The 144,179-nt window shown below is 38.0% G+C and overlaps 1 protein-coding gene across 1 annotated transcript; it reads right to left on the bottom strand.

Moving 5' to 3' along the window:
• Window positions 1-22,823: 22,823 nt before the first annotated feature.
• On the bottom strand, window positions 22,824-103,369 carry LOC149229450 (cystathionine gamma-synthase 1, chloroplastic-like). The gene is made up of 11 exons (XM_089378653.1): window positions 102,764-103,369; window positions 57,849-57,952; window positions 57,483-57,556; window positions 57,169-57,337; window positions 56,303-56,362; window positions 55,974-56,177; window positions 55,783-55,869; window positions 55,362-55,469; window positions 23,756-23,851; window positions 23,541-23,659; window positions 22,824-23,242 (listed from the first exon to the last, which is right to left on the bottom strand). The coding sequence occupies exons 1-11, from the start codon at window positions 103,185-103,187 to the stop codon at window positions 23,119-23,121; spliced, it is 1,569 nt and encodes a 522-aa protein (XP_089234779.1). The 5' UTR covers window positions 103,188-103,369; the 3' UTR covers window positions 22,824-23,118.
• Window positions 103,370-144,179: the final 40,810 nt, after the last annotated feature.

Raw genomic sequence — 144,179 nt, forward strand, 5'->3', positions numbered from 1 at the left:
GAAAGATGAGTGATGCAAATGTTTGTGTTTGAAAAGGAAAGTTATAGGATGGTGTTTTTGAGAGACTTCAAATTGGAACCTTATACTAGCTATTGGGAATCATCGCCACAGATGGGTGTAATTGTTATACTATTCATGAAGGTGGAATAAAGAAGATCAAAATCCTATTGTCTCTAGACAAAATATTATGATGTGGCATCAAAGACTAGGGCATAATGGAGAGAAGGGCCTTTAAAAACTACATTGTAAATGTATAGTTGAAGGTATGCTTGATTAGATCTTGATTTTTGTGAACATTGCATTTATAGTAAATAGAATTGGGTAAGAACCTCAGCAAGTGCTACAAGAGCTTAGGGAATTTTAGAGTTAGTATAAGTAGCATGTTTGGACCTGTGCATATTCCATCACTAAGTAAATATGTATACAATATCTCATTCATAGATGATTTTTCGAGGAATACATAGACTTATATCCTCTAGAGGAAATATAATGTCTTTGTAAATTTAGGGAGTTCAAGGATCTTGTGGAGAAACAGATAGACAAGAAAATTAAGTTGTTGAAGACAAACAATGGTGGAGAATTATACGAGAATGAATGTGAGAATTTCAATCAGAATATTGGTATAGCAAGGTAGAACGCTACTCCTTACGCACCTCAAAAGAATGGGGTTTCCGAAAGGATGAACATGAAATTGATGGAAAAAACGAGGAGTATGCTCAGTGTTATATATTTAGAGAAGAGGTATTGGATATTGCATGTTAGTTGTAAAATAAATCACACTCATTAGCATTGGTTGAAAAGGCTTTGCACGAGGCATGGATTGTTAAGAAATCCTCACATAGATATCGAGTTTTTTATTGTGATACTTATGTACATGTTCTAAAGGAAAATAGGTGTAAATTGGGAAATAAAGCTAAAAAGTGTATATTTATTGGTTACAAAGATGGTCTAGAAAGTTATAAGATTTAGAACCTATAAACTAAGAAGGTTGTTTACAATCAAGGTGTTGTATTTAAAGAGGTCAAAGATATTGCGAAATAGGAAGTCCTACCAAGGGAAGAAAACTAAAGGTAGTAAAGTTCAAGTTGTAGGATGAAGAATCTGACTTGATAAAGGAACATGATTTAGAAGAAGAACAACCTCCTACCTTTGAATTGAGGGGATTAGTTGGAAAAGAAGGAAACCATAAAGTTACAGTCCACCTAATTTTCATTCTAGTTTAATTTTGTCTATTATTTATGATCCCAAAATCATTAGAAAGACAATTGATTAAGCGAATGGAAAACATTGGAAGAAGACCATGGTTGAAGAAAGTGTGCCCCTGGATAAAAATGAGTCTTGGGATCTATTTGAATTACTAGCTGGAAGAAATCCCATTGGTAGAAAATGGGTGTTTAAGAAAAAGTTGAATGCAAAAGATTAAGTGAAGAAGTACAAGGTTTGGTTAGTAGTAAAATGTTATTCTTGGGTAGAGGGAATTGACTTTGGCAAAAAATTTCTCTTGTTTCTAAGTTAACGTCTATTAGATTTATTTTGTTTGTTTCTACTATTTTTTCTCTTGAAGTATAGCAGATGGATGTAAAGACAACATTTCTACATTGGGATCTAGAAGAAGAAATCTACATGAAACAACCATAAGGTTTTGTAGTGAAAGGAAAGAAAGAGCTAATTTGCAAGCTAAAAAGGTCCCTATATGGGTTAAAGTAATCTCTAAGGATGTGGAGTCAAAATTTTGATACGTATATATATAGACTTGGTATCACAAGAAGTAAAGTTGACCATTGTGTGTTTAAAATTACGTGGTGATCATTTTATTTGTGGTATTGTATGAATGATGATATGTGATTAGTTAGAAACAATAATGAAATCATCAAGGATGTGAAAACTAAGTTGTCCTCTAAATTTGGCATGAAATATATTGGTGTTGCAAATTTTATTTTGGGCATGGAAATTAAAAGAAATTGGACAAATAGAAAAATTTAGGAAAATCAGAGAAAACACATTGAGACAATATTGTGAAGGTTTAATATGTAGGAATGTAAACCAATTAAGGTCCCTATTCCGATACATATAAAGTTATTTATAGATCAGTGTCCAAAAACACAAGAAGAGGAAGAGAACGTGTCCCATATTCCCTATGCTATTGATGTTGGAAGTGATGCATGAAATGGCGTGTACTAGACACATGCAATGGGAGTTTTGAGTAGGTATATGTCAAATTAGGGAAGGAGAATTGAACAACTATAATCAAGTTTTTTAGGTATTTGCACTCAACACAGCTATCCCACTATTTTATCTCGAACAACTTGAAGCTAGACCTTCCTTCTTTTCACACTACTACGAAAAAAAAAGGAGAAAAAAATTGGAGCCGATTCTGAGTGAATCCTGTTGAAAGTAGTATTTGCTATTGATTCAAATCATAACATATGGTCCCGTAAAATCAGTAATATTTTACTTATCTTGATCAAGCAAATTTTACATGAACATGAATCAGCATGTTTATGTCGTTACATATTATGGAATTTGCTTAAAAGGAAGACATGGAGAAGGAAGAGTGTTGGACATATGTAGCTTTCTTGACACAAACTGGGTCTGAGATTTGGATAAAAAAATACCTACAAGTGGTTATGTGTTTAACCTATTTGGAGGAGAAATTAGTTGGATTAGAAAATGTGATAGTGAGAGTGCAATATTTTTAGCGAAGAATTCAAATTATCATTCTAAGACAAAGCATATTGATGTTCAATAGCACTATGTGAGATGGCGTGGTTTAAGATTGGAAGGTGTTGCTAGTGATAAACACTTTGAAGAATGTTGCAGATTCATTAATGAAACTTGTGAGCACTAAGAAGTTTTCTTGGTGTAGAGAAACAATGGGCAATGTTGCCTTGGATTATTGATCATGTAAGCTTGTGGCCCCTTATTTGTAATATTGAATGTTGAGTCTGTGTTATATCCTATGCACAAATAGATCCATACATTATTCATATATTGGGAATATTAGGGGGTCATAGAGGGGTGGAGCCCCTAAGAAAGGGCAACTTTGTATGTTTTTGGTGATTTTCAACACGTGGCTTTTACTTTTAGCAATTTTGTGGTGCATGTTTTCCATCCCATGGTTTTCAAGTTTGGTTAAGGAATTAGGTTGTAATCTAATCCAAGTCAATTGATTAGGGGTTTTGGATCTTATGTATAGGCATATGTGCTTTTCTTATGGGATCCTATGTATAGACTTACATGACCTTGTTATTTTTGTTTTTCTTAATGGTTAGCTTCAAACATTTGGTTGGGTTAGCAATGTGCTCTAATAAAGAGATTGCTTGGAGAAAAAATTATTTGATGTACATGAGGCGTCTCCTCTTGTATGGTACATTTTCAAGTTGACTTACACTCCAAGTGTCCTTCAAGTTAACTTTGCTTGCACTCCAAGTAAGTTTTTTAAGCTATTATTGATGAGGGCACTTTCATCAATAAATTACTATTGGATTTTAATTTTAGCTTCACTCGACCAAGTAAGCTATTATTGATGAGGAGGGAACTTTCATCAGTCAATTTCCACTGCATTTTAATTTTAGCTTCAATTGACCTCTATTCAATGCATTGAGAAGTGTGCCCTGCTAAGGAGTTTAGTCCAGTTTAATTAACATTTAGTTTAGTTTAGTTGAATTTAATGAATTTTAGTTTAATTCACTTCAATTTAATTTAGTTGAGTTCAATTTAGTTCATTCTAGTTCATGCACATTGATAGTGCGTGCCTCTTTACTCCTCTCTACTTCTCTATCTTCTCCTTTCCTAGCGCCAAATTTCCCTTGTACTTCACTGTCCAAGCAGAGACTGAACTGGAAACCACTAGGGATTTTCTTCCATTTGATGGGTCCATTTAGTGATGGGACTTCCAACCGCCCATCGGCAATATCAGAGTGTTGTGTTTTTGCAGTCGGCGATGGCAACAAAAAGGGAATATTAGTCGATAGGCAAATTTCCATTTGTCAGGGTTGTTAGCCGACGGGACTGCCCTCATTATCGAGCAGCTTCCCTTCTACAGTATGATTGCGGATGTGGTGAATCAACATACTAGGTTTATCTCAAGGCCTCCCTAGTTTTATTATGGATTAACATGGGGGGTTTGGTCAAGGTTTGGTAAAAATACAGTCATGGGTCCCTCATTAATGGATCGGCCTTGGGATGGTGTGATCCAAAATGATCTAGGGGGTCAAAATTTGCTCAAAAGTCAAAGTGCTCAGAATTGCTTGGAACTGGTGCCAATCATAGATCTCGTAGTTTTGATTCCAACAACTCTTGAATCACCTCAATCTGATGTCGTATGAGAAATTTATGATGTTCTAAAGTTTTTGCCCAGTAGTTAAAAAGTCAACTTGCAAGGTTGACTAGGTTGTTCACTGGGCAGGTCGTACAATTGATGTCAGTAGCTAACAAGGAAGGCATAGGGGTAGTACATACCAATCCAAGAATGACATGTGGCAGGGTCATACAATTGGGTTGGTAGTTTGTGATTGGTTGTTAACTGATTAGTTGGCCCAATCGGGGGTGCCACATGGCCCAATGAGAAGGCGCCACGTGGCCCTCTATAATTGGCAGAAAAAATTGAAATAGGGCCAAAGGGCCTCAACAAGGTTCGACCCCTTGACTTCGTCACAACAATACAGATGCACTACCACTATGCCACCACATTTTGTTTGTTATATCTATGACGACGTTTCTATTTGAATTGACACAGTCAGCGAGTTGGGCGAAGGGATTGGGTCGGCAGGCCCGCCCGACCTGCCCTGGCCCCGGTCAAATTACATGGCATACGACCCACGACAAACGTCGGAGGAGCTATAACGGTGGGGGCAAGGAATAGGCCTCGACCCTCGGTCACATTCGGTACCATATGACCATAGCGCAGGGTATGGCGAAGGGGGCGGGCGGATTGGCCCCACCGGCGAGAGCAAAGACGACGGGGGCAGGTCGTTAAGCCCTAGCCCCGATCCTGTTAACACCATGAGACCCATGCTCGAAGCGGAGGGAGGTAAGGCCAGAGGGGCGAGCGTGTGGCCCAACCCCTGGCCACATAGCACCGCAGGACCGAGAGTGTGGGCTGGAAATTCGGCACTAAGGGTTATTGGCACATTTAAGTAGGCAAAAAATTGTACCATTTGCGGCGGAATCAGCGTCAGTCCCAGGCGAAATTTTCGCTCGACAGTTAGCAAAAAGGTGGATTTCGTTGCTAGGTTAGTCAATTTTGACATTTTGTAGTACAATTAGCAAAGAAAACTTCCAGGAGGCATAACTTGAATGGTTTTCAATGTTTTTGAGCCCAAAAAGAACCTAAACAAGGGTTTTGGGTGTTCTGAACTCAATGGAAGTATCATATTTCTAATTTGAGCACTGCATGTTGGACTTTTGCAGATCCAAGTCCTTTAGTGTTGTAGACAAAGATTGTTTTGAGTCCATATAGAGACCTTGATGAGCATAGAAATAGCCTATCCAAGGGTTTTGAATCTTTCCAGATGTATTTACAACGACTATTACTTTATTAGAACACTCATTTTCAGTGCTTTTCTCAGTTTGCTTATGGGAAATGACCTTTTCAACGGTTCATTATGAAGTAGTTGTTTTTATGCTTTTTTATCTCAGCTTGAGTACGAGGACCTATTATGAGAGAGTCATTTTCTTTGACACCATCATGACTTGTTGTATGGAGTCATCTTTTTGAGTGAGAGTTCTTTGTAGGATAAATAGTGCCACTCTAGAGTCAAATATGTGTATTGTATTCTTTTGCTATTGCGATCAATAAAGCGACCTAACATTAGAGCAGGGCCCGGAAACGTACCAGGCGTGAACTTCGTTATCACTTGCTTGTTTCTTCTCTGCATGTTTATCATATTGAATTGCATATGAATTTGTTTCACATTTAAGTTCATGTGAAAACTTAACCACTCATCTTTGAAAAAGTTGCAAACTAATTTTACATTTGAAGCGTAAGAGGAGGATCAGAGTTTCGTTTACAAATCATGGTGCAACTGTGTGTGGGTCTTGTACGGGCCCGATCTATGGACCTCATTCACATCATCACCCCCCAGTGTTTCTTAGATTAACAAGGCGGCAGGGGGCGGAGGATTCGGCATCAAAATTCCCATCGCGAGGCCCTCGTTAATGGGTGTGGTGTTGGGATGGTGCGATTGTGGCATGTATCTTGTGCGAACACAATCTATGGACTCATTCACTTTGGGCCACCCACAGCCTGTTGTGGATTAACAGGGGTCCGAAATCAAAAAACCCTCATGGAAAAACCAATCTGATTTTACCTCTACTCCAAATTGGTTGGATGCTTGCAAGTGAATCCAAAATTTATGTAGCCCTTAGCTCCAGGGATTAACTCTAACGTCAAGCACAAAGATGTGGGCTTAGCCAAATGGAACGAAGGCCTATACGCTCTGTCTGTTGGAAAATTCACTTTATGCTCACAGCCCAAACTCTATGAGCTAGGCACTTTCCCTGTGTGTGAAACCATCGTTGGTGATTTAAGGCATCTAGATATCGAATCTCAGGGATTTTTTTGAATTACAAATCAACCGATTCTCGTTCAGGTCCGATAGACGTCAACTCGATGTGACCTTCCATGACACAACGTATTCTTTCCCCCTTTTCCCGTTATTGTCACAGGAAGTCGATAGATCCCGGGACAGGATCTCGGATCTCAGACCTCTGCAACTACAAGTCTTCCTACATTCCCAATACCGAGACATCAATTGACAAGGATATTCCTTTTTCTCAGAGTCGTTAATAGACGGGTCGCCTGTACAACCCTCGGAACAAAGCCTACACTACATCGTCGATAGCAAAGATAATTTTTTGAACCTCGATCATTGATTGGTTTGTCATGGTAGGCCCTCCATCAAGTTGATTTCTCGGGTCTGGTTCGCTACGCTAACTGTGTGTGCATCCCTTTGTTCACTTATGAGGGTTAGATTATCCTTGCATGTAGTCCTTTACCGCAACCTCACGAAATTAACAGTCGCAAAACATTAATCATATCACTTGGAACATAGAGATCAGACACCAAAGTTTGAGGACAATCACATAATTTCTATTAGTAACAAATTGCACATTACTCTAGCCTGATTTACATTACTGATTGGCCCTTCCTTTATTCCTCTCAGACTTTTCCTAGTCCTCTTTACCTTGCTTGGCTATCTCATATCCTCTCTTCCTATTCTCCCTTTACTGAATTTAACTTATCCTACATATATTTTAAATAATAAAAAATATCCATATTACATCATGGAGATTGTAACTAACAGCCCTCTTGTAAATCTACATCTATCCCTTTTTAAAAAGTTAGTTCCACTTCACATAATAGATTTCCTACATTTGACCTCCTCTCTAGGGATTACAGAATATATCATCTTAATTACTTGTCTCTTTTACAATGTGCCACATGGCCAAGAATACTAACAACCTAGAGTCTCTTCCAAAATTTAAAACACCAAATGTGCCACATGGCTCGATTCCAAACCAATGTGAACAAGTTGAGCTAAGAGGACAATGAACTTCCATGAAAACCTACCTTATAGTATAGCGGAAGAACCCCAAAATTCTAACATGTTGGATATATGGTAGCTCCAACACCACCTTCCTAATATATTAAACTTGGATTTGCAATCTTAAATCAAGATGGATTAAAGCACCATCATACCAACTAAAATGAATGAATAATAAAAAAAATAAATGAAATTGTTTCTCTTTTTCTACATCCAAAATAAAAACTCTATTCTAACAAGTTGCCATCCTACATGAAATCTTATGTCCCATGGCAGCTTTTTATGAAGGATACCAACTCACTAGGAAGGAGCATTTGGGGTTAAAAGGTACCCTAATATTCCAAACACTGGCTAAGAAGAAGGAAACCTATAATGAACAACTAAGCAAAACCAATCTTGCTCGGATCAATGCGATATTCCCATAATAAATAAATCATTATCATCTACTCGTAGGAATTACAGCGAAGTCTCCAAAGCTTATCTAGCTTGATCTCAAGCACTAAGCCACTTGCATCCATTTGTTAGTTTATATTTCTTAAAATTCATAGAAACATTCCACTTCTAATCCATCCACCATGACAAAAGGGCAATAATAATGTAGTTACCTACTTGAATAGAACCATTCAAAGTTCTCTTTTTTTAAAGGTCGCATTTAATTGTTATTTTACTCCATTTTGAAAAGTAGTAATACTAGCAATGCCCATTCCATTTTTTGCGTAAAAATTACCATCTTTTTCAAGTGTGGCCTTAACAACCTTCTAATGTTGTCAGCCAAAACCTTAAAATCAACTCTTGTATGAAAAGGCAGTGTCAACAATAATACATCTTCTTTATTTTGGGGTCAAAATTACAACTTCTTTGAAACCATGGCCTCAACAACTCATATCATTACAACCAAAACCTTAAAATTGCCTTAGAATTGAAAAGTGGTTTTACTCACCTTCTTTTCAACATCAAATTGAAACTTCTTTGAAACCCCTGGCCTCAACAACTAGTGCCCTACCCTTACAATAATATCTTAAAGCAACCCCAAAGTTAAAAAGATGTGCTACTACTATGAACCTCCTTTTGTCTTCAAGCTCAAAATTACAACATTTTCTAAAGCATTGCCAAAACTTTGAGTGGTTTTACTAGAAAAATCATAAAAATAAAAAATAAAAACTCAAAAAATGTGAAAAGTAAAAATACTACTACTATGAACCTCCTTTTGTCTTCAAGCTCAACATTAGAACATTTTTTTTTAAATCATCCCCAAAAATTTGAGTGCTTTTGTTAACAAAATCATAAAAATAGAAAATAAAAACTCAAAAAATGTGAAATGTAAAAATAGAGAGAAAATTTTAAAAATGAGAGAAAAAATATCAAAATAAAGGGAAAACATTTTTTAAAAATTAAATAATTTATTTTCTTAATTAAAAATACATTTCAAAATATTAAAAAGGCAAAAAGGTCCCTTCCCTCCTAACTTAAAATAATAATTGAATTGAACTAATTTAAAATTGCTACGCCCCATGATAATTCTAAAAACACCTTTAAATGCAAAATGCATCCCAATGCATTCTTCATGGGGAGTCATTCATTGTGATAATATAATGGACATGTCTTGAACATATGTTATTGTTGTCATTTATAATAATCCATCACATATTTGGCAAACGAACATTCTTCACATGCCCACAAGCACTCTTAGAGGACTCCCATACTCGTTATCTCTACAACACCATTATTTTGCAAGGTGTAGGGCATGATATGTTCATCCTAGAACACTTTAAAGACATATTCACCACCGATGCCATGACTTGACCTATTCAGTGGATTACACATGTATTTTTTAACAAAGCCTTAAAAAAACTTAATAAGCTTTATTTCCTCTTATTTTTATTTAGAAACAAACAAAACACTTTCTTGAAAAAAGTGTCAATAAATTTTAGAAAATACTTACATTTGTGTGATAGGATTTGTTGTTGATCCTCAGTTATAATTGTTAACAAGCTCCAATCATTCTCAAGCTCTATAAACACCTCCCCCTGTGAAATGAAACCAATATGGGTTCCCATAAATGCATCCTTTTGCAAATTCGAATTGGCACAAATACTTGCATGTTCAAATCTCCAACCAACATCCCCCTCATAAACGTTTCTAATATCCATGTACCATAGGTCCACCATGCCAAGTCAATGATACAAAATCATTGTGTCATCAAATTTTACATCGTTATCCATGGCCACTTTCCACATAATTGTACATAGGCTTATACAAGTTACCACCCTTACCACTCTTGAAATATTCTCATACAATTTCCAATTTTACAACCTTGTGCATCAAATTTCACAACCGAAATTCTAAATCAACATTTGTAATTCAACTCAATGAACACATTCTTAATCATTTGAGGAGCATCCATGAATTGTAAATCACTCTGCAAACACCACCCAGCACCATCATTGACGCAATTCCCTTTGCCTCCAACTTCATGCTCTTCTCCACCTCCAAAAATCACCATTCTCCTTACGTTAACTAGCTCGTATTGCACAAAATAAGTCCAACTAAAACTCATATGTTGAGTGATACCAGAGTCTATATACCAACATCTAAAATAAATTATTTTTATCAATGGCATTTCCAAACATAACCTCATGAGAGAATAGACAAATCACGCGTTGCCTTATCATTTGAAAACAAAAAATCACACAATTCTATTTAATGTATCATTCTTCATGACATTGAAAATAGTTTACGTTCTATCCTTTTGCATCTTCATTTGAGTACTGTACATTTTGTTACTACACTATCGATACTCTTTCCTTTATGCTCTCCACTAATTGAGAACAATGTTAGGAAATAATTAACGTTTCAACCCATCTCAACATCCTTCTTCCTTGATTCTCCCTTATTGTGGAATTTGCTTCCTTGAAGATCCTCAAAGGTCAATTTATCCCTTGCAATTAAAACCAACCTTCATAAGAAGAAAGCATACTTTCATGGCTAATTATGACATCTTTTCATAGACTAGTGCACCATACTCAAAGAAATCATGCATGAAAGCCCTAATTTTAGACAATAAATATCATAAGGTTTAATATTCTTGCATCTTCGACCTAAGGAATTTTTTCCTTGATTGAATTCATGTTCACATCTTTGGTCTCATGCACCTTATTCAATTATTCCCATGTTGAGTTCACTATGTACACCATTTTTACAATGGAAACAATATTGTCAAGGGTGGATAATGCATTTTCAAACCCTATATCCTTAATCTACCCCTTCCTAATTTCATGTGCACTCTACATGGTTTGGTGCCTTTCACATTACTAACATATACCGTTCTTTATCCAATAATAGCATTTACATCCTCATTTTCAAGATATTAAACTTATGGACATCAAATTGTTTAGAATGGCTCAAATATTCTACAATAATGTTAATGCCAAATGCTATTTTTATTTTGTTTGTCACCAAAATTTGTTAAATTCATTGATAAAAAAACATTATTCAACCAAAAAATTAATTCAAAAGATGAAAAAGACCTAAACTACATATTCATGCCTTGATACCATTTCTTTGGAAACATAAAATCAAAGGAAAAGCATGGGATAACTAAAACATATTAATAAACACAACATAACTCAAAAAAGAAGAGTAGCAAATGAAAACATGAAAACATGCAATGTTCATTGAACACACAAACTTAATAGCAAATTAGAAAATATCCTTTTAGAGGAACCTCCCATAACATTATTTCACATGAAGCAATGTTACACATATTTTTACATAAAAAATCAATCAACATGCAAGTGGCCCAAAAAGATTGACATTCCATTGAATATGGTTGGCCACTTTATTTTCTCATTACTTTGATTGATTATTATGTTTTTGCCAAAAATCTAAGGAAGGAATTGTATTCTCTTTAGTTTTCAAGAAAAAAAGGAATATGCACAATTAAATCCATCAATAAGATTGACTCTACTCCCCGTCATTTTGATAAGGGATAACCTTAGTGAATTTCTTAATTGTCCTTTGTGTTTTTTAACTTCAAACAACTAGGGTACTTACTTGTTTTCATGGACATTGATGGCAAATTTATTGATCATGCATAGTCCCTTTATTGAAACCCCCTAGGATTTGGACATGTCATTTACTTCATTTATACTTTTCAATGTTTTCACATTTCCTAAGGCAATCTCATAAATCTTGAGGTAATTCATCTATATCAAGGCACTAATTACATCTTCCAATTCACGGTTGGGTTATTTATGCATGCACGAGCATCCTCTTCACATGCTACATTAAGGATCCTAGAGCGCTCTCATGTTGTCATCTTTTGAGATATTTTACACCTAATTTGAGGGCCAACCCAACCATTTGGACATCATACTAATTGTCAAGGATTTTATGACCTTTTTTTACTTAAGGATCACTTTCATGCTTCATGGAGGTGTCTCAACTTGTGATATGGACATGGTCATGCCTTGGAGACATATTTTGAATGTTCATGAGAACTATTTGAGTAGCCACCACATTGAAGGTTTTATTCCATATTTTAAGAACATTCTTGCCTTGGAGGTACAAGGGTCTTTAGAGGTTAATGTTGCACCTTAGAGGAAACTTAAGGATTTGACTTTGGGAGCCTTTGAAGTAGTAACTAATAGTCCTCTTGTAAATCTACATCTATCCCTTTTTTAAAAGCTAGTTCCACTTTACCTAAAAGATTTCCTACATTTGACCTCCTCTCTAGGGATTACAAAATATATCATCTTAATTACTTGTCTCTTTTACAAAGTGCCACATGGCCAAGAATACTAACAACCTAGAGTCTCTTCCAAAATTCAAACACCAAATGTGCCACATGGCTCGATTCCAAACCAATGTGAACAAGCTGAGCTAAGAGGACAATGAACTTCCATGGAAACCTACCTTATAGTATAGGGGGGAAAACCCCAAAATTCTAACATGTTGGAGATATGGTAGCTCCAACCCCACCTTCCTAATATATTAAACCTAGATTTGCAATCTTAAATCAAGATGGATTAAAGCACCATCATAACAACTAAAATGAATGAATAATAAATAAATAAAAATGAAATTGTTTCTCTTTTTCTACATCCAAAATAAAAACTCTATTCTAACAAGTTGCCATCCTACATGAAATCTTATGTCCCATGGCAACTTTTTATGAAGGATACCAACACACTAGGAAGGAGCATTTGGGGCTAAAAAGTACCCTAATATTCCAAACACTAGCTAAGAAGAAGGAAACCTAGAATGAACAACTAAGCAAAACCAATCTTGCTTGGATCAATGCAATATTTCCATAATACATAAATCATTATCATCTACTCATAGGAATTAGAGCAAAGTCTCCAAAGCTTATCTAGTTTGGTGTCAAGCACTAAGCCACTTGCATCCATTTGTTAGTTTATATTTCTTAGAATTCATAGAAACATTCCACTTCTAATCCATCCAACATGACAAAAGGGCAATAATATTGTAGTTACCTACTTGAATAGAACCATTCAAAGTTCTCTTTTTTTAAAGGTCGCATTTAATTGTTATTTTACTCCATTTTGAAAAGTAGTAATACTAGCAATGCCCCTTCTATTTTTTTGCATAAAATTACCATCTTTTTCAAGTGTGGCCTTAACAACCTTCTAATGTTGTCAGCCAAAACCTTAAAATCAACTCTTGTATGAAAAGGCAGTGTCAGCAATAATACCCCTTCTTTATTTTGGGGTCAAAATTACAACTTTTTTGAAACCATGGCCTTAACAACTCATATCATTACAACCAAAACCTTAAAATCACCTTAGAATTGAAAAGTGGTTTTACTCACCTTCTTTTTAGTGTCAAATTGAAACTTCTTTGAAACCCTTGGCTTCAACAACTAGTGCCCTACCCTTACAATAATATCTTAAAGCAACCCCAAAGTTAAAAATATGTGCTACTACTATGAACCTCCTTTTGTCTTCAAGCTCAAAATTACAAAATTTTCTAAAGCATCACCAAAAATTTGAGTGGTTTTGTTAACAAAATCATAAAAGTAAAAAATAAAAACACAAAAAATGTGAAAATTAAAAATACTACTACTATGAACCTCCTTTTGTCTTCAAGCTCAAAATTACAACATTTTTTTTTAAGCATAACCAAAAATTTGAGTGCTTTTGCTAACAAAATCATAAAAATAGAAAATAAAAACTCAAAAAATGTGAAATGTAAAAATAGAGAGAAAATTTTAAAAATGAGAGAAAAAATATCAAAATAAAGGGAAAACATTTTTTTAAAAATTAAATAATTTAATTTCTTAATTAAAAATACATTTCAAAATATTAAAAAGGCAAAAAGGTCCCTTCCCTCCTAACTTAAAATAATAACTCAATTGAACTAATTTAAAATTGTTACGCCCCATGATAATTCTAAAACACCTTTAAATCCAAAATGCATCCCAATGCATTCTTCATGGGGAGTCATTCATTGTGATAATATAATGGACATGTCTTGAACATATGTTATTGTTGTCATTTATAATAATCCATCACATATTTGGCAAACGAACATTCTTCACATGCCCACAAGCACTCTCAAATGACTCCCATACTCGTTATCTCTACAAGATCATTATTTTGCAAGGTGTAGGGCATGATATGTTCATCCTAGAACACTTTAAAGACATATTCACCACCAATGCCATGACTTGACCTATTCAATGGATTACACGTGTATTTTTTAGCAGAACCTTAAAAAAAACTTAATCAGCTTTATTTCCTCTTATTTTTATTTAGACACAAACAAAACACTTTCTTGAAAAAAATGTCAATAAATTTTAGAAAATACTTACATTTGTGTGATAGGATTTGTTGTTGATCCTCAATTATCATTGTTAACAAGCTCCAATCATTCTCAAGCTCTATAAACACCTCCCCCTGTGAAATGAAACCAATATGGCTTCCTATAAATGCATCCTTTTGCAAATTCGAATTGGCACAAGTACTTGCATGTTCAAATCTCCAACCAACATTGCCCTCATAAACGTTTCTAATATCCATGTACCATAGGTCCACCATGCCAAGTCAATGATACAAAATCATTGTGTCATCAAATTTTACATTGTTATCCATGGCCACTTTCCACATAATTGTACATAGGCTTATACAAGTTACCTCCCTTACCACTCTTGAAATATTCTCATACAATTTCCAATTTTGCAACCTTGTGCATCAAATTTCACAACTGAAGTTCTAAACCAACATTTGTAATTCAACTCAATGAACACATTCTTAATCATTCGAGGAGCATCCATGAATTGTAAATCACTCTGCAAACACCACCCAGCACCATCATTGGCGCAATTCCCTTTGCCTCCAACTTCATGCTCTTCTCCACCTCCAAAAATCATCATTCTCCTTACGTTAACTAGCTCGTATTGCACAAAATAAGTCCCACTAAAACTCATATGTTGAGTGATACCAGAGTCTATACACCAACATCTAAAATAAATTATTTTTATCAATGGCATTTCCAAACATAACCTCATGAGAGAATAGACAAATCACGCGTTGCCTTATCATTTGAAAACAAAAAATCACACAATTCTATTTAATGTGTCATTCTTCATGACATTGAAAATAGTTTACCTTCTATCCTTTTGCATCTTCATTTGAGTATTGTACATTTTGTTACTACACTATCATTACTCTTTCCTTTATTCTCTCCACTCATTGAGAACAATGCTAGGGAAGAATTAATGTTTCAAACCATCTCAACATCCTTCTTCCTTGATTCTCCCTTATTATGGAATCTGCTTCCTTGAAGATCCTCAAAGGTCAATTTATCCCTTGCAATTAAAACCAAACCTTCATAAGAAGAAAGCATACTTTCATGGCTAATTATGACATCTTTTCATAGACTAGTGCACCATACTCAAAGAAATCATGCATGAAAGCCCTAATTTTAGACAATAAATATCATAAGATTTAATATTCTTGCATCTTTGACCTAAGGAATTTTTTCCTCGATTGAATTCATGTTCACATCTTTGGTCTCATGCACCTTGTTCAATTATTCCCATGTTGAGTTCACTATGTACACCATTTTTACAATGGAAACAATATTGTCAAGGGTGGATAATGCATTTTCAAACCCTATATCCTTAATCTACCCCTTCCTAATTTCATGTGCACTCTACGTGATTTGGTGCCTTTCACATTACTAATATACACCGTTCTTTCTCCAATAATAGCATTTACATCCTCATTTTCAAGATATTAAACTTATGGACATCAAATTGTTTAGAATGGCTCAAATATTCTACAATAATGTTAATGCCAAATGCTATTTTTATTTTGTTTGTCACCAACATTTGTTAAATTCATGATAAAAAAACATTATTCAACCAAAAAATTAATTCAAAAGATGAAAAAGACATAAACTACATAGTCATGCCTTGATACCATTTCTATGGAAACATAAAATCAAAGGAAAAGCATGGGATAACTAAAACATATTAATAAACACAACATAACTCAAAAAAGAAGAGTAGCAAATGAAAACATGAAAACATGCAAAGTTCATTGAACACACAAAGTTAATAGCAAATTAGAAAATATCCTTTTAGAGGAACCTCTCATAACATTATTCACATGAAGCAATGTTACACATATTTTTACATAAAAAAATCAATCAACATGCAAGTGGCCCAAAAAGATTGACATTCCATTGAATGTGGTTGGCCACTTTATTTTCTCATTACTTTGATTGATTATTATGTTTTTGCCAAAAATCTAAGGAAGGAATTGTATTCTCTTTAGTTTTCAAGAAAAAAAGGAATATGCACGATTAAATCCATCAATAAGATCGACTCTACTCCCCGTCATTTTGATAAGGGATAACCTTAGTGAATTTCTTAATTGGCCTTTGTGTTTTTTAACTTCAAACAACTAGGGTGCTTACTTGTTTTCATGGACATTGATGGCAAATTTATTGATCATGCATAGTCCCTTTATTGAAACCCCCTAGGATTTGGACATGTCATTTACTTCATTTATACTTTTCAATGTTTTCACATTTCCTAAGGCAATCTCATAAATCTTGAGGTAATTCATCTATATCAAGGCACTAATTACATCCTCCAATTCATGGTTGGGTTATTTATGCATGCACGAGCATCCTCTTCACATGCTACATTAAGGATCCTAGAGCGCTCTCATGTTGTCATCTTTTGAGATATTTTACACCTAATTTGAGGGCCAACCCAACCATTTGGACGCCATACTAATTGTCAAGGATTTTGACATTTTTTTTATACTTAAGGATCACTTTCATGCTTCATGGAATTGTCTCAACTTTTGATATGGACATGGTCATGCCTTGGAGACATATTTTGAAGGTTCATGGGAACTATTTAAGTAGCCACCACATTGAAGGTTTTATTTCATATTTTAATAACATCCTTGCCTTGGAGGTACAAGGGCCTTTAGAGGTTAATGTTGCACCTTAGAGGAAACTTAAGGATTTGACTTTGGGAGCCTTTGAAGGCTAATGTTGCACCATGAACACTCTTTCTTTTCTATCTTATGGAGACAGATCCTGGGGTTTCTTTACATTGATTATTGTGCATGTGGCTTTACTCCATGCTTAATCCATTATAGGATAATTAATAGTAGAAGAATTATATTTTACTATTTTAAGGCCTAGATCTAAGGAATCACATAAGATAATACTGGTTTGTATTAAAGAAAGGTGATCATCACTCTATATAAAGAGATGCACTTTCTCATTACCACACATGGTTGGAATTTTGGAGCTCTAACTCCTTGGAACCTAGTTAACATATCTTTCTTGGAGCATATTGTTGTGTAAAGGGTTCTTTCTTGGTGGATGATTGTTGTCAATTGTTGAAGTTTCTCTATCTTGGTCTTTTATTTGGCGTATAAGAATTAAAAATGAAATGCTCAAGTCTAATAAAAGCCTTTAAGATCGACTCACGTGAGGGGTAGGTTTGCCACATGGAAGGAAGATGTTCTAGAGTTTCTCTTTCCTTGTTGATTTGTTGATTTGGTGATTATTTGATGCCTTGCTTTGCTTTTCATCTTGGTTCAACAAAGACGAGTAATAAGTAAACTCATCCAAGTCATAGTTGATCTTGTTGGTGAAAGTTTTTCCATTAAAGTTCCCCTCTTGTAGACCTTCATATTTGTTGTTGATCTTGATTAGTTGAGGGATTACTCTTCCTCTTGGTTCTAATCTCAAAATCTTGATCCTTAAGGAAATAAACAAATTCAAATTCTTTCAAGGGTTTCTTCTTGATATCACATACCATTTGATTCACCTTGACTCTTATTCTAGTTGCATTTGGCACCAATATCTACTTCCCTCCATTGTCTTTTTAGAACTCCAAAACTTTGTTTTACAAAGGCTACTCTCAACTTCACCTTGCACTTCATCACTTGGTCTTAGCAATTCTACTATGGATACCCTCCTTGAACCAAAGGAGCACTGACCTAAAGTGGAGGATAGATTGTTGAGGTGATAGTGGTGACCATCACAGTTGCCCTTCAATTCTACCTTGTGGATTAGGGTTTTTCTCATTACGTATAATTGGAGTGGTAACAAACCCACATCTCACACTGGTGAAAATTAGGGTTTGTTGGTATCTTACCAACACCATACAATAATCCATCTAAAAGCCACATCAACAATATTTAATATAATCAATAACCAAATCCAACAACCCCATACAAAGGATAAGCATACCCACCAAGAATTGAACCTAGACTATTGTCACATCAACCACTTATGTCATCATTAGCCTGCTTCTTCATGAACACTATCGGCTTTATATCATAACAACTCAATGTGTTATGTTTAATAGAATTCAAACATGTTCCATAATGAATTCTAAAATACTTCCACAAAGAAGAATGACTAGATATTGTGCACTTGCATAAAGATAATACAAAGGTTTCCATGATGAGTTTGGTCAGTAATATGAAATGAATATAAACTTGCATTCCAATGGAGAAGCAACATTCATTTATTGTCATTTTAAAGAAAAATAGAGCATTGAACCAAAGACTAACCATAGGTAAATTAATAGGTTTGCATATTTTTTCAAAATAGTCATGGGAAAGCTAATCTATATAAAGAAATTGTTGACATGTGGACATGCACTAAGAGGGTGATGAAATTATTCTTTCTTTTAAGTTAGCACAACAAAGTAAATATTCACAATGCTTCTTTCAAAGTTGAACATATTGTCCAATAATATATATATATATATAAATAATCCATTTTAGACAGTGAACAATAGTTACAAAATAAATATGGCAATTTAGATGTCATTACTTTATGAATATTGATATATGTTGGAAGTTTAAAACAATGGCGAGATTCAATATTTTTGGTAATAAGACAAAAGTCCACCTTGATCCACTCTTTCTTTTTATCTTTAAAATAAACCAATGCCCCTGAAAACAAAGTTTCAATGTCAAAGCTCTCATTATTAAAGTAGACCTATTATTTCAAACAAAACTCCTATTAAATTTGAAAAATTTAATTCATAAATATATGATTTAATTTTACTAATTTTTAACTACTTTATTTTACTCTATTGATATATAAACTCAAGGTCACGGTCTAATAGAAAGTCTACCTGAAAATTGTATTTCACCATGTATAATGTTTATTTGATTTTATTTATTTGATTTCATTTGTTAATAAATCTATGTTTAATACTTGTTATGCTTATTTAAAATGGTATCTTTGTCTGTTAAATATAATATATACTAACACAATTATTTATAATTTTATTTAAATTATTATATTATTAAAAAAATATAACATATACCAACACAATTATATACATTAAATTTCTAGTAAAATGAGATAGATATCAAAATAACTCACCCCACCTCATAGTATATCTAATTTATTTAGACAAACAAAACCACCACCCCAAAAATTAACTAAATTATAGTTTTATTTTAAATTATTATATTATTAAAAAATTTAATATATCATTTATAAACATATACATTTAAACATTTAACAAAATTCTTGGCCATGGATATTCCCTGCGACTTTAGCATAGAGATTTTTAACCTATAAATAAGTTTTGTAACCGTATCATGTGCCAATACTACGAATTACTAAGACACAAAAAATTAACCTGTAAATAGTTTTTCTTACAATACCATGGCCATTCATGTGCCAATACTACGAATTACTAAGACACAAAAAATTAACCTGTAAATAGTTTTTCTTACAATACCATGGCCATGGATATTCCCTGCGACTTTAGCATAGAGATTTTTAACCTATAAATAAGTTTTGTAATCGTATCATGTGCCAATACTACGAATTACTAAGACACAAAAAATTAACTTGTAAATAGTTTTTCTTACAATACCATGGATTACTAATACCACATGCCTAAAAAACCATAACTCATGTCGATATGACATTTTTTAATTAATCAATGTAATTAAAAAATTAGCAAAGACAACTACTTTTGAAATAAATCTCAACCTTTGATTTGTGACTATTACATAAATGTAAATAGCACCTAATAATTATCGAGAATTAAATTAAAATTCTGAAAATCTATTCCAAAATAAAAACATCTATAAACATATTTAAAATTTAAAATTCTCGAAAAGCCTTATACACTTTAAAAAAAATTCTCGAAAAGCCTTGTACACTTTAAAATTTAAAATGCTAGAAACCTTATCCACGTGGACATAATTAAAATTCTCAAAACCCTATTTCAAAATTGGCACCGGTATCAACTTAATAATCAACTTATAACCCCCGATCCCACCGTTCAATTCCATGACCCCAACATCCTCAACAAGAGGATTAATAGGCCACAATGACTTGTTTTATTAAATAATAACCATGTTTCTCTATATTCAATCATACGATATATGAATATACGATGTACTTTGTTTTATTATATTTGCTTTATTAAATATTAACCATGTTTCTATATATTCAATCATAAGATATACTTTGATGATTGATTGAGATTGTTGTTGCTTCGCTAGCTAGGCCCTCTGCAACCTTTATTTTATGTTTTTTCAGAGGACATAAATTCAAAAGCTATCCAAACCCAGCCAAGCAAGTTCTAGCAAAAATGACAACTTAATTTGATGATTGGACTCTGGTTTAAGGGTAGGCTAGTAGGAATTTACAACTAACCCAGTTTTGATTCTCATTTTATTACTATCTTGGGTCAAACTCCAAAGGCACATGTCGCGGGAGTTTCAGAGTTGCAGTCCTGCCCGAGCCGAAAATTGGACTTTAAATGTAAATAAAAAAGAATGACCAATCATTGCAATAAAATAACAAAACCCGAAGTCACCCGTCTTCAGGTCAAAAATTGGTGGTCTATGTAAATAAAAACACTGACAACATATTAATTGGGTGGGTTTAGGTCAGGTGGCTAGGAGAAATGTTGTCTTACACCCAAATTCAATTCCTGCATTTGACATGTAGAACTCTTAAATGAGCCTTACAATCCTTCGAGTACCAATAAATATATATATATATATATATATCATTGAAATATAAAGATTACTCGTAAATTAAAACAAAAAACAAAAGACTAACAACATAATCATCACCAAAACGAAAACAAGAAAACATTCATTATGCCCTTTTTCCTGGACTTCTGAACAAGCCCAACTACTTTACACGTTGAACAGACAATTGTAAGTGTCGAAAAAACACTCTGCCAGGGTGTAGTCGGCATCATACCAGCTGAAGGAACCCCAAAAGATTGTTTTACATTAGCTTAATTCTCCCGCTGCCACTTATTTAAAATTTAGACATATAAACCTATTTTAGACTACCACCTTTTTAGTAGCTCAGGACCTCCAAAAATTCAAAGCATTTTCGCCAACACCCAGCCAGCAAATTCAAGATGACATTAAATAGGTTAAAGTAATTAGCAACACCTAATTTCCTTGGATATTGGAACCAAATAAGAGGATATTCGAACAATTGGCTACAGTATTTCTCATAATATGCTAATTGCAGCAACTGCTTCAATCTCTGACAAATCTCTACAATTAAATTTTGAGATTAAAATTTGTAGAATTTCCTTGAAACTTCTGCACTGCTGTAGTGAACAATTCTGAAACTAAATTGTAACACCAAGACAGAATATCTCTACTCTTTTGCAGCGGAATAGAACAAAATTAAAAACACATTCATACAATACAATAACACAGAATTTTATAGGGAACCCAACTGGGAAAACCCTCTGTTTGTTTGAGAATTTTATTGATAGAAATTTGAGCAATAAATCTTTTACAATACAACTGTTTCAATCAAAAAACAATCTAAAATAATCTTGTTCTCCCTCTGCTTGTCCTAAGCTTGAAACACTTTGCAAGAACCCTGATCTGCTTCCTAAATCCTTGTGCATAGGGAGCTCCTATTATTTAGGAATTAAATCCTAAATCCTAGTGCAAATCCCAGGGAAGTATCTTCTATCAATCTGCGCACAAGTTTCTCCTTAGTACGCCCTTCCCACACACAAGCTCCTGCACAAAATCGTGCTCTCTATTGTCTTGTCTCACCAACTCGTGCTTACAAAATAATGAATCATGTATGTGCCTTCGTCCTCCTTATAAGCTTTTCACTCATGCTAAATCTGGCAATTGTATTTTTGGAACTTGGTCTTGTGATTGACTAGTTCACTGAGTCTAACTGAGTGTAACTCATCATAGCCACAAATAACCATTGAGACTTCTAACTCGTGCTAGGAGACAAACAACTGAGCCTCCAACTAACCGCATGAGTTAAACTTCTTCATGCACTCATTCTAATTTTTAAGAACTTGTCCTAACTTTTGGGAACTTGTGCATGCTGAGGACAGGACTGCTTGTGATCTCTTTGACTAAGGTACAAGTCAAAGAAGACCTTCACTCGCTACTTTTCAACAAAATTTGTGAATGGAAATTACTGAATCCCTACAATGCCAATAAGATCATTGGCTCTTTCTCAAGTGATTTCAATCCTAACAATGTAGACCAAAATAATAATCCGCTAAAACTTTGTGGCCGTCACAAAAAAAGCCCAAAATTATTTTAAAAAACCAGCCAAAATGGATCGTCAGCCAAAACTAATGCTGTACGGGGGAGAATGTGGGTGTAACATAAATGGTAGCCCCCTCGAAATCTTTTATGCTTGATTTTCGGAGCAGCTAAAATATGTACTCTATGCTAATCCATTTTTAAAGAATCTCTAATAAGCCTAAATAATCTCTGAGCTGTAGAGTAAAATAGAACAATTAAATCTCCCCCACTAAAAAAACCAAAAAAAGAGAGACAGTACATCACGATTTTTCCATGATAGATTTGTTTGTCATATTTATAAACTACAAATAATCTAATACAATCAAAAAATTAACACCCCCTGCGAGACAACCTGTCATGCTGAACAAAGCTCAACAAAGTTTGGCATGTGCTTTAATGAAGAATGTTTTCAAGCAATGATATCTCTCTATGCAACAGCAAAAAGTTTGATATGACTAGAAAGCACACCAAAACAGTTCAGCTTAGTTGCTAATACATTAGACAGCTTCCAAAGCCTGTAAGACATCACTTTCTATGTCGTCGAAGGCTTCAACTCCACAGCTAAATCGAACTAAATTGTCCTTGATACCAAGACGAGCTCTCTCTTCAGAGCTCTGATCCCTGTTCAATAAATTTACCAAAATTAGCAATCTAAAGAAAACAACCCATTATAAGGTGACAACCTTTAAACGTGACTGGTTAGGAAGCTTATTTTCGAGAAGACTTGGAAATGTGTGTCAGCCATAACAGAGAATTACACTTTTTCAAGCCAATCAGATAAATAATCCACCATGAGTGAAAAACAGAACAAAGCAGAATAAATATCATAAAGAACAAATGATAATCCATGTCGCATTATGGTTGTGCAAACAATCTCAAACAGAACAATTGTGTTCACTGTTAAGGCAAACAAACATACCAGTAGGAAATAATGGTAGGCTGCTCAACAAGGCTTTCACAACCTCCAAGAGAGGGGGCAATGTAAGGAATTTTTAATGAATCAATAAAACGGGACGTAGCCTGCAAGTCTCCAGCGATCTGTCAGACAATAATCAACAATAATCAGTGAAAGTCCTCCAAAAGAGCAAGCATTTACATCGTATATCCAAACATGACAGAAAAAAAGTATTTTACCTCAAAACTGACCACACCACCATATCCCCTCATTTGTCGCTGGGCAATGTGATGCTCTGGATGACTTTCAAGGCCAGGATAATGGACACGAGAAACCTAGCAACACAGAAAGCAAATTGTAGTAAACTACATTTTCTGCAAGTGCTGATTTGTTTGTCAGAATCCTGAGATTACTAAGCAATCCTGCTGAAAATCAAAATTGTATATTGCAACACAGAAAGCAAATTGCAGGTAACTACATTTTCTGCAAGTGCTAATTTGTTTGTCAGAATCCTGAGATTGCTAAGCAATCATGCTGAAAATCAAAATTGTATATTGCAAAACAGAAAGCAAATTGCAGTAAACTACATTTTCTGCAAGTGCTAATTTGTTTGTCAAAATCCTGAGATTACTAAGCAATCATGGTGAAAATCAATATTGTATATTGTATATTGCATGTTAGGATACAAAATAAACTTGAAAGTGCATCCTTAAGTACTATTGGCCTTGTTAGAGGGAAAACCACTAGTTCATGAGACAATGGGAAAGAATATCAGAAGAAGTTTGTGGTAAAGTGTGCCTGGAACACTCCCTGATTCAGAAAACCTGGTCAGAGGTAACCTTTACAGAAAATATAAGTCTTCAACATACCTAAAGAGGCACCTCAGTAGTCATTTACCACTTCGTCCTTTACCAAGTAGATAAGATAAGATTTTTTTATTAATGTCCAATGAATAACCACAAAAGTAAGTCAATGGGACTAAAGGATACATCTAGTATGAATACAATGTGGGAGTGCAAATGCAACTCCTAGAAAATGCCAAAGGGAAATCTAGGATAAAATGAAGTAAAGAAGGATACAACAATAAGACAGCCTCATAAACATGTATATAACTGGATCAAAGGCCCTAGTGATGTAGAAGACTAAGTGAATAAGTCCAGTGTTGGAGCTCAATGATGTCAAGAATGTCGAGTCTGATAGCCGACAACAAGGGGGACAACAGTGGCGCTGCCTCGCTATCAGAGTCCTCTAAATCCAACATGGTGTCTGCTGCATGATCCTGGGGGGTGTAGGAGTGAGTCTATGTTGTAGGAAATGTAGGGCAAGGGGGCGTTTCCATACGGAAACGAGTACGAAACGCTGAAACACGTGTGGTACGGCCCTGAAACGGGTTTCAGGCCGTACTGCCACGTTTCACGAAACTGAAACGTGGCCAGTACAGCCTGGCCTGAAACGCGTTTCAGGGCTGTACGACTCACGTTTCAGCTTTTTACTTGTGGAAACTGAAACGTGGCAGTACGGCCTGAAACGCGTTTCAGGGCCGTACGACTCACGTTTCAGTTTTTTACTTGTGTTTTTTTTAATTTGTTTTCTAATTTATTTTTAGGTTATCCTAGTGACTTCTAGTTGCTTCCAGATGCCTATCTAAAGTTATAAAAGTGAACTTTTGCCCTAGTGTTGATATGCAATTCATCAAGAAGGTTGAGGCATATGCAGTTCATGGTAATGTTAAATTCTTAAAATAAAAGTGATATTCTATATCACTTTTACTTAAATTTTTAACATTACCATGAAATTACTCAGGATGTTTGAGAGTGGTTTCGCACTCATTGGATTTCATATGGAGAAAGTAGAATTTTAAATCTCACTCAAAATCCATCAGACTTATATTTTTCAGGATTTCAGGATTGGGGGGATTGCAATGTTTCCATTGGATTTTATCATGTACTAGGGTATGGAACTTCTATTTAATCAAGAGAACCAAGCCCCCTATGCAGGGGAGACTCCCAATAATCAAGAGCATGTAGGGTACTAGGGTATTTAACTTGTATTTAATCAAGAGCACTAAGGTCGTTCGACTATGTAGAAGGAGACTCCCAATCAAGCACGAGACAAGAAATTAGAAATTTCTCGTCGCTGATTTTGGATATTTCTATTTTCATTATGTGATCATTCATGAGTAAATGTGATGTAAATTTAGAGACTTAATAGTTTATGCATTGACAATTGACAATTTTATCATAATGTAATAAATTAGAATGTACCATATATGCTTTATGATTGCATATATTTCTTAAATGTCCTAATATTACTATATATATATATATATATATATTCGTGTTTCCCCGTTTCCAAAATTTGGGGAGGTCGCGTTTCGTATCGGTTCTCATTTCGGAAACTCGTACCCGTTTTCCCATTTCGTGCAACCTAGGAATGAGGGATACTGCTAGCATCAAAGGCCGAAGGAAAGTATCTCTGGATAAGTCTTTGCCTACTCTGTCGGGGTTGGGGAGGAGTCCATCAAGGGTTGGTGCGGACGGGCACCGTGCTCGATAATCGTCTGGAACTAATCCCTCTGATGCTTTGGGTGTGAGTGAACTGATGTGAAGTTCGGCACCTCCGCAATGGTCTCGAGGATACTAGTTGGCCTCTAAAAGTGATAATGCCCTTAAGATCTCAAACATTGTTCTCATCCCCTGGTGGCCTGGGTGCAGGCGATATGGACAAACGGCCAAAACCTGATATAATTTCTTCTAACACAGAGTGGATTTCTCCTTCTTTTGTTAAGTGATCTATTGCTAGACTGACTATTATAACAATTCCCTTTTCTCCTTCATATAACCATTCTTCCCTTTTAAATCACCCCAACCTTTGTTATTGGCGCAATTTTATTACACAGAATCCCTTCTCCTCTATCGGGACTATAATTCCCTAGGAATTATAGTAATACCACTGTTTTAAAATTCAGTCGAATCGAATCCGAAACGGCCAAGTTGATCCGAGTCATTGAGGAATTTTATGACCCGGCAAAAAAACCAGTTCGGAGTCATGACTCGGCCGAGTTATTGCATGCCTCGACCAAGTCAGTCATGACTCGGTCAACCCGGCCGTTTCTGCATCTACTCGGCCAAGTCATTAAATCCAGCCAGTCACCCAAAAAAAACAACGATTTTTCTAATTTTTTTTTAACTTTTTAACATTTAGTTGATTGTTGGGGACTCCAAGGTGTTTTCTAAATTGGTTAAGTGCTATTTGGGGTCCATTCCCCTCTCCTAGTATTGATATGCTATTCAAATTTCATGTTAAAGTTAAATTCTTAAAGTAAAAGTGACATTCTCCTTAATCTTCATTTTCATCATTTTACTTAAATTTTTAACATTACCATGAAATGACTCAGGATGTTTGAGAGTGGTTCCGGCCTCATTGGATTTCATATGGAGAAAGTAGGAATTTTAGATTTCATTCAAAATCCAGCAGACTTATTAGTTTTTCAGGATTTCAGGATTGGAGGATTGCAATGTTTCCATTAAATTTTTTCATGTATTAGGGTATGGAACTCGTATTTAATCAAGAGCACCAATCCCTCTATGTACCTTGATGTTAGTGACATTGGTTGTCGAAGTCCTCCGGGGTTCGCTCCCAAACCAGGAGCTTCTGAAAATGTCACTCCCGCTCCCGTTTTCGCTCTCGCTCCCACTTTTGCTCCCGCTCCCGCTCCCAAGTAACACTGAGCCAGATGATGTTGGCAACTCTAGCAGTAGCCAGTAGTACTGGTCACAGACTTTTGTTGTAGAGGCCATTTATAGCCTCTTTGGTTATGTGTTTTTGTTTTGATCTATATATCATCATCGTGTATGTAATGGAAAGTGCACTGGGTGCCATTTTGATATAATGGATATATTCCTGAGCCTACTTTGATCATATGTTGTCTTCTATCTATATTCTAATGCTGTGTGTTTGTAAACATGAATGAAAATCTTTAAAATTATGTGTTTTTATAAAAAAACAAATATTTAATGTATTTTTTACAACAAACGAGTCATTGAAATCAAGCCAGCGGAGTCGATACCGAGTCAGAGTCGGAGTCGGAGTCGGAGTCGGAGTTGGAGTCGGAGTTTTAAAACATTGAGTAATACACTATCGTTGCTTTTAAAACAAGGAAAATGCGTTTAAAATGCAATATATACATAGCATAGTTTTAAAACTCCGACTCCGACTCGGCCGAGGATCGACTCCGACACGGTAATGACTCGGCCGGCTCGATTTCAATGACTCGGTCGTTGTAAAAAATACATTAAATATTTATTTTTTTCATTAAAAAAACATAATTTTAAAGATTTTAAACATAATTTTAAAGATTTTCGTTCATGTTTCCAAATACACAGCATTATAATATAGATGGAAGACAACATATGATCAAAGTAGGCTCATGAACCAATCCATTATATCAAAATGGTACCCAATGGCAATACATAGTCAACTGTCATACATGATCAAAGACTCAAAACAAAAAACACATAACCAAGGAGGCTAGAAATGGCCTCTACAACAAAAGTAAACTATGACGGTGACCAGACTCCAGTACTAGTAATACTTAGTACTGGCTAGTAGCTACTGCCAGAGGAGCCAAGATCATGTCGATCAATCCCTGAATCATCATCATCAGAGTCAGACAGGGGGCCCCATGGCTCCTCCTCATCATCATCATCTCCAACTGCAACTGTAGAAGTGGTACCACTAGCAAGCTATGCAACTGCAGCAGATGCAAGCTGAGATAGAGTAGATATGCGGCTGCGCTTCTGTCGTGGCTGAGCAGAGGAAGCACCTACAACTGGAGTCCTTGCTGGCTGTGAGACTGAGGCTGGTGCATTGGGATCTACATCCAACTGAACAGGCTGAAGTTGAACAGCATGTTCAAGTTCAACTGATGTCTCGAAATCTAAATCTAAATCAAGATCCTCATCAGGATCAAACTCTACTGGACGACTCTCCACTACCCAACCTGATGTTGGATCAATGTCTTCCAACACAATGGGATCTAAATCAGGTCTTTTGTTCAGCAAATGGTTTCGTCTGAGCCGAAGGTTGTATTGAACATAAACTAGATCATTTAACCGTTTTTTATCCAAACGGTTTCTCTTCTTTGTGTGAATCCTCTCAAAGACGGACCAATTGCGCTCACACCCAGATGCACTGCAAGTTTGACTCAAAATACGAATTGCAAACCTTTGCAATTTAAGACAATGGCCACCAAAGGCCTCCCACCATTGTGCTGCAAAAAACATAGGAGTGTAATGACTTTAACTCAACAAAATTACAAATTATATCTAACTTTCAAATTATAAACAATTTAACAAACTTTAAAAAAAAAGGTAAAACTATTAAGAATTTGAAAATTGAAATTTTTGTTTACCTGGCTCATCTGCTTCTCTTGCAATCTTTGCTAGGTTCTTCCCAAAGGTACCTGATGCATTGCTGAAGATATTGGCCTGTCGGTGTATCTCCAGCTGATCAGACTCCAATGGGATCATGCGATCAATGCAATCAATCAGTCCATCTCTGACCTCCCCCCTCAAAGCTCCTGACTCCTTAGCTTTATAATGATATCGTGGGTTCAAAAAATACCCAGCTGCATGTATAGGGCGATGGAGTTGATTGTTCCATCTCTCATCAATGATTGCCCAAATGGGCCCATACTTTGCCACTCTATCCTTGTATACTGTCTTTATTTGCTCGTTTGCTTGATCCATAGCCTCATAAATGAAGCCCATAGCCAACCTTTCCCTATCCACCAACCGCAACACCTTAACTAGTGGCTCAGCAAGCTTCACAATCTCTGCTGCCTTTCTCCAAAAAGTTTCTTCATGGACTTTCCTTTTCAATTCTTTGCCTTCCGGTTTGTTAGACCAATTGCTTTGATTCCATTCATCACTGGAAAACATCTTTTGCAAGTTTCTATGTTGGGAAAGCATAGATTGCAATGTTAAAAAATGTGTAGCAAATCTAGTGATGGCAGGCCTAATAATATCCTTGCCCCCGGTGTGTTTCCTCATGAGGCTCAAAACCAATGTATGATTGTAGATAAATTTTGTTATGCTTTTGGCATGATCTATAGTGTTTTTGACCCAATCTAATTTTCCAATATCCTCAAGCATGAGGTCTATGCAATGTGCAGCGCATGGGGTCCAAAAGATGGTCTTGTGTTTTTCCTCTAACAGTTTACCAGCAAGAACATAGTTAGAGGCATTATCTATGATGATTTGAACAACATTAGCCACCCCCACCTCCTCAACAACCTAATCCAATAGCTGAAACAACAAGTGGCCATCTTTTACTTTATCAGATGCATCAACTGATTTTAAAAACATGGTTCCCTGTGGGCAGAAGACAAGATAGTTTATGATGGTACGGTTTCTTTGATCAGTCCATCCATCTGACATGATGGTACACCCTGTTCTTGCCCATGAGTCCTTGAACTCTTGCAAATACTCATTAATGGATTGAATTTCTTTCTGCAAACGAAACCCCCTTAGCTCATGCATAGTAGGGCCTTTGAAGCCTTTTCCAGCAGCATGTATGGCATCAAACATAGGCTCATAATATGGTGAACGAGCAGCATTAAAGGGGATATCAGCATCATACCACCATCTATCTATGTACTCACAAGCAGTCTCCCTCAATTCTTTCTTCCAATGGTCATCTAAAGTGGGCTGCATTTGAGTTTTACTAACTTCAGGACCATGTGCATCTGATGGAGAGGAGGGAGTGAAATAACTTTTGATAGTCACATCACCCTTTTTCATTCTACCCTTTCCCTTATCTTGAACAGAACCAAAAGAGGGAGGAACATATCGGAAAGGGTTGGATGTATCAGTTTGAGGGATAGACGAAGAACCCTCAAAATCATAATGGGGGTTGGCAGCCATCATTTTTTGTATCTCCCTCTTCCTCCCAATTTCAGCCTGTATGTCTCTTTGCCTAGCGTTATCTTCTTTAAATTTCTCAAAGCTGACCAACAAATTCTTCCTAATCTCCCCAATTTCTGGTGAGGTACATGGGGTAATTTGGCCTCTAATCCCTGCCAAGCGTTGTTTCAGCCTATTAATGCCCCCATGACCTTCCTTAATTTTCCTATGGCAAAATTTGCATTGCATTTGACTATCAACCATTTCAACATATGCCCAAGCATGATCTCTTGCTCTAGGTGCCATTTTTTTACTAGGAAATGAAAGCAAACAATCTGAAAATGAAATAAACAAAAAAAAAAAAAAAAAAAACTTGATTCAATGTTCATTTATTTGACAAAAAACACTCTCTAAGCTTTCTAGATATGCACCTAAAATTTACTAAGCAAAAACAGATTTATAGAGGTGAAAAAAATACCTCCAGGCACAAACTACCTCCTCAAGCTTGCTCCAAGAATCAGCTCCTCAATGCTGCTCCAAATGGCTGCCCAAGAAGCTCCTCACTCCAGCTACAATGCTCCTCCAAGACTCCTCACTGCTGCTCCAAAACAAGCTCAAGAACTGCTCACTAACTCTCAAAGAAGACTCTCACTCAAATGCATAAGATTGCTGTGAGAGAATGAGAGCACTTGGGTGTGTTAAATAGGGTTTGGGAGGGGGAAATGGACCCCAAAAGTCATTTAGCAAATTCATATAACTGCTTGGAGTCCAAACCAACCAAAAAACACTTTTAAAATCCATTAAAATTTATTAAATCGCAGTTTGATGTGTGCCTGGGCGTTTTTTTGACTCGGCCAAGTCATAACAGAAACGGCCGAGTTGGTCAAGTCATGGCTGACTCGGCCAGTCGAACCGTTCCAAGGGCCGGGTCACAGCAGAGGGTAATGGCTCGGATTAACCCGGCCATTTCGGTATCGAAACGGCCGTTTCTTAAAACAATGATACATAGGCGGAGGGCTTTCGTTCCAAAGAAACAGAAATACACTATCGACACTTTAATACCGCTATAGTGTTAATTCTAAAGAATTACCCTATCGGCGCTTTAATTTCAAGAAGTGTGTTTAGCGCAATTAACACTATCGGCGGTAACCATTGGCCCTTCCCATGTTCCTTTCCCCGACGCGATAACACGTAGTATTATCGGATATCGCAATCGGCGACTCCAATGCTAGGCTCCTCCCGCTCCGATCTGGCGATGCGATAACAATCGCAGACCCAACAACCTTTCCACTCTTCCTTATAGTGTTTCGGGTCCAGACTATCGGAGTTCCGGACTTCGGTAGTTTTAGTTCTATCCCGCTCCCACTCAACGATGCAATAAAGGTTTGACCTGACGAGGGTATAGTCCAGAGATGATAATATTTCAGGTCCGGAACTCTGCTCCGACTAAGTAATTTCACGATTTCTCTGTGTAAAATAGAGTTTTGCCCGCAAAACTCCGTAAAGCAAATAAAGAAGCCAAACTCACCAATATGAGGGAAACACAGGTTAAAGGTTTCAACCGCCGCGTTAATTGGAAACTTTAGACCAAATCACTGATATAAAACTCAGAAGAAAAGAACCCAACGGATACACACATACAATTACCAGTTTAACAGAGAACCATCAATTCAGATGCACAGAGAGATTTTGAAGATCACAATGTCTCCGAGATCGACTTACACAGAAAAGTCCCATTATTTCCTTTCATAAATAATAGATAAAGCCCTCTCGGTCCTTATCCCATACAAAAGCATGCCAATTACATAGAGCGATTTAAAGCAATTATCCATAAAACTTACTATAGCTTATCCAAAAAGTGATTATTACAACATGATTTTATTCTTAATTCTATCCTTATCTTAAACTAGAAAAGCATGGAAATTGATGGCTAAAGGACCCCATTCCTTTCCCTGTAGATTTTTTTTTTTTTAATTTTTGGAATAAGTTTGAAGATTTTTCCCTCCAAGTCACATGCTCCTGCATCAGACTCCTGATGACAAAATTCTTCATGGGCTCCTGTCCATGAGCTCATCTACAGAACTACCCAATTTCTGCAACATGTTTTGTGTAACCCAAGTAGCTTCAGCGGTTGCCTGATCCTTCCATTTTACCAAATACTGGAAGTACTCTTGTCCCCTTGTTTTCTTGAACACCTTGTCCAGAATTCTTTCTGGCTGCAATTCCTTTAATGTGGGTAACTGTTTTACCCAGTCAATCTCTTGTGTCTATTGATCTTGTGTTGTATCATCTGCAATTTCACCTTCATACTTGTACAGGTCTGCAACATTAGAATTAGTGATATTCCAACATCAGGAGATAATTCAATCTCATATGCATTTGCAGAAAACTTTCTTAATACTCTGCATGGTCCAATTTTCTTGAACTTCAATTTGTTATACTCCCTCTTTGGAAATCTTTCTTTTCTGAGGTGTGCTAATACCAAATCTCCAACTTCAAAGTTCATCTCTCTTCTTCTCATGTCTACTCTGGTCTTGTATTTGATGTTGCTATCCTGCGGTTGTTGTTTCACTTGTTCATGTATTTCTTGCATTTATGAAGCAAAATCTTCACCCTTTGCATTTCTCATCTCTTCTTTTCCCAAGTTTCTCAACTCAGATACTCCTCTTGGATTATTCCATAAACAATATGGAATGGACTCTATCCTGTACCCCTGTTATGTGAGTCATTATATGCATATTCAGCTTGTGCCAACACTTTATCCCATTGCTTTGGATGTTTTGCAGTAAGACTCCTTAAAAGATTGCCCAAACTCCTGTTCACAACTTCAGTCTGTCCATCAGTTTGTGGATGATAGGCAGAGTTGAAACTTAGTTTAGTTCCCAGCTTCTTCCATAATGTCCTCCAGAAATGTCCAACAAATTTGGAATCCTTGTCTGAGACAATACTTTTAGGCAACCCATGCAATCTTACAACCTCCTTAAAAAACAAATTAGCAATGTGAGAAGCATCACTAGTTTTATAACATGGAATAAAGTGTGCCATTTTTGAAAATATGTCCACTACAACAAAAATTGAATCATTACCTCTTTGAGTCTTTGGTAAGCCCAAAACAAAATCCATACTTACCATATCCCAAGGCCTATCTGGAATTGGTAATGGAACATACAAACTTGTGTTTTGGCTTCTTCCCTTTGCATATTGACAGATTTTACAAGTTCTCACATACTTTTCCACATCAGATCTCATTTTTGGCCAGAAATAAAATCTGTTCAACTGTTCAAAAGTCTTCTCTATGCCAAAATGTCCTGCAAGTCCTCCACTATGTTTTTCTTTGATTAAATTCTCCCTCATTGAACAGTTTGGTATGCACAGCTGATTTCTCTTAAACAACAGTCCATCTTGTAAGAAATAATCCAACCATTTACTCCTATCCATCAAAACAGGATTCTTACAAGTTTCAAATGCCTCTTTAAAATCTGAATCTGTCTCATACAATTCTTTAAGAAAATCAAAACCCAACACTTGGATTCGACTCTCTTGCAGTAATATATTTCTCCTATTTAAGGCATCTGCAACTTTATTTGATTGACCATTTATATGTTTCAAAACAAAATGGAAACCTTGAAGATACTCTACCCATTTAGCATGTTTCTAGCTAAGTTTTGGCTGCTGCATAATATACTGTAGTGCATGGTTATCTGAGTAAAGGATGAATTCCTTTGACATTAGATAATGCCTCCATTTCTTCAATGACTGTACAACTGCGTAGAACTCCTTATCATAAGAAGAATACTTCTTCTTTGAATCATTTAGCTTTTCACTAAAATAAGCTATAGGTTTGTCTTCCTGACTTAATACACCTCCAATTGCTTCTCCGCTGGCATCACACTTCACTTGGAAAGGTTTACTAAAATCAGGTAGAACCAAAATAGGCTTTTCAGTGATTTTCTTCTTTAACAGCTGAAAATTATTTTCTACTTCAGCAGTCCATCTAAATGGTTGTTTATCTTTCTTTATGGTCTCAATAATAAGAGCATTGATCTTACTAAAATTCTTGATGAATTTTCTATAAAAGCTAGCAAGACCATGAAAACTTCTTACCTCAAAAACACTTTTAGGTGAAGGCCACTCCATGATTGCCTTGATCTTCTCTGGATCCATCTTCAGCCCTTCAGCAGAAATAACAAAACCCAAGTACACTAGCTCCTCTTTCATGAATGAACACTTCTTCAAATTCAGCAATAATTTCTCTTGTGTAGCCTTTGTAAGACATAATTCAGATGTCTCATGTGCTCCTCCTTAGACCTGTTGTAAACTAATATATCGTCCAGATATACTATTACAAATTTACCAATAAACTCTTTAAGAACTTCATTCATGAGTCTCATAAACGTACTTGGTGCATTTGACAACCCAAAAGGCATTACTCTCCACTCATACAATCCCTCATTTGTCTTAAAGGCAGTTTTCCACTCATCTCCTTCTCTTATCCTTATCTGATGATACCCACTTTTAAGATCTAGTTTTGAAAAATACTTTGCTCCACTCAAGCAATCCATTAAATCTTCAATTCTAGGTAAAGGAAATCTGTACCTGATTGTGATTTTATTGATGGCTCTTGAATCTATACACATTCTCCAGCCTCCATCTTTCTTTGGACTCAACACTGTTGGTACTGCACAAGGACTCAAGCTTTCTCTGATCAGCCCTTTGTCAAGCAATTCTTGCACCTGCTTCCTAACCTCTTCATTTTCTGTAGGAGTCATTCTGTAAGCTACTTTGTTAGGTAGACTTGCTCCAGGAATCAAATCTATATGATGGCTAATTCTTCTAATGGGTGGTAACTCATTAGGTAAATCATCAACAATAATATCACAATAGTTCTCCAACATTTCTTGAATTTCAATGGGTAAATCAGAAACTGTAGTAAAAGTCATTATTACCTTGGGCTTGTAAATTACAGCAAAATTTACCTCATTCTTTCCAATCTGCTTCAAGTATTTCTTTCCTCCTAGTAACAGAGTTTTTGGATCAGTCTTCTTTCCTGATGCATCTTCTTCTTGCAGAGGCAGCAACGTATGATTGACACCATCCTTTCTAAACTTGTAGGTGTTTCTTTTTCCATCATGCATAGCTCCTCTGTCATATTGCCAAGGTCTTCCAAGCAATATGTGACACACATCCAATGGCATCACATCACATACAATTTTATCCTTATACTTGCCCAACTGAAACTCCACTTCACATTGTTCATTCACTAATAGTTGATGTCCCTTTTGTAACCATGACACCTTGTAAGGTGTTGGATGTTTCATAGTCTTCAGCGTCAATTTCTCCACCACTTCTGTGGAGACCAAATTATCGGTGCTGCCACTATCAACGATCATCTGACAGCATTTCCCTTGAACCTTACACACTGTCTTAAATAAAGTCTTTCTTTGTGATGGTTCAAGAACTTGAGCAAGACTTTATTAACTACCAAAGATTCTCCTCTAGTATATTTTCTTCTTCTGCCACTACTGTTGTTGGTACTTCTCCCTCAACTGGAGCAACAATTGCATTCCTCTGGCTTGTTCCTGCATTCTCTAGGCACTCAAAAGCTCTGTGTCCCAGCTTGTTACATCTGTAACATCTTATTTCTCTTTCTCTTCCTCTTCCTCTGCCTCCACTTCCTCTAAAAAACTCCATCTGCCTCTTGCATCACCTCCTGTGGGTGCATGCTGGGTTGAGTTGCTGCTAGCTCCATCTTTAGGTGTTGTAGATCTTCCTCTACCACCTTGACTTCCCCTTCCTCAAAAAGTACCTCTCCCTCTGGCAGACTGCTTCCTCACGAGTTTTTCTTCAGCTTTCAGTGCCACCTGATAAGCTTCTTCTACTGTTTTAGGAGACAATATACTTATCTCATCTTGAGTGTCCATCCTAAGACCATTCACATATCTAGCCACCTTCTCATCCATATCCTGGGTTTCTCCAGCTCTTATGCTTACCTTATAAAATTCATCTGTGTATTCTTTCACTGTCATAGATCTCTGTCTAAGATTTTACATCTGTCTGAACAAGGTTCGCTGATAATTACTTGGTAAAAACCTACCTCTTAGCTTTGCTACCATCCTACTCCAATTCTTGATAGGTTGCTTGCCAAGTCTCTTTCTTTCTGCCTGCACACCATCTCACCAAAGCGCCGCATGGCCTTTTAACTTGGTGACAGCAAACTTTACTTTCTTCTCATCTTTTGTTTCTTCATAGTCAAAGAATTTCTCTATGCCATTAATCCAGTCTATTAATTCTTCTAGATTTAGTCCTCTTTCATATATTGAAACCTCGGTCTTTGGCCTCACTGTGGATCTCAACACTGACTAGAAGAATCTCATCTTAGGAGTAACTGCTACAGCTTCCTCCTCTGCAGCGTCAACCTCAGGCTCACTAACATCTCCATCATCTATATTTCTTCTTCTTGTTACTGCATCCAATCTAGCTTACATCTGTTGCACAGCATCCATTACTTCAGCGTTTGCAATAGGTCGTCCTCGTCCTCTTCCAACTCTGAAAGCCATATTAACTTTCCTTCTCCTGCTTCTGAGATTCAATTCAGTGTCCACTGGTTGCTCTGATACCACTAATGATCGCTTGGGTGCAAGCGATATGGACAAGCGACCGAAACCTGATATAATTTCTTCTAACACGGAGTGGATTTCTCCTTCTTCTTCTGTTGGGATATCAGTCATCTATTGCTAGATTGACTGTTATAACACTGATTGTTATAACAATTCCCTTTTCTCCTTCATATAACCATTCTTCCCTTTTAAATCACCCCAACCTTTGTTATCGATGCAATTTTATTACACAGAGTCCCTTCTCCTCTATCGGGACTATAATTCCCTAGGAATTATAGTAATACACTATCGTTGCTTTTAAAACAAGGAAAATGCGTTTAAAACGCAATATATACACAAGCGGAGGGCTTTCGTTCCAAAGGAACGAAAATACACTATCAGCGCTTTAATACCACTATAGTGTTAATTCTAAAAAATTACACTATCGGCGCTTTAATTTCAAGAAGTGTGTTTAGCGCAATTAACACTATTGGCGGTAACCATTGGCCCTTCCCATGTTCCTTTCCCCGACTCGATAAACACGTAGTGTTATCGGAGATCGCAATCGACGCCTCCAATGCTCCCAATGCTAGGCTCCTCCCGCTTCGATCTGGCGATGTGATAACAATCGCAGACGCAACAACCTTTCAACTCTTCCCTATAGTGTTCGGGTCCGGACTGTCGGAGTTTCTGACTTCGGTAGTTTTAGTTCTATCCCACTCCCACTCAGCGATGCGATAAAGGTCTCGGACCCGACGAGGGTATAGTCCAGTTCCCCGACTCGATAACACGTAGTGTTATCGGAGATCGCAATCGACGCCTCCAATGCTCCCAATGCTAGGCTCCTCCCGCTTCGATCTGGCGATGCGATAACAATCGCAGACGCGACAACCTTTCAACTCTTCCCTATAGTGTTCGGGTCCGGACTGTCGGAGTTTCTGACTTCAGTAGTTTTAGTTCTATCCCACTCCCACTCAGCGATGCGATAAAGGTCTCGGACCCGACGAGGGTATAGTCCAGAGATGATAATATTTCAGGTCTGGAACTCTGCTCCGGCTAAGTAATTTCACAATTTCTCTGTGTAAAATAGAGTTTTGCCCGCGGAACTCTGTAAAGCAAATAAAGAAGCCAAACTCGCCAATATGAGGGAAACACAGGTTAAAGGTTTCAACCGCCACGTTAATTGAAAACTTTAGACCAAATCATTGATATAAAACTCAGAAGAAAAGAACCCAACGGATACACGCATACAATTACCAGTTTAACAGAGAACCATCAATTCAGATGCACAGAGAGAGATTTTGAAGATGACAATGTCTCCGGGATCGACTTACACAGAGAAGTCCCATTATTTCCCTTTATAAATAATAGATAAAGCCCTCTTGGTCCTTATCCCAAACAAAAGCATGCCAATTACATAAAGCGATTTAAAGAAATTATCCATAAAGCTTACTATAGCCTATACAAAAAGCGATTATTACAACATGATTTTATTCTTAATTCTATCATTATCTTAAACAAGAAAAGCATGGAAATTGATGGCTAAAGGACCCCACTCCTTTGCCTGTAGATTTTTTTTTTGGAATAAGTTTGAAGATTTTCCCCTCCAAGTCACATGCTCTGCATCATCCCCGCCAAAGAATGCCCTTGCAATCATCAACATTCCATTCATCCCCACCAAACAGATAAATATTTAAAAGCAAATACTCCCAAGGACGCTAAGGACACCTTGACCAATCTGTGAGGAGGGTCCACTGTACACGAATCATCCAGTTGAGCTCTCAGTTAGGGTGACTAAAGTCTCAAAGATATGCCTAGGTGATCTAGATGTTGAGCATCTCCAAAGATTGATTGACTTCTGATATCAACTGGAAGGAGATGGTGAGATTGTCGAGGGCAAGGAGACTGTAATGGTAACCATCATCTGCTTGCCACAAGAAGGACCTTCCAACTTTGGTCCATTCATTACCAGTTTGTGCACACAATGACATTTGTGGACCATCTTCAATGACTTCAAAGGGTTGCTTCTACAGAAAAAAGGATTAAGGAACTCATGAACCAACAGAGGAGATTTTTTGGAGCATATGCAATAAAACATGAGAGCAAGGCACCCATGCAAACAAAGTCGAAAGCACAGGAGCCAGCAGTAGAATGGACAGTAGAAAAAGAATGTCAAATGCTACAAATATCAGAAGAATATGGCAAGGAGCAATCCAGTGATACTGCCGAAAACATTGAGGAGCATGTGTATGTTGCTGCCCTACTTGCCTCTAATGATGAAGATTCTTCATGTATAAACAGTGCAACTACTAGGCACATGACTGTATGCAAGAAGCCATTTTCATACTTAAAGAATCAAGTGGCAACCCAGTGATCTTGGCTAACAAAAATGTGTTGCCCATGTTTAGAAATGGTCACATCCCTATTATTTTTCATGATGGTAAGAGAAGATTGACCGGTCCAGTTCTTTCTGTACCAACAATGGGTAAGAATTTGCTTTCTATGGATCAAATTTCATTTGTAAATGTAATGTCCCCGACCACTTAGGCAGCATATGACAAACTCTGCAAGCCTAACATGGTTCCCATAGGTTAAGGCAGGTAAAATTTAATAAGGGGGAAAGTGAAAAGTCACTTTAATTTTATGAAGTGAAAATATTATGAAGTGACTTTATAAAAAAATTAAAAGGGTAAAAATGGCGGCAAAAGCTACTAGGCACATGACTATATGCAAGAAGCCATTTTCATACTTAAAGAATCAAGTGGCAATCCAGTGATCTTGGCTAACAAAAATGTGTTGCCCATGTTTAGAAACGGTCACATCCCTCTTATTTTTCATGATGGTAAGAGAAGAATGACCAATCCAGTTCTTTCTGTACCAACAATGGGTAATAATTTGCTTTCTATGGATCAAATTTCATTTGTAAATGTAATGTCCCTGACCACTTAGCTAGCATATGACAAAGTCCGCTAGCCTAACATGGTTCCCATAGGTTAAGGCAGGTAAAATTTAATAAGGGGTCAAGTGAGAAGTCACTTTCATTTTATTTAGTGAAAATATTATAAAGTGACTTTATAAAAAAATTAAAAGGGTAAAAATGGCAGCAAAAGTGGCAACAAGTTTAAAAAGATAAAAGTGAGGAGTCTCTCCTCATTTTTTCACTTGCATTTTGAGGAAAAGAGCTCTTGGAGAGATTTGGAGAAGATGCTTAGGATTTGGGAAACCCTAGCCGCCATAGCTAACTTCGGTGTTGAAACTAGACACCCTAGTTGGTTCAAGAAAGTGAGATCACTCAGATTTCACCATTGTGCTTCAATTGAGTAAAGGATTTGCAGAAGTTACTGAGGTAAAGAGGTCTTATCAGTGGATTTTATCTATACTGATAATGTGTTTTCTATATATTTTTTCTCACAAGTGACAACCGTAGCCAAATTTTGAGATTCATAATGTTGGAAGCTAAGTCACATGACACGAAGACGTGAGACACGGAGGACACATAAATAGGAGTATTCGACACGAGACATAGCAACCCCGGAAACAAGACACGAGGGACACGTTTTATATATATATATATATATAAAATACTAAAATATAGTTCCTAATCCATATGAAGTCACTGATCCATATTAAGTCACTGAAATATAGAATTAGTTTATTAATTTACTACATCAATGATGTTCATTGCTCACAGTGCAATGTTCATTCTTTAATCCTCATGTTATTAACTTATTAAATAGATTGAGAACCAAATCGAGGATCTCAACAGGGGCATTCTGCATATTGCACATATGACATCAGACACAGATATTTTCTTTCTCGACAGTTCTAGCTCTCTTGTTGACTAGTATATGAATCTGACTTACTCAAGTTGCACATCTTGAAAAATGTGGGCAATTGCAAGACAAACTCAACTAGGTAGAGCCCTATATATTTAAGTCAACTCTTTGTAGCCATTGAAATTTGCAATTAAAACAATAAATGGCTATATATGCATGCTTTCTTCATTTGGTCAAACTTGGAGATATGCAAGGAGTCGAAAAATGTTTTGAAGAGTGGGAATTCGATGGCCTAAGTTATGATATCATAGTGCCCAGTGTACTAATTGATGCCTATATCACAAAAGGAATGATTGAAAAGGCAAGCCACAAAGTCTTTCTTGAACATGATTTAGAAAAATGAGGAAAACCAAATTTCAAAACATCGGAAATCTTTGTGGATGGATATTTAGAGAACAAGCAAATGAATCGAGCTATAGAGACAATGAAGAAAGCTATTTAAACAATTAAAAATCGTGAATGGCAGTTGACACATGAAAAGGCTCTTGAATACATTGATACAAATTATAAAATGCTAACCTGGCCCCCACACACTCAAAAACAAGAAATTTAAGCCCCAAAGCACGAGCTCCATAACAATGAACGCTATTATCTACAACCCAAGTCGATGTAAAGTTGACATTTGGGAATCGCTACAGGAACTTCCAACATAACACAACGACTCTAGTGAGCTTTGACAACAAAAAATGATCAAAAAACCAAAAAAATGAACCATGCACGGGCTTTATGAGTGGATTTTTGTGGGACACATGTCCTAAGGGGCAAAAACGTGAGGGCACGTTTTTGCCACATCGAAAACTCGTGTCACGATTGGAGCACACAATAAAAAACATTTTGGACACGTTTTAGGTCATATTTCGTGTCCGACACGTGAAATACGGGACACGTGACCCTGAGGGACGTGTCCTATGACTTAGGTTGGAAGAGTTCCCATCAACAAGGACGAGTTTCCACATCTATTTTCCGGTGGGTTCATGTAGCAAATGGGTCCAGCACACTCTTCTTGAAGTTGGTCGAGTTCCCTATTCATTTGAGACAAGTTTTCTCTTACCAGAAGTTATTCTTATTGCTGGTCGTGGGTCATCTATTCAACTGGACGTATTCTGTGCACAAAGACAGCGTCTTTCCTTGCTGAAGTTGAGTTCCTGAGATACATGCAGAGGTGACAGTATTTCTCAGATTGAAGGCAGTGTTTTAGAGAGTCACTCCAGACTTGAGGAGGGCCGAGTTTACAGTTCTTTGGTTGGCCAAGTATCATCCTTCCCCTCAGGCTGAGTTATCTTCATTCTATTGAATGAGATTGCGATGGGTGGAGGTCGAGATCCCTTGGTAGCTAAGCAAATCGAAAGTTGAGATAATGGTCTATAAAGGTTGTGTGTATAAGCTTGCAGTGTTAGTTTTTGTAGCATCAGATGTGTTGATGGAAAAGCTAGAATCCATAAATCATTTCTAGAAATTCCACCTAGAAATGACTTAATTAGATTATTAACCTATTTTTTTATGTTTCCTAAAGTCTAAACTGAAGAAAACAGGTTGATCAATCAGAATTAATTAAGTCAAGGTGAGAATAGTCTAGAAACTCACACAGATTGACTTCAAGATGATTCTAGCCCTTGATTAAGTTTTAATCTTGGTTGTTGGTTCTCCAATAAAGGATTATAAGAAAAAGTCGATGGACACTTGAAAAATACGCCAGAGACTCTTGGAGAATTAGATTTCCAGAGTAGCAGCAGTCAGTTGTCGGAGAGTGTGTATATGCTTGCAATGTTAGATTTTGTAGCATCAGATGTGTTGGTGGAGAAGCTAGAATGCATGAGATCTCCAAAACCCATAAATCGTTTCTAGAAATTCCACCTAGAGATGACTTAATTAGATTGTTAACCCTTTTTTTTAATGTTTCCTAAGTCTAAACTTAGGAAAACAGGTTAATTAATCAAAATTAATTAATTCAAGATGAGAATAGTCTAGAAACTCACACGGATCGACTTCAAGATGATTCTAGCCCTTGATTAAGTTTTAATCTTGGTCGTTGGTGCTCCAACATAGGATTATAAGAAGAAGTCGATGGGCACTTGGAGAATACACCAGAGACTCTTGGAGAATTAGATTTTCCAGAGTAGCAGCAGTCAGTTGCCGGAGAGTTCGAGCATCAGTGAGGAAGCAGAGTCAGTGAGGGGCAGAGACAGTGATATGGAGGAAGTTTTCCAAATCCGAAGAGGCAACAGCAAGAGGCCAAGTTATTCCCAGTGAGGCAGCACAGAGGACTACGCAGTTGCTTCAGAAGAGCAATTCGATTTGGTTGGAGGAAAATTCGATTCAGCATCCAGAGGCCATGAAAGTCTTCTAGGCGGTCGGAGAATCAGTTTTTTCAGTAGAAACAGGCAGAACGACTTCATCAGAGGCAATCTTGTGCTAGACGTCCATGAGTTTGTGCAAGCATTGGGCAAAAATTGACGCAGAGGGTCCAAGAGGATGAGTTTTCCGAGGTAGAGTTGTGTCGGGATTGCTTGTGGAGGAAGGGAAACTCTTAAGATAATTTTGGCCAAATTTTCCTGTTGTTTGGATTGCCAATTGGGCATCCACAAAAATTGACGCAGAGGGTCCAAGAAGATGAGTTTTCCGAGGTAGAGTTGTGTCGGGATTGCTTGTGGAGGAAGGGAAACTCTTAAGATAATTTTGGCCAAATTTTCCTGTTGTTTGGATTGCCAATTGGGCATCCATAGATTGTACTCGGATTTCACTATTGCATAATAATAAAACCCTCAACTGTTGCACCGGTTTTCCCAAGTTGGGTTTTTCCGACATTTGTCCAAAAATAACAGTGTCATATTTTTCTGTGTCCTAGATTTTCTCAGTTTCTAGCGCTATTTTCCATAGTAGACAACAAATAAATTGTTAAATAAATTAACAATTAGAAAATTAATTTTCAGTTGTTGTGATAGAATAAAATTTTCACATGGTATCAAAGAGTAAGTGATCAGTCAAGAAGCTCAAAAGTAGAGAAGGGAATTTCATTGTTCAGTGGGAACAACAGGCCGAAATTCCTAGAGTCTGCGCAGTTCATTGACAGGCACGGGAATTGTTGGGGCAGAAATTTGATTTTCAGTTGCAGGTTGGCAAAAAAGTCAAGTTGCCCGAGAGAGTGATTCCAACAATCAAAAGTAGCAGCAACAGCTCAATTTTTCGCTACGCAGATTCCTTAGTTGGACACAACGGGTTTTGCAGCAACAGAATCAACATCGTGTGGAAGAAAAATTCCACACACAGAGGAAGATTTCTCTCAAAGGGTTTCCAGCCAAGAAAACTGATTTTCCGAGTTGCAGGTGGCAATAGTAGCTAGCAGATCCTACGCATCCCAGGAGGGAGTCTGAGTAGCAGAGCAGTAGTCGGGCAAAGGAAGAGGGAGTTTACAGATCAGATTCAGATATGGCCACAACAAGGCTTAAAGATCAAGATAGGTTGGATGGAGCTTCCAACTACGTCATCTAGAAGGATAGGATGTTCTTCCTTCTAGATGAATATGAACTGAAAGCCTACATAGATAATGTGGTAGCAGTTCCCTAGGATCTGAATCAACTCAAAGAATACAGGAAGATGGCGAGGGCAAAGCAATTGATCTTGGATGGAGTCTGAGATCATATAGTCTCACATGTGGCCAATAAAGCTATAGCCAAAAAGGTTTGGGAAGCTCTCTCCATGCTATATCAGAGTACTTCTAAGCAGCGGAAGGTGTTCCTAGAAGAAAATCTCAAATGCATCAAGATGCAGAAGGGAGAAGACATAGATACGTTCCTCACCAGGATTCAGTAGGTCCGAGATCAACTTGCAGTTGTTGGGGCAGCACCTCAACCATCATAGCTAGTACGGTTGGCACTAAACACTGTTTCAAAGGATTGGCAAGCCTTCGTCCAAATTATATTGGGCAGAGACAAGCTACCTAGATGGGACAGGATGTGGACCAATTTGTAGCAAGAGGAAATGGGGCAAGCTTTGCTTAAGAGCTCCATCAGTGGCAACAGCGGATTGAAACGTGTTAAGAAGGAGAATGTGGTCATAGCATCAAAGGGTCCCAGTCAGGGGTAGGGGGAGCAGAAGAAGAAGAAGAAGAAGAAAGACTTGTCAAAGGTCAAGTGCTTCAAGTGTGGCAAGTTTGGCCACTACAGTACCCAGTGTCCTCTCAGAAAGAAGGACAAGTAGGAGAAGTAGGACCAACAGGCAGCATCTGCGAAAATAGACAATTTTCCTCTAGGCTAAACGAAGAGTTTGTTATGTTCGCAGATATACCTCCAGGAGTGAGGTGGGGTGATTTGTTGTTGTAGCCCCAAAGAGCTACAGAGAGTGGGCAGGGTCCTTGAGGAGTCCACCTCATGGATCATTACCTGGCTACGAGGGCCCACATTATTCAGTAGCGGGATGGATAAGTGGTAGTTGATGCAGTCAGTACGAGAGTGACAGTTGCAAACTAGTAGCAATGAGAGGATGAGGAGCGCAGAGTAGTGTTGACATCAGAGCAGGTGGCTCAGTGCAGAGTTGGCAGCAACGCAAATTCTTCAATGATAGTGCAGATGCTAGTAGCAGTTAGGACTCGAGAGACAGATGCATCACACTAAACACAGTTGATTTAGTATTTTGGATGCTTCTCAGTTGCAGTAGTTGCATTTGCAGCAGTAATAGATGAAAGAGAGTTGTAGTGCAGATGTGCAGAGTTGGCAGCAATACAATAGTGTCAGCAGCAGCACAAATGCAGCATCAAAGTTGCGCAGTGGTTGGTGAGCAACAGTGGTCAGACATCAACAACGTGACAGAAGATGATACAGAGACAAAGTGTTGTAGCAAGGTGTGCAGCACTAGAACACAATCCTTGATAAGAGGGAGTGTTAGTTTTTGTAGCATTGGATGTGTTCTAGCCACGAAATTTGGTGGAGAGACTAGAATGCATGAGATCTCCAAAACCCAGAAATCGTTTCTAGAAATTCCACCTAGAGCTAGCCCTTGATTAAGTTTTAATCTTGATTGTTGGTGCTCCAACAAAGAATTATAAGAAGTTGATGGGCACTTGGAAAATACACCAGTGACACTTGGAGAATTCGATTTTCCAAAGTAGAAACAGTGAATTGCCGGTGAGTTCGAGCTTCAGTGAGAAAGCAAAGTCAGTGAGCGGCAGAGGCAGTGATCTGGAGGAAGTTCTTAGTTTTCCATATCCGAAGAGGCAGCAGCAAGAGGCCGAGTAGTTCCCAGTGAGGCACCGCAGAGGACTACGCAGTTGGTTCAGAAGAGCAATTTGATTCGGCTAGAGGAAAATTCAATTCAACTTCCAGAGGCCAGGAAAGGCTTCGAGCGGACCAGAGAATCAGTTTCCTCTGTAGAGACAAGCAAAACGACTTCATCAGAGGCAATTTCGAGCTAGACGTCCAAGGTTTTGTGCAAGCACTGCACAGAAACTGACACAGAGGGTCCAGGAGGACAAGTTTTCTGAGGTAGAGTTGTGTTGGGATTGCTTGTGGAGGAAGGGCAATTCCCTTAGATATTTTTGGTCATATGTTTTTGTTGTTTGGATTGCCAGCTGGGCATCCATAGATTGTACTCAGATTTCAAGATGTCATATTTTTATGTGCGCTAGATTTTTCTCAGTTTCCAGCGCTACTTTCTTCTACAGTTTATTTGTAAAAATCAGTGTGAATTATTTGATATTTTTCATAGCAGACAACGGATAAATTGTTAAATAAATTAACAATTAGAAAAATAATTTCCAGTTGTTGTGATAGAATGAAATTTTCACAGGCAGAGGCCAATTTATGAGAGCTGGAGCACACTTAATGCATGCCCACTATACTTGCTGGGTGTAGATGGGGACGAATTTATACATGTTGCTGAGCCAAATCCTGGAGTCTACACTGCTGGAAGTGACTGATAAAGACTGATATATATAGCTGTGTTCTCTTGGAAGAAAACTGATACTCAGAGAGTTGTTTTGCATGAGAAAACATACCAGGTTCCCTTGTTCTTATTACTCACTGTGTGTATTCCCGTTAAGTGATTTATAAAACTTCCTATGCTTAGATTTATTCTCCCTAATATTTATATCAGCACTGTATATTTTCTTGAGTTCATTGTATATCAGTCTAGAGTGTTTTTGAAACTTTCTTATGGCTTGCAATAGTCACTGTCTATGCATTTGAATTAAACTATAAAAATTTACGCCTACAGTAGCACTTCTTCAAACTATTTAACAAAAAGACTCCACTGGAAATTTGTACACATTCTGAAAAATACAGTCGTCATTTTGGGAGAATTTCTAAGTGAGAATTTTACATTAAACCACCATATTGTACAATTCAAAGATGGAAAAATGTCTCATGAAAAATAAGAATGATGATGTCATTTCAATAGGCAACAGGGATAATGGGCTATACAAACTTTCCCTGATCTCATTCTGCAAATGTATCTGAGATAATTCATAGGTTAAAGATATTGCTTAAATGAATGGGGCATTTGGGTTATGAGTCATGACTGTCTCGAGATGTTGCATAGGTTAGTTGTTAGGCTACCTTATTTTACATCTGATAACTTCACTTGTAAAACATGTTTCTATAGTAAACAACATAAACAGAAATTTGATAAAATCCCAGCACAGGGAGCACAAGGACTTCCAGACATTGTACATTCAGATATACGTAACCCAATGATGGTACAGTGGCTTGGGGCAGCTCAGTACTTTATCACATTCACTAATCATTATACAAGGAAGGTTTGGCTGCACTTCCTAAAATGAGAATGTCAGGCCTTGGAGACTTTCAAAACATTCAACATTGGAATAGAGATAATGTGGTAGGCAGAGAAAAGCATCAAGGACAGACACTGAAGGATACAGTTGCAATGAGTTTACAGAATTCTGCAAGCAGAATGGATTTTGGAGAGATATTGTACCTTATACTCCAGAAAAGAATTCTGTTGCAGCTCGGAAAAACAGAACATGACTGAAAAGGCTAAGCAAAGGGTGTACACAAACGACTTCCTTGACTTTTTATGCATTGAAGGAGTTCCCACAGTTGATTTTCTTATCAACAGAAGTCACAGTGTGGCAGTAGCAGGAAAGACACCAAAGAATGTTTGAACAGGGAAGAAGCCCAGCATAGCACAAACCAAAGTGTTTGGTTTGACTTGCTATACCTTAATCCCTAAATGGAGACAAAATTTTGATGATAAAAGTGCAAGGACAACCTTTCCTAGTTATTTCCTCGAAAGCACTGCTTACAGAATCTATCATCCAGCCACCAAGAAAGTTGAGGTTACCCAGAATGTAATCTTAAACGAAGGTAGGACAATCTCAACTTGGGTAAGATATTGGAGGATGTTGAGCTTTGACTTGAATGCAGATATGGGGACTTCTCAATCCTCTTCCCCACCTTCCCACTCAGATGTGTTATTAAGCCTGTATATACTGACTGATGAATCATGATGCTAATCATGTGGTGGAAAGGAATCATACTTAGGAACTGGTGTACTTAACTAAGGATAAGTTAGCCATTTGGTGCAGATGGGCCTTCAGGATTGATTTTTGACCTGATAGTATAATGGACAGATACAAGGCCAGGCTTGTAGCCAAAGGCTATGCGCAAAAGTATGGGATAGATATTAGACTATGAGGAGACCTTTTCACCTGTGGCAAACATGAATTCTATCTGGGTGGTGTTTGCATTGGCTATTCAACATAGTTGGGACATTAATCAATTGGATGTCAAATCAGCATTCCTCAACAGTACATTAGCCAAGGAAGTTCATGTGGAGCAGCCCTCTGATTTTGCTGAGACTAAGGAGGACTTGGTATGTAGGCTAAGGAAGGCCCTGTGCAATTTGCAGCATGGCTTGTGAGATCTACTTCAGAGAGGAACCTTTATGTAAAGGCCCATGATTCCCAATATGCTATTGTTGTTTTGTATTTCGATGGTATAAATGTTACTGGGAGCCATCTACAAAATGTCGACAACTTGAAGGCATACATAAAGAAGACATTCAAGATAACTGGTATGGGTTTTTATTATTTTCTTGGTGTTGAGGTCAAACAGAAACAAGCCAGTGTACTTCCCAAAGTAAGCATGCTGGAGAAATTCTACCGTGCTTTCAAATGCAGGATTGCAAACCATACCCAATCCTATGGATACAGGGGTTAGATTATCATCCTATAATAACCTCCCACCCACTCGAGGGGTTTTGAACCAGGTCTCCATATTAATACAAGCCCCACTCATGTGCTAGTCCTGGGTGATTTTGACAGCATAGATACACCCCTCATAGTGCAATGGCTTGGTCAAAGGGACAGTTGTAAGTTTCGATTAGCAGTATTTCCCAAAAAAGAATATCAGCCTATAGTGATGAGGATCCCATTAATCCTAATTTATACAGGTAGCTGATAAGTAGTCTCACTTATGCAAGGACTACTCCCAGACATTTCCTTTACCATTGGGTTATGTTACAGATTCATCCCTTACCCACGACAGTCACACTAGAAGAGTGCCAAGGGATTGTGAGGTACCTAAAGGAGACCATCTACATGCTATCCTAAGATGACCTTAACCGCTGTCTATTAGCAGCTCATAGAAACCTCGTTGCAATATCCTTAATTGTTGTCATGATGCCACATTGCTGTAGATGACAGCGTGGCCTAATTAAGGACAGTTTGTGCATATTTGAGTGGGCTGAAGATGACTGTCATCTTGCCCTAACCAGACCTTAAATTGCAGTGCTAGGTGGAAGGTTGAAAGAAGTTTATGCAGCCTGTGGGAGCAAGTGAAGACAAGCTACAGTCTTGGGTATAGGATCTAGGTGACTAATGCAGTCATGGATGGAGCAGAGATTCTACAAGTTACAGCTAGCTGCTTTGCTAGGCTGCAAGCCATAGCAAGCAGCTAAGGCTGTTCCATGACAGTGATGATAGTTGCAGCATATTAGATGCAGTATATTGGGTGCAGCATAATATAAAGAAGTGCAGCACAGTGACAGTGGTGCAGCATAATGATGTGATAGGTGACACGCTGCAGCATGATGGGGGCAGCATGATGGGGGCAGCATGGTGCAGTATGGTGCCGCATATAAAGAAGTGCAGCACAATGGATGCAGCATGATGCAGCACAGTAATAATGGCACAGCATGGTGCAGCACAGTGATGATGGGCATGGATGTATAGCAGCAGCATGATGATGATGTATTGCAGTGCAATGATGAGGTGCAACTTAGTGATGGGAGCAGCATAGTGATGAGAGCAGCTCAGTGATTGAGTGCAGCACAGTGATGGGTGCAGCATGGTGATGGAGTCACCTTGTAGGATCAGTTGAAGCAGTATGTCTTCACTGGAGTTCAGATCAGCTGCCTCATGTGTTATCTTCATAGAGAAGATCTCTGCTCTTATTTTGATAAGTCAAAATGTTGACTTCTGATGTATATGTACTATCTCTCTCTCTGCTGAACTATTGAAGAACATAAGAAGAATTGATCAAGGGTTTCCCCACATTGGGGTTTGTCCCTGGCTGGCGCCACATCTTGTGTCCTCTTGTCTTGGCTTGTTTTCTGCGATTTATGTTTATGTTCTATCTGCATTTTACTATCATGCTAAATGTGATTGCTAATCTGGAATTGATATTGAGCTAATATGGAAAATTGAAGTAAATTTGCTCTCAGCATAGAACATACCTAAAATTAACAGACATGCTATGCTTTTTCTATCTTATGTTAGTGCTTAGAGGGTGATATTAATAACAAAGATCCCTATATAGATCCAGACGTAGTGACAAAGATACCTCTGGATATTAATGCTTAGAGGGTGATATTAATGACAAAGATCCTGATTTTCCAACAAGACTAAAAAATTAAACATTTCTCGTGGTGGCAAGAGGCCCAAGCATTAGCAATAGATAATAGATTTACTTGTCTTTTCTAGTTTCTAATAGTTTTTACTAACTATTGATTCTTTCATATTTATTATGATATTTTTTTAAACAATATATGACAATTTAAGTTTGAAGTTTGAAGTTGGCAATTATAACTCATTAGTAATGAATTATGAATATGATGTTTCATGAAAGTTGAAAGTTGTTTCCTTTCATTTCATTTTATAACATTTCATTTCATGTTAGATATTATTTGTTGTAATGGTTACACTTACCTTACAAGTATAGCTTGAGTGATCAATGATGATAAATGTTATATATTGAATTTTGAAAGCTTGAAACTTTAAAATTGATGCATCATAAGACTCAATATGTTGTATGTTACTATGTTACTAACTTGTTGACGTGGTTGATGTAGATTATAACTTCTAGATGATTGTTGTTATATGGTTCAATCTACGTTTTTTATATCTAATTCATCATTCTAAATGTTTTTGTTGACATATATGCATCAAAATATAAAATATATATCTATATATATATATATATATATATATATATATAAACGCTCCAGGATTCGCTCCCAAACCGGGAGCTTCTGAAAATGTCGCTCCCACTCAATGCCTTAAAAACCAGAACCAGTGACCGGACCGGTCCACCTAATGAACCGGGTTTCGAACCGGAACCAATCGAACCGAGACTGGTCAAGTCTAAACGAACCGGTTTAAAAAAATACATTAAATAATTAATTTGTAATGAAAAAACACTATTTTTAAAATTTAAAACCATGATTCCAAGCCAATAGAAACAAAATATGCAAAGGTTTGCTCATCTATATACCATGTAAAGGTGAATATATCAAAATGGCATCGAGTGCAATACATATCTGCAACAAAATACTTGATCAATGAGACTCTAAATGGCCTCCAAAGTCCGCAAACAATGCACTAAGCTATGGGGTCACTGAACTACTACAAGTCTACATATCAGTGATCAACAACATGATCACTCCTCATCATGATCAAACTCATCACCACTACTAGACAAGAGATCATCAACATGAGCTACATAAAGAATATGCCTTTGAGTTTGAGGACTCCTAAAACTCCTCTACAACTTTAACAGTAGTAGCAAAAATAGATATCAAAACTACAAATCACTAATCAACATGGTCACTCATGAAACTCATCATTGATTCAATGCTACTAGAAATACATAAACATCATCAACAAGAGATACATGAACATCATCTAGCTCAAAGTCTTCGGACTTGGATTGCTCAACCTTATAACATGATAGAAATTGAAAAGGTTTAACATTCCTAACCAATGATTTTGGTTTGAGTGAAGGGTTCATCTCCTCAACCTTATAATGTGGTAGAAAAAGATTAGCATGCCTAACCAGTTGTTTTCCCTTGGGTGCAAGGTGCATTCTTGTTAAGGCCATGGTAGAGGAGTTCAACAATCAGTACCACCAATATCAACAAAGTTCAACAATCAATGCCACCACAATCAAGGTTCTTAAAGGGCTTCATGCTCTTGATCAAATGCCAATCTCATACCCTCACGCATGATAGAATCAAATGGAAACATTGCAAACCCCCAAACCATGAAATCCTGAAAACCATTAAGTCTGCTGAATTTTGAGTGAAATCTAAAATTCTAGTTTCTCCCTATTAAATCCAATGAGGTCGAAACCACTCTCAAACATCCCAAGTCATTTCATGGTAATGTTAAAAATTTAAGTAAAAGGATGAAAATGAAAATTAAAGGAAATGTCACTTTTACTTTAAGAATTTAGGGTAGGCATGTTTTTCTTGGAGGGACTATTTTTGGAGGAAAACGACCCCAAACTTCCCTCAAAACGGCTTCAAAACTCACAAAAATGCATTTTGTGGGGGTTATAGTTGCCCTGGCAATAAACCGGTCGGTTTAGGACAAAACTAGCCGGTTTGACCACAAGCCCGCTGGTTCCACCCTAAACCGGCTGGTTAGGACCGGTTAGGGCAAAAAAAAGGCGAAATGAGGAGGTAAAACGGGTTTTTAAGCTGGTTTGACCCGCTAGGCTTGCTAACCGGCCAGTTTGACCAGTTACCAGTTCAGACCAGCCGGTTTTTAAACACTGCTCCCGCTCCCATTTTCGCTCCTGCTCCCAAGTAACCTTGGACTAGACAACGACAAGGGTGAAAATGTGCCTTTGTGGGATTAGAAACTTTGGCAAAGGCCTGAGGGTATAAGACGTCCACTCTTTAACAACTAACCCAGACCCCATTGGCAATAAATTTTATTATATTCTGTGGTGTATAGTATTGTGATATATTTATTTAGTGTTATGCTATATAAAATATACATTATGTTATTGAATATATTATAAAATATTGATTTTTATTTTTTAAGGGTAAAAACCCAAATTTGAGGGTAAAACTCATGGCCCTGTTGATTTTGTAGCTTTGGAAGGTCTTCTACTTAGGCTTATGTCTAGCATGCAGGAGAGAAGTCCTCTTTAGGTGGGTTGTTTGAGAAGTCCTCTTTAGGTGGTTGTTTGAGAGGAGAAATTAATATGATCTCCTACCTAATTTTTAACTTGGGAAAAAATACATTAATTAATAATTTAATTAATGTTGACTTTGGGCTAATGTTTAACTAAGAATAATTAATTAATTAAGTGACTTAGATCTAATCTACACCATTGATCAAAACAAGCTAAAAAATTATCCTAACCCTCAATCACTTTGGAGATCTGGGATTTGGCCCATGGAGAAATTACAAAGAGAGCCTATGCGGGTGGATGAAAACACATTATATTGCTATTGTTGAGAGAGTGATTGTTCAAGGAGTGACAGACGCCACGACTAAACAGAAGGGAAAAGGATTGCAGCAAGGGAATTTCAGGACCAAATTTTAGGGAGACCGAGTCTAGGAGAGAGGCTACATCACTGAAGAGGAGGACTGATTTCTGGAGGGAGACTGAAATATCCAAGGGCCGATTTTGGTCTAGTGCACTTGGGCTGTATGAAGGGAGAAAGAGGGGGCCAAGTTAACTAGCAGATAAGGCTGATTTTCCAGGGCCTAAATCTTCAAGAGGGCTGAGTTCCAGAAGGGCCAAATTCCTTGAGTTCAATTTTCCCGGAGGGGCTGATTTCCAGGTTCCAGCAGTTGTATTTTTTCTTTGTAGTTTCTGTGGGTCTAGGCCCTAATTTCCCTGAGTATTTGTTTTGGGAAAAATTTCTGCTGTAGTGTGATTGATTTTTCTAGTTTATTTCTGCTGCAACCTTAATTTCTGAAAGTTAAAATACTAGTGATTTTATTTTCAGCAGTTTTTAGATTTTATTTAGTAAATAATTTCTGGGTATAAAATATTTGTTGAGATGTAAATAAATCAAATCTGGTATTAGAGATTTAACAGGCCCCCTCCCCAACACTCATGAAGTATAAATAGCATTGTACTTTTATCTATGATTGTGTTAAAAGAAAAGATGAAGCCATCAAAATAAATTGAAATGGAAATGCAAATGCATTGCCTGCATGCTCTGAAATTCTGCATATGCAATCAGAAATAGGCCTTTATCCAAAGGAAATAAATTATGAAAACGACAATACTGGTGAAATTTTAATACAATGCACCAAAAAATAGTACAGTTCCAAAAGAACCAGTTAGCAACAATGAATGATAATAAGCAAAATCTCTGGCAACTGGTTTCATCTATAGAGCATCTGCTGCTTTCAAAAATTTTAAAAGTAATGATTGCCCAATAAAATCTTAGCGACTAACCATCTAAACAAGAATTCATTAAATGTGAACCATGTCACTTTCCTGCATAAAGAAGATTCAAGTTGAACAGATCTCAACGCTTGCAACAAACAGATTTTCTAATATCCACCGCTTTATGTTTTTCTTCTTTCATTAGATTATTACATATCCTCCCATATAATCCAGTAATAATGGATATATCAAGAAGATGATATACTCCAAAGAATAAAAATGCCAATCTCATTGGAAAGACAAGCAAGTAATTAAAGCTATGTTGCACGAAACTTCTAGGAGCCTGACGTTTCGGGCCGTACCCGTACCTGAAACTCCGAAACTTGGTCAAAACTAGACCATCATGTAATCATCTGTGAGAGATAATATAGACTTGTTTTTCCTTCTAAATTGTCATCTATGGGTGGGTCGTATTCCCTTTTTCTTGCAAAGATAATGTGTTATTCACTTATTTATTTATATATATTTTTATATATACATATATGGCGTCTCAGCTGACGTTTCCATTTTTGGGAGGTGACGTTTCTAAATGTACCCGTTTCAGAAACTCCTAAACGTTTTGGCATTTCATGCAACTTAGAATTAAAATAAAACATGTCAGGCTGGCCCTACATTAAAGTTTAAACAACCGCTGAAACCAACACTAGTTTGTTGTGAAACTCTGTCCATGCAAGCCAAAATAATATTAATGTGAACATACTCATACATTGAGCTTCATTGAGCTTTTATGAGAAGGAGAGGGATGGAAAGAAGGTAAAGGTGAACAAACACACTGAATCCGGCCTTATTAATACTAAGTTATGCATCTTTAGGAACTGCCATCCTTACATTCACCAGTGAAAGTTTCAAGGATTACTCGTACCTTTGGATGTGCCTCTAAAGTGTGGGCAATCCTTAAAGCTGTTGAATTTTGTTGCTGTACACGAAGGTGCAGGGTCTTTATGCCACGAAGAATCAAGTACGCTGCATTCTGCTTAAATTTTCAGATTAGCTAACCAAAAGTAGCATGAAAATTTTCCACTTCAAGTAAAACATCTATCCAATTTGATTGTTTCAGAAGAAAGACAGATAACTCTATCCCTAGATTCACTGAACAATGAATCAAAACATGATGTCATTATAGATACTTCCTACTTAATTAACTTGAATTTTTATGTGTCTAACTATTGCTTGCTTTTTGCATTGATTTCTTTAACATCACTTTGTCAATATTCTTCAATATGGGAAAAGAACAACCTATGTTTTTTTATTTTTACTGTCATAGTGAGGATTCGATAACTTACTGGACTTAATACACCTCCCAAGACATTGTGCAAAGCACGTACTGTGCCAATAACCTTGTTTGAACCACTCAAACTGCCTGCAAGAACCTGCAACAAAACTGAGGATCAGAGACTTGGAAAGAGGCATTCCATAAAAATAAAAATAAAATGAACATGATAGCTCTAGATCATAACAAACCTCAAAAACTTACATCATTATGACCTGCAATATATTTAGTTACTGAATGCAATACAATGTCTGCGCCGAGTGCTAACGCTTTCTGGTTAACAGGCGTTGCAAAAGTACAATCTATACAAACCAATACACCCTTTTTATGACAAATCTTGGAGACCAGCTCAATATCAATACATCGAAGATAAGGGTTTGTGGGAGACTCAGAGAAGAACAGAGAAACCTGCAGGGTAAAACTGGCAGTTAGCTGAAAATGTGAATGGCCTAGATGAAGATAATGGAAAACAAAAAAGCAACAACATTTCTGCATGTGAAGAATGAAATATTTGGACAACCTTAAGAACCTACATTGTTTTGCTCCAAAGCCATTTCAAGAGAATCTATGTCAGCAGGGTCAATTACTGTGGCCTGCATTTCAAAACAGAAAGGAATGTAACTTGTACAAAACCTAAACCTGCTGAGAGGGCAAAATGATGTAAATGCATAACAAAAATGTAAGCCAGCAAAGAGCTGTAAGATAATAATGTTAGGAATACATATGCTCAGATACATCTGAGCTAATGCTAAAACCTATGCAGTTCATGGATGGCTAATATATGTGGGTCCACGGAAACTTTATTTTTTGGTTATGATCTGTGTTACCAGATCCACCCCCAGTGTGTAGGATCTGTGAATCAGATCCAGATCAGTGAGGATCTGCCCAGGTTCTGTCGTAGAGATGGGCCCACTAGAGAAAGAAATGAATCCCACGGATAATGAAATGGATTATGAAACTTTGAAATAGATACTGAAACTTTCAGTGCTTTTTGATTCAAGAATAACCTGTTTTCATTAGATATATACATTCATGCACGTAAGTTCTAATTAACCCCCTTTCCAGTGTTTTACTGGTCGTCTAATAAACTAAAGTTAATATTATGTATTGAACAAACCACATTGATAATCATACACCATGCTCTGACTTGGAATTTAAATATTGCCAGCAACGACCATGTCTGATATACTTACCACACTTTCCAGTGATTGTACCAAAAGAAATACATCTCTAACAGCACTTGAATGTTCAAGCAATATATACATGAATAAGGAACCAATAAACATGGGAATAGTAAACAATAAAGGGGGAAATGATTTAAGAAATGTGAAATGACAACTTGACTTGTTAATTTCAAACAGATTTGTAGCAACGTGAGAAAGAAAAAGCATTCACATACTGTGATTCCCATTTTTGGCAGTACTGTTTGGATGAACTGCCTGGTTCGCCGATAGCAATCAGTGGTAGTAATTATGTGCCCCCCTGCCGGAACCAATGCCAGCATCATGGTTGTGGTAGCACACATACCTGAGGCCAGTAATAAGGTTGTCTCAGCCCGTTCAAGAGCACTGTACCAAAGCAAATATTAGCTAGTTAATTTTAAAAAGCTGTATTGTACATATTTTATATGACCATTTAATGAATCTGTTAACACATTAATCAGTTACGTAAATACAACTTTCAAACAAATATATCAAATAAGAAGTAACCTGCCTGATTTTTTCCTCGGCAACCTGTGTGGTAGGGTTGCCATAGCGTCCATATTCATAACTTGTATATCTTCCCTCCTAATGATATGCAACAATAGAGAAAATATAAGTGAAATGAGTCAAACGTGATCTTCTGATCCCATAAGCTGTAAAGATGATATTATTCATATCAGGGGTGCAAATACAAAAATTAGCCTTTGCAGGAAAATACAAGGATGGAAGCACATGAGATGAGCTATAGTAAACATACAACAGGCAGGACACTGATTGTTAACCACTGTCATTAAATACCTTGGAAGGGATAGAAAATAAGTGACAGATGATTGAAACAGCGTACACCAGAAAAGAAAGCAATATATGAAGGAAATACCTGGAATGCAATTAATTCGGCAGTATTTTTGAAAGTGTAGGTAGATGTCTGAACAATTGGAGTAGCAATTGCATCGGTGACTATAACACGTCCTGTCTTTTCACCTTCATAATCATAAAAAGAATTGTCAGAACAACATTAATAGTTCAAACCAATATTCTCCTTTGCACAAGAAAGCCAACCAGTATCACACACTGTCACTTACTGTTCGTAAGCATCTCATCAACCAACTTTTTTTTCAAACACAGTTCCTCTTATCACAATTGAAGCTGATGTGCCCCTGTGGGGGATCCATTAGCACACTTAAATTCAGTCACTATTTGGCTAAGCAACCACGAGTTGGGGAAATGTATTTCGACAAAATGAACCAAGACTTGCACTTGCGCCCACCCATTGTTGTGTGTACTAGCACGCGTCTAGAAGCACTAGCATGACACTGGCAGCAAATGAACCCTGGTGGGGAATATGTTAGGTACCCACTTTCACCAACCATGCAAGACACACTTGACCCATCAACCAACTTTAAAGACCACTCTGCATTTATTTTGTGGTATTAATGCATTGTCATGTAGAGTAATTAGATATTTCTTTGATATCGTCTTTGGGAATATTTAAACCCATAAAAATCAAAATTCCAACCGGTCATTTCCATGCATTGATTAAAACAAATTACAACACATAATTCTATCCAGGAAGAGGAACGGACTTAAGAAATTACAACTAATTGTTCAAATTTGTAACTAGTGTCACTCTTCATAACTGTATTTTGGATTATAACACTATTGTAATTGTCAAAAGAAAAAGAAAGTTATTTTTATATAAAAGAGGAAATTATTTATTTGAAGCATGGGTTTCATGCCCATGGTCTTTGGTCCTAGGTCCAACACCCATTGAGTGCTCTAGGGGATTTATCTTGAGTCAAAGTCAAAATCATGATGTAAAAGACCCATTGGGCACCTGTAACAAGAAAGAAGAAAATTATTTCATGTCTAAAAAGTCTCTAAAGAGTCCCCAAGACTAGTTTGGCTAGTCCCTTCAGGTCAGCCTAGAAGAGGCCTTTCCAGCATTCGAGAAGCATATATAAAGGAGTCTTCGGCTACCTCTTGTGATACACACACTTGACATGACTTATCGATGGCTAAAATGAAGAGCGAGGGTCCTATTGCACTCAAATTGTCAAATTGTCAAAGTTCCAAGGAAGCGGAAGTACCAACTTTTTCAACAAGGATCGGATCACATATTAGCAATCCATGTGTCATGGTCATGACTCATCCCATTCTGCAAGTTATATATTGTAAATGATCTTAGTAAACCTTGAGTCTATGTAACAACCTAGGTAAACCTATAATTTGATGATTAATTCCATCCTATGAGGTTTTTTAACCGCACAGATTACCTGTGTTTTTCGACACGGCTAATCAGAAGAGTTTTAACTTTTTTTCCTCCAGCTTAAACACCCAAAGCTAAGGTGAAATTTATTGTCGAATTGTTAGGTGAGTCCCCATGTTTTAGTTGAGTCTGATGTAAAAGTAGTTTGGGAATAATTTAAGTTAATTGGCTAAATTATTTTTATTACAAATCACTTGGTTTACTAGATCATATTGTGTCGCAAATGGGTTGTGCCTTGAGGGTCTAAGACGAATGTGTATTCCCTCTATCAGTCTTATAATATGTATTAGAGGGTTGGAAAAATAATTAATCCCCTCATGTGTAAATTAATTAATTTTTTTGACGAAATAAAATTAGATTCTAAGCCATAAAATTAATTAATTAATTAAAGTCAAGTTAAATTGTCTTAGGAAAATAAGTTCTCCAAATGGAAAAATTCGTGGGTCTTGAAAAAATCAATTTTTAAAGATCCTCCACCAAGGGAATATTGTCTTTTTCAAGAAAATTTGGACCCTTGGACCTTGGTGGTTAATTCAAAGTCAAATTTTTTCACGAAGTTAGCTCTAAATAATTAATTTTGAGCTACTTAAAATGGACTTAAATGATAAATTCGAAATTCTTCAAAAATAAAAAATCAAGGGCCAAGATTAAAAGATCTTGAAGTATTTATCAACAGCCAAGATTATTTTGACAAGGATCAAAGAAACTAGCCGTTATTTTTCCATTTGAAGAATTTATCTATAAATTAGAGAGTCATTTGAGTCTCTAATCATCTTGATCTCTAGCTAGAATTGTTGCTGAAGCATTTTGTAAACTATTGTCCCGTTGGGAACTATTTTTTCTACTATAATAAAAAACTTTGGGGTGCAACTCGAGGTGTTCTTGTCGCTGATTTGTGGTATGTATTGACTACAGGCTTCCTATGTGGTGTTTTATATTGTTATTTTGAAATAATACATAGTGTGTGCAGATATTAAATCCTTGGTCTCCATGTTCACAGACTGTGGGCAAGGGTTACTTTGTTTGGATCTCTAGTTTTTATATGGTGGATTGAATCTTCGCTTGGGCTATAGTGAGCATTAATTTTTCTGAAGCGTTTTAGCCATTCTTTCAAGGAAAAAATATCATAAAAATTATTTTCTCAAAATCCATTTGAAAACCCATGTATATTTTGTAAATAAATTTGTATATTTAGTTTTATTTTTGTATATATTGAGGTTTGGGTGTTTCTATTTTCATTTTTGCATGTTAGATCGAGAAACCAAGTGGGAGAAGAGCTAGATCTAGGCCCTTGAGGGTAAGATCTAGTCTCTTGGAAATTTTTACATGTTTCCCACGGAAAAAATCAAAGGAACTGAAGCCTAAATTTTTTTGAGCAAGGGTTTCAACCTTTTCGAAACTTCTAGGCCCAGACTTGCCTTGCCCTAGGCCTTCGTGCCCTCTTTTTCCCAAATGCAAGCCTCATTAGGCATAGTGTTGACCCTTTAAAGCCATATTCTTCAGCTTTGTGCCCCAATCTATCATCCTAGCCCATTTTCCTCCGTTAGCCCTGTTCTCCAATTTTTTGCCTCTTTTGCCCCAAAATTGACCCGAAATGCTAAGTTGAAGTTTTAAAGCTAAATTGTTGAAGTTTACACTTGTATATCTTAATACGTATCTTGTTTAAGATTGTATCACAACATTGTTAAGTACTCTTGCCCTAAGAAAAAATCTCAATAAGTACTTAAATAACTAAAGCAATCTTAACTCAAGATAATCTCACCCGTAACCTATTGCATAAGCATATTAGATTCAGATTGCATTAATAATTTACCTCCTAGCATAAGCTAGGCTAATAGAGACATAGGACAACCCTTATCTAGCTTGAGGGGCCTCAGCAACTCTTCGGTGGTTAACATGGTGACATTGCTTAAATTTAGATTGCAATAATAATTTACCTCCTAACATAAGCTAGGTTGATAGAGACATAGGACAACCCTTATCTAGCTTGAGGGGCCTCGACAACTTTTCCATGGTTAACACGGTGGCCTTGCAGTCGTCAAAGCCACAGTCTCTACAGCGCCAGAGGCATCAGGTGATAGGGACCTAACAAAAGGTATCATTAATCAGGCCCTAGTTTGTTTACTGTTAGCCTCCTTCCCACAACCTACCTTGGAGCCCAACTTCAAAATAGTTAGGGGAAGGTTATACTTAAACTACGCGTCTAACTAAAATTTACCAAGATCGCTGCATCTCTCATAGGTTCTAGGATTTGCATATCATATAATTCAGTCAACCATTCAAGCAACAGGTGTCCATCCAGTCATTTGGTTCCAATTTATAAGAAGCAAGAATTTGTGACTCCATTAAGGTACTAGTCTCATTATAGAAAATCTAATCTAATATAATCACTAATCTTTCTTAATTTCAACCAAGTGGCTAGGCCACTCATTCGTGTCTCCCAACTTGTTTTCCTTCATCTCATTCCATAGGGACTACCCCCCATAGCCTGTTGTTGGGAGACAACTAGAATAGAGTGGGCGAGGATCAAAGAGACAACCCCTGTCTTCAGCGTTGTCGAGGTGCCTGTACAATCTGGGCAACAACAGGTCCTAGAAAAGGACATGAAGGCAACTAAGAAGGAAGGAAGTTGGACTTTCTGTTTTCCTGGAATTTCTCCTTGAAGAATCCATCTCAAGCAAATTTTATGTGGCATCTAGGGTTTCTACAAGTCCAAGAAAATGCGGGAGTTTATTGCAGACATTATTTGAAGGGCAAATCTTTTTGTCATTGGCTGACCTGGTTTTGGAGAGTTTGTTTTTGGGTCTTAGGTCTTGGAAGTCTCCTTTGAAGAAAGATTCTATAAGAAGAAGTTCTCTATGTTTTCCCCTCTATTGGTTTTACCTTGGCTTGGAGCCTATCTCTAGTGTTCTCTTTATTGATTTTGTGATCTTCTTGTTTGGCATTTGTCTTGACGATGAAAAGAACACAATAATAATTATAAAGAAGTAATGTAATATCACAAGAACTTGTCAAAGAATAGAGAAATCATTTGAAATAAACCATAACTAAAGTTGCCCTAGATTTCTCAACATGGTACTAGAGCTTGGTTTATTGGCATGAGGGCAGCTAGAAGATCAAGCAAGTGATACAAGGCTTCAAGACATTGAGAAGAAGTCAAATCTCTAGGACTGAGCTCCTAGAAGGAAGAAAAAGACAATTCTGGGCATATTTGTAAGCCCTTATCGCAGTGACTAAGGTTGTGATCCTGTGCATGAAGAGCAAAGATTTTTGGAGAGCATTAAAGCTCTATTCACAAGGATCGAGAGGCTAGATCAATAGCCTATAGAAGGTCGAGCATCCTGAAGAAGAAAGTGTAGTTTTGGGCATAATCTATAAGGTCTGAAATCACTATTAAAGGGGTTCGAACTCTCTGTGCCACCTCAGAGATCTTAAGACTCAATATCATGTGCAGTTTTGTGGATGACCAAATTTATCTCAAAACATCTTGTGAAGCCTTGATAGCCAGAGAAAGGATAGCTTGTTGATAAACCAATTCAAAGTGTGTTTGATGCATTGTAGGCCTAATAGGTAGGCCTATCCTAAAGCTACAAGGAGGAGTCGAGACTCCCTCAAAGTTCTGAGCATAAGTGTGTTTGGAAGGCTTGAATTGAAGCCTCTATCATCTACAAAAGGAGCCGAAAACCTGTACATAGAAAAGGACCCAAGGCCAAATCTACAAGATTGGTCTATCACCTATATACAGTCACCATATTTGGAGTAAATTCGGAGTCTTGTATCTATCCTATACAGTGGTATAGAAGCCGAGACATCTGAGGCAAATGTTGGCAATCCTGTAACACATATATACATATATATTGAAAGCTTGAACAGTCACATTTAGAATCCGATTTTGAAGCCTCCTCAATGTTTGACAGTCAAGTTAGAATCCGATTTTGAAGCCTCCTCAATGTTTGACAGTCAAGGAATTTTTTTGAAGAAGCCCTAACTAGAGGGTCATTACAAGTTCTCATAATGGCATATGAAGTTTATCTCTCTTGGCAAATAGACATCATTGGAAAGGCAGTTAATTATCTAGAAAAGCTATAGGTATTCTATAGTTAAATAGGGTTTGGGAGGGGGAAATGGACCCCAAATAACATTTAGCTATTTCATAAAACACCTTGAAGTCCAAACCAATCAGCAAACCCCTTAAAATTTCATTAAAATAATGTTAAATCGCTGTTTTAGTGGGTTACGGGCCACTGTTTGTGACTCGGCCGAGTCAGTACAAGAAACGGCCGAGTTGGCCGAGTCAAACTGAGCCGTTTTTTGTACCGAGTCACTCCGAAGGGCAATGGAACAAACCAACTCGGCCGTTTCCGTTTCGAAACGGCCGTTTTTTAAAACTACGATTCTTATACAAGGAGATCCTCTTGATAAGATCCTCTTGAGTAAAGTCCCTATATCAAGGAGAAAGCATTGTCACAGCTCCCAGTGATCATGAAGAATTAAGTTATGTGGTCCTTGTCTTCAAGGTACATATAATTGTTTTTATGAATAAATGAATACAGACTTTAGGTTTCTGATACATGTTTTAACTTTTTATGGACCTCGAATTGTTGAAAGATTTTTGAATTATAAACTCTAAATGATACTTAGAAATCCTAATTGGTGATTGAAAACCCTAGATCTAATATTTTTAGATTTGGATATGAAAAACCCTAGGTTACAATCATACTCTTGTACTTGTGTATTTTTTGTAGTACTTATCAAACAAATGTTGCAGTTACATATAGAAAAGTTGACCTTATAAAGGGGTTCCTCAAGAAGAAGCCTTCGTCTTCTCACAAAAGGGAACAGATTCAAAGGGAGTTCTTCATTTGTAAACCCTACAAGGTTTGTTGCAAGAACAACTCAAGGTATGCGTAAAGACTTATAGTAGGTCTTCAGAAGAAGGTTCGATCATTTTATCTTTAGTATTCTACATTACTAACTCTCTCATATCTAGGATTTGCTACAGAATCATTAAGATCTTAATGAATATAGAATCCATTTTCAAGCATAGGATCTTAATGAATATAGAATCCCTTTCCAAGAATAGGATTTTAATGAACATAGAATCCTTTTGAGATTATCCCTTGTGAAATAAGAAATGGTAGAGTTGCAGGACCACAAAGAAACCCAAGGGGACCCAAACAAGACCTATGGTTTCAGGTGAATCTTCAAACAAAGAGCCTAGGTCAAGCAAGGGGGGAGAAGGGATCAGTAATAGATGAACTCCCTTTGAGTTTTCAAGCATAGGATCTTAATGAACATAGAATCCCTTTCAGACTATCCCTTTGAGTTGAAGCATGATTATTTTTGGATGCTAGAGGCCATGTTGAGCTCACTTGTTGATGTATTTTCAGTTTAGAGATGGATTTCACTCGGTGGTATTTTGGTTATGTGCGCCCTTGCATGCTATATAAATGAGGAGTTTTACTTATTTGTGTATAAATGGTTTGGATTCATATGGATGCACATGAATATATATGTTTTTCTTTAAAATTTGAATATTTTGTGTTTTTTGTTGACCGGGCTTTTGGTTCCAATCCGGTTCTGACCGATTCCCGATCCCAGGGGCCTAGCGGTTCGATGACTAGTCAAGTTCTGATAACATTGTTACTTATAGGTCAGCTCATTATGAACCTCGACTACCCACAAAGTGGGTTGGCACATGGCCAAAAGTGAAAATTAGGTAAAATATCTCAATACCCCTCAAGCTAAATAAGAGGCCACATAGACAATGTTACAGCCATAAATTATCATAAAAGATCATTGTATCATTCCACCATAATGTTTGTTGAGGTCATCAAAGGCCATACGACTCATGAATAAAGCCTTATGATTAATAAGGTAATTGATTGTGCTAAAAAGAGTCTTCAATGGTGCACACTCATCTTTGCTGACCAAAGGAGGGTTGCGCAAAATAAAGGCTTGTCATGAGGGTAACTCTAACAACAAAGAAGGTTGAGCAAAAAATTCAATGACATCGGTAACAGTGGCAATGACCCACTTGGGAAAAGATGGCAACAATGAAGTAGGAACACCATTATCATCATCATCACCATAAATATAAGAAAATGGAGGGCCTCTACCCATGCAAGCATTTATAAGGAGTCATACCAAAGACAACATCACCAAGTGTACAGTTGATGATAAATGTTGTACAAATAACCACTTCACCCTAGAAAGAAAGTTTCAATTTCTAAGTGAAGCATATAATAGGACATCTAGATGACAACACTATTCTTACACTCATCCACACCAGTTTATTGATTATAAGAAGTAATCTACTACCAAAAGATGCCAAGAGAGCAAAGAAACCCACAGAAGGCATTGTCAATGTATTATCCTCCTATATCAAATCAAACACTTGATCTTCTTATTACGTTAAGCTTCAACAAGGTTTTTGAACTTCCAAATTTGGCAAACACGTCATTCTTGGATCTAATGGTGTAGACCCATAAAAACAGAGAAAATTCATCAATCAAGGTGAGGAAGTTTGGCCCACCAAGAGAAGAAGTTTCCATGTGGCCACAGATATCATTGTGTATTAACTCAAGCGGTTTAGAAGCCCATATTGAATCATCCTTTGAAAAGGACTCTTAGTGATGCTTACCAACACACATCCCTCACAAACACCACTAGGAAGGTTGATTTTGTGGAAATGCTTTGGTGAGGTGAAGACAACTCATGTACCCCAAGGATACATGGTTGGGGTGAAGACATGCCATAACCAACTTACATCATTTGTATTAGCCACCATTGAAATGAACTTAATTGAAGTTAGAGGCATATAAGACACATCCTCGACTTGTATATACCTTCAATTTCATCATAGTATTGAAAGGCTGCAACTATGAAGTTGTTATTGATGTCTTTAACAACCCACATATTTGGCTACAAATCCACCTTTTTATTGGTGTAAGTAATACAACAAACACAGAAAATATTGGGTCCCAATATAGGAACATGGAGAACATCTTCGTAGTAAGCATTATCAACTTGAATAGTAATGCAACCAAAGACTAGAAGAGTGGAGTTGTCACTAATAATTACTGTTACCACTCAAACTAGCAAGGGTCCTGGAAGGGGATCCTATAGAGCAACTACTAGGTCGAGGGCAACAATGGAGCAATAGCCCACTATCACCTCAATTAAGGCTCCATGCTCTTTACAGACTTTCACTGATGGGAGGAGTTCTAGTATGAGAGGAATCATAAGGACGGATGAACTAATGATAAGATATAGAGTGATTCTTAAGGCCTATTCACAAGAGAGGCTCAGTTATATAGCTTGCTTAAGAAGCAAGGTGATGGGCTCTCCAAAAAGGGCCAAGGGGATACTTGAGCCTAGGTTTCGGGAATATGCCTTAACAAGGGGCTTCCTAGACATAACGATCCTTATAGAGGAATGGATTCTATGTAATCTTCGTGGAATTTGAGTTATGAAGTTGCGGGACTACAAAGAACCCAAGTGGACCCAAACTAGGTCAAGGGTGTGGAGTTGACCAATAATGGAGGGGCTTGACCTAGTTAGGGAGGAGAATAAGATCAAAGGACTAATTTTCTTTTGAAATCCAAATGCAATGATCCTAATGAGGACACTAACCCAAAGTGACCTAGGGAGGAGAACAGTCCCTGAGCTAGGGCTTGCAATATCTTGGGATCCCACCGTCGGATTGACCTCAAATTTGGAGGGCTCCTTGAGAAGACCCCAACGCAGTTGTGGACCAATTTTCAAGGGTTTTGGATGGCTATAAAATATTTCGCTTGATGCCCTAGGTGACCCTCTAGGGCTAGGCCTAGATTTGGAAAAGTGAAGAAAAAAGAGGGAAATTTGACCACCAAAGGGATACAAGGATCAGTTCCTTATTGCTTGGGCTTAATGACGTCAAGATACACAGATTGAGGATTTTCGTAAGTTGAGCCCTAATTAACCTATGCTAGCCTATTCAAGGGCAGCAACTAGGTAATTAGAGATTTACACTTCAAAATTGCCAAAGAGATAAAGTTTTGAGGCTTAAAACCTATTAGGTGCCTCTAGGAACATTCACCCACTCTCTTCAAGTACAACGCATGCATTAAATCACTTATTCAAGGTTCCCAAAAGAATTTTGCATTTACTTTAACCCATACAAGAATAATGATAACCATAACATGCAGTAAACCAGTAAAATAACAAGAATAGCATCAAAATTTGACTTACGTGAGAGTATATCCATTCATCAACTTTGCATTAGAAAGAAGCTCCAAAGACAATAGCGAAAATCCAAACATCATAGTGCATCAAGAATACTCCAAAAAGTTTACCCAACAAAAAGTGTGAAAATCTCTCAAGAGATACTAATCCAATCCAAGTGATGATGAGAGAAATGAATCATCCTCTCATCTATTTATACAATCCAATAGGGGATTCGAATAGCCTAATTTGTCTGTCTTAACCGCAAATAATAAAATAATGCTCAATAATGACAAGACTGGGTGACAAGCCCACCAAGATAGCTCAATAATACACAATAAGGCCTCTCAAGAGGGAAAAGTAATGAACAAGATGAGTCATTGGGCCATTGAGAAGGCCTAATGAAGTCCAAAGTGTGCCATGGTGAGAGAATGGACTCCAAACATAATGGACAAGGGGTTGGCCCCTTGTTTTTCCAAGCAATTGTGGTTCTCCTGAGTGGGTATTGGGCCATTGAGAAGGCCTAATGAAGTCCAAAGTGTGCCATGGTGAGAGAACGGACTCCAAACATAATGGACAAGGGGTTGGCCCCTTGTTTTTCCAAGCAATTGTGGTTCTCCTGAGTGGGTGTGGGGGCACGATGACATCCTCATGGGCCTCCAAGTGGATCGAAAATGCCTGTAAACCATCTGTAAATGCTAGGATGAGACACATAAGCCTTCCTATGTCTCCTGTAGTGAGACACATCCTCATTTGGACCCTGGAACCTTTGCCAAGTGTGTGGTGCAAGTGTGGAGTCGACTAGGTATGGGGATCTAGGTGCATCATCCTCATCCAAAAAGTGGAACACCAGCAATCTCTAAAGGGCACTAGGGATCCATGAAGTGCTCTATGCTATGGTGGAGGCACGTGGCTCTCAACGCTCACCCTACAAGTTCCAATGTGGCCCTCTAGAGGGCTAGAACCCCGCATAGGGAGACCAAACCCCCAAATGGACACTCCCCTGCAATCCTGCATAAGATCCAATGCGTCCCCTTGCCCTCCAATACAACAAATCATCAGAATAATTAAGCAAAAGAGTTTACAAATCATGGATCCAAGTGGGCACTTCATGGTGGCATGCCCTTCCATAGTGGGCTTTGGCATGTACAAGTGTCTCCAAGCTTAATAAGAGGGTTAACCAAGGACCCTATTAGGTGGTTTCAGCCTTCAAAGGGGGTAACATGTCCATGGTAGTCCATCAAATGGTTGTGGCATGTGATATAATGATGAGATGGAGTGGGGATCAAAGGAAAAACTCCAAGCCACATGTTAGGGTACAAGGGTAGCTAAAATAAGGTAAGCCCACACTTGGGTATATGAGTGTAGGAGGGAGAAATCATGGTACATAAGTTACCCCGACCTTTGTTTTTCCACCCTTCTTCATATGTCTTTTGCCTTTTATTGATTTTTCTTCATAACTGCTCGGGGCTCCAGGGAATGAGAGCATGATGTGTGGTATATAACAGTAGGTACCCCCTTTTAAGGTGGGGCATATCATTGCCCACCAAGGGTTGGGATAATCATGGATTCCTTAATATGGAGGGGGCTCATTTGGGGCCCATAGGAACCAAGGTGATGGCCATAAATAACGGGAAGAGCTTATGTTTGGCTTTTGCCCACGTGCTAAATTTTTATGTCCTGACTGTCTTTTCATTTTATGGTACATTTCTTGTTGTGAGTGGCCAAATTATGCTTTTTCTTTTCTTTTTAGCTGCATCAACCTATGGGGCATCGTTCCAGGCCCGGCCCAAAGTATGGACAAGGGGAGGGGGAGGCTAACAATTTGTGGACCCAGTGAACACATGTGGACCCCGATGGGAAATATGATGAATGGGGTTGTAATGAGCAGAAGGGATTGATGTATATGGTGCCGAGAAGTGGACTACGCAACCAAAATCAGGATTTCCCATGTAGTGTCAGCCCTAAAGCTAATAGCCAATAAAGGAGATACCACAAGACTAGCATACAAGGCTAATCATCAAATCGGGCAGAGGAGACAAGAGTACAAACCTAGGACACACTTTCTGTCGAATCCCCCTACCAATCCATGCCCAAAAGTGCCCATGAAATGTAAACAAAAATACTCAATTACACCAATGAAAAGACATACATTTGGGGTCAAGAAGCCCACCTTCAAACATACGACCATAACAAATGATTAAGGCACCACATGGCTGGCTCAGGTAGCGGAGATAATGGCACGTCAAGCTATTTGGTGGCTGTAAGGCGCTGCCAGCTGAGGACCATATAGGAGAAAATTTTATCCTATGATGCCACCCACGAATGGTGGGTAATAATTACATCCTCATGTTTATGCTAATCATTGTAATTGGAAAGACGTCAAAGCCTCTCATCATATCTCTAGTAGCCCATAATCTGCAATCCATTCTTGAATGGAGGTGCACAACCATAGAGTAGTGTGCATAGCTAAGTGCGCAAAGTCTACGAGCACACCAACCTTATTTTCAAAGAGACCATCAATTTCATTTGTTTGTTGAGCAATATCTTCAATCTTTTGAAGTTGAAGGCGACAACTTTTGAACAAATGACTATCATGGCAATATGAACATATCGGCCCCTTCTTTTTGGAAAATATGAAAGTGTCCCCTGGAGACTTGTGCATACATGAGGAGGGAGTAGCCTTAGTGTGGGCATGCTCCTACTGAGATAGTTCACTCAAGTTTCTCAAGGTGACTTGATGATGGATAAGATTACAATGTACATCATCCAAAGTAAAAAAAGGGCACATGTAGTTGCATGTGTTAATTTTAGTATATTTAGCACTTTTCTAATTGTAGCTTAAATCTAAGTTCAATTATGCACATGCATGCAAATAAGGGCCCAAATCCCTACAATGATGCATGCTCGCATGCCTCTAATCATCTCTAGTTGAGGCACTAGCATGCATGTTCCAAATTCAATATACCTACTATTCTTCCTACTCTATAGAGAAGGAATTAGGGATATATGATTAATTATTTAGTTCAACATCAAGCAATGAATTAGCGTGTTGTATTTTTCCTCCATTCAAAATTGACGAGAATGCAGTAGCAGGTGTTGGAAATCCATCTACTAAGTTATTGTTTTGCTTTTAACAGTTACTTAGCTAGTACCCACAAATAGGGTGAATAAGGAAGCAAACCCCTATCCACCTCTTTACAACAATCACCAACTAGATTTAACATGTGGGAGCTCAAACACCTAAAGCGCATGCACGATATGGCGAAGGAGATGGTTAATGATGAAAGGTGGCTAGTACATAAGCCATTTATGGAAACAGTTGTGCATTATATCCACCATTAGGCCACTCTAATGTATGAAACCTTCACGACAGCTCCAGCCTTCCTTCAGCCATGTGGAATGGACAAGGGTTTGACTGTTGATGCACCTAGGTTCCTCAACTCAATGTGGCAGGCGCATGATGTTATGACTTATGGGTATACTATGAATCTTTCTTGTCTTTGCTTTTGTAGTTAGGGGAGTCGCTTGCTCTTTCCCTGTAATCCTCTTTTTTCACTTTGGGTTGCCTACTTTATGCGGTCTAAGCTTTGTAAAGGTACTTTTATCATGCCACACTATGGCACTTCTATCTCTAGTTACCAAGGCAGAGGTGGATCCTCTAGTTCCTATGATGAGAATGCAGGCCCCTACATCCGTGAAGGGCGCTCTAGTGTTAATTTAGGTATGTTCTATGCTGAGAGTAATTTATTTCAATTTTCATAGTTAGCTCAATATCTTTTCCAGATTAGCAATCACATTAGCATTAAAGTAAATTGCCGATAGAACATGAACATAGATCGCAGAAGACAAGCCAAGACAAGAGGACACAAGATGTGGCGCTAGCCAGGGACAAACCCCAATGCGGGGAAACCGTCGATCAATTCTTCTTATATGTTCTTCAATAGTTCAACAGAGAGAGAGAGAGAGAGAGAGAGAGAGAGAGAGAGAGAGAGATCATATACAACAGAAGTCAACATTTTGACTTATCTAAATAAGAGCATAGATCATCTCTAAGTAGATGATACATGAGGTAGCTGAACTCAGTTGAAGACAAGTTGCTTCAACTGATTCTCCCAGGTGACTCCATCACCATGCTGCACCTATCATTGTGTTGCTCCTCATCATCATGTTGCACCTCACCATGCTGCACCATGTTGCACCTATCATTATGTTGCTCCTCATCATCATGTTGCACCTCACCATGCTGCACTCATCATCACTATGTTGGACCTCATAACCATGTTGCACACATCATATTGTTGTACCTTATGTCGGCACTGCTGTCCCATGTGTCATTGTTGCACCATGTTGCCACAGCTGTCCCATGTGCCATAGTTGCACCATGCTAGCCACTGTTGTCCCATGTGGCATACTGTTGTCCCACTGTTAGTGATATTGCCATTCCATGTTTGGCATATTGTTGTCCCATTTGCTATGCTCCAACAAGCACCATTGCCTAGTTATCCCATTTGGCATGTTGTACATTGTTGTTGTCCAAATGAGTTCGCAGCACTATGTTATTATTGTTGTCCCATTGTAGCCTTGTTGCACCATGTCATTGATTGTTGTCCTATTGCTTTCTCCACCAAGTGACCTTGTTGTCCCATGTATCTAGCTGCCAACACACCATACAAATGTTGCTCCAAATATGTTTGTATATTGTTGTTCGTGGTTGTTCTGGTTAGGGCACTAGGGCAGCCCTAAACTCCTCACACAGTCCTTGAACAACCCTCAAGAAAACTGCAGCACACCCTCATGAGACACCTCCCCTAGCACGTTGTTGTTTTGGGCATGTTTGAGCCCTCAACCTCTCCACGTTGTCCCTGTTTTGAGGTGGTTAGGACTGTGGCCTACCACAGTCCCACGCTGTCACCTACAGCCCACTCAAAATAGGCTTCCCTTACCTTTTCACTGCCCCAAACAAACCTGTGATCACCCTTCTTCAACTCAGCCTCCAAGCTCAGCTCCTCGGCCCTCTAACAGCAGCTCGGTTAGCCTTGAACCAGACCTTAACTCCCTCGCTGCCTTGGCCTCTTCTTGTAGCATCATACGCTGCCCTTTCTTGCACCCAAGACACCTCAATAGACCTGCGTCTAGGGCTTGAACAAACCTATGGTTAGGGCTGGGCAGACCTGCGGTTAGGGCAAATTTAGGACAGCGTTAGGGCTGCTTTAGGACTGCGGCTAGGGCTTGTTAAGGCCTCCTCCATAGTTGCGTTAAACTTCTTCCATGAGCTCCTTTAGGTCAACGTAGATCCCTTCCATAGCTTCGCTGGCCTGTCTTCTTTGTTGTGGCTAGGGCAGCCTCCTTTCCTCCAACGTCTAGGGCTTCCACTCCTTGATCTCTCTTCCACTAAAACCCAAAACAAGTGGAGAGAAATCAAGAGTGAAGTGTGTGTGAAATGACTCTCAAGTCATCTCCTTTTATACTAAAACATTGAGCACATGTGGGTGTTATTTAGTTGTTGGCCGACCTTGACGAATTGTCTTATAACACAAATAAATTCATAACTCCATGAATACTTATCGGAATCAGATGATCTTTAGATCAATTGGATCCAAGAAAAATATCAGCAGCCATAAATAAGATGACCCACATGGAGTTTGGCCCTAGTTGCCAATTTTAACATCTAGCAACTCCACTACTCGTGTGCATGCGTAGGCCAGAGATTCTACCACTATTTTTTGGAGCAAGTCCCCCCTCACATTCAAGAAGACACTGGGATGGTGGAGAATGAAATTTGCAAGGAGTGTGGGGATATCTTTAATTGGGATATAAGTGTTCAATTGAAACAACAGGGCGCAAGAAACCAAATATTGGAAGAATGTGGACTTGTGTTAGCACATGAAAATGCTTGTGAGGATGCTACTGATGCAAAAAAGTTGAAGCTAAGGAATAATTTGGCTGCAATTCGATGAAATTCAACTTCAAATGAAAGACGTGATGAAATTCAACTTCAACTGAAAGACGTCAATGCCAAACTACTAGCCTCAACACAGTCATCATGCTACTCAGTGTTGTTATTCTTGCAACCGACAGCTCAAACCCTACCCCAAGTACTACCTATCACATAATTAATTAGTTTTATTATCTTTACTATATTTTTAGTTTTTGCAATTGCGACAATTAGGGCCTATGACTTGTCGAGGACAATTCCTAGTATTTTTTAGCATTCAGACTTCTGCATCCTTTTGCTTTTAAGATTGAATTTATCTTGGATAATTTGGCTAAAAACTCTATTCCAATGCTACTAGTCTGGATTCCCTAGGCATGCCAGCAGCATTGGTCATTATATACAGTTTAACTATTTAGAAATCAATGACAAGTTAGGTTACCCAAAAAAAAAGTTACTTAGCAAGTATGTTGTAATTATGTTTTCCTGCTTAATAATAGTGATGTGAATTAGGACGAACTTGTGAGTTTTAATTCTATATTTTCTACAATATTAGCAAATTCTAGCATTCCTAGAACAATATTTTTGAGTAGCTTTAAACGTTCATCTATCTAGTAGGTTATGGATTCTTTGAGTGCAAAGCCCCTTTAACATGGTTTAAGAAAAATCAATGTGGCATCACAACAAAGTTGTTAAAATCTTCCAGATTCCATGCATTTTTGGGGCGGAGAGTTGTTAGTGGGTTTTGTTGAAAAGTGTAACTAGGTTCGGTCTTCATAATGACGTGTAATTGTGATTTTATGTAATTGATGAAAAGAAGAAAAATAAAATTATTATTGTAATGTTTGTCTCATGGGTTTCATGAGCAAGGAATTTTATTTAAGTGATGGCTCCCATTAAGAGCCTTTGGGATTTGTCATCAAAGTCAATTTGAGTCTATGTCATTTATGAAGGACCCTTCTTGGGCATACTACATTTTATGTGAGTCATTAGATAAGTATAAATAGCCCTCCAAGACCAAGCAAAGTATCCTCCTAATGTCGGCTTCAAAAAGAATAATGTAAATTCCTCAAAGGACATGTCGGCACACATACGCTCATGTTGGCTCATATACAGAGGCAAACAACTATTTATAGGCAGCTTGGCTTCATTTCAGAAGGTAGACTTCCATGAAGTTTTTTGTGATGGTCTGCGGTGGACAGAAGTGCGAGAAAGGAAGATAGAAGCCTCTCATAACTAGCGAAGTAAAGGACAGGAAGAGCGAGGTTCTTATGGTACTCTATGGGACTATTTTAAGGGCAGAAAAATACCTATACGTGTTAGAAGTCTGTTACAACAATAGGGGATGAAAATAAATCTATTGTAGCAGTGAAGTCCAAGGAGAGAAGAATTTTGTTGCAACAGTGGTGCAGTCCTCCTAGGGATGTCTATGTGGAAGAAGGTCAAAGGTCCAAAGTAGAAGAAAGCCAAGGTTGAAGAAGAAGTCAAGGAGGAGGAAGGAGCAGAAAGTTGACTATCATTGACTAAGATCTTGTGTCTTGGTCTTGGAGTGGCAAATAGGTTAAGGGTCTTGGTCTTGGTATTCGTCAATTGGAATCTCTATAAAAAGAATTTGTTCGGGTTTTCCTCTCAAAGAGTGAGAGGTTTTGGCCCTAGCTGATAGCCTATATTTTGTGTCTCTTGTCCCTTTATAGTTTATGCATTGGTTGGTGTTTGATGAAGAAGAACACTGAGAACCCAAGTAAAAGAAGATCCTAATCTAAAGAAGTAAAAAATACTCACAAGCAGTTACTAATAGAAGCGAAATCACATAATTACTACGCCCTAAATTTCTCAACAAGTTTCAGTGGGTAGCATGTCCAAGATTCAATGATTGACGTAGAATTGTGCCAGTGATCAATACATGGACCTGCAAAGGGTTGTGGGGTGAGAAGAAGATCTAGTGATCGCAGATTGTAGCTTGTTTAAAGGAGTTGCAAGAATGACAATTCCCAATATACAAGAGGGTCACTTGTTCAAGGGAGCCTCCAATTTTGTTCCATGGAAGTTGAGATTGCAAAACCTCCTAGAAATGGCAAACTTGCAACACTTTAGAAGAAGGTGGTTGCACTGCCTACAAATCTCACAGAACATGACAAGAAGGCAATGGCAACAAAGTGAATCCAATTTGATGAAGTGAGGAATCAACTAATCCCTAATATCCTTGAGAAAAAGACTACCAAATAGATGTGTGATACCTTGGAAACCTTGTACCAAAGTGTGAATGCATCCAAGAAGATGCTCTTAAAGAACAAGCTTAATACTACCTACATGAGCAAGACAAACACAATAAAAAGCTATCTCGTGAAAATGGCAAAGCTGAGAGATCAAATTGTAGTAATTGGGGACATAGTTGAGGATAATGAGTTTCATTTCTTTGAATTACTTTAATCCATCACGGCACAACTTGGTCCAAAGCATTTATGGATGAGAGAAATTACCTAGCTCCAAACAGGTGTGGGGCGTGTTCATTGGAGAGGAGATGAGACTACAACATGTCTCAACAAGTTATGAAAATATCCAAACCTATCCCTCATCAAGAAGGTGAGGAAGCGAGGCAAGAAAGGATCTGGTAAGGGTCACAAAAAAAAAAGACTTGAGATCTTCTAACCAACAGAAGAAGGATTAAGGTCATGTCAAATGCTTCAATTGCAGCAAGCATGAACATTATGCTTCTCAATGTCTTCAAAACAAGAAGGGGAATGTAAGAAGCAACAAAATCAGTTTGCAAGAAGCATTGAAGCTTCAAGAGTGGATCAGCTCATAGTCTCAAGTGTTGAGTGGTATGTTGACAGTAAAGCCTCAAGACACATAACTCTGAACAGATCAACCTTTAAGTTGGAGTTATAGCATATTGACATGCAAGTGGAGATTGTTGATAACGGCAAGTACACAATGGTTGGGTTGAGGTCTATTTCATTCCACATGTCAACCAAACATTTTTGGATCTATATGAGTCGTTGTCTGTTCCTAGTACAACTAAAAATATCCTTTCAAATTTGTCTAAAAGATTGAAGTCTAGGGCTAAGTTTGATGATCAAGAAGTGATCATTAGAAGTCAAAACCCTCATCCTAGTCACGTGTTGGCCACGGGAGTCAAAAAGGGTAGCCTTCATAAACTACTAGCATATCTAATGAAGCAGATAATTTTGTTAACTAACCATGGCAATCTATGAAAGCTTTGGCACAAAAAGACTTGATCAATGGACCTATGGTTCCTCAACTTTTGTAAAGTACACGGTGGTTGGATTCCCAAACTTCAAGGTGAAGAAAAAAGAAGTGTGTAAGAAATGAGCACTCAATAAGCATGCAACGGCTGCTTTCCCAAGTAACAAGTACAGATCAAGACGAATTCTCAATCTGATTCATTAAGATATGTAAGGATCCATGTCATTAACTTCATTAACAAGTAATCTTTATTATGTTGCTTTCATTGACAATTATTCCAAAAAGACTTCAATATATTTTATGAAGACCAAGGGTAAGGTTTTTCATAGGTTTCAAGAGTTCAGAGCTCTTTTAAGTTGCACGAAAAGGGGAAACGGGTACGAGTTTCCGAAACGGGCACGAGTACGAAACGTGACCCCCCCAAATTTTGGAAACGGGGAAACGCAATATATATATATATATATATATATATATATATTAGGATATTTGAGAAATATGTGCAATCATAAAGCATATATGATACATTCTAATTTATTACATTATGATTAAATTGTCAATGCATAAACTATAAGTTTCTAAATTTACATCATATTTACTCATGAATGATCACATAATGAAAATAGCAATATCTAGCCCACGGGGCTTTGGATTGATGGTGAATAGGTGCACTGTTAAGGCACTCCTTGTGATAGGTCACTGGTTCAAATCCCTTGTGGGTGCTTACCTACCAAAAAAAAGAAATAGCAATATCCAAAATCAGCCACGAGAAATTTCTAATTTCTTGTCTCGTGCTTGATTGGGAGTCTCCTCCTACACAGTCGAACGACTTTAGTGCTCTTGATTAAATACAAGTTCCATACCCTAGTACCCTACGTGCTCTTAATTATTGGGAGTATCCCCTACATAGAGGGGTTGGTTCTCTTGATTAAATACAAGTTCCATACCCTAGTACATGACAAAATCCAATGGAAACATTGCAATCCCCCCAATCCTGAAATCCTGAAAAACAGATAAGTCTGTTGGATTTTGAGTGAGATCTAAAATTCTACTTTCTCCATATGAAATCCAATGAGGGCGAAACCACTCTCAAACATCCTGAGTCATTTCATGGTAATGTTAAAAATTTAAGTAAAAGGATGAAGAATGTCACTTTTACTTTAAGAATTTAACATTACCATGAACTGCATATCAACACTAGGGCCATAGGCTTGAACATTAAGCTGCCCCACTAAAAAAATCCTCTTTTTTATAACTTGAGAGGCATCTAGAAGCATCCAGAAGATATTTTAGTCGCCCAATAAAAAATTAGAAGCAAAAATATAAAAAATAAAATACAAGAAAAAGTCAAGTTAGAAGAGGAAACTCCACCGTACGGCCTAGAAACGCGTTTTCGGCCGTACCGGCCATGTTTCCTCGTTGAAAAACGAGCCAATATGGCCGGAAATGAGTTTCTAGGCCGTACGGTACGAGTTTCCTCGTTTCCATTTCGTTTCCAGCCGGAAACGGACCCTTCTCCAACGTTTCCTGCCGAAAACGGACCCTTCTCCAACGTTTCCTGCCGGAAACGGACCCTTCTCCAACGTTTCCTGCAACTTAGGAGCTCTTGTTTAGAACCAAATAGAGAGTTAATCGAGGTGTTGAGCTGGATGGGAATATACCTCAAATGACATTGCTTCGTTTTGCTAAAAAGCGAGAATCAAAAGGGAGTTGACAGTATCCTACAACCAACAATTGAATGGAGTTGCTAAAAAAGGAATAGATCCATAGTAGAGACTATAAAGTCTACGGTTCACAACCTAGATCTACCCATCTTCCTTTGGGTAGAAGCATGAGCATGTTCTATTGCAATCTACACAATAAACAAGTTTCCTCATCGGGCGTCCAACAAGGAGAAGATGCCAATGGAAATCTTCACAACAGAGAAACCAAATGTTTCTCATTTCAAATTATTGAATTTTCCTTAGACCCTAGATATGATCTGAGGTTAATCACACACAGAAACACACTAGGAACTCTCAACTTACTAGCACTTTGCATAGTGGAAATCTTCAACAGTGAAATCAATTAAGTACACAGTGATTTGAGCCCAAAGATCAATTATTTTAATAGTCAATCAATAATAGAATCATGGGGCTCTCGTACCAGGGATCACGGCCATCTATCACTAGTACAGCCAGTGTACATAGTATACAAGCAAGGCTTGAGATCTGCTTCTTCAGATCTTCAATCTACCCAAAAATACAAGAACAAATATACATGACATACTTGTTCATACAACCCTTTTAGCACCAACCCTTTCTCTCCACATTTGTCTTGACACCTAGCAAGTCATTTACCTCCTTTGACCACAGAGAAATATCTCCTACTCCTCTATCCACCAACTACTCAAAATGATCTATTCCTTCAGATCTATTGCACATATCAACCTCAGAGTATCAACAACTCACAAAGAGTTTAGTCCTTCAAACCACTGCATTCTAGCCCTCGAAATCATGTTATTCACAATTTCATTTGTGAACAGACTTCTTCCTACTCTCAACAACCCTTCTCCCCTTAGCACATTAGCCTTACCCTCCTTCGATGGCTTCCCACAAACTTTGAGGCACCTCAAGCTATTTCTATAGGCCCCGGAGGCCTCTCAGCCTTCTTTCCTCCCTACAATCTAACCTGAACCAACTGCGGCCCTCCTCTGTCTAATCAGTTGAGGCCTCTTAGCCCCTTTACTTACCTGCGGCCCTTTTATTTAAGCTCCAACTCAAAAATCCAAGGACTAAGGCCTTCTTTTAGGGCTTCAAACCTCCCTCCCTTGAGGCAAAAAAACCCTAACCATAAGTCCCTTTCAATCTGCAAACAGAGATAGCAATGATCACCTCTTTGTATCACAAAACTTTTGCTTGGACAAAGACTCCGCCTTACTAAACCCTCGGCCTTCTAGGATAGACAAATTCGACCTCCAACAGATCCTTCTCTTGCTTGTCCTTATCTTCTAAGGTTGTGGTTCTCCTTAAATTTTGTATGCTTACAAGATGGGCGTTATGATGTTAGCTCTGCCCTCATCCCTCCACAAATCTTTGTTCACTCTGCCTCCTTTAGCAGCTTGAACGGATCTTGTTCCTTGGCCTAGATCAAGCCCTAATCTATTCAATATGATCTCCAACCCCTCAAGATTTTGGTCATCTTGTTGATCTTTGACTCCTAGGGCACTCCCTACAAAAGAGAAGTCACATCACTCTTGCACACAATGACCCTCTCCTTGGCTCTCCTTTATTTTATCCTTTTCACTTGGGTCACTTAAGAAACCTCTAGACTTAAAGGTTTTAGCCTCTCCACCCTTTAGAATAAATAATTATTTCTTTTTAGGTCATAAACCGACACTTTGGGTCCAAAACCCCACTTCTGGGTCAATTGCCCCACCAATCACTTTAGTTGGGTATCCTTCTCAGAAATACCTTCTGAGCTACCTAAAATCTAACACTCCCTCTTAGTGAGGAAGGTATTTCCTTCACGCTTCCAGCTCCATGACTTTCCTTGCATGCCCATGACCATCCTCACATGAGTCATGACTTTCCTTGCGTAGCCATATCTGTCCTCGTATGTGCCACGACTTCTTTGTACTTGGCCAAGATTTGTCTTGCATGGTGCATGAATGTTCTCGCATGCAACATGACTTTTTTCAGCGTGATCCATGCATGTCCTCACAGTATCTACAACTTTCCTTACACCACCATGAATGTTCTCTCATGGTCTGTCACTGACCTTACATGAGCTGAAAACTCCTCTATCTCATTACAACTTGAAGATTTGAACTTCCATAGGGCAACTGACAATCCTTCGCAGTCTCCCTCTAAAGCTAGACTCCCTCTGAGCCTACACAACCTCCACTGGCTCGCTCTACTTCCTACACACACTCTGATCCACACGCTCTTCAAAGTGGCTTAGATACCACGTTGAATTTTCCTTAGGCCCTAGATCTGGCCTAAGGCTAATCACACACACAAACACACTAGGAACCCTCAACTTACTAGCACTTTGCACAACAGAAATCTTCAACATTGAAATCAATTAAGTGCACAATGATTTGAGCCCAAAGCTTGATTATTTTATTATTCAATCAATAAAAAATTATGGGGCTCTCGTACCAGGGATCATGGCCCTCAATCACTAGTACAGCGAGTATACATAGTATATAATCAAGGCTTGAGATATGCTTCTTCAGATCTTCAATCTGCCCAAAAAAACAAGAACAAATATACATGACTTACTCGTTGATATAGCCCTTTTAGCACCAGCCCTTTCTATCCTCATTTGTCTTGACACATGGCAGGTCCTTTGCCTCCTTTGACCACAAAGAAATATCCCCTTATACTCTTATGTCCACTAGTGTCTCATAATAATCTATTCCTTCAAATCTATTGCATATATCAACCTCAGAGTATCAACAACTCACAGTGAGTTTAGTCCTTCAAACCACTACATGTTATCCCTCAAAATCAAGTTGTTCCCAATTTAGTTTGTGAACAAACTTCTTCCTACACTCAACACATCAACCTTACCCTCCTTCGCTAGCTTCCCATGGACTCTGAGGCACCTCGGGCTAATTCTACAAGCCCTTGAAGCCTCTCGGCCTTCGTTCCTCCTTGCGGCCTAACTTGAACTAGTTACGGCCCTCCTCTGTCAAATCAGTTGCAGCCTCTCGACCTATTTTCTTGCCTGCGGCCCACTTCAAGTGATCTTGGTCTGCCTACAGCCCTTCACTTATGCTCCAGCTCAAAAATACAAGGACTGAGGCCTTCTTTTAGAGCTTCAAGCCTCCCTCTCTTGAGGGAGAACAACCTTGACCACAAGTCCCTTTCAATCTACAAACAAAGATATCAACGATCACCCCTTTGTAGCATAGAACCTTTACTTGGATAGAGACTCGTCCTTCTAGGACAGATAAATTCGACCTCCAACAAATCCTTTTCTTACTCATCCTTGCTTCTAAGGTTATGGTTCTCCTTGGGGTTTGTATGTGCTCACAAGATGAGTGCTATGACGTTAGCTCTGCCCTCATCCCTCCACGGATCTCTGTTCACTTGGCCTCCTTCAGCAGCTTGGACAGATCTTGTTCATTGGCCTAGATCAGGCCCTAACCCTAATCAGTATAATCTCCAACCCCCTCAAGATTTCGGTCCTCTTGTTGATCTTTGACTTGACATTCTCAGAACAACAGATCGTGCCTTCTATCAAGGGTACTTGGCCTCCATGAGCAAAACTTGGCCCTCTTAGGGAACTCCATACACAAGAGAGGTCACATCTCCCTTGCACACAATGAGAATCTCCTTGGCTCTCCTCTATTTATCCTTTTCACTTGGGTCACTTAGAAAACCTCTAGACATAGGGTTTTTGCCTCTCAACCCTTTAGAATAAATAATTATTTCTTTTGAGGTCCTAAACCCACACTTTAGGTCCAAAACCCCAATTTTGGGTAAATTACCCAACTAACCACTACTTTTGAAGGGTATCCTTCTCAAAAATACCTTTCAGGCTACCCAAAATCTAGCACAAATTGCTGGGAAATTCAATTTACATTCATGTTTCATAGGAGAAAAAGTACAAAGCTTGAACCCTCCAAAGTGAAGAGTATTCTAGTTGGCTACAATGAGTCCTCTAAGGCTTACAAGATCTATATTCCTTCATAAAGTAAGGTAGTAGTAGTGAAAATGTGAAGGAAAAAGAGGACACGTGATTTTCCAAGTCCTAGAAGCCCCCAGTATCGATTGAGGAGGGGACAACAGTTGTTGCCCCAAGTGTCGATCCAAGGGTTTCAAAAATTCAAGTTCAAGCCAAATAGGTTCCAATACAAGTATTGTTGCCACCAAATTTAGTAAGATTGGTGCAAAGCCTCACCGGGCAAGGGACCCAATCTTATGGCAACAATGAGGAAGTGTTGCCACTATCACCACAACAATCATCCTCTTGCTCTTTAGCATGATTTCAACCACAAAGGAGGCTTCCCCAAATCACCTATAAGGGTATGGTATTCTAATACTAGGTCTCAAGGTGATTTGTTTTTTACGGTCGAAATACGGAATCTAGATAAAGGGTTTGACAAGGCAAAAGATGATCAAGGTATTCAACACTAGGGTTCAAGCACTCTAAAATTAGACCAATAAATGGGTTGTTATAAGTTAGGGTTTGAATGATCTTCAATAATAGAACATACAATGGCATATAGCAACAAAAGAAAAGCCCTCCAGATGATCTTTACTAAGAAAGGAGCAAGGGCTTCAAATAGAGACTAGGGTTGAACTACGATACACAGCTTTAGGGCTGTTCGATATTCATAAACAGTGAAAATAAATGTGATGTCGGCCCTTCTAGGGCATGTAAGGCTAGCCACTATGCTAAATTTTGCTTGTATATGATTTATAAAGACTAACCTCCAATTTAAGGCCACCCTTGAGCAATAAAACAACAACTTTTATACATATATTATCTCCTAAACCCTAGCAGTTTAGGAGAGAGAAAAAGAAAAGGATTTTCTTTAGGTTTTAAGGTGATCAATACACTTTTGGACAAGCATCTTATTTTACAAATGCTAATGGGGTCTTTATGGCACAAAATTCCAAGGATAATGAAGGAGTAAGGTGGAATGCTCTAGGGCATTCACTTCTAGAGCCTTAATTATTTTCTTGTTATGAGAGAAATTAAGTATAATGTCTCCAAGCAAATCACTTCCAATAGAAAGTTGCATCCACAAATATCACATTTTTCCAAATGTAGCAAAAAATAGTCAAGTTGCACTCTCTTGGGGAGAGGCCAAATTACATGTGTGATGATGAAAAGACAAATGCAGGGGTGCTCTATTTATATGAGCCTTCTCCCACTCATTATACAAATACACAACCTAAGGAGACTTACTGACGAGTTTACTTTAATTGTTCCACAAGAAAGAGGTTACAAACCAACTTCACAGCTCAAAAACATAACAAAAGTGCTATAAAAGCCCACACTTGTGGTAATAAATGCTCCTAAAGCATCATGTTATCCTCCAAATGAACTCAATAAGCCAAAAGGATATTGACAGGTTAGCAGGGTTAAAGTGTATCAGATGAAAGAGTATCAAGTGAAAGGTTAAACCAATACGTGAGATAAGGGCTAATAAGTGCTTCATACTCCAAGATGAATCTCAAGAATCATGTGCAAGCTATCCAAAGTCACTCTATTGCAACACGTTGTGTCCAAGGTGCCCTATGTCAACCTCAAAGGAGGAAAGGGGTGGACATGCTAGTCAATAACTCAAGCATTGGGGTTCCAAGGTGATGTACAAGCCCTCCCTTGTCATCTCAAGGATGACCATCATCATCTAGGCTTTGAAACAAGTGATGCAAATCAAACAGTGTCACAAAGCCAGTTGGGGCCATTGCACATCATCAATATCTCCAACACTAAGCTTCATGGGCTTATTGTTTCAACATCAAGGAGTCGCTCGAGGTGTCAAGAATCATGCGGGGTCATCAAATAGCCCAACGCTCTGCTCTGGGTAAGCAACTTTGCATCATCAAAGTCAATCTCTCTTTCTGCAATGGATAGTATGTCCTGTGTTGCTCTAATGAGGAGGCGGAGCAATCACCTCAAGAAGCCATATGTTGATGTGATGAGAACCACCTAACAAAGCCTCTTCAAGGTCAAGTGTAAATCACCAATCATCGAGTAACAAAAAGCATAGATGCATCATAGTGGACCATAATTAATGTTAGGGGCACAACCAATACTTCACACAAAGATCACCTTCAAATATCTAACTAGACCAAGTCCTGCATGAGTGTTCCCTCTCTTATGTTAGGGATGGCTAGATGGATAGCCCTATTAGGTGTTTCAAGCAACCAAGGGAAAGTAACAAGTCCCAAGTTATAACCCATCAATCCATATGTGCAAGTGAAGATGGTGGCAATGAAGTGAGCATGACTTCAGGGCAATGTGCCATAGCCAAGTGACCAGATAATGGTGGTCCAACATTTTAAGTATATAGATGAAGGGAGGGAGCAACCATGGAGGCATGAGTTAACCCTTTCCTTGGCCTACTTTTTCCATCCCTCTAGTTCAACTTTTACTTCTTTATGATAATGCTTTGATTTGAGTGCATAACTCAAGAGCCCAAGCTTGCATTTGAGAGATTATGCATTTATTACCCCTTAATGATGAGACAATTTATCGCTCATTAGTGTTGGGCCAATTCAAGGGTTCCTTTTTATTGATGAAACGTCATGTGCTTTAAAAACTAGGTGATCATTAATGAGGGGGGTAGAGCTCATGCTAAGATTTTGCCCACACGCTAATTTTTGTCCTAGCCATCTTTTGCATTTTATCTTTTTCTTTCAATGTGGCATTCTTTTGCTTTTACCTTTCTTTTAGTTGTATCAACCTCCACGGCAAAGTTTTCCCGCCCAAACTCAAGGATGAAGAAGAGAGGGTGCCAATCCCAATGACTAATGAACACTAGCCTGAAGAATGGATATGGAATGGAGGGAAAAATGGAAAGCGGTAAGTATGGAATAGCATGGGCATACTACTTCAATCATAGCCTCCCCGGTAGTGTCCTTCCTATAACCCTAAGGCCTCAAAGGAGGTCCCACTAGACTAGAGTCAAAGACTAACCTCCCAGGTGAAGTGAGGGAACAAGAATACAATCAAGATTGGTCAATAATCCAGATCACCCCTTGATTCATATTAGTATGCCCAAAAATATTAAGTAAAAGCACATGATTACAAAATGGTTAAAGTAGCTACCGATGGATGACCCACCTTAAAGAAGGAATGCCAAATGGGACAAAGAAATATGACTAGGGCAATATGAGGAGAATCTATGGCATCATGTCTTGTGTTGATCAATATGGTTGCTGGTTGGTTGGCTGTCCACAGAGGAGAAAAATTTATCATGTGGGTTTACCCACTTTTTGGTGGGTGACAGGTACAAAAACATCCTTGACACCCAATATAGCTTGGAGGCAAAGGTTAGTTACACATACATTGCAAAAGGTAACAGAGCATGCAAAAGCACATACTACAGTCCTAGTAGGGTGTTCAAAGAGAAGACGCCACATAAAACCTTCACAACAAAGAAACCAGATGTTTCTCATTTCAGGGTGTTTTGAAAGTTCAATTTACATTCATGTTCCATAGGAGAAAAGACGAAACTTGAACCCTCCAAAGTGAAAGGTATTCTAGTTGGCTACAATGAGTCCTCTAAGGCTTACAAGATCTATATTCCTTCACAAAGTAAGGTAGTAGTAAGCGAAGAGGTGAAGTTAGAAGAGGACGAACAATTTTTCCGAGAGCCCCCAATATTGGTTGAGAGGACAACACTCACTGCCCCAAGTGTCAACCTACAAGTTTCAAGTAGTTCAAGCCAAATAAGGTCCAATATAGGTACAAAGACAACTTTACCACCCAATATTGGAGGCAAAGGTGACTTACACAAACATTGCAAAACGCAACAGAGCATTCTAGTGCTCCAACAACTTCTTCATGTAAGCCATCCTCCTAAGAAACTTTCCAGTTATGTTGCCTTGAAGTCTTCCATCATTGATATAAAGCCTTCCAATTATAAGGATATAATAAGTGAGTAAGTATGGCAAGATCCATTGTTAGGATATTCCGACACATAGGATATAGTTAAGTTCAACTTGGTCTAGTATAGAGTTAGGTTAGAGTTAGGTAAAGTGTGTTTCTTTACTGTTGTACATTTTGTAACTTACAATCCGACGGTCACGATATGTAGTGATCCGACGGTTCACTCTCACCTCGGTATTACCGACACTTGATCCGTGGCTTGACACCCGATTGGTCCATGAGTTCTATTTAAAGCGCATGGAGGGTCATTGTTCGGGTAATCCGTGCATGAGAGAAGCTTATGTAAATTTTCATTCTTTGATTAATAAATTGCCTGTAGTACCCACGTTGGGACAGGCCGTGGACTGTTTCCCTCCTTGCACTCTGAGGGTTTTAACCACGTCAAAAATACTGGTGTATTGATTTGAGATCTGGTTGTGAGCGGTGTCCTTTTGGTATTCTTTCTGTGGAACTTACCCTGTAAATTCCTACATGGTATCAGAGCTATTTGAGGGCCGCGTCCGTTGGTGATCCAAATCTGAAGCCGGTAGAACTGCATGCGGCTGTCGTTTCCTAGATCTGCTGTTTCTGACTGCTTTCGGGCCGAGAGGACTGCTCTGTTGCGTTCGGAGCATCTGTTCCAGTGAGGAACCCCTTTCGTTTCACGCGAAAAGGTTTCCGGTAGCCCTAGCTGCGTCATTTTTCAGATCGGGAGGTATACAGTGTTTTTTTTTGCAGTTTACTGTTATTTTCTCTCTGCTTATTTCGGTCTCAGTTTATTTAGCCTTTTTTTTAACCGGATCTATACCTTTCATTTCTGCGTATGCTCTTTGCCCTGCGACTCTGTGCGATCTGGGCAAATCAGAAACAGAAAGGAAGGATTTTTCTCATGCGTATGCTCTTTTCCCTGCACCTTAGTGTGATCTCGGAAAATCAGAAACATTGAGAAAAATATTTAGTTTTTCGGCTAAAGCTAACTTTGAGATTTTTTTTTTAATTTCTAGTTTTTTGGCTAAAGCTAACTTCGAGCCGCAAGGTTCGTTTTTCTTTGCATATTCGTGTTGGGTTTTGTGTTTTGTGTTTTGTAGGGAAAAAGAGCTTTCTCAAGGCAAGCACGCAAACCAAGGCCCCCCCCCCTCTCTCTCTCTCTCTCTCTCAAATTTTTTGTATAGATCAATTGGTTCAAAGCTATTTTAAGAGAGTAGAGGTCTTGGGTTCAAGTCTCCATTTTGTGGGGGCGGATTTTTTCATTCCCGCACATTCGCGCACTTTGCCGGCAACGTCAACAATTTTTTTTTAAAAAGCCATAACTTCTTCATCCGGAAGCCTTTTTCAGAGCCGTTTTTTTTAAAACCGCCTATTTTTTCGAGATCTATCCATTGGAACACTTACTTTCAGCATCTTCAGCTTCAGTTTTTTTTTAAAAAATGGAAAGTCCATGCCAAGTCATTCTTGACAGCACTAACTACTTCCAATGGGTAGCCTACATGGAAGATTTACTTAGAAGTAAAGGTCTCTTCAGAATAGCCACAGACCAAGAGAAGAAACCAAAAGATGAAGACAAGGCGGCAAAATGGGAAAATAGACAAGATCAAGCACGTGGTTTGATAGGGATGTCTATTTCTCCTGATCTTAGATTCCACATTGCAGAACTTGAGACTCCTCATGAAGCATTAGAAAAACTTGCTAAAGTTTTTGGGATTAAAAATGAAATTAGAGCCCATCAACTTGAAAATGAGCTGCTTACTTTGGATCCTAATAATTTTTCTTGCATTGAAGATTTCTTGTCCAAATTCAAGACCCTTAGATATCTCTTGGAAGGTGTTAAAGTTAAGAAAGAAGATGGTAACCTTATTTATTCCATCCTTACTAAGTTGGGACCAGCCTACTCTGTATTTGTTTCCACTTTCCATTCTACAAGGGAAGCTTTCATTTGTCAAGGACAAGACTACAAGGCCCCTTCCTTTGACTCCTTTTGTGATTCCTTAATAAGAGAACAAGAAAAACTCTTACACCTTGGTCTTCTTAATCTTGGAAACTCTTCCACGAAAGCGTTAGCCGCCCAGCAGCAACCAAATTCAAAGAATCCTAAGAAGTCATATCCTCAAAAGAATGGTCCTAAACCATCTCAGCCTCAAAATGAAAGATCATTTCAGCAAAATGATAAGACCAATAAAAACAAATGGAAGAAGACTGATAGACATTGTAACTTTTGTAATCGAGATGGCCACTTAGAATCTAAATGCTTTAAGAAGATGGAAGCCTTGGAAGCCGCAATGAAGAAACATAACATCCATGTGGAGCCTACTTCAACTTCAACTTCCGGAATGGCACTTTCTGCATGTCATTGTCAATCATCTCAGTCTGGTTATGCATTAAATGTATCTTCTTCTTCTTCTCATTCTCATGAGTGGCTCATTGATTCTGGAGCCTCTTGTCACATGGCCAAAAACCAAGCCATGTTTTCTTCTTTAAATGATTGTAACACCAAAAATATATATGTTGGTGATGATAGATCTCTTAATGTTGTAGGGACTGGAACTGTTCATCTAGACAATGGTCAGTTTAATGATGTATTATGTGTTCCAACCTTATCCTGCAACCTTCTATCTGTCTATCAGATAACTCATTCAGGTGAAGGTAAAATTGTTGAATTTTCACCTCATGATGTTGTAATCAAGGATCTAAAAGATCCTAAACAGATTCTAGCTACTGGTCTTGCTGATGATTCCAAAAGGTTGTATAAGTTTCACAACTTTGGGTCATCCAATCTTCCCTCAGTATTTGTTGCTCATAATGATGAAGTGAGCAAACTTTGGCATGAGCGATTTGGTCACTTAAACTATCGCTCCCTTCAGCATCTATGTAAAGAAAATATGGTGACAGGTCTTCCTATGGTATCTTGCAGAGATGGTGTTTGTTCCGGATGTGTACTCGGAAAACATCATCGGGACAGTTTTGACAAACGTGCCTCTTGGCACGCCTCAGCCCCTTTACAGCTTGTGCACAGTGATTTATGTGGTCCTCTTCCTGTTGCTTCATTCTCTGGCTGCAAGTACTTCTTAACTTTCATTGATGATTTCTCCAGACGCACTTGGGTATACTTCTTAAAACTCAAGAGCGAAGTATTTAACACTTTTTTGGCCTTCAAAGCCTTTGTTGAAAAACAATCTGGACATCAAATTCTTAAGCTAAGAACTGATAATGGTGGAGAATATGTTAAAAACACATTCATCAACTTTTGCACCGAAAATGGAATTCAAATGCAACATACTGTTCCATACACTCCACAACAAAATGGTGTAGCTGAAAGGAAAAATCGCACCTTAAAGGAAATGGCTAATTGTATGCTGCAATCTAAAGGACTCAGTCTTAGTTTTTGGGCCGAAGCAATTAATTGTGCAAATTATATAATCAATCGCACTCCTACTAAGGTTCTAGAGAATATCACTCCAGAAGAAGCTTGGAGTTCCATTAAACCAGATGTAAGTCACTTTCGTGTGTTTGGAAGTGAAGCATGGGCCCATATTCCAGATGAAAAGCATAAAGCTTTAGAACCTAAGAGTGAGAAATGTACTTTTGTTGGATATTCTGAAGATGTAAAAGGTTATAGACTTATTCCATTTAAGTCCAAAAATGTTATCATTAGAAGAGATGTAAAATTTGATGAAAATAAATCGGCCTGCGAGCCTAGTCCGGCGGATGTGCCACCTCTTCCTATCTCTTCTATTTTGAAAACATTTCTTCTTCAGATGATGAAAGCGAGGATGATAATCCTCCCCCACCTTCTCAGGATCCTCAACTTCCAAGATGGGTCCGTGCTACTCGGGATGCAGCAGGTGATCTTGCCGGTGATCCTACAGATCAGCGACGTACACGTTCTCAGTTTGAAAGAGCCTCTTCTTTACTGGCTCAAGCTCCAGTAAATCATGATCCTGACACTTTTGCAGAAGCTTCAGGCCATCCACATTGGGAAGCAGCTATGAATGAAGAATATCATTCATTGATGACAAATGATACATGGGATCTTGTTCCTCTACCAAAGGGACGCAAACTTGTTAGATGTAAATGGGTTTACAGAACCAAGTATGGACCAGATGGGAAAGTTGATAAACATAAAGCTCGTCTCGTTGCTAAGGGCTTTTCACAGGTTGAAGGCATTGACTACACTGAAACCTTCTCCCCTGTTGCCAAAATGAACTCTATCCGCCTTGTTCTTTCCCTTGCTGCCTCTTTAAAATGGGAAGTCCATCAGATGGATGTTAAATCTGCCTTCTTGCATGGGGACTTGCAGGAAGAAATCTATATGGAACAACCCATTGGCTTCATACAAACAGACTCCAGCCTTGTTTGTCGACTTAAGAAATCCCTTTATGGCCTCAAGCAAGCTCCTCGGGCTTGGTATGCCAAAATGGATAGCTTTCTTTTAGAATCTGGCTTTTCTAGGTGTCATTCTGACAATACTGTCTACACCAAGAAAGTGGGCAACTCTCTTATCATCCTTGTTCTTTATGTTGATGATCTTATTCTTACTGGTAGTGATCCCAACCTTATAAACCATGTGAAGTCCAGCCTTAAAAAGAAATTTGAAATGACAGACTTAGGACACTTACACTATTTTCTCGGTCTTCAAGTCTTGCAATCCCAAGAGGGTATTTTCCTTTCCCAGTCCAAGTATGCTTGTGATATTCTTCGTCATTTTCACATGGAAGACTGTAAGCCAGCCCCTTCTCCCTTTCAGTCTGGAGTCAAACTTTCAGTCTCTTGTACTTCTCCTGAAGTTGATGCTACCTTATACCGTCAACTTGTCGGAAAACTCTTGTATTTAACCCATACTCGTCCTGATCTTTCCTTTGTTGTTGGCCTTGTTGCTCGTTTTATGCAAAACCCCCGTGAAAGTCATTGGAAAGCAGCTAAAAGAATACTTCGTTATGTTCGAGGTACAGTACAGTTTGGGATTCATTACAGTGCCAAAGCAGCTCCTCTGTTAGTTGGTTTCACTGATTCTGATTGGGCTGGTGACCCTGATGATCGGAAGTCTACTGCCGGTTATGTCTTCACTCTTGGTTCAGGACCTATTACATGGGCTTGTAAGAAACAGGCTGCCATTTCTCTTTCGTCAGCAGAAGCAGAGTATCGTGGTGCCGTGGAAGCTAGTAAGGAAGCCTTGTGGCTTCGTCAGATCCTATCAGAGTTTGGCTTTGAGCAGCAGCATCCAACCACACTTTGGTGTGATAATCAAAGTGCCATTCAGCTATGCAAAGATCCAGTCCAGCATCAGCGCAGCAAACACATTGAACTACACATGCACTTCATCAGAAAGCTCATTCATGACCATGTTCTTGAAGTGCAATATTGTCCAACAGATGATCAGGTTGCAGACATCTTCACAAAGGCTCTCACAGAGGCGAAGTTCACTAAACTTCGATATATGCTTGGAGTTCAGGAAGTTGTCACTAAGGGGGGATAGGCTCTAGTGCCTCCTTCCTTCTCCTATTGTGTCATATTTGTAAATCCTTCAATCCTATCCCAAGTTGTTCTTAAGGGGGGATGTTAGGATATTCCGACACATAGGATATAGTTAAGTTCAACTTGGTCTAGTATAGAGTTAGGTTAGAGTTAGGTAAAGTGTGTTTCTTTACCGTTGTACATTTTGTAACTTACAATCCGACGGTCACGATATGTAGTGATCCGACGGTTCACTCTCACCTCGGTATTACCGACACTTGATCCGTGGCTTGACACCCGATTGGTCCATGAGTTCTATTTAAAGCGCATGGAGGGTCATTGTTCGGGTAATCCGTGCATGAGAGAAGCTTATGTAAATTTTCATTCTTTGATTAATAAATTGCCTGTAGTACCCACGTTGGGACAGGCCGTGGACTGTTTCCCTCCTTGCACTCTGAGGGTTTTAACCACGTCAAAAATACTGGTGTATTGATTTGAGATCTGGTTGTGAGCGGTGTCCTTTTGGTATTCTTTCTGTGGAACTTACCCTGTAAATTCCTACATCCATTATGGACAGTACAACTCCATCATGAAGAATGATGTGTGGGAGATAGTGATGAGACCAAAGCAAAGCATGCAGTTGGTTCCAACATCAAACGCACAAGGCTCAGATCATGATGATTCTCTCTAAAAGAGGGAGTTGACTATAAGAAAACCTTTGCCCCAGTGGCAAGGTGTACTTCTATTATGACCATTATGTCCCTAGCATCTATTTTTGGTTGGCAGTTATATTAGATGGATGCTAAGACAGCGCTCCTTAATGGCCTGATCTAGGAAGAAGTTTACATAACTCAACCGAGGGGATTTAAGGTGCATGGACATGAGACCCAAGTCTGCATGAAGAAATCCCTTTTCGGGCTTAATGCAACCCGTGGCATGATACTTGCAAGGAGTTTAAAGAAGCTCATTGGAAGGTGCAAGGTTGTGTTGCCACAAGAGTTTGGCATGAAGGGCACTGAATTGATGCACTATTTCTTGGGTGTAGAGGTGTGGTGGGATACAATGAAAGTTTTTCCTTGTGCACGGAAAATATCCACTACTGATTGTAAACCCATGACCACTCCTATGATGTCGTATCTAAAGTTACATGGTGACTTAGATTTAGATTTGGTAGATTTTTCAACGTATAGACAGTTGACACCAGGCCTAATATATGTTTTGCATTGAACACCTTGAGCCAATTCATGGTTGAGCACAGGCAGATTCACTGGATAGATGCAAAACATATGCCCTGATATTTAAGAGGCACGATACAAAACATGTGCAAAACACGACCACTCCTATAATGTCATATCTAAAGTTACATGGCAACCTAGATTTTTCAATGTATAGACGGTTGACACCAGGCCTAATATATGTTTTGCTGTCAACACCTTAAGCCAATACATGGTTGAGCTCAGGAAGGTTCACCGGATAGATTCAAAACATGTGCTCTGATATTTAAGGGGCAGGATAACATTATGGTCTGAAATATGCAAGAGATGGTGACTGATGCTGCATGGATTCCTTGATTCTAAATGGGCAGGAGATGAAAGTGACAGGAAAAGTACTTTGGGATGTTGCTTCAGTTTGAACTTTGGCATCATAAGTGACTACTTAGTTCAACAAGCAGTAGCGTTTAGTAGCACTGAGTTCACCAAAGGTCAAGTATATAGCAGGTAGCACTATTAGTTGTGAAGATATATGCCTTTGCATGCTGATTGTAAAGCTGATAGGTGAGATCTGGGAGCCTACTATGATCTACTAATGATAATCAAAATTGTATCAAACTCTAAGAATCCAATATTTCACGACCACTCCAAGCACATTGACATCAAATACCATTTTCTCAGGGATAGAATCCAAAAGCAGGCAGTTGCTCTAGAATATATATAGACAAATTGGTTGAAAATATTTTGACAAAGTCCCTAGCAAAGGGGAAATTCCAGATGATCATGGAGAGACACGGATTTGTGGAGAACACTGCCCTCAGTAAGGAGGAGTGTTTGAGAGTGTACCTCAAATAGTATTCTACCACATGCACACACACACACATGGGGCTGATTGGGCACTTTTCTGTTACAGCAGTATCACACACACAGCATATCTGTACAGCATTGATTTCTGTGTTGTGTGGTGGTTTGTAACTTTGTAGACAAGGATGTGGCATTTAAGAAGGCTAGGGGCACGTCACTGTATCTAGGATTCCATTATTTCAGGCACATCCATGCATGCATGCACTAGCTATAGTCTATAGATAGGATAGGATAACATTATCATTTGATTCCAGTTCTAGGAGATTTCATGTTGTTTGCAATTAAAAGAGGACACATGGAAATGCATATGTTAGTTTCAATTCACTTAGTAGTTCTTTAATTGTAGTTTGCATCCTATGTCACAAGGTTCGTCAAACTTCAACCTTGAGATTCAAAATTTGGCTAACATGGAATAAAATAAACAAAAAAAAAATTGAGGTTCAGCAAACCTTATCAAACCTTGTAGCCATTGACCAAGTCCATAACTCAAAACTCATAGCCTCCTGTCACAACTCAAACTTGTAATCTATCCTTGCAGTTTCCAAGTCCATGATAGCATTTTTTAGGTTTATTGATGTTGATTTCTTATTATTCAAACTCGAACTCGAACCGAAGCTATTCATTGCCGAACTCACACCCAAACCATGTGACTTAGCTTGTGTCTAAATTCAGTTAGTTGTAAGGGTATAGGTTTAATTATTCAGTTCAGCAGCAAGCAGTGAATTACCTTGCTGTAGCAGATTTCCTTTCAGAATTAATGGAAAAGCAGTAATAGGTTTTGGCAGTCAATCTACTATGTTTATGTTTTACATTTAACAGACATTAAGCAATTATGCTGTAATTCTATTTCCTGCTTTAAAAGAGTGATGTGAGTTAGGCCAAACCTGAGAGTTGTAGTTATATATTTTCTACAATATCTGTTAGCAGATTTTAGAATTATTAGCAATTTAGAACAGTAGTTTTTTGTGGCTCTTAAGGCTCGCCTATCTAGTAGGTTAGGGATTCTTTGAGTGCAAAGTCTGCTTACCCTGGTTTAAGAAAATCTAACAATATATGTAGTAGGATCCATATTCCAGCTTGGTTGCTGCCAATTCTATCTTTAACTGAGCATATTTCATTCTACAACCTAGTGGCATAAGGCAACCACGACAATCTGGCATGAAACATTGTTCACAACTGCATGATAATTTTATAAGCCAACATAGCCAGGAAACCACAAGATTGTGATAGGCTGTTGTAAGAGTAGGGCTACACATGATTGGAAGAGATCAAAGCTCATGAACATGCATCATGTCCAATTCCCTATGCTATCTCCGTTGCACCTGGACCAAAGGATCAAAGAACAAATCATAGGACAGTTTTTTTACTTCAAGAACCTTTGCAAAAAATATGTCATAGCCTGGAAAATTACTTTACAGACCAACGGATAGTTCATTCCCTTGTGAGTGACAAATTTGTGTAACAACCTCTACCGGCCAATTTCAATCAACTTTCTCTTGGTAGTTGAGGCTAGAAGACCAATATAGATAACAAATGCCCTCACTCATAAGAAATTTTTTATGACTTTGAACAAAATTGTTGGTTGGTACATGGAGATCATGCGATGCAAGTATATTGATTATCTAATCAACTATTCACAAAGGTTAACAATGCTAATTGAAGATTGTGGAATTGACAACTTTTGCTTTAACTTGATCTCCACATTGTTTTGATCGCAGACGACTATCCTCAGCATGTCAGGGATGCTGCCCACAGACCAGGTATATAAAACAGATGTAAGCAAAATATCTAGTTCCCTAATATCTTCTTGAGAGGTTTTATCTGAGTGAGCCCATAGAATCTAAGATCCAGGCCCTTTTGTAATGAAGTTAGGCATGCTCCCACTCTCATTCAATGAAAGTTCTTTTTCCCAGTGTTGTAGGTAAATATATTAATCAGCAGAATATTCCATAAGTAATATCTAATATAACGGGAGATGTAAATGGTGGTCGTGGCAGCGGTAGTAGTAATGATAAGATATTATCATTATTATAAGACCTAAGTCAATATAATACACTTACAAAAAGTAATTGTATTATTGACAGCATTTCATGAATTATAAAGGGCAGCTAAATTGTTGCATGAATATTCCAATTTTTAATGTCAAGCTGTTAATGACTCTCCACAAAAGAATAGAAGCATATGTCTTGTGTTTCCTTGTCACGGATTAATGATATTTTACCATCAGTATGAATTAGTGCACCATGAATGTGCGCTGGAATTTTGTTGTATCTTATTAGAGATGACTCTCAGTCTATTGATTAGTCTTGCACCTTTTTGCTTTCAAGGAACCTACAAGCGAGATGCCAGCACAATATTAGAACACTAGCGTGAGTCTTGACAAGGCTAAATGTGAAAATTTCTGAATCTAACACATCAGAAACCCCTATTGCAATCTCTGATTTACTATCTCCTACTTGTTTTTTACATTGACAAGCTATTTAATAACATAAACATTGAAGTAAACACAATTGCAGCCTTCACAAATATACAGATCAGCAACTGAAATAAACTGAGACAACACAGGGGACACCGTTATTTTTGGACAATCATCCCCAAAAAGCCCAATTCGAGAAAACCAGTGCAGCTTATATGAGGTTTTTATTATTAAGCAGATTTATGAATACAACTAGGGTGCCAAAAATGGCTGACCCTTCAAAGAATATCCTTGGTAGTAGTACCTCTCTCCGGAGACAAATATTCCGGCAAATCAGCAACCGAATGATCAAAACCACAGTGACTCTGACTATTCCTTGTGTGCTGGACAACAAAAGCTGCTCCAAGCACTCCTCTGGAATTGCATCACCCTCTCCCAGCTGATCTACTCTCAGTGTGCCCCACAGCACCTCCTCAGAACAGCCTCTTCAGCCCAGCGTCAGCCTCTACAACCCTTTGTGTTGTCTGCATCAACCTTTGCAGCTTTCTACGTCAACCTTTGCATCCTCTGCATCTGCGCCTTCAGCTTTTGCATCCTCTGCGCTGGCCTCCTTAGCCTCTGCGTCTGCCCCTTCAGCTTCTGCGTCCTCTGTGTTGGCCTCCTTAGCCTCTGCGTCTGCCCCTTCAGCTTTTGCGTCCTTTGCGCTGGCCTCCTTAGCCTCTGCGTCTGCCCTCCTAGGCTTTGCGTTGCCTCTTCTGGCATTTTGTTGCCTCTTTGATATGTATTCTTCAGCCTCGAATCGAAATCCCTTGCTGAACTGCCCCTCGTTGCAACTAATCACTAACTTGATTTCCTCAACAAACTTCGCCCGAGAAAATCGAATTCTTGATCTCTCTTGGTGTATCTCCAACTGACCCTCAAGCCTCCTCTTATACTTTTCCTGTTGATGATTCAACGGTCAAGATTAAGTCCCTAATCAACAACTAAGATTAGATTGGGCTTGATCCTCGTTATTTAGAACTTTATTACCCATATTATATTAATACACATTAATATTTTAATTTTCCTAAGTTTAGATTTAGGAAGTCATTAAAAATATTAATTATTTTAATATCTCTTCATCCGGGTGGAATTTCTCCAAACGATTTCTAGGTCTTGGAGTAGCGTCTCCACCAGTTTTCATGGCTAGAGCACAACCGATGCTACCAAAAATCAACACTCCCTCTTACCGAGGAATGTGCTCTAGTAATGCTTCACCATAGAAACATCACAATGATCCTCTGCATCGGTACCTGTGCCAATGCTTGGCATGCCGCCTCATCAACTACACTGTTGCTTCTTGTACTGCTTCCCATGACACTGCCACTGCCATTGCTACATTTGTACTGCAGTTCCCTCTCAAAATGTTGCCTCATGCTGCCTATAGCACTGCCACTGCTAATTGTTGCACTACAACTCAGTTACCGAGAAGTAACTGACTTCACCCAAATACTAACATCCCAGTCAGTCTAGAAACCTTGTGATGTTGAAGACACATCTATTGTTATCATGTGGTCCCTCTGCTGCCACTGCACTGCACCTCTTCTGTGCCTCTCACACTACTGCAACCTCCACTGTGCTACTACAGACTTTTGCACTCTAGCATTGCCTTGTCGCTCCATCACACTTTGCTCCACCCAACACCTGTCATCATGCTATTATCGTTAAGGGCTCCCGTAGCCGAATGTGATCCAAGAGTTTGGGCACCTCAAGGATCCTACCCCTCCATGTAGTCCTCCTGACTACAACTTGATGTCTCCCCACCTCTTCTCTAGAGGTGCATGAGCACTCTTGGCATAATCGTCATCAGTCTCAACATCCTTCTCCACCTTTGCTGGAGCTACCTTTCAAACGGAAGCTTCTCCCTTGCCTTTCTTCTTGGGGCACTAACAGGCATAATGTCCCAGCTCCACACAGTTGAAGCACTTGACCTTGGAGATGTCCTTCTTCTTCCTCTTCTGAACCCCCTGTTGTCTCGTAGATGCTAAAGTCGCACCCTCCTCCTCCTCTTTCTTGACTCGAACTCCATTACCACTACTCTCCCCTTGGTCAACCTCCTGATCTCTTCCTGTCGAAGAGCTGCCCACATCTCCTCCTAACTGGGGAGAGTTGCTCTGCCCAAAATGCTTTGGACAAACGTCTCCCAGTCCTCGGAGACTGCATTCAAAGCAATCCTGACCATAAACTCTGGATCCGGTGTAGACCCACAGAAGTAAGTTGGTCGCGAATTCCTTGAAACTTGAGAAGGAAGTGATCTATCTCCTCTCCTTTCTGCATCTGATATGACCTCAGCTAATTTTCCAATAATATCTTCCGTTGCACGGAAGAGCCCTAGTATAAGGTGGTTAGGGTCTCCGACATCTCCCTTGCTGTTGACTTCTAAGCAATATGTGGTATTAGATGATCCTTGACCCCATCTAGAATCATGCATTTCGCCATGGCCTCCTCATACTTCTCATTTGCATCAGGGTCAACTAGGACAGCTATGGTTTTCAAGGCATAGTCCTTCATGCGATGTTTATCTAGAAAAGCCAAGATCCTGGCCTTCCAGATGACAAAATTGAAAGCCTCGTCCAATCTGTCATGATCCCTCCATCCGTTAACTGCCATCTCTGCTCCTCTTCTAGACTCCCTTTGAGTCTCGACTTCCCTCCTGGGAATCCTCCTACCAACTATCGAATCACTCCTCTTCAATCCTCCTTTGCCGCTGTAACTCGGATCTAGATTTCTTGGCTAGAAATCTGTCAAGGTAGTGCTTCTCTCTACCTTGGTTCCGTCTCCTTAGACATTGTTCTACACAGACAAAAACAACGTCCCACCAGCTCCTCAAATCACAATCTACACAGCTCCCTTAGCTCTGGCAACTAAAGAATCTGAGCCCTTCAAGCTCTGCGCAATCACGCCTTGGGCTGAAATTGCTCCTCCCGGCCAACTACGTCAATCCTTCCTCGCTGAGAAAGATGGTGTGGCTCTGTGTGAGCCTATTCTGCCCCTCTCTGCCTTTGTGCTTGCCCTTCTTCTGGCTCAAAATGCTCACGTGGGCTCTATGTGAGCCTTTGTGTCACCCTCTTTGCACTGCATCACTCATCTTGCCTCTTCAGCTCTGGAACAACATTGTCTCTCGGGACAACCGCTTCTCTGCTGCAAATTCTCAGATTTCTTCAGCTGGTGTCTTCAGTCCTCTTTAATCTGCAATCGCTCTGACACCATGTGAAAACTTCTAAATCTATCACATCAGAAACCCCTACTGCAATATCTGGTTTACTATCTCCTACTTGTTCTTTACATTAACAAGTTATTTAATAACATAAACATCGAAGTAAACACAATTGCAGTCTTCACAAATATACAGATTAGCGACTGAAATAAACTGGGACAACACAAGGAACACTGTTATTTTTGGACAATCGTCCCCAAAAAATCCCAATTCAAGAAAACCGATGCAACATATATGAGGGTTTTATTATTAAGCAGATTTCTGAATACAACTAGGGTGCCAGAAATGGCTCACCCTTCAGAGAATATTCTTGGCAATAGTACCTCTCTCCAGAGACAGATACTCCGACAAATCAGCGACCAGATGATCAACACCACAGTGACTCTGATTGTTCCTTGTGCTGGACAGCGAAAGCTACTCCAAACACTCCACTAGAACTGTGTCACCCTCTCTGGAATTACATCACCCTCTCCCGACTGATCTGCTCTCAGTCTGCCCCACAAAACCTCCTTAGCATAGCCTCTTCAACCCAACGTTAGCCTCTGTGATGTCTGCGTCAACCTTTGCAGCTTTCTGCATCCTCTGTGTCTGCCCCTTCGACTTCTGTGCTGGCCTCCTTAGCCTCTACGTCAGCCCTCCTAAGCTTTGCGTTGCCTCTCTGATATGTATTCTTCAACGTTAGATCAAAATCCCTTGTTGAACTGCCCCTCGCTGCAACTGATCACTAACTCGATTTCCTCAGCAAACCTCACCCCAGAAAATCGAATTTTTGATCTCTCTTGGTGTATTCTCCAACTAACCCTCAAGCCTCCTCTTATACTTTCCCTGTTGACTATTAGATCTGGTTTGATTCTCGTTATTTAAAACTTTCTCACCCATATTATATTAATATACATTAATATTTTGATTTTCCTAAGTTTAGATATAGGAACTCATTAAAAATATTAATTATTTTAATATCTCTTCATCGGGTGGAATTTCTCCAAACAATTTCTGGGTTTTGGAGATTTCATGTGTCTTAGCCTCTCCACCAATTTTCATGGCTAGAGCACATCCGATTCTACATCTCGTGTGCCTTAGCCTCTCCACCAGTTTTCATGGCTAGAGCACATCCAATGCTACCAAAAATCAACACTAAATGCATTGAGTGCCAATGAACTTGTCGTTGGTTAAAAGGGGAGTTTTTTACTTGCCAAAGTTTCTGGGAGATTTACTTACCCTCACTAGCAAATGTAGCTAGGATACTATCCTTTGACCACAAGAATAGTCAACACTTGATGTCATAGATTAAGAGGTTAAAAAGTGAAAAGAAGTCACAAAAAGAAATGATGGAGCAACAAACAAACAAAGAATCAGATATTGATTAAAAAACAATGACACATCCCATTGAAATAGAGAAATTGTCAGGTTTTGACGTACAAATAATGGAAATTCCAAGTATCTCTATCGATAATTTTTCAAGGATCAACAAAGCCACGAAAATATACAAAAAAGACAAACTACAAAAACTGAATCAAGCAAACACTACAGGTATGAGAGAACAAAAGACTTTGATTTATTGAAATTACCTCAGATGTGATGCAAGACTACAAATTCTATTTGTCAAATGGGCAACGCATTGTGGATCTAGTAGTTCTTGAAAGAATACAGTCACGGTTAAAATAACTTTCAAAAATAAACCCCTTTATCTTAGAGATGAACCTCATTCAAGTTTATTAGTCTTGCACCTGTTTGCTTTCATGGAACCTACAAGCGAGATGCCAGCACAATACTAGAAAACTTACGTGACAGGGCTAAATGCACTGAGTGCCAATGCACTTGTGGTAGGTTAACAGGGGAGCTTTACTTGTCACAGTTTCTGGGAGATTTAGTTACCTCACTAGCAAATGTAGTTAGGATACTATCCTTTGACCTCAAGAATAGTCAAGACTTGATGTCACAGATTAAAAAGTTAAAAAGAGAAAAGAAGTCACAAAGAGAAATGATGGAGCAACAAACCAACAAAGAATCCGATATTGATAAAAAACAATGACAGGTCCCATTGAAATAGAGAAAAGATGTTAAAAAGGGAAAAGAAGTCACAAAAAGGAATGATGGAGCAAAAAACCAACAAAGAATCCGATATTGATAAAAAAACAATGACAGGTCCCATTGAAATAGAGAAATTGTCAGGGGTTGAAATACAAATAATAGAAATTCCAAGAATCTCTATCAATGATTTTTTAAGGATCAACAAAGCCACGAAAATATTAAAAAAAAAAACAGATACTACAATAACTGAATCAAGAAAACGCAACAAGTATGAGAAAATAAAAGACTTTGAATTATCGAAATTACCTCAGATGTGATGCAAGACTACAAATTCTGGGCAACGCATTGTGGATCTAGTGGTTCTTGACGGAATACAGTCACGGCTAAAATGACTTTCAGAAATAAACTCTACCCTACGTCACACCTAAGACCACTTCAAAAGACAAACATGAAATGAACCATTATTCAATGGTCCAAAATGGAGAAGGAATGAAAGAAGATGGTTCACTGCGAAGTATATTTTGCAGACAAAGAGATTGCACTAATTCAGAGCACTCCATAGAATTTTGTTTGCCTATCAATCAAAAATCAAACGAAGACATGGAAGGCTTGTATCATAATACACAGCTCTGGTTATCTTTGCTTCACTTAGTACAATAATACATATTTACTTTTTAAATACTTAGAATTTGCTTCACACGAGTTCAAAAAAGCTCACAGCAAGCCCATTTGATTTCGATCTGTACCTGATCTGAAAATAGGGATCACATCTTCGATCACCCGCTATGGTTATACAAATTAGTGAAATATATAAATTACGTTTTGGTAGGTCAATTACATTATCACAATTAAAGCTCAGAATTATTACCCCGCTTCCTCTTTTAAAGAGATATATTTTTTATGGCCAAGTCAGAATTGCAAAATCATATGGTTCAAGAGAATATGTCAAAACTAGCACTTCGTTGACAGACTACAGTACAAAGATTCGTACTAACTTTCACAAATACACTGCAAATATTCATGCTAATTTTTCAGACACTATAGCGCAAAGCACCATCGCATTTTATCTTCACCAAACTGCAGCTGCAAAAGGGCCTTAAAATATTATACAAAAGATTTGTGCATAGAATGCAAATACAGATGTTTAACGATATAGATGTTAGCTGCTCATTATTCCAACCCTCGCCCTCTTCAAGCGCATGAAACCCAGCCTTCTACCGACATTGGAAATAACTATAGTTCGGCCTAATTTTACTCTGAGTGGAGGGATGGACACCTGAATATCCCAAATGCAAACAAAGATGCCGAGGAATGAGCTAAAACGAGAAAAGATTACAGAGTGAAGGCTAAATATTTTACCGGCATGGACGGCGAGGGTTCCATCGGGGGTAATAAAGTCCTTCTCTAGCAGAGCGCCATCAGCCTGTACACTATTATTCCCGTTGAGCACGAAGGGCTCCCCGGCGTTCGCGGGGGGCGAGGACAACGGAATATTTGTGACAGAAGCCGCCACCACCTGCGCAACGCCGATGTTGCTACAGTTCCGGCGAGCCTTTATGCTCAGCTGCCTCACGAAATTGGGAGGGAACCTCAAAATCAGGGGCGCCGAAGCTCCTGAGAAGGCAGCCCCGTTCAAGAATCCCTTCCGCGGGGAGCTCCGGGAGTCTGACCGCTCGTTTTTCGCAGAGCCCGAGGGATCCGCCCGGCACTCGAAGAGCGGCGGCGCTCTCGCCTGGCCTGCAACCTGTGCTCCCATTATCATGCACACATTTGCCACGGCCATGGCTGGTACAATTTGGCCCTCTGACAATTTCCAACGCCGGATCTGTGGGAGAAAAGAAAACCTGACGCCGGGCTTGTCTTGCTGTTGGATATTTATAAACCACTAGTGAAAAGTCCGGCCTCGTCTGCCGACTGGATTCAACCACTTTTCCCGTTTTACTTCTGCTTCACCGCCGTAGAAATATAAAATGCTTCTTTCTGCGTTCCATCCCACCACCTTCCAAGTTTATCACTACGTCAGATATTATTTTCACATACTTTAATTATTTATTTATGTGATTGTGGTTAAACTGGGGTTTAATTATTTAGTTTTTATTTATGTCATTGTGGTTAAACTGGGGTTTATGGTTTAGTTAAAATTATTCACCTAATTTTCAAAATAATAGGCTGGCTTTCTAAATTATAAATATGAAAAAAACTTACCTGGACCCACAAACGTTACATCTAGAAAAGGATTAGACAAACACATCGAGATGAAATGTTGTAGTCAGTCCCCGGTCCACTAATTTTATTATCGAAAGAAATGTGCAGAAAAAATAATTATAATAAAGAAATATTGAAGAGGTAATAATTGAATTTTTATACAACATAAGAGAAAAGTTGTAATCATTCACAAATGAATGAGTAATTATTTATTTAAATATTAATATAATAATTATTTATTTAAATATTAATATAATTGGTTAAGTTTTTAAAATACAATGAAAAGAAAATTATAAAACAAAAATATTTATTATAAATTTAAATTTAGAATAATATAAAAACCATAAGAAAAATGCACATATAAATAATAAATAAATTATTGTTTTTAAAAACAAAAGTCAAGTGGTAACATGAATTCAAGTTTAAGTCATCCATAGTTTTTAAATTTTTTTTTTTTTTTTTAAATATTTTTAAAAATAAAAGTCAAGTGATAAGATGAATTCAAGTTTAAGTGACCTATAGTCTTTTTCTTTAGAATTTATAGAGGAAATTTTTTGTTTATTGCAAAAATTATCTTGTATGATTTTTATGGAAAAATTTTGCTTTTAAGTGATAACATGTTAATGCTTATTTGCATATATGAATTATGTGATTTTAGTTTATTTGGTTGAAATAATATATAAGAAAATAAAATTATTTGAAATAAAACGATTTTTTATTAATATAATTTATTAACAACATATTTATTAAAATATATATATTATTTTAAAGTTTTTAATAAAAGTTATTTATTTCAAGTTTTTTAATAAATGTTTTTTATTTTCTTTTAATTATTTGTTAAGAAATAAAGAGATTATTTTAACGTTCACAAGGCTGAAGATAGCTTATGGGACAGATTGTTTCTTCATAGATTGTTTCTTCATCTGCTTGAGTTGAAGATAGCTTATGGGACACATTGTTTCTTCATCTGCTTGAGCTGAAGATAGCTTATGGGACAGATTGTTTCTTCATCTGCTTGAGCTGAAGATAGCTTATGGGACAGATTGTTTCTTCATCTGCTTGATGTATTCGGCCATTTTTCTGTAAAGCTTCAAAATAAATGCTCCCAGTTTTTTGACAAACCCCTCACTAAATAGATTATCCCAAGAGATAGCTGCATAACTTTCCCTATTGTCTTTGAAGGCCTCACATTCTAAAACGAAATGTCTTTTTTTTTCCACTTTTCGGGAAGAACAAAAAAATGCATACTCTTTCTTCCCACACTTCTTTTGGCCTTTTGCAGTGCCTTGTTTCATAACGGAGTTGATGAGAATTAGTCCTTAATTGAGCAATGAGAATTTTGGCTCTCCAAGATATATTGGCCTCTATGTATGCTTTTGGTTAATGACTATGAGTGGAAATAAACACTTCAATATGGTACTTTTTCTTTCTTCCTAGCTCCTTATCCCAAGTAGGCTTGTGGAACTTTTCCATAACAAAAGCTTTTATCTCTTTGTTGTTTATGGAACATCCGTTCAAGCAAATACCCCATTTACTAAAACATTTGTTGTTTTGTTGCATCCAAGTTTTTTTTCTCTTACACAATCTCTCATTAAAGACAATCTTAGGTCATATACCCTCTTCCATTTGCTCAATTTTTTTAAATACCTTATGACTCGCACCATAGCAATTGCTTCAATAGGAGCACTCCCTGTTTCACAATTTGTCTCCACTGCATGTTGGATGTATTGTTGACCCATAGTTCACAACCATAGTCCACTAATTTTATTATCGAAAAAAAATATAGAGAAAAAATAATTATAAGAAAAAAATATTGAAGAAGTAATAATTGAATTTTTATACTACATAAGACAAAAATTGTAATCATTCACAAATGAATGAGTAATTATTTATTTAAATATTAATATAATTGGTTAAGTTTTTAAAATACAATGAAAACAAAATTATAAAACAAAAACATTTATTATAAAAATAAATTTAAAACAAAAATATTTATTATAAAATTAAATTTAAAACTAAAATATTTATTATAAAACTAAATTTAAAATAATATAAAAACCATAGGAAAAATGCACATATAAATAATAATAAATTATTATTTTTAAAAACAAAAGTCAAGTGGTAACATGTATTCAAGTTTAAGTGATCTATAGTTTTTAAATTTTTATTTTTAAAAACAAAAGTCAAGGGTAACATGAATTCAGGTTTAAGTGATCGTAGTTTTTTTTAAGAAATTATAGGGGTTGCAAATATTATTTTATATGATTTTTATAGAAAAAATTTTGCTTTTAAGTGATAACATGTTAATGCTTATTTGCATATATGAATTATGTGATTTTAGTTTATTTAGTTGAAATATTATATGCGAAAATAAAATTATTTGAAATAAAACGATTTTTTATTAATATAATTTATTAACCATATATTTATTAAAATATATATATTATTTTAAAGTTTTTAATAAAAGTTATTTATTTCAAGTTTTTTAATAAATGTTTTTTTATTTTCTTTTAATTATTTGTTAAGAAAGAAAGAGATTATTTTAACGTCCACAAGGCTAAAGATAGCCTATGGGACAGATTGTTTCTTCATCTGCTTGATGTATTCGGCCATTTTTCTATGAAGCTTCAAAATAAATGCTCCCAACTTTTTGACAAACCCCTCGCTAAATAGATTATCCCGAGAGATAGTTGCTAGCATATCTGCATAACTTTCCCTGTTGTCTTTGAAGGCCTCACATTCTAAAATGAAATGGTTTTTTTTTTTTTTTTTTTTTTTTTTTACCACTTTTCCGGAAGAACAAAAAAATGCATACTCTTTCCTCCCACACTTCTTTTGGCCTTTTCCAGTGCCCTGTTTCACAACGGAGTTGATGAGAATTAGTCCTTAATTGAGCAATGAGAATTTTGGCTCTACAAGATATATTGGCCTCTATGTATGCTTTTGGTTAATGACTATGAGTGGAATTAAACACTTCAATATAGTACTTTTTCTTTCTTCCTAGCTCCTTGTCCCAAATACGCTTGTGGAACTTTTCCATAACAAAAGCTTTTATCTCTTTGTTGTTTATGGGACATGCGTTCAAGCAAATACTTCATTTACTAAAACATTTGTTATTTTGTTGCATCCAAGTTTTTTTTCTCTTGCACAATCTCTCATTAAGACAACCTTAGGCCATCTACCCTCTTCCATTTGCTCATTTTTTTTAAATACCTTATGGCTCGCACCATAGCAATTGCTTCAATAGGAGCAGTCCATGTTTCACTTAACAAGATAGCATAAGGAACTGCACTTTTAATCTTGAATTTGTTTGTAATCAAACGCTTCCGAATTTTCTCAATTTGTCTCCACTACATGTTGGATGTATTGTTGGCCCATAGTTCACAACCATAGAGAATCATTGGAATCTCTAGAAGCCCAAAAAGAGTTTGTGTGGTTTTCCAGTCCCATAACTCTGCCTCTCTACACCTATTTTGAAAAGCATAAAATGCTTTCCAACCCCCCAAAGTTCTTTTCTTTCTACAACCATTCCAACTTAGATTTTTGTTGAAGTCAATTCCTAAGTATTTGTAATCTGCAACTTCTTCAAGAATGTTGCCTCCAAAGTAGAACTTATGTTGGTTATGTTTTCTTTTCTTAGAGAAAACCACTACTTTCGTTTTGCTGGTATTGACTTGCATCCCCACACTTCTACAAAAATGCTCAAGGGATAGTAAGTGCTCTTGCAAACCAAGAGTCGATTTAGCAATCAAAATAAGGTCATCTGCATACAAAAAAAACCTTATAACAAACTTAGCCAAATAGATACCATCACCCCCTTGCGAATTTAACCACTCCTCAAGCTTGTCGATATATAAACCAAAAAGGGGAGGAGAGAGTGGGCATCCTTACTTGACCTCGATATCGCTTCTAAAACTTTCAGAAATGCCTGTTGAAGTTCTAATTTTGACTTTCACCTCTTCATACAGCCTATGCACGACAGCTCTCAAATGTTTAAGAACCCTAAGTTCCTCCATTCTATGCCAAAGCTTATCCCTAGGAACTGAGTCAAACGCTTTTCTAAAATCAATAAAGCAACAAAAGACTTATTCATTTTTCTCCCAAACTTTTTCAATGATGTGCCTTAAGGTTATACAATGATCAACTGTGGAATGTTTAGGTCTAAAACCTACTTGCCCTTTAGCACGCTTATCTCTTTCTTCTACCCACTTGCTAATTTTGTTTTCTAGCATGCTTCCAAATAGCGTTTCAAACAAAGGGTTTATCATGATGGTCCTATAATTGGATGGATTATTGACGTCACTGCTCTTGAAAAGAGGTATTGTCAAACTAGTTGCCCAATCTGTGGAGCCCCTATTGTAAGATGTTGTTGAAAATTTTTGTAATGTGAGGCGCAAGAATCTTTGAGCCCCACTTTAGATATTCGGCTTGGAGTTCAGCTAAGTCTTTTGCTTTTCCAACATCCAACTTCTTGATACCCATCTCTACCTCTTGCACCGTGAAGAGTTCAGTATCAGTGTTGACCAAGGGGGGAGGGTCAACCTTGGGATCCTGCTCGTAGAGTTGTCTTGCATAGTCAAACCATTTAGAAGCTGTAATACTATTTCTAGTTTGTATCTTTTTCAATTGGAGCTCCTTCCAAAATAATTTGGGATTATTTTTCCCAAGGAAGATTAGTTCTTCCCTCCTTGAAACCATGAAATCAGCCTTTTTCTTGTTTAATAACTTCTTGTAAGCTTTGAGATTTATGTTATCCTTGTTTGACTCTTTCCACATTCTCCTTTCCTTTTTGCATTCTTTGTCAAGCCAAGCAATAACCGGAAAGCAATTTGTTTCAGGCTTCTTAATTTTTGCTCTTTTGCACTTTGCAAGTGCGCATTGAATTAAATGTGTTAATTCATGACTATGAAGGCTATGAATTGCGATTTTCTCCTTCTCGAAGAGCCTCTCTAGCGTCATTTTGAAGGTATTACAATTTTATGGGGTCAAAAGAATTTTGCCTTGTGGGAGATTTTGTTGGACATGCTGAATTTTTTACTCTAATTGTTTCTTTCTAGTCCAAGAGAAACATAAATAAATTGGCTTGTGATCTGATTTTAAGTCCCACAGCTGATCTCCAATCAAAACTTCCTCCATTTTCTCACACAAACCATGTGAGAAAATTACATAATCTACTACACTTGCTCCATTGTAAGTATTGCAAGTGAAATTACCAGACTTTGCCCATCTAGTCAAGCCATTACAAATGACTAAATCAAAGGCCCCACATAAAGTAAGCAATTGTTCACCAAAGAGATTGCAACGCTTGTCCTCTAAAATTCTTTCCCACTGATGATTACTCTCTTTTGTAAGCCAAATACGGTCGCAATCCTCTTTAGAGTAAAGAATGTTAGCTTGCTCACTTGTAGTCCTATAATTGAAATCACCCATTATAAGGACTTCACCTAACCGTGAATATGTTGCAATATCCGCTTTTAAGGCTACAAATAGATCTTTGTGGTCAAGCCCTCTACCTTTGTAGATTTTTTAAACTTGTAGCGCAAAATAGCATGCTACAATTCTAATGTGGTTTCCATTTTCTAATATTTTAAACCAAAAGAATTGCTTATTTAAGTCTTCTTTTTCTAACTGAATGAAACGACCTTCTTTCTCCCTTACTAAAACCATGATACCCCCGTGCCCTTTGCCATTCCATGTTGCCTTGTTCCACACTTCCATCTTCCAGTATCCTTCAAACATATGTGTTTTGCACCCTTCACGCTCATGTGTTTCTATGAGGCAAATTATGTCTCTATCTTCCGCAATAGGCCCTAACCCAGGTCCTCGTCTCCATGGGTAACCTCTACAGTTCCAACAAACTAATCTTAAGGAAACCTAGGTATGATTTGATTGCTATTTATTTTGACATGCAAGACTCACATTTGAGTCTTTGTCCCTACTTTCCCATACTAAACTTGCTTCCTGATTTCTTGTTGAAGAGTTTGTTGCCTCTTCTTTATTACCATCTTGCTGGTTTGTTTTGGAAGGGGGTCCAAATCGCACTATCACAGCTTTTCCTTTATAAATCCATGCTCTCTTGCCTTCATCTCTTGCTGCCCTAACCTTTAACATTTCCTCCCTTCATTCCTCCTGGTGTTTTACAGTTAAATCTTTTCTAGGAAAAAACGAGAACCCCTCAATAAAAGTTTATAAATATCCTACATAAAAACATCATTGCTTTTACTTTTAAATCAATAAACAAAATTACATCTTACTTTACTTTTTGCAACTTCTCTAAATCAGTCACTTAAAAGTTCTAATAATGTTATAAAACTAACATTTCATTCATCATTACTTCTAGTTATTAGTTTTGTTTACTTTTTGCAACTTCTCTAAACGAGTCACTTAAAAGTTCTAATAATGTTATAAAACTAACATTTCATTCATTACTTCTAGTTATTAGTTTTGTTGTACTTGACTTATTTAACAATATTTCATGTCTATCCAAAAAAATATTTAATTTTATTATATATAAATAAAAAATATTATTTTGATATTTAATAATTAAATTTTAATATTCTAAAATATTTAGACTAAAAAAGTCTTAATAAAATAATTATACATTTTAGTCCACGGGGTCTTGGATAGATGGTGATTCGATGCTTGATGTGAAGTCAATAGTTCAATTCCCATGGAATCCCAGTGATATATTAGACTTGTTTCCCATCGAATCCCAATGATATATTTGACTTGTTTCCCATGGAATCCCAGTGATATACTGGACTTGTTGAAGATGTAGTCCTGCTAAAAAAAAATTATACATTTTTTAATTAAATTTTAATATTCTAAAATATTTAGACTAAATTTATATAAAATTATTAAATCTATTTATATTCTTTCGCTAAGAGATCTTAAATGTCATATATTAACTTCATGTTGAATGGAAAAATAATTACACATCTAGCATCTTTGAAAAACTTTAAAATCTCAATTATTTTTTATATAAATTATATATATAATTTTCTCAGTTGGTTTTTATATAAAAATATACATATAATTTATTTTTTTATTTAACATAGAAATATATATATATATATATATATATATATATATATAATTTTTGAGTTTACTTTAAATTAAGAAGAATTGATTATTATCTTTTCAACATGATTCAATTCTCAAAACTAACATAAAGAATAAAATTATTTAAATTGATTAAACAAATTTATAAAATTAGAAAAATCCAATAAGCAATTACATTTTTATTGATAAAAATAAAATAATAAAAAATATATACCTAATACGCTAGTGTTCATCTTTTTAAAATAATAAGTGAAGAAGTCAAAAAAGCATGGCTAACTGGTACGTTATCAAAGACTAGTTGAGGTCAGGGTCTTACCTCCTCACACAAACATGATCAACAGATCTTAGAGGCTCGACTTCCGACTAGTCGTGGTCGGGGTCCCATGTCCTCACGCAAACAATGAGTCTGACTTCCTTGAACCCGACTAGTCCTACAGGCCAGCGTTTGGCCCGAAGGCCCGACTCCGGACTTGCACATTTCACTTCCAAAATTGTGATTACAAATAAAAACATAATAAGTTTCCTTATGCAAAGCCATGTTAATGACCTTAGATCAAATATTATTTAAAAGTTTTGAGTGTTTGACAATTATATAAAGAATATTTTAATAGTGGTACACTTATTTATCAATTATTTTATACCAAATAAACTGTATAAAATAAACTTTAATGAGAATTGATCAAAATTCTTAATTTTAATTGCGATTTTTTTTTGTATTATGTCATTTTTTGCTAGAAATAAATGATTCTTGGCTTTCGAGTTGACTCATAAATGCGGTGAGAATGGAAGAAGCTCCACTTAAACATATATTTAACCTTATATTAACATTGACCTCCACTTAAATGGTGTTTAAACATATATTTAACCTTATATTAACATTGACCAATTGTACAGTAATTTCTTTTTAAGATTAAAAACATATTTTAGCTAGTTACTCTCTCATGAGGATAGAACACTGAGCTTGATCAAAAATACATTTCAACACTCACAAGTTTAATAGCGGTAATTTTAGATTTATCAGAAGTTTTATATGTGAAACTTCTGCTCTAGTATCCCATAATAACTTTCCAAAAATAAAATTAATCAACCCGCCATAAACTGAAGTGAATGTTCGAGAAATCTGAGTTGGGCTCTTTATTAAAATGATGCCATCCATTTTATTTCAATAAAAAATAAGCTCCATTTTAAAGTATCTTGCACATTGGTTCTAAGACATTAATATAATTGTTTGACGCACGTGATTTCAATATGCACCCACTTTAGAAAATTAAACGAATTTGTTATTATTCTTCGCCCATGAGAAAATGTGTTTTCACTCTGTAAACTTTGCTACCCTAAACTTTGTTCCAATTTAGAGGGTAAAATATTTAGAGAAGTATTAATGGAAAAACATGTAGTCGAAAGTGTTAGAGTCAATGTAGTTGGAAGTGTTGGAGTCGGGATTTCATTATGAAATGAAGGAAGACCAAGGCCTGACCCCGACCTCAAGTCGGGCCTGACCTCCTGACTACGCCATTGAGACCTACTGCTCCAACGTTAATAATTTATTCTTGAGGGTCTCTCAATTCTCAATGTGCTCTCTCAATTCTCAAATTTTGGGCTCCTGGACATAGATTTGAGGTCGATTTACGCATAGTAATTATGATCCAATGAAAAGCAGGTTTACACATAGTAATTCAAGTTGGACTTCTTTTTAGCTTGAACTTGAATTATTCCTTCATTGAAATCTTCATGGGTAACCTACAAGTAAAAGATAGAATCAACATTTAGAACTGCAACCCTTCTTAATGATAAGACTGACAATAATTCTAAATTAGTTGACAACCTATGTTCTGTATAGTTATCATTTAACTATTACCCGTGAAAAAAATGAAAACAACTCAGCGAGACATGGTAAACATGATTTTTTTATGTAACATCCCTAGTTAGAAATCCATGTAAAAAGTTAATAAAGGAAAAATATATAATACCATGGTCATGGGACACGTATTCCAAGCTAAATGGTGGGCAAAACATCCTAGTGGGTGTTCATTTCGGTTTATTATGGCTAAGTAAATTGGCAAATGCTTTGGAAAGGCAAAATGGCATTTTTGGCACATTTAATTATGAAAATAGTGGAAATTAGGAGAAAATGAAGCATGTGAGGAGGAAAATGAAGGAAAATAATGGAAATTGAAGAAAATAGAGGCCTCATTGGTAAAAAGGCTTATGAGGATCAGTGGGAAGGCTTGGTTAATGTAACATTTGGTCAGGTCAATTTTGGAGCTCTCTCATTATTCTCTCTCTCTCACTCTTGGACACTTAGAGTTTTCTTAGAGCACTTTGGCATTGGATCAAGAAAAGCAAAGAAGGCAAAAGGAAGGAAGGAGCAAGCAAGGAAGAGTAAGATCAAGCAGCTACAACATGATTCTTTGTAGGTATCAATTTGCATGTGTGAATTCCTTGCTAGATTTGGCATGCATGGTATTGCATGTGGTTCTTTGCTATCATGGCATGGGTTTTTCCAGGTGTGACAATGTTTTCAGCCTAGCCTTTCCATTTCTAGATAGCCATGGTGTGATGGGATTCTAATGTTTTGGTTGAGCTGGATTGTCAAATGGATTCGAAGCTAAGTGAGGTGGATCTTTGAAAGAAATAACATGTGGCCTAGTGATCCCTGAACCAGACTGTGGATTGCCGTAAATCCACTAACCTAGTGACCCCTAAACCGGACTGTGGGTTGCGGTAAGGGCAGGTATTGTGTGTCTCAGTGGGCCTAGGAATCCTCAACCAGTTAATGGCAAGATATACAATAAAGCTTAGAGGTGGTTTCCCTTTATTAGGCTTAGGAATCCTTGCCGGTGAATGGCGGGATATACAGTAAATCCTAGAGGGTGGAGTCTCAATTAGGGCCTAGTGATTCGGTGTGAATTGTGGTAAATCCCATAGGCTAGTGTCTCGGGTATGGCCTAGTGATCCTTGGATCAAACTATGGATTGTAGTAAAGCCTAGAGACTAGGAGACAGGAAAATTCCTCACGGTGTAGGTGGAGAAATCTGATGGCATCCATGCTTATTTTATGGCCTAGTGATCTGAGATGGATTGCGGTAAAGCCTGATTCTATCAATGAGGGTGAGGTGGTGTAGCCTCGGGAAGCCCTGGTTGAGTTTGGTTTTAAGTCCCACATTCATGCTTAGAATATGGCATGGGGGTGATTGGCTGAAAGAAAGATTTGGTTCAGCCAATCTATGGTCAAGTGGTTCGTGGAAGTCCCAAACCTAGTTGGCCTTTACATAATTAATATGAGGTTATTTCTCCTTTTTAATTCATGAGTATTATATTGGTTTATATGTGGATTATATGGTTGTTGTTTCCTTGGTATTTTTGTTGTTATTATGTTGGTTATGAACATGTATTATGATAATGGCTATGTATGGCTCTCATCATGTTTTTACTTGTAATTGAATGAACAATGAACCTATGACCTAATAGATGATAATGTAGCTAATGTGATAAGGAAACAATGCCTCATAGCGAATCTCAGATAAGTATGAGACCCCTATGCTCAGTTCTGTTGTTAAGACCTGTAACTTTCATGTTTGTGACATGTTTGACAAAATGCCTGTCATGGCTAGTAGGGGTCCAGTCTAGTCCTTGTTGATATTTTTGCAAATGTATCTTTGTTCCATTGTGTAAATTCATTTCTAAAAGTGTCATTGAGTTTTGGGCAATGACTTGGGCTCTGGGCCTGAAAAAGTGGCACAAATCCCATAGTCGCAGGCACAACACTGGGGAAAAAGTCCCCAAAAGCTCCCTTTCCCTTGCTATGGGAGCTTCTGGAGCCTCCCAGATGCACCTTTGTCCATATCAAGGGAGCGTCCAGGGGTTTGATGCACTAAAACTTCATTTGGTCTCAGCGGTTGGTTACCTGAGTGGTTGGGATGGCTCCTGGGAGTTATGTTGTTGATGTGGAAGGTATGTGTGATGTGTTCCGTTGGTTTCACTCCCTTAACTAACACATAGGGAAGTCAAATCATATCATAGTAACCTCTCGTCACATGTTTATCCCGGTTGGTCAGTTGCTTGGGTAGATGTGGGAGGGGGTGTTACAGAGTGGTATCAGAGTAGGTTTCATTCTCTTTGGGTTGGTGTCTAGTGTTTTGTTCTCTTTGTGTGATATATGATACCACAAAGTGGTATTGGAGCATGGTTCAACCCTTGGACTAGATGGACAAAATGTGTTTGTCATGCATGCATGTCAGTTTCATGTGTTATTTATGTTTGTGGACTATGTGTTTGTTGTGTATGCATAGTGGTGGTCATTCTTATCGTTGTATCACCATGTGGAAGTTGATGGTGTTGTTGTTGGGATGTGTTAGTCATGAATGCATGTTGGTTGTATGTGCATTTGTTATGCATGTCAGTGTCTATATGTTGTTATGCATGCATTATTATGGGCATGGTCGTCATTCATGAGGTCGTTATAGGCATTTCAGGTCATCATGATGTTGTTGGTATGTTACGATGTTGATGTGTTGATTGAGGTGAAGTAGGAGATGCAAATCATTAGAGTGAGGTTGCAACACTAGCTTTTGGGGTAAGAGCATATCGCCATACAGGTATTGTATGTTTGGCATGCAGGTATGTTAGTTAATGGATTGTTATATGCATTAGGGTTATATACATGTTTGTCATTCTATTACTATTGTGGTTACATGTATGATAGATGTTAGTTAATCAATGTGATCATATGTACATGCGTCGGTTACTCATGAAGGATAGTAACATGTTGTTATACGAATTGTGTTTGTATGCCTGATGATTATGGTCATTGAAGCTAAGGTCTTGATGTTATTATGTTTTGTGCTAATTTGAATTGACCTTTGTTGATGATCATGGTTATGACATTCAGGTATGAGTTAATACATTGTGATATTATGTCATACTAATCTAGACTGACAGTGCATATGTGATTGTTATGCATGAATGAAAATTATTTATGAGTTTATGATGTGAACATGTTAGCTAGTTCATATTATGGATATCATGACCTTATTTATGGTTGAGTTGATATGTTGTGAAGTGATATCATGCTAATCTACCTTGATTGTGCAGATAAGATAGCCTCCCCTAAGATACATTAAAGTATGAGTTTAGTTATGTTGTATATTTGTTCCTTGACTGTTTGATTATGTTGTCTATTTGGTGTTTGAGTGTTTGGTGTCTATTATATTGTCTATTTGATTTATCTTACTTGATACGTTTATAGTTTGTTTGAATGTATGATTAATTACATGATATGAGTATGTGTCTGTAAGATTGCATGAATAAATGATCTTGTTTTAAGATGGTCATACTAACACATATGTGTTGAGACAACTGATATGTACTTGAGTGTAACATTATGTATTATGACCAATGAATGTGAGTTGGTTTGATTATGGCATGGTTGTTAGACTTGGGAAGGTTGATTTCTGGTTTTTAGGGGGTGATACTGAGGATCTGGGTAGTCGATGAGACAGATGGGAAATAGAGGCTATAAAGCTCTCATTAGTAGAAATGCAGTTGAGTGAGGGAGAGGGAATCTTGTGAATGGAAGAGGGAGGATACTGGGAATGACTGACATATGATGAACGCTTCTCTAGATCCTTTACACACAGTGAAGTATCTCCAGTGTATACGCTTAAGGAGGAAGGCTCTTCGCAATGGCTAGTTGGATGAGATTTAATGAGGGAGAGACTCATACTTTTGAGCAAATGAGGAGAGAACGAGGCAGAGGTTTCATGAGGTCGATGAGAGGAATGCGAAACAGAGACTTTAGATTTCTCTTTGACTGGGCTACATTTGAGTAATGAAGGGGTGAGCTTGTGATTTAAAGAAGGGAGGCCACGAGAGTGGCTGTCATGAAAAAATAATTCGTGCCATCATGCCAGTGAATGAGATGCTTATCTTCCTTGATCTTTGGGTTGAAATCATAAATGGATACTCTCAGGATTTTTTGGTGTGAATCACGTGATTTCCTTGTAGAGTGGGCTGCTGAAATATCTCTGAACTGATTTGTAGTTGTCCTTTGAATGATCTTTTTGTTGATCTTCTGGATTTTTTTGAGGAATGTGTTTTTTTTCCATGATAACTGATTTGATATAACTAAGGGATTGAATTGTGATACAAATCCTCATTTTCTCTAATATTTCCTTCCATTCTGAGAATTGCCTTATTAGCATAATGGTCTGTTGTTTTGTTATGCTCTCTTAATATATGCTTAAATGTGACTTTGCCTGCACTGTCCAGGTTGTTCCTTATTCGTTTAAAGATCTTGTTCATGGCTGCATTTGTGGGTTTTTTGTTGCTGGCCATTGCTTCAATAATGATAGCTGAGTCACCCAATATTATTGGGTCTTTAATGGCTCTTTTTTTTATTATCTGTGAGCCCAATAGCAAACTGTATGCCTCTGCTTTGTTGTTTGTAGTTTCCCCCAGTCCCCATTCATAGGAGACCAGCGTTTTCCCCCAGGGATCGATTATAGTTCCTCCAGCACCTGCTTTCCCTGGGTTGTTTTTAGATGCCCCATCAAAGAACAAGCAAAATATGTTTTGATTTCCTTTCCAGGTTGTAAATTCTTCTTCATTTAATCTGATCTTCCATTTCTGAACTGTAGGTGTGTTCCTGAGATTTTTATTCCCGTTGTTTTTTATTGTTGCCTTACTGATCCAATCCCTTTCTTCTTGTTGTAGGAGATTGTTATCGATTGTTGTAGTGCCATTCATATTTAGGAATTCAGATGTGAGGCCCCATGTTTTTTATAATATTCTCCCCATTTTTGGTGCCTGGTCTTTAAAAATGCTCTTGTTCCTTGAGAGCCAAATTTGCCAGCAGAGAACTGCTGGGAGGCAGTCCCAAAACCTTTTAATCATTGCCTTTTTCTTTGTCGAGTAGGGTATGTCTTTTTCCATTCTAGAAAGAAATCCAAAAAGGTTTTGGAGAAATTTAGATTGATTTCCAGAGGACTTGATAGTTGTTTCCAACACTCTTTTGTTACCGTGCAGTCCAGAAAGAGATGCTGAATAGTCTCTTCTTCCTTTAGGCACATCGGACACCTGGATGGACCAGAGAAACCTTTTTTTTTAGATTTTCGGTGGTGAGAATTTTCCATTTTAGCAGGGTCCATATGAAGATTTTGATTTTAGGGAGGCTTTCAATTTTCCATATTGACTTCCATGGTGCCCAATCTTGTTGATTTTGTTGTTCTTGTAGTACTGTGTAACTTCCTCCACTCGGGTCCCATACAAAGGTGTCTTCTTCCTCAATGCTTGTTGGTGCTGCTCCTTTGAGGTGCTGCCGAAGGCTATCCCATTGACCTTTCAGATTTGGGGGGATTCTTGAGATGTGCCATTCTTGCCAATTTTGATTTTCCTAGCTAGAGATGGAGTGTAGAGTTTTCAGTCCTCTATCATTCATCCAATTTTGAATGTCTTCATGGCCCGAGAGGAGGTTTAGTGGCTCCTTCCCCATTATTCTATCCTCCCATATCAAGACATTTTTGCCATTGCTTGGTATTTTAGAGATGTGTTTGCTGATTGACGGTATCATTTTCTTTACAAGCTTCCAGACTTGCGTGCATGGTCTTATTGGAATGTTTTCAACCAGTAAATTTGTTATGGGGTGGTTCATATATTTTGCAGCTAGAGTTTTTTTCCACCAACTCTCCTTACCTGTTATCATTCTCCATATGATTTTAATTCCTAAGGCAGCGTTCATCAGGCCAGGCAGTCTTATAGATAAGCCTCCTTTTTCATATGGCAAAGTTACTTGCTCCCATTTTACCAAACTAAACTTTTTATTCTCTTGCTTCCCTCCCTGCCAGAGGAAGCCTCTTACTATTAATTCCATTTGCTTGTGTGCACTTGCCGGTGCCAAAATTGTAGCATATTGATATATTGGGAGCGCCATGAGTAAAGCTTTAATTAGAATTATCCTGCCTGCCATGTTCAACCACATCATTCCCCACTTTTGGATTTTCTCTTTCATTTTTTCAATTTGTTTATTCCATAACTCTATTTTCAGATTCTCTTTTGAGATGGGCAGTCCGAGATAAAAGAAGTGGGTCCATCTTTCTTGAATCGGGATCTCAAGAATCTATGAGATTCTTTGCATGGTTCTGGGAGAGGTATTCCAACCATAAATTCTACACTTAGTGTTGTTTAAGAGACCGTCGGAGACCTGCAAGAAGTTTTCCAAGACTTTTTTAAATCTTCGAGCAATTATGCTTGAAGCACCTCCCAACAAGAGAGTGTCATCAGCAAACAAAGAGTGGTTAATGCTTTTGATTCCTTTTGAGATTTGCAGTCCCGTTATGGTTCTTTCTCTCCTGTTTTTTTTCCAGTGCTCTACTTAGAGTATCTGCCATTATGATATAAAGGAAAGGAGATAGAGGGCATCCCTGTCTCAATCCTCTTGAGCTTTGAAAGAAATCACTTGGTCTTCTGTTTATAAGTGGCGCTATCCATGGGTCCATAATGCATGCCTGGATGACCTCTATAATTTCTTTGGAGAATCCAAATTTCTTTAGAACAACCATGAGGTATGGTAGGCTGACTCTATCAAAAGCATTAGCCATGTCCAGTTTTATAATAATTCCTTTTTCTTTTCTCTAAATGCTTGAGTGAATGGCTTCCTGGACGACAATAACATTATCAATGATCTGCCTGCTTGGGACAAAGCCTCCTTGGTTTTCCGATATTATTTCCGGAAGAACTTTCTTTATTCTATTTGCTATGATCTTTGTTACTATCTTGTAGGAAGAGTTGCATAGAGAGATTGGTCGGAATCTACTGAAAGTGGATGGATTGGATTCGTTTGGTATTAATGCCAGATATGAAGACTTTGTGTTGCTTCCCTTTTTTTTGAAGATATTTTTTTTTATTTTCCAGCGCTGCCTATAAAAGGCTATTGTGAATCCATCTGGGCCTGGTGCCTTATCTGGGTGGAGGCTCCATATTGCTATCTTTACTTCTTCTTCTGAGATTTCTTTCATTATTTCTACATTCTATCCATCTCTTATCTTTTTTGGGGTGCGTTGTAAGAAATTATCATGGTCTGTTGTTTCTTCATTTGTTGTTAGGAGGTTTTTAAAGTGATTATGTGCGCTTTTTTTAGTTCCTCCGCTCCCTTAATTTCTTGTCCATCCACTTGGATTTTGTCAATTTGGTTTCTTGCTCTTCTTATTTGCATGGAGTTGTGGAAAAATGTTGTGTTTTTGTCCCCTGCATTCAGCCAAAGACTTCTTGACTTTAATCTCATCTCTTCTTCTTCTTTTCTATTTTCTCTGTATATTTCCCAAAAAAGTTCCTTTTCTTGTAAATAGTCTTGTTTATCCTCCTCTTTATTTTCCTTTGCCTCTTGTAAGCTATCCATTTTTTTAATCAGCTCAGCTCTTCTTTTTTTGTTTTTCTTTTCATTTTCCCTTGCCCAAGTTTTCACTTCTTTTCTCAAATTTTTTAATTTGGTTTCCCACACAAAGTGAGGCGAACCTGTGACCTTCTGTGCCCACACTTCTAAAATTAGTTTTCTGAATTCTTCATTGCTGTCCCAAATTGGGCAGTATTTAAAAGGTAGAGGCCCTTGGTTATCCATTTTTCCCAAAATGATTGCCACCGGTTTGTGATCAGATGTCGTGGTGTGGATAATTTTTTATTTTGCTGAGTTAAAACTTGAGATGATGTTTTCTTGAACCAATATACGGTCCAGTCTCTCTTTTATGTTGCTTTTTCCCACCCTTTTGTTATTCCACGTGTACTTCCCATTGCTTGGTGGGATATCCAATAACTTGTTCTGTTCCATAATTGTTTCAAGAGCCTCCCTAGATGGATCTACATGGTAGGATCCTCCAAATTTCTCCTCAATATTTAGTACCAAGTTGAGGTCCCCTCCCAAGATCACTTTTCTATTTTGTGTTTCATTTAGAGTTTCTTGCACTGTGCTCCAACATTGTTCTTTTTCCCTGTAGTGGTTTGGGGCATATATGTTGATAAAGTTGTATTGCTCCTTGGTGTTTTTTTCCTTTAAATTTGTTCGGATCCAATGTTGCTCCTTTTTTTGCTGAATCATTTCCCATTTTCCTTTCTTCCATAGTGTACAAATTCCTCCTGAGGCCCCTATGGCTTGTACTATTGTTCCTTCATAGTTTTTTTATTTATTTTTATCATATTTTATGATTCTTGGCTGCTTGTTTTGGTCTCCTGGAGCATGAATATATCTGGGGTTTCTTTTGCTAAAATATCTCTTGCTGCATTCACTTTGAAGGGTGTTCCCAGTCCACGACAATTCCAGGAGACCACGATCATTACTTGTTTGTTTGGTGAGATGAGGGACCTTTCCCTCTATGCTGGTTTTGGTTTTTCTCATTATTCCCAGAGCTTTTCCCAAAGAAGGAGTCCATGGGTTGCTGCATGCCTAGTGCCATCTCCTTAGCTGTCGCTTCATCTCTCAGCTCCCTGTTGGATTTTCTTCCTGATTTTTTTTGGTGTTCAAAAGTTTGGAGGGACTCCTTGGATTGGTTTCTAGTTAATATTCGATCCACTGATGGGGGAGGAGGAGTGCAGAGGTTTATAGGGATTGAAGGCATGATAGGGGAGCTAGGTGGATGAGGGGAGGAGTGGGGAGAGGGAGGATCTGAGGGCTCTTCCAAGGGACCAAAAGGGTTGGGGTTTATAAGGGATGAGGGGATTTCAGCATTGGGTGAGGATGGGGAAGGTTCAGTGGATGCTTGTGGTTGTGATGAGGAAGGAAGAGTCTGTTTGTTGGATGATTTCTTCCGCTTGACTTGCTCCCATTTGTTTTCGGGTTCTTCTGCATTTTCATTTTCTTTCTTTTTTGGACATCTATTTGCAAAATGACCGTATTCATGACATACCTTGCACTTGAAGGGGATTTTTTCATAGTCCAGCTGTTGTATATGCGTCCATTGGTCGACTTTGATCTTTATTGCTTCCGAGAGGCCTTTCCCTAAATCCACTTCTACACAGATCCTGGCGCACGCATGCATGTTCTCCTTTGGTTCACATCTATCAATGTATTTCCCCACAGCATTCCCAATTGCTTTTACTGATTCATCTCCCCAACAATGAAGAGGAAGATGTGGTAGTCTAACCCATACTGGCACAACACTTGGTACATCCATTTCAGGGTCAAAATCAGGGGTCCATCGGTTCAAATATAGTCCTCTCATGTCCATGAAGTATGGTATGTTCCTGAAGATTAAATCACGATCTTCTTTGGTTTCAAAGTGGAAGGTATAATACCCTCTTCCACAAAACCTTATGGAGATTTTCCCATTAATTGATGATGTCTAGTTTCTTTCTACCCATTTATGAACAGATTTGGGTGAGGGCCATAAACCTGTGAACTGGCCAACCAGACCACGTTCTGCAAGGGACAACGCTGCTCGTTGAGGAAGGGTCGGTGGGAGAGATATCTCAAGAATATTGTCCAATTTCTTTACAAACTTGGTTAATGATGGCCTGTTTTTTGGAGGTCCCATGGCGGAGATGAGGGATGCAAATGCATTTGTTGTATCTTCATGTTCTTGTTGGTTGTCTGATGCTGGATCTCCATCTTCTGGAGAGTCCCCTTGCTCCATTGATGCGGCAGAGGGTCGTTGGTAGGTGGCTGTGAGCAACGTGAACCCAGGTTAGGTCACGCGTTTAGCAGCAGCGAAGGAGAGCGCAGGAACTCTGTGACACCCCTTTCATTGGTGTTGTGTGCATATTTCATATGTAGTGTTGGGTATAGAAAATGTTATGTACATATTGTATATGTGGTGTTGTGTGCATATTATACTGTGCGCATGATGGATATGCGGTGTTGTGTGCATATGGTGTTATGTACATGTTGTATATGTAGTGCAATGTACATGTTGTACATGTGCTGATGTGTGCAGGTGGTGTTGTGTACATGTCATGCAAGTGGCGTTGTGTACATGTGGTGTCGTGTACATGTCATGAATGTGGTGTTGTGTACATGTGGTATTGTGTACATGTTGTATAGGTGGTGTGATGTACATGTGGCGATGTGTAAACATTGTGCAGGTGGTGTCGTGTACATGTGATGTTGTGTACACGTTGTGCATGTGGTGTTGTGTATAGGTGGTACTGTGTACATGTTGTACATTTGTTACTGGTGTACATGTGGTATTATGTGCATGTCGTACATGTTTTGTTGTGTACATGCACATATGTGCATTGTGTAGTCATGGCATCATGACTGGCTCTTAATTGTATTCTTTCTTTAGAGATAAAATATGAAAATATATCTAAGTGTGTAGTCGGAAGTCTTGGAGTCACGATTTCATTATGAAATGAATGAAGACCAAGGCCTGATCCCGACCTCATTTTGAGCCCGACCTCCCAATTGCTCCATTGGGACCCATTGCTCCAACGTTAATAATTTATTCCAGAGGGTCTCTCAATTCTCAAATGTGCTCTCTCGATTCTCAAATTTTGGGCTCTTGGACATAGATTTGAGGTCTGTTTTCAGTTTAAATCAAGAGGAATGTGTCAGAGCATAGTTTCAAAAATCAACAAATTCGTAAGAAGCAGTCTGTTCTTCTTTCCAAACGTTCCACGAACGTTTCGGAGAAATCCTTTGTTTCCGTTTGTCCAATACCATTTGTGGAACTTGCAGAAATAAAAAGATTGAGACAAAATGTAGTTATGTAGTTGATAAACATAGAATGTATAACCCATTCTACTTTTAGATACACCACATTGATTACGTGATCCATTTTACTCATTGATACACACAAGGAACGTGTTATCACTCAGGTTTTCCCAAAATTTGTAAGAAAGGGAAAGGAGGCCGAGGTAACCACTAACCAATCTTTTAGATACAGAATCTAGCCAATCTGTATCCAGAGAGGGCTCTCTCTTTATGATTTAGCTTTGTTTTTAAAGGTATTAGGCTAGTTATGAAGTTCTGGAGTTTTGTTTGAGTTTGGGTGGTGAGATTCAATAGAGCAGAGAGGTAAGACAAAGTATTTCAGGCCATTGGGCTAATGTAGTAAAAGGAAATGGCTCTTTGGATTGGGTTTCTTAACAGACGATGGTTTCACAGAGCAAGGTGGTCAAACAAGGAACAAATAAAGACTTGAAACAGATGGAATGGGCTCAAATGGGGTGAAGGGCAGTTGAGAATCCTTTAGCCTATTTAAAGAGGGAAATTGGATGATTACTGATAAGGAGCAGTTAAGTATTCTTTAGCAAATAATCAACATGAAAGAATTAGGAAACATGAGCAATTAAGATTTCACTGCTTATCCTAATTCTGAAGAAAACACAGAGAACAATAATGACTAAAAACAGAGTGCAATCAAGCATATTCTGAAATTAAATCTTTTCTTTATCATTCAGATTGTGAAACACAGATGATATAATAAATTAAGAAAAATTTAAAACACAAGATATAGAGGACTTATTGATCCAGTGGTTGATTCAAGAAGTCTGTGACAAGTCCTCTGCTTCAATTCTTCATCCAGTAAGCCATGCAACAGTTGATTCCAACAGCTCTTTATTCCAAAAAATCAATATTACAGCAGAGTCTAGGAATCCACACACAATACTCCAATGGGGGGGGGGGGGGGGGTATTTATGCAACAAATTATAAAACAAATATCTCATAACAGAGTGAGATAATATCTAAGATGACTAAAAATGGTTTACAAGAAATAGAAACAGCTAGCCTTGAAAATAGGGAAAAGATGAACTGATGTTGTGCTGGTCCTGTTTTTGTTAAATGTGCTGGAGGCAGGCCCTAGGATTCGGCTTGCAGCTATCTTCTTCAGTTACTCTGTGCTCGCTGCCATGTCTTTACTAATACTCTTCAACTTCTCTGATACTCTTCAACCCGTTTTGATACTCTTCAACCCGTTTTGAACCCTGTTCACCTTTATTTACCTTACTGTGGTTAATTGCCCAAATTTCTCCTTTTACCCACGGTAACCGCGCAGTAGGATGAATACCTGTTGTTGGGACATTGGAGGTTGTTCTAAGCCTTCTACTTCATAACATTTAGATCTTTGTGTGGAGATTACTGAGAAGTTCCGACAATTGGCGCACCAATTCATGGCCTTTGGGATAGCTGAAAAGGTACTCGTATTAAGGAGGAAATTGTATAATGGCGGTTTGAATGGCCGACTGCGAGCTCGTTCTGCAGTTCTTCTGGTCGGGTGCCGGCTTTTGAAACTGAACTGCTGGCCTTGGTGTTGTTTTGTATTAGAGCTCGGGGCGCAGTGTATAACAATGAAAACCTGTTTTGCCCGTTTATTTCAACAAAACGAAGGTTGGTGGGGTTTTTTGCATTTAATTTGGCGAATGACGTCAGCGGAGGGCGGGTGACGAGGGCGGATGACGTCGGTGGAGGGTGGTAATCGGTTTTTCTCTCACCGCTTTTGGGGCTGGGTGGTTTTGGACAGAGGGCAAGCGAACACATCGAATGCGTGAAACGTGGATTTGGTATGGGTGGAAAACCGCCGACGATCGGGAGTTAACGCACGGTCAAAAGGGGGTTCGCTATATCGTTTCCCACCGTTGGATGTGAAGGTGGAGATCGAACGGTGGACGGGCGTTGGAGATGGCGGGAGGTTTAACTGCTGTGGGCCCGGCACGATAAACCATGTTTTAATCGTATCGGGGGTGTTTTGTTTGGTCGGGGGGATGGTTGTTAATTAACCTAGATGGTTAATTAATCCCAGTTGTCGCGTGGAGGGGAAATTACGGCTCTTAACAAGTTTCAAATAAACTTATTAATCCTTGTTAAACTGCGTTTAATTATATTTATGGTTATAGTTAACCGGGGCGGGGATACATAGACTATCGAGGTTTTTAATATATGTATATAATACGGGATTGGGTTACTTTTATATGGGATTTAATGCTAAAAGTTAAGGTCAATATGATTTACGAAATGGAAAGCGCCAAGTTATAAAAACAGTTGACTGTTGTAGTTAAACTCAGGCTTAGGATGAAAAAAGGGGTTTTGAGGTGATATCATGCATTATTTCTAAGTAAAACCAGATTTTACTTAGGAAAAACTTTATGAAATGAAATGAATGGTTTTTTGAGTGATATTAAGAACATATCTCAATGCTTAGGGGAAATTAGTGAATGATTAGGGAAAAGTATGAAGGGGAGTTAGTTATTTAACCTCGTTTTGCTTGAGCTGCATCAAGCATAATGTTTGCCTGACACTTGCGATAGAGATAAAGATTAACACATTTAGAGACATAATCTATCACAAGTATCATTCTGCAACACCATCTACCTACCCTACCTACTTTGGCCTATCATTTTTCTTCTTTATTCGGGTGCACTTAGACTGACGAACCCTTATCAATCTTCTTTTATTTTCATAGCAAGCCTACCTAAGTCTGCACTTATTACATCCAAGGGCTCAGATTTAACTGTTGAGCTCCTTTTTATTTATTCTACCTATCTACTTATCTGCCAAGATTGAACAGTTTGGTCAGATTTTATTCTCTATCTCTAAAATAGGAAATTCAAATATGAACTAGCCAAGATTAAGCTGTTTGGCCCTTCATCAATTGTGGCATAAATTAACAAGCTGCACACAATGCTTATTACAGAAAATGAAAAAGTAGTGGCATTTTGGACTTTCACACTTTGCTAGTCTATTTTTCTTTGGGGTTCATTTCTTTCACTTTTTTGACCATTTTATTTATTTTTACCCTTTGATTTTTCTTTTAGGGCATACCCTCTTTACATTTTTTACATTTTTTGATTTTTTGATAATATGGAAAACCTTTGCAACAAGGAAAGGAATGAACATATTACAGAGCTCATCAAGTCAATCATGAAATATGACACCTATTGGTATAGGAGTATAATAGTGGCTCCACTTGGGGATGGCTTTTCCTGGTGGAAAGTCAAGAACAACAGGTCAGATGGCCTTCTGAATAACTTAGACTATGCTCTGAAATCTCCTTTTGCTGGTTGCTTTATTGTATATATGACAGCACACTTGTGAAGCTTAGGGCCTTCTCTTCGGGCTTCAACTCCAACAAGTTACTATCCAATCCAAACTGTGACATTATTAAGGATATAGTATGTACATGTTAGAGTCAGAATACATTAAAAAACTGGATCAAAGTAATGTTTCAGCATTCGACCATTCACTGGTCCTTCTTCTGTTTCTGTGCCATCCAGGCTCTTCAGAAAGTAAGTATTGTTCCCTTGCAATGCCTGGATGATAAATGGCCCTTTCCACAGGAAGTCAAACTTCCCATGTTTTCCTTTGTCTTCTCTCCTGGAATCCCATCTTAGAACTTTGTCTCCAAGGTAGAAGTCTTCTACTTTGGTCCTTTTATCAAATATTTTCTTGAGTTTTTCTTGTAACACTTGGGATCTTTAGTGCACTTCTTCTCTAGTCTGCTGCAAATGGATGGTCTGATTTACTCTCATTTGAATGTCATTGGGTTCCACCTGAGCTTCTTGCAGTAATTTCATTACAGGAACTCCTAAATCTGAAGGAAATACAACCTCCATGCCATAAACTAACTCATAAGGGCTAGTTCCAATAGATCTCTTTGTAGTAAGTCTGTCTGCCCATAGTGCATTTATAAGTTTCTTGTGCCAATTTTTCTTGTTCTCTTCCAACAATTTCTTAATAATATAAATCAAGCTTTTATTGGAAGATTCAGCTAGACCATTACCTTGAGGGTAATAGGCTGTGGAATGACCTAAAGTGATATGGTATTTGTTACAGAAATTTATCATTTTCTTGGACTTGAAGGCAACAACATTATCGGTTATGATATTTTCAGGACAACCAAATCTAAACAATATGTTGGTTTCTAAGAATCCTATAATCACTGTATCATTGGCTTGTGTAGAAGGAATGAATCCATTTGGTGAAATAGTCTGTGGCAGTGAGGACCCATATATGTTGGCCATTTCTCTAATGAAGTCCAAACCCCATTGTTGAAAGGGCTTTTCAGTGGAAATTGGTCTCAAGGGTAAGGGTAACAGTTTCCTTTTGCCTTCAAAAATTTGGCATTTGTGGCAAGCAGTGACAAATTTCTTTACATCAGCAAACAAGGTTGGCCAGTAAAATCCAGCCCTTAGGATTTTGTCTGCAGTTGATTTCCAGTAAAGGTGTCCACCGCAGTCCCCTGCATGAAATTTTTTGAGAACCTTGTTAACTTCTTCTTTTATTAAACAATTCAATAGAATACCTTCATGATTTTTCCAAAAGAGAGCATTATCTAAAATACAAAATTTTGAAGCTTTCATCTTTAAAAACCTTTTCTTTGTTCTGGATAACCTTGGAGGAGCCTGCAGGTTTAATAATACATGAGTTATATCAGCATACCAAGGTGATTCTAAGAAGGCCTGGCTGATTTGTGGAGTCACCATCTCCTGTTCATTATCCAGTTCATTAATATCCAGGGCTTGAAAGTTTGTTTCAGTCATGAGTTTAGCCAATCCCTATCCTTTTATAAGCTTTGTAGGTTTTATTTCAATATCATACTCCAATATATTAGCTATCCATTTACCTCGTTTGCCTTCAATTCCATCCTGAGTCAGGATGTCTTTGACAACAACATTTGGTACATAAGCTATTACATGGGAGTACAATATATAGACTCTGAAGTCTTTAATAGCTTTCACAAGTGCAAAAGCCTGTTTTTCCATGATTTTGTAATTTAGAGGTGCATCTCTAAGTGCTTTACTGAAAAAGGCTATGGGTTTTTCACATCCTTGATCATCTTTTTGCAGTAAAACAGCTGCTATAGTGTGTTCTGATGCAAATGAAAAAATTATGAAGTCTCTATCGAACTTTGGACTTGTAAGGACTGGTGTTCTGGTCAAAGCCATTTTAATTTCTTCAAATGCTTGTTTGGCTTCTACTGTCCATTTAACCTTTGAATCCTTTTTTAACATATTGTTCAGCAATCTACTTAATTCAGCCAAATTAGATATGAATCTTCTTAAAAAGTTAATCTTTCCTAGGAAAGCTTGAAGTTCTTTGACATTTCTGGGGTGGGGTATTTACAGAATAGCTTCTATTCTAGTAGGATCAATTCTTATGCCATCTTTGGAGATAATATGGCCTAACAGTTTGCCTTCTTCTAGATCAAACAAAGACTTTTTAAGATTTAATGAAATACCATACTTTCTACATTTTAAAAACACTTGTTTGAGATGATCTAAATGTTGTTGATCTGATTTGGAAAATACAGTCAGGTCATCTAGATATATAACCAGAAAATCATGAATTTCTTTTGTAAAATCTATGTCCATTGCTTGTTGAAAGGTTGCCCCTGCATTCTTAAGTCCAAATGGCATTTTAACATATTTGAATGTACCCCATGGTGTTGTAAATGCAGTCTTTTCTTGGTCATCGGGATGAACCAGAATCTGGTTATAACCTGAAAACCCATCCAAAAGTGAAATCCTAGAAGCACCTACTACCCTTTGCAAAATATGATCCATCTTTGGTAAAGGGTAATTGTCTTTCAAAGAAACCTTGTTTACATTTCTTAAGTCAACACATAATCTGATTTCTCCTGTTTTCTTCCTGGTAGGCACTAAATTAGACACCCACTCTGAAAATCTGATTGGAGCAATTATCCCTGCATCATGCATTCGTTTGATTTCTTTTTCAATTGAAGGAAGCAATACAGGGTTAATTCTTCTGAGCTTTTGTTTGAATGGTTTTTGATTTTCCTTGAGGGGTATTGTATGTTGAATTACAGAGGTGTCATAAGATTTCAGGTCTTCATAGCTCCAGGCAAAAACATCCTGGAATTCTTTGATTAGTTCAACATACTTAAGTTTTTGATCAGGGGGCAAAGATTTGGATAATTTTACCATTTTTGGCTTTTCTTCAGTTCCTATGTTATAGTCTTCAATGTCTGCTTTTAGAGGTTCCATCTTGGGTTTCTTTGGAATATCGTTGAAATCAAAAATATCTTCTAAAGGAGTTAATCCTTTGGGAAAATGATTGTCTTTCAAATTGATAACTTCTGATTCTCCTTCAATAATCTCATCAATGTCTATTTCTTTAAGATCTTGTATTTCCTTTTTGGTAAATTTCGTTGGATGAAGCATTTGAGTTGCATTTTCTGCTGAAATGTTTGTTTCTATCTGATTTGTTTGATCAAACTCACTAATTGTATCTACATCTATGTTAGTGCTAGAAAATTCTTCTTCTAGGGTTAAAAAATTGTTGATCTGATTATCACTGTCAAACACTTGCCAGTTCTTTACATTGTCGGGTATGGCTGGCCTGTGTCTAATCTCCGCTGTGAATTGATGATTTGGTTCAAATGGTGATTTACAGGTGCTGGCAAACGTTGCCAGGCTATGAGCTTGCAAGTTATGTTTTCTCGGGATTTTGGCAAGCTGAGTTTCTAGAAATGTATTGAGGATCTCTATAGTTGTTCCTCTATACTCTCTTAATCTGGGATCATTTGTTAAGAACTTCCCTTTTATCTGTTGAATGATTAAATCAGAATCTCCTAGGACTGACACTCTAGTTGCTCCCAATTTCTTGACCAGTTTAAGACCTAGCAATAGAGCTTCATATTCAACCATATTATTAGTGCATCTAAAGTTTAATCTGTAGGCATGGCCTTCAGCATGATTGTTTTCAAGATTGTGCACCCAGACTCCTGCTTCTGCTCCTAATTTGTTCACAGAACCATCAAATTCTAAGTACCAAAGGATTTCATGTTCATAATTAGTACTTGGAGTTTCAGGGATCTGTTTAATAGGAAGATCTAGTTTTTCAGTTTTTTTCTGGTTTATTTGATGTTTCATGATTTTCAAAAATTTCTTGGATTCAGACATTAGAATTTTCATTTGCAATTTTTTCTGTTTCATTTGCTAAAACTTTTATTTCATTTGGGGGATCAATTTCAGCATTGTAAAGGATAAAAGAATCCATATCTGAATGTATTGAGTAGATAGGGAAATTTTGAGGGTTTTCTTGACTACTTACTACATACTTCATTAAGGTTTCTCTGTATAGTTTCTTGGGTTGACCAAACACTGAAATAGTAGCGTAAGACATGTCTAACTGTAGAGATCCTTGAAGCTTTGCACCCCAAGATCTAGACAATAACATGCCATACTTTGGTGGAATATCAGCTACCACTATGTCCATTAAGATGGTTTTGGCAGGATATTGGACTAGTGATACACATAAGTCTTTGATTAAACCTAAACATCTGACCTGACTTGAATCAAAAGAGAAAAGGTCCTTATATGGCCTGGTGATGTCAAGGTCTAGTCTCTCCATTACAGATTTAGGCATTAAGTTATGAGAAGCACCAAAATCAAACATGGCATTATGAAGTATTTTATCATGTATGTTTAAACTTACATAGAAAGGAGGAACTTCTCCCTCTACTGTTTTTCCATTTACTCCAGGGCCAAAGATCAATTCAGGCTGGTCATCAAAAACATTTACTGAATCTTCGTTCACAAAAATTTTGAGTGATCTGCTGATTTGACTTCTGTAGACATCATGCCTAGCTAATTTTGATAATGGAACAACTATCTTTAGTTTGCCTACTTTTGTCTCAATATTAAAAGTTTTTTCGGTCTGAGTTCTTGTATTTTGGACAGATGGATTTTCTGCGTTTCTCTCCTCTTCAGGAGTGGGATTATGGGTTGAAGTTGTTTCCAAATCAAGTTCTAGAGGCTCTTCTACGTTTCCTTTAGAAGGAATAGAAGTGGAAGGTTGTCTGTTAGGTGGTTGATTATCTGATACATCTTCAACAATTGGGTTATCAGGGTTAGGACCTGTTTTAGAAAGAATATGTACAGGGGGGTTATTGATCTTACCTTTGTTAGGCTGCTTGGTATCTTTCTGTTTATTGGTTTCAGGGGCATCTATTCTCCTCAGATTGTATTATTTGTGGACTTCATAAATGGCTGTATCATATCCCTCCCTAAAGTCAAATGATTCACCTGACTGAGTTTGGAATTGTTTAAGAATGTTAGCTTCTTGATCCTCTTGGGTCAAGAAAACTTGTTGTTCATTGTTGAGTCCCATCAGATTAATTTGAGTGTCTTATGTTGGTTCACAAGAAGTTGAGGCTTTAGCATAATTTTCTTGAAATGGGGGCCTAATATTTTGGTCAGTGCCTGTCTTTCTTGTGTTAGGATTTTCGTTCTTCCTGAAATTTGGATTTCTCCTAGTATTGTTTGGTTGACCATCCCAAGGGGATTTTCTCTCGATTGTTTCTACTCTATCTCCAAATCTATCCATTCCTTTAATAATAGCATCTAGTTTTTGTTCAAAGGCAGAAGGTTCTTCTTTGAAAGGTGTCCTCCTTTCAGCTCTGGCTCTAGATCATTTAGATATCAGGTTGGCCTCAACGCTGACAGCTATACTTTGTATCTCTTCGAAGTTTCGAGGAGCTCTTTCCCTAAGTTGGTATGCCATATCAGAATCAAATGCATCAGTGAATTTGATCAAGGCCAAATCTGAAGGAGGTCTGAGATTTTGAGGAATAGCATTGTAGACATTATTGAATCTGGTACAGTAATCTTGGACAGTTTCTTGTGTGCCTCTTCTTAGGTTTTCATATTCTGACAAAATGTGGAGAGGATCTTTCTTCTTTTCCCATCTGTTCAAGAAGGTCTGATAAATAGCTTGTAGGTGATTGATACTATTTGTAGGAAGGGCCCTAAACCAGGTTCTAACATCTCCAGTTAAACTTTGCACAAATACTTTCATTCTAACATCATCAGCATCAACCTCATATATTTCAAAATAGTCAGTCATTTTCTTGGTATGTTGTTGAGCTGTGTAAGTGCCAATACCTTCAAAGGAAGTGATTTTACTTTGATAGTCTTGGGGCATAGCCCCTGGTTTGGCAGGTAAGTGCAGAGGAGTATATCGGTTTTCCATGGTTGCAGAAATAGATGTGACAACTGGAGGAGTAGGGATAACAATGGGAATGTGTGTTGTAGATGGAGGAGTGGAAGGGGTGGCTGATGGTGGACTTGGAGAAGCTGTAGTAATCACAGAAAGGTTTGGTGTTCTTTCAGAGGTAAGCTTAGATTGAATGGAGTTCTACAAATGTCTATCAAGTGAAGTAACAACTTCAATCTGCAATTTTTCAATGAATATTGGATCTTGAACTGTGTGGGTTAACCCAGATTCTGAAAAGGTCACAAACAAAAAGTTTTGAAAATACTCATCAAAAGGCTCGTTCTCAAGGTAGATCCACTTCACCGGACAGTATCTTGATCTGTATAGAGACCGAGAACTAGCATAATTTTCTCGGCTCTCTTGTCTTCTAAGAATCCTAGGAATCATATTAGGATTTTCAAACACAGGTGGGGGATTTGGATCTGGATTCGATCTGGTGTAATGAATCTTTTCTGAAGCCAGGTTTCTGGGTGTGTTTTTGGGTTTTTTCTTGAAATGGGTTTGACAATACAACTTTAACAGTCTCTTCTAAGAAGTTTTAGATGTGGGAATTTTGAACTTCCTTAAGACTTATTTGAAAAGAGGAACTGATCAAGTATTTGAAACCAACTGTCCAATCTATAAGCTAGACCGGAGATAGACTGAAGTAGCATTCATTTACTTCTACAATTGCAAAGCAAAAGCATTTCAAAGGCTACCTGGCTAACTTCAGGCTCCGTCTGTAGCTTATACAGAAAACAGTAGTAACAAACAAATTATTCAATTCCTTAGTGGAGTCGCCATTGATGTTATCACTCAGGTTTTCCCAAAAGTTGTAAGAAAGGGAAAGGAGGCCGAGGTAACCACTAACCAATCTTTTAGATACAGAATCTAGCCAATCTGTATCCAGAGAGGGCTCTCTCTTTATGATTTAGTTTTGTTTTTAAAGGTATTAGGCTAGTTATGAAGTTCTAGAGTTTTGTTTGACTTTGGGTGGTGAGATTCAATAGAGCAAAGAGGTAAGACAGAGTATTTCAGGCCATTGGGCTAATGGAGTCAAATAAAATGGCTTTCTAGATTAGGTTTCTTAAGAGAGGATAGTTTCATAGAGCAAGGTGGTCAAATAGGGAACAAATAAAGACTTGAAACAGATGGAATGGGCTTAAATGGGGTGAAGGGCAGTTGATAAGGAGCAGTTAAGTATTCTTTAGCAAATAATCAACATGAAAGAATTAGGAAACAGGAGGAATTAAGATTTCATTGCTTATCCTAATTCTGAAGAAAACACAAAGAACAATAATGACTGAAAACAGAGTGCAATCAAGCATATTCTGAAATTAAATCTTTTCTTTATCATTCAGATTGTGAAACACAGATGATATAATAAACTAAGAAAACTTTAAAACACAAGATATAGAGGACTTATTAATCCAGTGGTTGATTCAAGAAGTCTGTGACAAGTCCTCTGCTTCAATTCTTCATCCAGTAAGCCATGCAACAATTGATTCCAACAGCTCTTTATTCCAAAAAATCAATATTACAACAAAGTCTAGGAATCCACACACAATACTCCAATGGGGGGGTATTTATGCAACAAATTATAAAACAAATATCTCATAACAGAGTGAGATAATATCTAGGATGACTAAAAATAGTTTACAAGAAATAGAAACAACTAGCCTTGAAAATAGGGAAAAGATGAATTGATGTTGTGCTGGTCCTGTTTTTGTTGAATGTGCTGGAGGCAGGCCCTAGGATTCGGCTTGCAGCTATCTTCTTCAGTTACTCTGTGTTGGCTACCCTGTCTTTACTGATACTCTTCAACTGCTCTGATACTCTTCACCCGTTTTGAACCCTGTTCACCTTTATTTACTTTACTTTGGTTAATTGCCCAAATTTCTCCTGTTACACACGGTAACCGCGCAGTAAGATGAATACCTGTTGTTGGGACATTGGAGGTTGTTCTGAGCCTTCTACTTCATAACATTTAGATTTTTTTCTGGAGATTACTGAGAAGTTCTGGTAATCGACACACCAATTCATGGCCTCTAGGATAGCTGAAAAGGTACTCGTATTAAGGAGGAAATTGTATAATGGTGGGTTGAATGGCCTACTGCGAGCTCGTTCCGTAGTTCTTCTGGTCGGGTGTCGGTTTTTGAAATTGAACTATTGGCCTTGGTCATAGTTTTGTATTAGAGCTCGGGGCGCAGTGTATAACAATGAAAAACTTGTTTTGCCCGTTTATTTCAACAAAACGAAGGTTGGCGGGGTTTTTTGCATTTAATTGGGTGAATGACATTAGCAGAGGGCGATAAGCGATTTTGCTCTCATCGCTTTTGGGGCTGGGTGGTTTTGGACGGAGGGCGAGCGAACACATCGGCTGCGTGACACATGGATTTGGTACGGGTGGAAAACCGCTGACGATCGCGAGTTAACGCGTGTTCAAAACGGGGGTCGCGATATCGTTTCCCACCGTTGGATGTGAAGGCGGAGATCGGATGGTGGACGGGCATTGGAGATGGCGGGAGGTTTAACTGCTGCGGGCCCGACATGATAAACCATGTTTTAATTATATCGGGGGCGTTTTGATTGGTCGGGGGGATGGTTGTTAATTAACCTGGATGGTTAATTAATCCCGGTTGTCGCGTGACGGGGAAATTACGGCTCTTAACAAGTTTCAAATAAACTTATTAATCCATGTTAAACTGCGTTTAATTGTATTTACTGTTATAGTTAACTGGGGCGGGGATGCATAGACTATCGAGGTTTTTAATATATGTATATAATACGGGATTGGGTTACTTTTATATGGGATTTAATGCTAAAAGTTAAGGTCAATATGATTTACGAAATGGAAAGCGCCAAGTTATAAAAACAGTTTACTGTTGTAGTTAAACTCAGGCTTAGGATGAAAAAAGGGGTTTTGATGTGATATCATGCATTATTTCTAAGTAAAACCGGATTTTACTTAGGAAAAACTTTATGAAATGAAATGAATGGTTTTTTGAGTGATATTAAGAACAAATCTCAATGCTTAGGGGAAATTAGTGAATGATTAGGGAAAAGTATGAAGGGGAGTTAGTTATTTAACCTCGTTTTGCTTGAGCTGCATCAAGCATAATGTTTGCCCGACACTTGCGATAGAGATAAAGATTAAGACGTCTAGAGACATAATCTATCACAAGTATCATTCTGCAACACCATCTACCTACCTTGCCTACTTTGGCCTAACATTTTTTCTTCTTTATTCGGGTGCACTTAGACTGACAAACCCTTATCAATCTTCTTTTCTTTTCATAGCAAGCCTACCTAAGTCTGAACTTATTACATCCAAGGGCTCAGATTTAACTGTTGAGCTCCTTTTTATTTACTCTACCTATCTACTTATCTGCCAAAATTCAACAATTTGGTCAGATTTGATTCTCTATCTCTAAAACAGGAAATTCAAATATGAACTAGCAAAGATTAAGTTGTTTGGACCTTCATCAATTGTGGCATAAATTAACAAGCTGCACACAATGCTTATTACAGAAAATGAAAAAGTAGTGGCATTTTGGACTTGCACACTTTGCTGGTCTATTTTTCTTTGGGGTTCATTTCTTTCACTTTTTTGACCATTTTATTTATTTTTACCCTTTGATTTTTCTTTTAGGGCATACCCTCTTTACATTTTTTTATTTTTTGATAATATGGAAAACCTTTGCAACACGGAAAGGAATGAACATATTACAGAGCTCATCAAGTCAATCATGAAATATGACACCTATTGGTATAGGAGTATAACAGAACGAATTAATTAGGCTACCGTACAAAATAAATAGGTTATTTAAAATAGAAGTAAAGAGCACAATGGTAAGTTCCACATGGTAATACATATACATTTAAGATTCTAATTTTTTTCGATAATTCTTTAATTTGACAAATGTATTTGAAAGAGGTAAAATTAGTCATTTTTTAATCCAAATAGGAATATATTTTTCAGGAAAAAACAACTTTTATAATTACTAAATATTTTATTTAATATTTAGATATTTTAAAACTATTGCAATTTTTTTACAAAAATATTATATTTCAAGCTTCCATATACACCTTAAAATCCCAACTTGCAAAGAAATAATTTTGTAAAACACATTACAAATGACAGGGCACCACATAGATGATTTGGTGTAGCTCATTGAACGAGGCAAATTTGTATAATCTTCGTTGGATAATAAATTTTTGAAACAGAAAAATTTCAAAGGAACAGGTAATATTAATGGCATGTTGTATAGGATGATGTTCATCCTCGAAATCAGTAGTCAGGGATGTGGCGGCGCACTAATGTCACCACTTGTAAAAAGATCAAAAGCAATAGTTAACATAGGGAATTTGAAAAAAAATCTCAGTACATATTGGATTAATAGGTTGGAAGCGATCATATATGTCACTACACAAGCAGTGACATAATAAATCATTATCTTTTTCTTGTTTTTTTTTTGGTAGGTAAGCACCCACAGGGGATTTGAGTCAGTGACCTATCGCAAGGAGTGCCTTAACAGTACACCCATTCACCGTCAATCCAAAGCCTCGTGGGCTTTTCTTGTTTTATTTTCAATAAAGTATATATAACCATTAAAATTATATTTTTTGTAAAACAAAGATAATATTTTTAAAATAAATATAATATAAATTAATAAAAGTGTTTTATAATTGAAACACAACTTGTATTTAAAAAAAAATCCAATTCGATAGGGGAGAGGATAGGATTAGATGGGGCAAAAGTTCAGCAAGGCATTTCAATCTCAAAGAACCTTATCACTCTATGGAAAACCATGACCAACTTTAGCTTTAAAAAAAATGGAAAATTCTATGCGATAGACAATTATGGCCCAAAATTACTCTTTTTCTATGGCTAACCATGCAAAGGAAGATTCTAACATGGGACAATTTATGGAGAAGAGGATTCAAGGGTCCATCAAGGTGCCCTCTTTGTGAAGCGAATGAGGAAACAATTAACCATCTTTTGAACATTTGTGATTACACCAACAGACTTTGGGAGTGGGCTGAGGTTGTTTTCAGAACTTCTGACAGGGATAGGGCTTCCATCCTCAACACTCTAGACAATTGGAGACCTTCAATTTCCCCACACCCAATGGTTGACAGGGCCTGGAACATTATCCCGGGTACTATATGTTGGGCAGTTTGGAAAGAGCGAAATGCTAGAATATTCAGAGATGAAAAAAAGCCGGAAGAAGGCCTCCTCACCTCAATTAAATAGGTTATCCGTGAATCAGTCGCCATCTCCAAATTGTCGAACTTTAGTGGCCCCCCTCATCCTGATAATCAGGGAATCTTGCAACTCCTCTAGCTGCACCCTCCCCCCAGAACAATAAGACTTTGGTGATGGAAAAATCATATGCTCCTTGTCACTAGTGTCCTCCCAAAAAATATATCCTCAAATTGAATTATGATTGAGTTGCTAAAGGTAATCCTAGAGCAACTGGATTTGGGGAGTTTTTAGAAACTCAAAAGGGGAGATAATTTGGATATACGCAGGTAGCCTGGGCATCTAATCTGATTAAGAATATTAGTTTGTTATGCTAAGATCCTCCTCAGATTAGAAACAAAATGATTTTCATGTTCTTAAGGATTCATGAGTTTTGCAAGTGTAAAATGAGTTTTTTTTTTTGTTGTGTAAGAGAAATTTTAATATAAATAAGAGACTGAACCACAACCTAAAAATATGCATAACATCACCAAAACACATCACAATAGGAACATGATGAAGGAGTTCACCCCTCCTTGACTATGTCTCCTTGGTCCAGCATCCAATGGCTTGGGGCTCTCTATTATGATCAAATGTGTAAAAATATGTGTTTATAATGCTCAAATGCTACTGAAACTTGCTCCAATGAGTCCAGAATGTCCAAAAATGGCTACCTAGCCTCTTTTTGCATCCAATTTGGTCGAAAACTAGAGAAGTTATGACCTATCCTAGTTTTCCCACTATTCGCTCTACATTTTCCCCAAAATTCGACATCATCCTACAATTTCCCCTGCCAAGAACTCTAATTGAGCGACATTTTTGCCGAAAACCGAGAAAAATTGTCGAACCATTAAAACGTCCTCTAACACTTAAGTTTCGAAAATTCTGGTGACGTGGGGGGTCACGTGCTCGGGGGCTAAGGCCAATGTCCCGCCCTCGCTGGCCAAGCCCCCCACTCCACCTCCTACATTCTCATTCACATGGGCGGTTAATGTTTTGGTTATCGGCGATGGTTAATGTCTGGGGTCGTGGTTAGCCCCTAACCATGGTCCGTGGACCGGGGTCAGGGGTTAACCACGGTCCCCATCCCCCATGCGTAAACCATATCAATGTTAAATACATCTGCCTCCCCACTATGGTTAAGAACCAACAGTTAGGTGGAGTGGTAAGGCTCTGCACTGTGTGTTGAGAGGTGTCGGTTTTGATTCCTGTGGCCTCTGGCTTGGTCATTGAACCAACTTTTAGTGGCCTCCCAGGTTGCCACATGGCGGTCTCCGGCTGGGCCACGTGTCATCTAGTTTTTGGCCACTATACTAACCAATAAAAACACCCCATTTCCAACCAATACCAAAGTGCCACTTGGCATGATTTGATTCAGTGAGAAAATATTGACCAGTCAATTGCCACATAACCTGCCCAGTCAATGCCACGTCAGCAGTATGGATCGCTGATTGGGCTGTCCATTTTTTTTTAAATTTGCATGTTTGACAAAGTGAATGGAACGCATTTTTGGGAGCATACAGTGTCCGTTTCTTGCGAAACGAGTTGTGTCGGATTCAGGATAATGAGCACTACGCGGTCATTTAGGTTCAACACCATTCTAACAACTTTGATTTTTAAGCATAATTTTGAACGCCTTACTAGCATCGCTACAAACAATGTAGCCGAACTCCAAGCTCTGGAACACGGTCTTGACATTGCCAAAATCCATGAATTCTAGCCTCTCATTGTGGAAGGAGATTTGACTTTAGATACCCAAGCCTGTCGAAAGATCCAACGAGGCACGACAGTCACCAAAGTCATGAACAACTAGAGGCTTAGCAAGACCCTTCATCACATCAACCAACACGTCAGAGAGTTGTGTGGGCTCCACTTACAGGCCGTCAGATGGAATGCTAACAACCTAGTTGATAGGTTGGCTAATGAAGATGTTAGTGTCCTATAATAATAGGATTCATAATTTTGAATTGGCTATGGTTAGTCTTGTAATATTGTACATACTTTTGCTTTCTGCAAAATGTTTTCCATATTAAAAAATTAAAAAATGTAAAGAGGGTATGTCCTAAAAAAATAATCAAAGGACAAAATGAAAAAAGAAAAGATCAAAAAAGTGAAAAATATGAACCCCAAACAAAAATAGATCATGAAAGTGTGCAAATTCAAGTGCCACTGTTTTTACTTGTATGTGCAAAATAATGGTTGTGTGCAGCTTGTCATAAATGCCACAACCCATGATAGTCAAATAGCTTAATCTTGACTAATTCATGCTTTAAATTTCATGTTTATAGATAGAGAATAAAGATCTATCCAAACTGTTTAACCTTTGCAGATCAGTAGTTAGGTAGAGAAATAAAAATGTGCTCATAAGCTTAATCTGAGCCATTGGAAGTTATAAGGTTAGAATTAGATAGTTTGCTTGTCAAAAGAAAAATAAAGAAAGGGTCTGCCAGCTTAAATGCACCCAATAAAGTGAAGAAAAAATGTTAGGATAAGTAAAGGGTAGGTAGAAGAAAGGTTGCAGATGTACAAGGTTGTTAAATCATAAGCACATTTATCATGCTTAACCCTATGTTTCAGTGTGCATGTTCACAAGTTTACTTGATTAACTTCCCCTCATTTCATTTCACCCCCCACTACATACTTACCAATTTCCCCGTGATCCTATCATGTCTTATGAAAATACCCTTTTCCCTTCATTTTGATCCTTACCCCTTGGTTTCACATATTTCCCTAGTAATTTACCCTCCAAAGGTCATCCCCCTCTCCCAAACCCCTTTTCCCTAGTGTGAAACCTATTCCCCATTGAAAAAATCACCTTCCCCCTTATTAATTTCCATATTTTACCCCAAAAACCCATAAAAAACCCATTATCCTAAGTTTTTATCCCCCCTGCATTATTTAATTAACTCCTCAAAGTTATATTTCCTCGACATAAACCTATTAACCCACCAACCCTTGGTGCGGTTAAAGAAAACCCTGCCACATTTAACACTAGTCCCACTCCATTAACCCGCTCATTATATTTTTAACCCCAACTTTATTCATTAATTAATTACAGTGAGTTGTAATTAATCCCCCGGGCCTCGCAAATCTTCACCCTAATTTCCCTCCGTGCAGCTTCATCGCACTATAGTCATTAGATCTCTCACCCCCAGATCTGACGACGTGCATCCATATCGCGCTCATTCCCTTTCCAACCTTTATCAGCTCGGGAGCACACGAGATTTATGGTTTTGCTCAGGCCCTTTTCGGCTACATAGTAGCTCCAAGCGAAATCGCATGCTCGCAAGGAAATACCGCCCGCTTGCCAAAAGCGGTGCGATGGTCCCTGAAACCGCCTCCCCACCAAAAGCCAAAACCATTCACTGTTCATTTATGAATTCCGTGCCAAATTCTAACCGTTGCCGGTTAAAAGGCCGAAGAAGCCCATTTTGACTCTTTTTTCTCATTTGCACTGTGAATGCTGCCTAAGCCTTCCTCCGCCACCTTGAGCCTCGCAACCGAAATTGACCGTTGATTACCTCCCGAATAAGCTCCGGATGCCCCATTCAAGCATCCAGTGCATAACTAAAGTCACTGTACCCTTTACAGTCACCATTGAAACCAGTTTGCAGCCTGAACCATCAATTTCCAGGTATTTTGAGAAAAAACCAGAACAACCCTCTCAATTTGAAAGCATATAGTTAATTTAAAAAATTAATTAATTGAATTTAATTAATTTTCCCTAAATTGAAGAGTAATTCCACTAGAATACCCAAACCCCTCTTTTGCAAACTGCAAATTACCCTCTCTCAGTACTAGACTTACTCAAATTTCACTTCCACATCCTGTATAAGCCTAATTCACACCTTTCCCCCTAAAAATGGCTTCTCAGACCTCTTTGGACGTGAGACCTGTGTCAACCCCTCACCTGGACATCGACCATCTGGCACTAGCAGACAGGGATTTCCAAATAAGAGACATTGCTACTCCAGCCCACCTTCTGAAGCTCCACTGTTGGAGTAAGGACAGATTTCTAAACCATGCAGATGACATCCACCTTTGGGAATCCAATTTACCCAAATACCTATTCCCAGAAGTTCACCCATTCCCTAATATTGTACATTTTTGTCATGCATGCTATATCCCTAGCCAAAGGGCTATTGTTACCCCAGACCAATAGTTATTATTCACCATTACACCAGTGTCCATCAACCAAATTCTACAATCCCACCTAGCCATAATCAAACCCCTATATCCATTGGAGACCTATTGGACTTATACATCACACTAGACTAGGTTAAGATAAGGCAAATCTTCCAGACTTTCATCATTGAAGACCGCCATACTCCTACAGATACTCCACCCTATGCTGCCACCATTTTTTCAGAGACTAGCATACACATAATCACCATGCTCTCATGCATCCTAGGATACACTTCAGATGAGCATGTGGATGAGGTCATCCTGGCCTTCCTGTCCATTTTCACCCTAGGCAAGCCTCCTGCTATCATGTACAATTATGCTTAGTTCATTGTAGACATAATGCATGAGCAATTCACCAGACTGCCCACTGAAAGAGTTTTCAAATACTCTTCAATGTTGTTTCATATGTTTTTATATTACCAAGCAGACAAGTTCCCTGTAAGTATCTAGAAGTTGGATACCAAGGGAAAAGAGAGATTAGTGGTCTATTGGACACCCTTGGTCCAGAAATTTTCCACGACATTTATTTACAAATACTTCATACACTCTTTTGTATACCTAGTCATGAACATGTTGACTGGTAACGCTCAACCTAGGATCAACCAAGAAATCAAGAGAGTGCTACAACTAACTAAGAACAGCAAGGTGGGAGACTGGTACCTGTACCAGAACCACACTAAAATCAGAGTTTATGGTTGCCAATTATCCCCTTATAAGTTTCCCAAATACCTCCCTATGAGGATATTTGCACTTGAGTATTTCAGGCAAATCATCAACTATGATGAGGTCCACTTCCTATCTGCTAGGAAGAAAATCCAATTTAAGATGAAGAACTAATTGGGCCCATTCATTTGCAATAACAGAGAGGCTGGACCAAAGGTTGACAAGATACTACAGAAAATGAAATTCAGCAATAGCTTCATGCGGCAGTATGACCCTCATGGTGTCATAAACAAGTTAAGACTTAGGGTCAATTTGGGACCTTACATCCACCACCCAAGACCTAACATTGAACAGTTTGCCAACCAATCTGAGTGGTTGGAAAACACATTGATTGACATGGATAACACAGTTGTGGATGTGGAGAACACACTCATTGATCTTGAAAAACAATTTGACCAGAGCTCTTTCCTGTAGGTGCCAGAACTAGGAGAGCCAATGAATGTTCATCCTGTGTTACAGACCCTAGCCAATGAGGAGAAGAATCCAAAGAGGAATAGGGAAGAGGCATCCAGTGCCGCCATGGAGATTACAGATGAGTTGTTTGAGCTCATAAAAAGGCCAAAGTTGAATCATGTGTCTGAACAGGAGGAGAACATTAAATCAGTGGAAATAACTGACACTGAAACAATGGAGCAGAGAAGTAAAGACATAGCTGCATTAGGTGAAACATAGCAGCCATCAACCTCCAACACTCAATTGATTGAAAGACAACAAAGTGTTGAGGTTTCTTCCTTTGTCAGGCCAGCTGATAGAGAAAAGGACATCAAAGACAGATATAAAGAAATAAAGATGAGGAATGAGAAGTTGAAGGCAAAGACATATGCCCAATACTTCAAACATACACCAGCCAACCAGAGCAGGGTAATGTCAGCCTTTGACATTAAAGCAAGAAAGATGTAGGTATTATTTTTGTAGCCCACTATTTAGCAACCAAATACCTCGACTGAATATAAGAAAACTAATTTTGAGGTGTTGGCCAGGGATGTTCATCCCATTGACCAAATAGAGTTCCACAAGCAGGCTGGAGAAATGATTTACTCCACCCTAACAGGAAAATCCATGGCTGCACACAAGTTGCAGGATTCACTAGATAATGTGACAACCCAATACAAATTGGAGAAGGCCTCCTCACAGGCCAAAGACAACACGATAAATTCATTAGAGAACTTGGTCATTGAGTTGGGACATGATCCAAGTGACATTAAGGCTACTAAAAAGTCGATCAAAAAGAAAAATGAGGATATAGCAACCCTCAAGAAACAACTCAAGCTGCCACATTTACAACACCCATAGACAAAGGAGGTACTGGAGAGCCAAACCAATCATGAAGAGATGATGGACCTAGTGCTGCAGCTGAATGATCAATTAAAGGAGATGGAGAAAGAATTGGATAACTTGATTCAGCTCAAACAAGCTAGTCTTGATGATGCTCCTAC

Source organism: Pinus tabuliformis, chromosome J (genome assembly GCF_031772625.1).
Source record: "Pinus tabuliformis cultivar Carrire ecotype Pingquan chromosome J, CPIR1, whole genome shotgun sequence".
Classification (NCBI taxonomy): Eukaryota; Viridiplantae; Streptophyta; class Pinopsida; order Pinales; family Pinaceae; genus Pinus; species Pinus tabuliformis.

Bases quoted from the DNA above. Each gene is read 5' to 3' on its own strand.
- LOC149229450 (XM_089378653.1), bottom strand. From the start codon at position 103,187: ATGGCCGTGGCAAATGTGTGCATGATAATGGGAGCACAGGTTGCAGGC. The intron at 57,953-102,763 runs GTAAAATATTTA...ATGATTATGAAG, and splicing joins AACCCTCGCCGTCCATGCCG to GTGAAAAGACAGGACGTGTT. The intron at 23,660-23,755 runs GTAAAATACTTT...ATTGTCTGACAG, and splicing joins GTGGTGTGGTCAGTTTTGAG to ATCGCTGGAGACTTGCAGGC.